Source organism: Leptodactylus fuscus, chromosome 2, assembly GCF_031893055.1.
Source record: "Leptodactylus fuscus isolate aLepFus1 chromosome 2, aLepFus1.hap2, whole genome shotgun sequence".
NCBI classification, from domain to species: Eukaryota; Metazoa; Chordata; class Amphibia; order Anura; family Leptodactylidae; genus Leptodactylus; species Leptodactylus fuscus.
Window position 1 is genome coordinate 220,712,408 of NC_134266.1, and position 121,896 is coordinate 220,834,303.

The 121,896-nt window shown below is 40.9% G+C and overlaps 1 protein-coding gene across 2 annotated transcripts; it reads left to right on the forward strand.

Moving 5' to 3' along the window:
* The first annotated feature begins 46,571 nt into the window (after positions 1 to 46,571).
* Positions 46,572 to 121,006, forward strand: RBMS2 (RNA binding motif single stranded interacting protein 2). Of its 2 annotated transcripts, none has more exons than XM_075265595.1 (14): positions 46,572 to 46,699; positions 93,939 to 94,111; positions 107,185 to 107,243; positions 108,974 to 109,065; positions 112,604 to 112,761; positions 113,079 to 113,158; positions 113,545 to 113,654; positions 113,768 to 113,814; positions 114,656 to 114,749; positions 114,837 to 114,887; positions 116,173 to 116,283; positions 116,710 to 116,787; positions 117,061 to 117,144; positions 119,570 to 121,006. In XM_075265595.1, the coding sequence occupies exons 1-13, from the start codon at positions 46,634 to 46,636 to the stop codon at positions 117,130 to 117,132; spliced, it is 1,191 nt and encodes a 396-aa protein (XP_075121696.1). In that variant the 5' UTR covers positions 46,572 to 46,633; the 3' UTR covers positions 117,133 to 117,144; positions 119,570 to 121,006. The 2 variants fall into 2 exon arrangements, with proteins under 2 accessions (XP_075121696.1, XP_075121695.1); XM_075265594.1 differs by having other exon boundaries at positions 117,069 to 117,144.
* The last annotated feature ends 890 nt before the right edge of the window (positions 121,007 to 121,896 follow it).

Consider the following 121,896-nt stretch of genomic DNA (forward strand, 5'->3'; position numbering starts at 1 on the left):
TCAGAGATTTTGGTCCATATTGACATGATGGCATCACACAGTTGCCGCAGATTTGTCGGCTGCACATCCATGATGCGAATCTCCCGTTCCACCACATCCCAAAGATGCTCTATTGGATTGAGATCTGGTGACTGTGGAGGCCATTGGAGTACAGTGAACTCATTGTCATGTTCAAGAAACCAGTTTGAGATGATTCCAGCTTTATGACATGGCGCATTATACTGCTGAAAGTAGCCATCAGATGTTGGGTACATTGTGGTCATAAAGGGATGGACATGGTCAGCAACAATACTCAGGTAGGCTTTGGTGTTGCAACGATGCTCAATTGGTACCAAGGGGCCCAAAGAGTGCCAAGAACATATTCCCCACACCATGACACCACCACCACCAGCCTGAACCGTTGATACAAGGCAGGATGGATCCATGCTTTCATGTTGTTGACGCCAAATTCTGACCCTACCATCCGAATGTCGCAGCAGAAATCGAGACTCATCAGACCAGGCAACATTTTTCCAATCTTCAATTGTCCAATTTCGATGAGCTTGTGCAAATTGTAGCCTCAGTTTCCTGTTCTTAGCTGAAAGGAGTGGCACCCAGTGTGGTCTTCTGCTGCTGTAGCCCATCTGCCTCAAAGTTCGACGTACTGTGCGTTCAGAGATGCTCTTCTGGCTACCTTGGTTGTAACGGGTGGCTATTTGAGTCACTGTTGCCTTTCTATCAGCTCGAACCAGTCTGGCCATTCTCCTCTGACCTCTGGCATCAACAACGCATTTCCGCCCACAGAACTGCCGCTCACTGGATGTTTTTTCTTTTTCGGACCATTCTCTGTAAACCCTAGAGATGGTTGTGCGTGAAAATCCCAGTAGATCAGCAGTTTCTGAAATACTCAGACCAGCCCTTCTGGCACCAACAACCATGCCACGTTCAAAGGCACTCAAATCACCTTTCTTCCCCATACTGATGCTCGGTTTGAACTGCAGGAGATTGTCTTGACCATGTCTACATGCCTAAATGCACTGAGTTGCCGCCATGTGATTGGCTGATTAGAAATTAAGTGTTAACGAGCAGTTGGACAGGTGTACCTAATAAAGTGGCCGGTGAGTGTAGGTGTCTGAGTCTTTCTGCCATGCCTAAGTGGGAAACTACTCAAATATCAAAGGGTTATAGTTTCCTATATTTAAAGCGACACACCACCCACCATATGTGGGGCTCAGTTACATGTCACGCTATAAGACAGTGGAACTTAACCTGTGGTCTTTGGATAGATTTTAGAGCGTGTGTACACCCAGATTATAAAATAAGTAAAACTCACAACTTAAATGATAAAATTTTGTATTTTCTTAAACTATGGAATATATAATTTCTTTATATTTTAATATATCACCTGTCCTAACCTATAAAATCTCACATTTCTTTAAATCATAAAATCCAGCGTTTCCTTTATAAAACCAAGTAAGCGCTGTAGTATGAGAAGTATATACTGGAACTAGAACTCACAGATATTTCCTTATTACATGAGATGTTGCAGGAATGTTTCAATGTTATTTCTAACTAATATTAACTCAAAATGAAAGATATGGATGTAAATTTATTATCACTGTCCTAAGAAGCAGTAACTTATGAGTGAAAATTATACAAATTGTGCCATATTAACCAAAATACCCAACATAATGAATTTGTCTCAATACATTAGGCATGCTTTTTCATCTTTACGTGTTTCATGTGCCGAAACGCCATCCACGAATTGCAGAAAAATACCCACAGTGGAATACTGCGATTTCCAAAATTGTTGCATTTTTGGAAGTCGTAGCATGTCAGTCAATTGCACCTATGGTGGTTACACTATAGATATAACTGAACATAACATATAAATTAAAATCCATTAATGACCGCATAATATACATTAGTTTCTAAATTATACTAAAAAACACATTTGTGACAGTATTCTGGTGCATTGTGCTTAGTAAATGCCCCCCATTGTATTGAGTCTATAAGCTTCACCAGAGCCAACAGGGTGTAGGGAGCATATAACCAAATAAACATGTTACTCACTGCTGGGAGAAATTGCTAGAAGATTGGTATAATATCATTTGTGACCAGAAGATGGCAATAGATATTAAACCATTACGCATTACAATTTTCACCACTAATTAGAAATATCCAACTCCGGAGGTTTTTAAGACCATAAAATAGATATTTATACCATTACAACTATAAAATTATCAACCCGAATCAACCAACCTAGATGGACAAGTCTGAGAACAATCATTAACATGTTCAATAAGCTATTATGTATTATCTATGGATGACGTTTGTGGATTTACACCAGACAATAATCATTATGAATATAGTTATAATTGCCCTTACCTAGCAATCCAGTTCACAATTGTTCAATGGGTGTGTCAGACATTTATGGCATATCCTTGTAAGGAGCGCCCCACACCTGTTTGGAGAATGAGTGTCCTCTAATCCTTGTCTCGTACCCACTGTGACGAGAGGTGGCTGTACATGGCTCTCTCCATTCACTTCTAGGGGGTCCAAAAATAGCAGTAGATATAAATATCTGAGAAGTTGTACAGTATGCAAGATTTTTCATTCTTAATAGTGTGTGTATTAAGCAGAATACTGTAAGGAACGTCAGCCATGAGGACAAGACGTACTTACTGAGTTGCTCCATATGTATTATCGCATTTCTTCTTTTTCCGTATTTACTCCCCATCTTCCAATAGACTTTTTTTTAGTTTTTGGTTCATCTGTATGAAGGTTGGAAAAAATTCAGAATGGAGTGGAATTAGAAAAAAAACGCATGTGAACATTTTCTTATGGATTCTGTTTTTACAGCATTCACTGTTCAGCCAAAATGATGCTATCTATCTTGGGCGGAGTTCACACGATGTAACGTGCAGCGTGATGTGGCACGTATACGGCGTGTGAGACTTTGCATGCCGTAAAAGCTCCCATTGATTTCAATGGGAGCCTGGATTGTATATGCCGTGGTATTTTGCGGCCAAAATCACGGCCGCAAAATAACGCCGCGTATACGATCCAGGCTCCCATTGAAATAAATGGGAGCTTTTACGGCGCGTAAAGTCTCACACGCCGTATACGTGCCACATCACGCGGCACGTTACATCGTGTGAACTCCCCCTTACAGTAATACCACATTTATATGGTCATTATATTCTGACACCCATAACTTTAATTCTAGTTACCGTTTTACAGCTTGTTTGACATTTAAATCGCTTTTTATAAAAAAAAAAAATTTGTAGGAGGCAAAATGGCATAATAAATAAATATTTTTATGGTTAGATCATATTTGGATATGGAGATACCTTATGTGTTATTTGTGATCTATGAAAAGGGGTTATTTGATTTTTTTTAGCCTTTGATTTTTTTTTTAATGTAGATTGTGAGCCCCACATGCACTTTTTTTTTTTTTCCTCTATCAGTATATCTTTTTTGGAGTATGGGATGGAAATCCACACAAACACAGGGAGAACATACAAACTCCTTGCAGATGTTTTTTTGCCCTTGGCAGGATTCGAACCAAGGACTCCAGAGCTACAAGGCTGCAGTGCCAACCACTGAGCCACTGTGTGGCCCTGTGTACCTTTGATTTTTAGACCTCCCTTGGGCACTGGAAACCTAAGGGGGATGGATCACTGGTACAATATAAGCTAGTACTAATGCACTGAGACTTCTATTACAGACTGTCTATGTAAAGTAGTGATAGATCTGAGAGCCTTCAACAGGTTCCTGACACTTACGGAAACAGATTACTGCTCACAGGACTCAATCAAACTGATCATGGCTATTACCGCCAGGTCTCTGCTCGGCTTCTATCCTGTGACATATTTGCCATATATTTTTTATTTTTTAGAATGAAAGTGAATGATCTAGCCGTTTTTCTTTAGTCAAACCCAGGACTTGATTGAGCAGAAGTGAAAAGTATAAGAGAAGTAATAAGAGCTTCCTACAGTGGGTCCGTAAAGTATTCAGACCCCTTTCAATTTTTCACTGTTTGTTTCATTGCAGCCATTTGCTAAAATCAAAAAAGTTCATTTTATTTCTCATTAATGTACACACAACTCCCCATCTTGACATAAAAGAACTGAAATGTATACATATTTAGCCCTGACCTAAACCCAATTAAGCATCTCTAGAGAGACCTGAAAATGGCTGTCCACCAACGTTCACCATCCAACCTGATGGAACTGGAGAGGATCTGCAAGGAAGAGTGGCAGAGGATCCCCAAATGCAGATGTGAAAAACTTTCATTCCCAAGAAGACTCATGGCTGTACTAGCTGAAAAGGGTGCAAATACTAATACTGAGGAAAGGCTCTGAATACTTATGACTGTGTGATATCTCAGTTTTTCTTTTTTTTAATAAATTTGCAAAAATATCTACATTTCTGTTTTTTATCTGTCTAGATGGGGTGATGAGTGTACATTAATGAGAAATAAAATTAACTTTTTTGATTTTAGCAAATGTCTGCAATGAAAATTTTAAAGGGGTCTGAATACTGAATAGTTGCAGCTACCCATATTTTGGACTAGAACCTGAGGCGATCTTCGCCTCAGGTTCCGGTCCAAAAACCCCCATGTGAACTTACCCTAACACTCCACATAGCGAGTCACAGCCCAAAGCTGCAGGAAAGCCTGTGTAGGAAACGCATTACGTTTTTTCAAAAATGTGTTTCTTTTTACAGAGACTTCTAGTTGCATTTTCGCAGAGGATTCCTCTGTGGACCTTCTTCTATTATACTTATACGGAAAACGCCAGAGTTTTTGTAGGTATAAGTGACATGCTGCGGTTTACATAAATGAGAACATTTTTGAAATCACAGTATTTTCAATTCCCTACTATACTTGTAGTAGCTAAATGGCGATCTAGACACTGAGTAGCTGTAGGAAATTTACCATTTCCAGAGATCGATCCATTTCGTGTCTATATGACATTGGCCACAGATTTTTTTTCCTATTGCTCCCCTAGTAATTTTTTATTTTAGCTAGAAATAATGGCAATTTATATTCTGAGTTCCTTACCATCTATGCACACTAGAGGGAGACACTTACCTACTAAACTACACCAACCTACAAAGAGGAAACCTTCATTGAGGCTCTGCGCTAGGTTTTATTAGGAGCCTGCGTCACAGATTCCATCTAAAATGCCAGAAAAAGTAGTGAAGCATGCTGCCCTGTTTTATCTAGTACAATGCCGGGCTCTCTGATGGGAACGCAATGGACCCCATTATAGTCAATGGGGTCTGTCAGGCTCCATTTTTTTCTGTAATAGAATAGATCTGGTACAAAGATACAAGCAGGACAAAACAAAGACAATAATAGTGTAAATGTGAACAGACACTAATTCTGTTATCATTTTTTTATCATGAGAAAAAGACAAGATGGTTGTGGGTTTAGTAAAAATGTTGTGATTTTTGCAATATTTTCCTCTGCATGGTGCTTTTTTTTTTTTTTTTTTTTAATAACAGAGTGACACAAACCAGTGTTGGCTTTTTGGGCCTGGAATGTTTTTTTCAGATGTTTTCCTATGGAAATGTCTATAACAAAAACATGCCTGAAAAAATACAAGACAAAAGTATATGGCCAAAAAAGTCACAAAAATCCCCAAAACAGATATATCACAGAATTTTATTTTTCTAAGCGCAAAAAAACTTGTGTGAAGCCCTACTGTGTTTAGAGGCGAGTATAACACTCAGGTCCACTTTTATGGTCTTTAATCTGGATTAAAGAGGACCTTTCACCACTTTTGGGCACATGCAGTGTTATATACTGCTGGAAAGCTGACAGTGCGCTGAATTCAGCACACTGTCGGCTTTCCCGATCTGTGCCCGGTGTAAAGAGCTTACGGTGCCGGTACCGTAGTGCTCTATGTTCAGAAGGGCGTTTCTGACCATTAGCCAGAGACATCCTTCTGCCTCGCGGCGCCAATCGCGCTGTACTGTGGAGCGGGGAGGAACGAGTTCCTCCCCGCTCCACAGCACAACATGATAGGCGCCGCGAGGCAGAAGGACGTCTCTGGCTAAATAATTACAGGACGTCTCTGGCTAAATAATTACAGCTCATACGTTCTACTCAGCACAGTGCTATGTTTGTAGATAAGAAGCTGCTAGTACACAGAGTAAGAAAATAAGTCAATTAACCAGCAAGGCAGAGGCTTTATTTGAAGCTCATGGGTCAGTCTCAACACAAAATCTGTTTTGGGCCCCCTGCCTACTATGTACCACTTAGAATGATGATATATTTTATGTGGCAGATGGACCTTTGGGTCCCCCTTTAGACTTCAGGACTCGCTAGCAACTATTTCTGCACCACCCCTATAGCTACACCCCAGATCTCCACCCCTGCCTTGCAGAGCTCTATGTGTGAAGCTGAATACAGAGTGATATTTCCCCTTATAATCAACCTGTCTAATATTGCCGCCAATCACGGAACCATTGGGGTGATCTGCTGATCTCTGTAGGAAAAAAATAATTGTTCATTGGCAGCGCATCGCCCTATCTAATAAGGGCAGTACTGCCAACAAACCATGAAAGTATATGTTAGGGGAACCATTGCTTTAGCGATTTTTCTGCAATCATCTACAGGAGATTTGTTCCATAAATCTTATGTAGTCAATGCCAGATTTTCTATATTTGGATTCTGCTGCTTTCTTCCATTTAGTTATACTAGGTTTTGATCTAAATTATTTTGTATGTATTTTAAGAAGTATTTATTCAGAGATGACATTTCACTGATGCACTGTATGCCCATGCTACAGAAATCATATTAACTATAGATGGCTAGTCATTGACCAAGTGAATGGCATAAACAACCGACAAACTCCAAAAAACTGCAGCTGGAAACTTGAATCAAAACACTCTGAAATAACTATCATACTTGTTTTATGAAGTCATTTGATCTATGATACTAATTGGCAAGGTGCAATTTCCAAAACTGCACTGCTTTTGGAAATCACAACCTGTGCGCATGGCGGTTTTTCTGAAGAGTGTGCATGGGATTTGCTAGAATCCCATCCACTTTGCCTGTACTATAAAACGCTGCAATTTTTCCCAATGTGTTTCCGCCACGGGCATATCGCATGTGGAGCCCCAGCCTAAGTTTTAGACATTTCAACTTTAGACTAGACAGTCTTAAACCACTGATTAGTTGGCTTAAACGTTCTTGGTCCATGGAGTTGCAACTTAAACCTCCCAGTGGAGCCACACCCCTCCCAGTGGAGCCACACCCCTTTCCACCAGGACACGCCTCTTTCATGTAAGTTGGAAAAGAGTCTAAAGAACTTGAGAAATGTGGCAGACAACACATTAGACCATTGCTTGCCGGAATTCTGGCAGATTTTGCTTAATAAACCTCCCCTACTTTTATGGCACAAAAAAGCTACATTCTTGGTTTATGCTAATTTTGCACCTTTTCCATATTTCCCGATGTTTCCACCAGTGCTTGGGGCCTCGTAGAAAGGAGGGGGTGAGAACAGGGAGTTTGAGGAGTCTTGATAGCCTAATTCTTTGACATTACTTATGTCAGAAAACTTGTATAAATAGCACCTGAAATCTGCATCAGCTCCGAGCCTTGTAATAGTTTTGTCTCATCTCATGCAGTGCAGCTGAATAGTAAGACTGGCATACTACATGTCAAAACTAGAGATGAGCGAGTAGTGAAATATTCGAGATTCGATATTCGTTTCGAGTAGAGCCTCAATATTCGACTACTCGATCAAATATCGAATCCCATTATAGTCTATGGGAAAATATGCTTTTTTTAGGGGAACCACTATTTGACTAAAGGAGAGTCACCAAGTCCACTAGTAGCAGGAGGAGAGTGTTTAGGAGGAGCGAAGTGCAGTTGAGGAGTGTTGAGGAAGAGCGCTGCAATACTATCCTGCGTGTCTATCATTCTCCCCGCGCCATGTCCTACTCCTTCCACTTTGCTTTTAGGGCCGGTTCACATTAGCGCTTGCTTCCCGTCCAGAAGGAGTCCGCAGGAGGACCCCCAAACGGAATATCAGCGCAACTGCAAGCGCTTTGCAGTTAAAATGCACAGACCCCATAGACTATAACGAGGTCCATGTGCTTGCAGCGGACTGCCCGCACGAATGATTCGTGCGCGCAGTGCGGAGCAAGCACACGGACCTCATTATAGTCTATGGGGTCCATGTGCTTTAACTGCAAAGCGCTTGCAGTTGCGCTGATATTCCGTTCGGGGGGGGGGGTCCTCCTGCGGACTCCTTCTGGACGGGAAGCAAGCGCTAATGTGAACCGGCCCTAAAAGCCAAGTGGAAGGAGTAGGACATGGCATGGGGAGAGTGATAGACCCGCAGGATAGTATTGCAGCATCCCTCCTGCAAAACCAGCATTGATAGGCTGAATCCTATACAGTGTATAGCATTCAGCCAATCAACGCTGGTTCTGCAGCAGGCTTGTATTTGCTAGTCGGGAGAGCTGGCAGCTTGCGGTTATGCGGGAGCTGACTTTTTCTCATAGGAATGCATTGACCAGCGTTGATTGGCCGAATGCTATACAGCGTACAGAATTCGGCCAATCAACGCTGGTTCTGCCAGAGGCTCGTCTGTGACGAGGCGGAGTCTAAGATCAGACCACAATGAAGACTGCTGTGGTCCGATCTTAGACTCCACCTCGTCACAGACGAATACTACTCGCTATTTGCAGTAAAGATTCGATTCAGAACCAGCGTTGATTGGCTGAATGCTATACAGTGTATAGCGTTTGGTCAATCAACGCTGGTCAGTGCATTCCTATGAGGAAAAAGTCAGCTCCCGCATAACGCAAGCTGTCAGCACTCCCGGCTAGCAAAGACGAGCCTGCTGCAGAACCAGCGTTGATTGGCCGAATTCTATACACTGTATAGCATTCGGCCAATCAATGCTGGTTCTGAATCGAATCTTTACTGCGAATAGCGAGTAGTATTCGATCAAGTACGAGTATTTAGAATACCATAGTATTCGATCGTATACCTACTTGATCGAATACTACTTGCTGATCTCTAGTCAAAACGTAAGAAGAAAGAAAGAAGAAATAAGCAATATTCTCAGGTGTTGTCGGGGGCTGCTATAGATATATATAGGGGCTGCTATAGGTTTGTTGCTTGATATAGATGGAAGCAAGTGATTGAATTGTGTAACATAGATTTTCAATATAAATGGTTCTTCCCAGAAAACCTCTGAGCTGCCATCCGTCTGACCATAGCAGTTTCCAATGACACTGGAGCATAGTGCTTGTTTCTTCTTTGTATCTTGCGTTTAGCTTCCGATCCCTGGGAATATTCTGTATCTGCAGCTACTACGATAAATGAGAATCTCCATCATTCATCACACAGTGGATTACACTCAGCACATCTCGGCCATCTGTGTTTTCTTTTATGCAGATTGTTGAAAAAGGCGACTTTCTTCATCATGCAAATATCTTATGTCTAAAGCTTTTCCCTTTTCATCGTAATGATTGAGCAGTTACAAAGTGCATCTTCCATCCTGGAATACCTGTCCTTACTGCACAGAAGACTCATTGATGTGAATGGTCACTTCGTAATGCTTCATTTTCAATAGTGCATCATGGAAGTGTGTCCATATAGCTGGCATCCTCCTCTAATCACTGAAAGCGGTGAAATTACCATTAAAAGCTGTTCAACCCCATAGGGTTCATGCACAGGACCATGTGTGCATCCAAGTTGGGGGCCAAGTTTATGAATTCACATCTATTCCGTTCTGATAACATGAATGATTATAGAGCACATCCTATTTTGCTCCATGTGATTGAAACGGAATGAATCTGGAAGTCCCTATAGATGTGGCCCCCATCCTAGTTGCACACTTGGTCATGTTTATGGACCCTTAGATGCTACCATCAATAATGACTGTGGCATCTAAGGGCTGTTTCTGTGCTTGCATTGTCATGGTGACGGGGGGGGGGGGGGGGTTACTAAAGGACCTCACGTCAGCATCATAAGTTAACCAGTGGCAGAGTGTTATAGATTTATTTTCACTTTTAGAATTACTTTATGTAAAGTATAATATATTGCAATACAGAAGATATTGCAATGTACAGTAGTGGCAATTGTGCTACCTAGTTTTCAAGTCTCATACTGGGAATAAGTACAAATGTTAAAAATAATTAAAATAAGATGATGTAAAATATTAAATAAAAAAATAAAAAAACAACATATGTAGTTGTTTTCCAAAAATTTCTTTTGTAACAGAAAAAAAATAATATAATAAAAAAGCCACATTTGGTATTGATTCATCTATAACAACCTATGCTATAAAAATACAACATTATTTATCCTGCACGTTGAACACTGTAAAAAATGGAAATAAAAGGCAAAAACAAAATTGAGGTTTTAGGATCAAATTACTTCCAAAAATGTATTTTAAAAAAATTCTCAAAAAGTCATATGGTACTATAAGAAACTATAGCCGATCATACAAAAAAAAAATCAACAAAGATGGTATTGCTGGACTGACTGGCAGAATAAAGTTAAAGGGGTTGTCTGAGTTTAAGCTCAGTGGGGCGGCCGACAGATGGCTCCCAAACCATTCAGCATAATTGTAAAGTATCCCGGCGCCATCACTGCAGTTCAGCTCCCCAAGGACTTTAATGGGCTGTGAGCTACAGTGGTGGCATGCAGTGTCTCTGCTTCAGACCCTGTATCACTATAGGACAGTCACTAACAGTCACTGAGCTCCATACAGCTGATCGGTCCAGGTACAAGCTGCATGCCCATTCCACCTCAGGATAGGCCATAAAAAGCTTAACTGTAGACAACCCCTTTAACAAATCATTTATTATGCCCAGTGCACTGTGTTTTAAGAACATTAAAAAAAAATTGGTGAAATTGACTTTTTTCCCCACGGTGCTAAGAAAAAATGTAATTAATAAGCTAAAAGTTTCCCGAAATGGAGCAATAGAAAAGTACAAAAAAGAAGCACAAAAAAAACAAACCAGGCCATGTCTGTATTTGCAGTCCAGTGTCCCTGGATCTCCTATATTATGTTTTCTTGGACTATTGGACTCAGCTATTTGTTTGCGATTTTACATGTAACTTTACAGTTCTCTTCCGGCAGTATTACATGTAAATAAGGGGCCATAGAAATGAATAGGTCAGTGTGGTTTATGAGGTTTCTGAGATTGCTGGTCATTTTATGGTCTATTATTTTTAGATATTCATAGTATTTTTTATTTCTTTATATTTACTACTGCATCTACATCCAGCACCTCAAGGAAAGTAACATGAGATATGTTGTTACTCGTTCCTAAGCACAGCCCAAAGTAACCATACTTTCTTGTTCCTGAATGTTCTCTCCTACCTCTGAGGCTACATGTACACGATTGTAGTGGTTTCTACTGTCATCAAAAATTGTTCTCTATTCCACAAAACCATGTCTGTATGCATCAGTATGTCATCCATAAGCACAGATCCACAAAAAATTTTTTTTTATAATCCCATACACTTATATGGGTGAGTCTGTACCACAAATACTGCCTGTCAGGAGCAGGGCCGGAGCCTCTGCAGTGCTGTGCGGAGACTGCCAGCCCTCTTTTTCTGTGCACGCAAGTCCCCTGCTACCAGGTCTCGGGAGGCAGGCTGGAACCTCTGCAGTACTGTTCAGGGGTTGCTGGTCTTCTCCTGAGTCAGACGGGGGACTTTCGGTTTTGGCTTAGCGGCTGGCGGAGCCTATTTAAGGAGGGCTCTGGCTCCGGGTCGCTGGCTATTCAGTTGTACTTTTTGTCCTGGTAGTAAGCGTTCCTCCTGTCCTGATTGCCTGTGCTCTCACCCTCCTGCCTTGACCTCTGACTCTACCTTTTGCATCCTGATTTTTGTACTGTGCCTGCTCCTGTTTATGACCCTGGCTTGCCATTAGACCTCTGATCCTGAATATTGATTTTGTACTGCTCCACCACTCCTGTTACTGACTCGGCCTGCCTGGATTTCCCACTGTTCTGTGTTGCCCTCATGATGACCTGGACTGTATGACTATGTATTGACTCTCTGCTACCACCTGCTGACCACCCACCATAGCCTTCTGGATCTGCTAACCGAAATATCTGGTGGTAAGAGTTCTCAGTGTCTGTTTTTACTGTAATTTGTGGCACACTGTGTGTTTGGTGTTTCCCGACCCATACCACTCTACCCAGCAGTGCTGCCAAGTCCATCCCCATCATCTGGGGCTCTGGTGAACATCATTGCAGGGATGTAGTCGGTGCGGCCCAGGAAGTGTTGGATACACAGTGACGTATTAACCGTTTTGATCAGAGTATCTAGTACCAGTTCTCACTTGGCTCAGAACTGCATCTGTTATCCTAACAATGCCCCATTATGGATGGTTCCTATGGACTGGACACTGATTTATTAAAACTACAGATGGTATGAGGCCATATAATATCTACACGGATCCATAATTTTGGATAACATATGGAAAACAACCTACGTTTTCTGCATGAGGTTTTAGGGTTGTTTAACGCACAATATGGAAAAACATTACTGTAGTTTATCACGCCAAAGCTGGAATTGGATTCAAGAAGAATGAAAAATTATTATTTTTTGGCTTGAGCTCAAAACACTGTGTTATGTAGCCTACACACGGAGTTTACACTCCAATCATTCTGAACATAAACTCGTTCAGAGTGAGCGGCGTAAAAAACACGCGTATCACATTGAAAACAATAGGTAAAAAAGCCTCCCATTGATTTCAATGGGTGGTGCGCGTATGCCGGCACCCATTGAAGTCAATGGGATCTGTTTTTTACGCCGCTCACTCTGAACGAGTTTATGTTCAGAATGAGCGGAACGTAAACTCCGTGTGAAGGTTCCCTTAAAACTCCAGTGTTATGCTAAAAAAATGCTTAATAACTCTAGGAGATACCTATAAATGGCTTTATGTTTGAAGTTCATTATATTTATGTTGTCTTAAAGGTTATCTGGTTTCTAACATTGATGGGCTATCCTATGGGTCACTGGTACCCAGACAACACAGATCTCAGTATTGTTTACATACGTGTCGTTCACTCGCCATACAAACTGTAGATAGCGCAGCGTTGCCCCACAGATTTCAATGGGGCCCCTGGAGATCTAATATTGACAGCCTATTCTAAGGATAGAAACCAGATAACCCCTGCAATGGTCAGTGGGTTTCCTTAGGTTACCGCAGTTTCCTCTTACATTCCATATGTTAGGCTACATTCACACTACCATTATTCCATACAGTCTGTTGCTGTCACCTGTTACAGGATGACAGCAACTTACATTTATGGTAGTAGAGTAACAGATACAGACTGAGCCTCCTTTGCCTATGCCTGTTCCCATTGATTCTAATGTAAAACAACATGGCGGATGTCATCTATCAGAAAAGTAAAAACATGATGGAAGAAAGTTCCAATTATATATTTTTTACATTGGGGTGAATGCAGAAGGACACCCGGCAGATCTGTCACTTAATGTTTGTTACCCTTTATCCACTTGTGTGCATTAGATATAAAGAAAACGTAAGTCACATTACTAGCAAGGAAGTTGTAGCTGGTACTATATAAATGTCAGGATAATCACAAAACGTATGAACTTCTGTTGTCACTGGACACCCACTGAGCAGCTCAGAAGAACATCTTAAACTTCTCTTAGGGCACATGTGGAACTCATCTAGTGCCCTAGTTTTGTAAGCGCAAAGTGCACTAACAAACGTAAGAGTCATTGGAATGCTGATGTGCAAATGACAAACATGCAGGCACAAGGCCCCAGCATTAGTGAGTCCTCACCCTGGCTCTACAAGAACAACTAAGGGGATGACTCATTGTCTGAGCTGGTAAGACCGCTCTGCCACCAGGGCCTGGAGTCAACTGTAACCAAACCTCTAACCAGGGATTAGCAGTATGGTGTAAATAATGATTCAGCTATGAAGAGTGGCTTTGTGGCTTTCTTATATACATATTCAGTATCATGAGGGAAATGTTTTCTACCAGTAAGCTAGAATCCATATGTTGCACACCTAATGAGTTGACACTGGTGTGGTTGGGGGGGGGGGGGTTTATATTCTTTATTAACTTTTATCTATAATCATAAGGGACATGCATCAAAATGGAGAGTAGGACCTCCCTTCTTCTTGCTATCTGAGGTGGACTACAATAAGTGTCCCACCAGAAACACACCTGTGAGACCTCTCGTGTCATATTACAGGACCTGTATACTGCTAGTCTGACACTAGGTAACATCACATTTTTGTGGGGTGGATCTTTGTATATATCTCACATTCTTCCCTACTAAATTAATGTCGTCCTCGACATTCCGCATTTCCACAATTATATGGATTGTCTTAAGGCACTTTAGTAATTGAGAACAATCAATTGGTGGTTATATCTCCAATAGAGGTCAATGCCTCATTGTGACATACAGTATGTTCCTATAAAATGTCACAAGTTACTTCTAGGTCCGTTGCTAGCTAAGAGACCTAGAAGAGCCAATGTTAGTACTGGTTTTCAGTAGTATTGGACCACCATGCATAACAATGCTAGTACAGTATCTGAACCTAATTTTATGAGGTGGAGATTGGTCAAGTCTAACTTTTTTTGACTAAATATGACCATATGACCATGTAACCTCACAGTTTCTATATAACTAGAAACATTGCCAAATAAACAAACTAATTGTAAACTTAACAGTGCAATTGCTTTGAAGGTAAACAGTCTTTATATTTGCTCACAGTTCTCCAGAAAATATGCTGGTGGTAGGTACTGTGATGTTGTTATAAGTATGTTCTGTATGTTCTGTTCTGCTTACTTATTCCGCTTTGTCTGCCTAGCAATAGTGAGGTAGTAATGGAGGAGGAGCTGAGCTTAGGGGGAGGAGTTGTTAGACAGGGAGCCATGATGGAGCATGGAATAAAGTGTTCTGATCTACAAGAGTAACCATCTCATAGTGGACTTATTCCAGAAGACCTGCATCCTCACTACAACACTACAGGTACCATTCAGGTTGTTTCTCTTGGCTAATGGTTGTCACTACCTGCTTAGCATGAAAACTTCTTGGTACCTTACTTGGTTCTCCCATGGTATCATAAGTAAGTGTAACAGGCCTTCGCCTTTCCCTCACAACACAACTTTTCTGAAGCTGACAGTAGACCTTCAGGTGATGCCAAGATCCCTGATGAATTTTGTGGTTCAAATTCTGCTATAGTTATCTGTTGTAGGTGAACTTAATGAATACATTTCATCTTCTTAATCAACACGGTCAGTCTCATATCTTACATGTGATATTGGTTTTGGTCGCTTTGGTTTGGAGGATCTCTTTTGGCCTAACAATTCAGCAGCCTGCTGTTCACCTGGAAGATAAGTCACAAGATAATAACAGATTACGGTGCAACATCCTTGATCTGTTGCCACCTGACTCTGGTTTTACCTCATACACTGGACTGTTTTCGTGTTTTCTTCTCACAACAACATAAATCTTATCTTCCCAATAGGAGCGAAGTTTTCCTGGTCCTCCTTTCTCATTTAAGTTCTTCACTAGAACTCGACTTCCTGGAGTAAGTTCAGCACCATGACTTTTCTGGTCATAGTATTCCTTGCTTTTACATGCTGACTTCTTTGCTGTTTCAGAAGCTATTTTATAAGCTTCTGCCATTCTCTTTTTCCAGATGGTAACATAATCTGCATAAGTTTTGTATTTCTCTAATACTGGGGTGTCAAACCTTATGTCAATTGGAAGTCTTGGTGATCGACCATACAATAGGTAGAAAGGTGAATACCCTGTTGCTTCACTTATTGTACAATTGTAAGCGTGGACAACTTTTGACAAAGAGCTCTTCCAGTCTTGCTTTTCTTCCTCCGTAAGAGTTCTCAACATTGACAACAATGTACAATTGAAACGTTCAACCTGTCCATTACCCTCTGGGTCAGGGGTAGGGAACCTTCGGCTCTTCAGCTGCTGTGAAACTACCACTCCCATCATGCTCCATTCACTTCCATGGGAGTTCCAAGAATAGCAGAGCAAGTATGCATGCTGGGAATTGTAGTTTTGCAACAGCTGGAGAGCCGTACGTTCCCTACCCCTGCTCTGGGTGATATGGAGTTGTATGAGAATTCTGAATTCTGCAGTATTTCCCAAGTCTTACAAATAACTGATTTTCAAATTCTCTTCCCAGATCATGGTGTAATTTTGTTGGAAAGCCAAACTTTAGAGCAAAATCATTAAATATCTTGTCTGCTGCAGTCTTACCAGACTTGTTTGTAGTAGCATATGCCTGTGCAAATCTTGTAAAATCTTCCATTACAACAAGGATGTACTCATATCCTCCTTTGCACTTTTCCAGATGCAGAAAATCAATGGATACCATTTCAAAAGGATAGGTGGAGACAATGTTGTTCAATGGTGCTCTGATTGGTTTATTGGGACGCTTATCTTTTAGACACTTGCATTCTCTGGTAACATGATGCTCAATATCCTTCTGCATGTATACTGCTATCCTGACACTAGGTAACATCAAATTTTTGTGTGGTTGATCTTTCTCTGTATATATCTCACACATACACTTTGTTCTAAGGTGTTAATGAAGCAGAGTTTAAAGGGAACCTGTCAGGTGTTTTTTCCATCCTAAAATGGCCCCATCATGTGCAGGATGAAGTATCAAAGTACAAAAAGTTTGTAAGAAATACATTTTCAGCTGTTTTGGAAACTGATAAATATTTAGGCTCTTGCAAACCACATTATTCAATTATGAACAGATTGTCAACATCAACAACTGAGAGAGAAGGGAGGATGGATGGGGCCATGTGTTGTGAGATGTTGACCAACAACTTCCTTCCCTCAGTAAGAGCATTGAAGACGGGTCATGGTTGGGTCTTCCAACATGACAATGACACGAAACATACAGCCAGGGCAACTTGCAGGTCAAGGTCCTGGAGTGGCCTCGTCAGTCTCCAGACCTGAACCCAATCGAAAATCTTTGGAGGGAGCTGAAATTCAATGTAGCCCAGCCAAAGCCCCCAAATCTGAAAGATCTGCAGAAGGTCTGTATGGAGGAATGGGCCAAAAACACGGCTGCAGTGTCTGCAAGCTTTGTCAAGAACTACAGAAAATGTCTGACCTCTGTAATTGCAAACAAAGGTTTCTGTACCAAATATTAAGTTCTGTTTTTCTATTATATCAAATATGTATTTCATGTAATGCTAATTAATTATTTAAAAATCATACAATGTGATTTTCTGGATTTTTTTTAGATTCTGTCTCTCGCAGTTGAAGTGTACCTACGATAAAAATGACAGACCTCTCCCTTCTTTGTAGGCGGGAAAACTTGCAAAATTGCCAGTGTATCAAATACTTCTTTTTCCCACTGTATGCTGACATTAAAGGGAACATGTCAGGTAGTTTTCCCAGGTGGTTGTCCCAGGTCCTGGATTCTTTGCACAAAATGGCTGCTGTATTGCACACATACTTTTTTTTTATAAATATATAAATCTATTATTTTTTTTTCTTTATTTCCAACAGACATCCAATCTGTTCAGTTTCTATGTCTAAGGCCTCATGCACACAACTGAATGTGCAGGTCGAGGGTGGTCCGATTTTTTTAGCGGAATGCACTTTAATTACATTAGGATGACAATAGAGTTATCTGAGTGCCTTTTATCCCCATTGAGCTCAATGGGGGTTCCGTTCTGTTATCATGGAGTAAGATAGGACCTGCTCTATAATTATCAGAAAGAACTTAACAAAGCATCAAAACCCCATTTAGAAGAGCCGCAGGCTGCATGCTCGGGTAGGCCTAATACACAACAGTATGCTGCTTGTCTTAGATTTGACTGTATATTGAGAGTCATGTGCTAAACACTCATAGTCCACTTACATCTACTTCCACATATTGTATTATATTACATTAACCCCATAAGAACGCATGGTAGTTTTAATGCTCGGCAACTTTTTCATATTTTCTATCTGCCTTCCAAGATTCTTCGTTTTTCTGTTGACATGACTATAAGAGGGCTCATTCTTTATGCACTGAGTTATATTTTTAGTTGGGTTACATATAATGTTTTAATTGGCTTTTGTTAGTGTTTTTGGTGAGTTCACACAAAGAAAATATACAATTTTGTAATGATTTTTTTGTGCTTTGTTTTTGTGGTATTTACTCTGCTTTAAAAAAATTACATGGCCATTTCTTGCATCAGGTCATTAAGATCACAGTGATACCATAGCATAACAACTCCGCCTGCTACGGCTCTGTGCTTTACTATTAGGGTCCTGAGTGTTAACTGTACACTCAGTGCGACATAATAGCACAGCTCATGGTGTTAAGGGGTTAACCATTAGTTTTAGTGACCTAAGACACAGATTTTCTTTTGAACACAATTACTATATTTGTTTCCCACTAACCGATACTTTACAGGCTAGTTCACACGGAGTTAACATTCTGGCACATATACAGTCCGTGCTCCCGGCATACATATTTTCTTCTCTTGTTTTTCTTCATATAGCTTTCCGTTTTTGAGCCCTGATATATACCTGGTAAGTTTCTTAAACAACATTTCTGTTATCTGTGTATGTAACTCCAGAGATAACTGTGCTCTATGCAAGAATGAACTGAAAACAGAAGTGGAGGAGACAGGAGGACGACTTAAATCCTGAGATGAAAAAACCCCTGTAATGGTCTAGGGGTCTGCATTCATTTGGAATCTCATCTGAGGTGTGAATTTAGGAGTCTGGGGTCTGAATTTTTTTCTAAATTAATTTAGGGGTATGATTTGGGTTATGTATTAATTATAGTGGTCTGGTCTGGGATTGAGGTGTCCAGTCTGAGGTCTGAATCAATCTCATTTGTCTGGTCTGAGTGTTGAAGATATATTTGTGCTGGGTTAACTGCATAAGTAAATGGGGTCAAAGACATCTTGGCAGCAAACTCTGCCGTTTTCAGGGGCAGTCATTTTTGTAACTGCAAGTATTCTCCATATGATAGCCATTCTGGAACATCTTCTTTCTTATAGGTTTGTGTACATATGAATGAGACTTGGCCTATATGGAGACTTTGTCTGACACTATAGTACATTACAGGACATTGAGCTGCCTCTGCCACTTCATAACATTCATAATATGTAATAAGATTTTAAACTAAGAAATGCAAGATAAGTTAGAATCAATCTGTAATCCTATAAGAAGTATTTGTGTAGCTCTAGTCTAAGGCTATACTCGCAATGGAAAAAAAACAGCCATGAAAAACATATAAAGGCTGGGGCCCCACATGATGGAAACAGTGCAAAAAAAGTGGCGTTTTACAGTTACAGCAAAGTGAATGGGACTCTAGCGAATCCCATCCTCACTTTGCGTTACAATATGTGCTGCAGACACATTGCAGTTTTGTAACTCGCAGCATGTCAATTATAGCAATGGAAAACCCTGCAAACTTTCTGTCAAAAGTGTTGTGGGAACGCGTTGCTGCCGCGTTTTTTTCCGGACTGCTTTTTTGCTGCAGGACGCCACGTGGGGCCTTAGCCAATTGTTTATTTTTCCACAGCTGTTTTGCATTTGTGAGGCATCCGCTTTCATGGATCCCTCATAAACTTCAGTCTATTGATGGATCCGTGAAAAGCATTCAAAACAGGACATGCCTATTTTGTGACAGTCCATCAAAGCAATTAATGTGAATAACCGCATAGAATTTTATTGTTTTTACATGTGACATTTTTCACGTGTGTGAATACGGCTTAATTGAAAACAAGAAGTTACCTTTCCTCTTATCAGTAGTATCAGAATCTAATAGTGTCAGTGGTGATAGGACACTACCAAAATATGCAAGAACACAGACTTTTGACAAGGGGGATTATAACACCAAATTATCAATTCATTCATACATTTCCAAATGAAGAATTTTACAATAGTGAGTTCTGAGAAAAGATGATCCAGGATTGATGCTTACAAGTATTAGTGTCGGCAGTGCTAGTGCATGAACTGATCAGCTCTGTATTCTCTTGTATGTTCTGGAGCAAAATAATATTCTACAAGCTTGTATCTAGTACACTATACAGTCATTGTATATGGTGTTATGGATTATATTACTGTTTGTATAGTGGAAGAGTATAGTTGTCCTTCTCTGTCGTTGAATGTATGAATAGGTGTTTCTATGTGCCACTTTTATTTCTTGTGTTGATGGTATTTTACATATTTAAGGTTGTGACCAAAGAAAAAAATTAATTGTGGACAGTGGGTTCATTATCGTATTAAAATCTGTGTAATAAGGGGATTTCTGGGCTAAAAATATTCAAGTAAATGGGAGCTAAGCTGCAGTAACCCAATCTGTCCACTATACAGAGGACGGGGCTGTTTGTTCCCGGCTCCATTCTCTGTGTATGACATCCGGGAGACTATTGAAGTCACCCAGGCTTGTCTTCAATAGGGATTTATTACAGGCTGTGGTAAGTTCAATCACCCCCAGTAGCATACCAGCCAGGGACAGAAATAGACTTGAAAGGCTGGTTAGAAGGGCCGGCTCTGTTCTGGGGAGCCCCCTGGACCCAGTACAGGTGGTGGGATACTGTCCGTGGTGAGCTCCATGCTGGAGAAAAGCCACCATTCCATGTATGAGACTGTGATAGGATTGGGAAGTACTGTCAGTGACCAACTGCTTCACCCCAAGTGTGAGAAGGAGCGCTATCGGACATCCTTCCTCCCAACCGTGATCAAGCTGCATAATCTACATCAGGCTAAATGTACAGAGAACTAAATGATCCTGAAGTCTTTCTTTTCTTCTTAGTTGCTATGACTCCTAGTATCTTTCTATCTGCTATTCTGAGCTTGTATGTTTTCTTTCTTGTAATATATTACTGTATTATCCATGTGGCTGTAACACACTGAATTTCCTCATGGTGGGACTATTAAAGGATTATCTTATCTTATCTTATTTCCCTAGATCAGATATAAAAAAAAAATCAACAAAGTAAAACACACAAAGATGACTGTAGCAGGAAGAAATAAGATACAATTTACTTTCAATCAATATGTTGCCTGAAGTTGTTGAGACACTTTACTAAACCGAAAAATGTGAAGAAATATCTTATTCTAGAAGTGACTTCTATAGTGTCCAGTGAAGACTTTTCCAATCAGATTCTATGTACCAGACCCAATAGATTTGTATATGAGGAAACGGATTTGATAACAACAATAAAAACATTGGTTTTGCAAAAAAAGTTGGAAGATTTTGATATTATAGAACTTATTGTTCTAAGCTGTTTCCTGAAATGTAGCTTGAGTCAAAAAGACCTACTGAAACAAAGTTTTTTTTTTAGGGAAAGAAGACAAACTAAGATATTTTTTCCCATTTCCGCAGCTCTGTAACTGGCTCCGGTGCCCCCTCCTTCACCCGCCTTTCTTTGACCCATCATCACTATGACATCAGCATTTCAGGCTTAAGTCCAAAACATCTGCAGATATCGTGAGCTCAGCTACAGGACGGCAAAGGAATAACATACTCCACAAGACAAGGGAATGAGAGGATCAGCAGCATAGGAGGGGAGAGCGGCCAATGTAATAACACAGGGAGCAGCACTAAGGGCTTGAAAGGAAGGGTCATAGAAGTTCAAAGAAGGTGTGAAGAGAGCAAAGAACCAGAAATAAAAGTGCTTTAGACAGAGGGAAACCGACAAGGACACACACTGAGAAACATCCCTTTGGCATTGCAGCAGTTAAGCAACAGGAAATAAAGATGGATTGGGGAGTAAGAAGCTATTGCACTCATGGAAAAGAATAGCAGATCCAAGGGAGGGCGAGAGAAAAATGGGAGGAAAGTGACATCCACAATAACTGAATGGCAAAAAGAAAAAACTCCCCATACCTATACATATTATTATTATTATTATTATTATTATTATTTATTTATTTATTTATATAGCACCATTAATTCCATGGTGCTTTACATTTGGGGGTTTACATACAATACACAAAATATACAGGTAGATATAATACTAACAGTGACCGACTGGCACAGCAGGGTAGAGGGCCCTGCCCGCGAGGGCTTACAATCTATGGGGGAAGGGGGGCAGAGACAGAAAGAGAGGGGGAGACTGTACAGATGGCGGTGTGGTGATAGTAGTGTTATTGGAGGTTGTAGGCCTTCCTGAATAGGTGAGTCTTCAGGGCCTTCTTGAAGCCTGTGATTGTGGGGGTCAGTCTTATGTGTCGTGGTAAGGAGTCCCAGAGTATGGGGGATGCACAGAAGAAATCTTGGAGGCGATTGTGTGAGGAGCGGATGAGAGCAGAGCGGAGTAGGAGGTCATTGGAGGATCTGAGGTTACGTGTGGACAGGTAGCAGGAGATGAGGTCAGAGATATATGGAGGGGACAGGTTGTGGATCACTTTGTATGTTAATGTTAGTAGCTTGAACTCAATTCGCTGGGCTATGGGTAACCAGTGGAGGGACTGGCAGAGGGGAGCAGCCGATGAGGATCGGGGGCGGAGGTGGATTAAGCGAGCAATATATTGTAAACCGATGGCTTGTCAGGTAATGGAGGGGGTGTACATCTCACCCAGACTACTAAGGTGGATGAGATGAGAAAACTCCAGAAAGAACATTTCTCAGCAGATAACTATAGTCTGCTGAGTGTTATTTCAAAGTTCCAGTTACTGGGCTGGATTTTTAGGAATGGCAGGTAGGATTGGTAGTGGGACCCCCCTCCAGTCCACATTTTGGGGATGTTCCGGCAGCGACTCAGCTGCAGAGAGTCTCCTCGTCAAGGAGGCTTAAGAAACCAGCTCCAGCAGCAGACTTGGGGCAGAGCTTGGCTGGAGAGCAAACAGAGAGGTCATATTTTTGGAGCTGTGTCCTGAATTATTCTACTGGCTTTTAGATTTCTGTTATTCTAGGTGAGGTAACCTATTCTATGTTTAGTTAGAGCCTAGCCGGGCAGGTATTTATTTTTGCATTGTTTCCTTTCGTTTTTGTACTGCCCTTTTGAGTGAAAATAAACTCTAGCTTTGTTTTGGACTAAAGAAACTGGACTTTTGTGTCTATGCCACCCCACCTAGCAACCCCAGACCCTGACAATATATATATTAGGAAAGTTAGCTTGGTAGAATCAGTGGTGCGGACCCAAATAGTCAAGACAGGGCCACAAAACATGCAGCAACTTGGTTTATTTAGAAAAAACATACAGGAAAGTAAATAAACCTTGACTTCAGGTAAAAAATAAACAAAACAAAATGCAGCCTTAACTTCAGGCAAAAACAAGATAGAAAACCTGCTCGTCTGAGCCACTAGCTAAACTAAACTGATAACCTAACTATATATGGGGCTTACTTCTATCCACACGAACAAAACAGGCGCAATATAGTCTGTTCTGAGAGAGAGGGGGAGAGGTAATTTTGGTATTGAAACTATTTTGGTATTGGACTATTAAATTTTTACCATTACCAAGAGATCTCCATGAAATTTAGAAGTGCTGGATACATGAATATTTTCCTTACTTGTATTAAACTACCTTATCTGCCCAATTGTAAGACAGAGCTGTACAAAGTCAACCTATAATATTACACTTAACATGAACCTGTACAAATACATCTAATCTGCAGACATCAAATAATAGAGCAGTAGAAGCTGAAAATATTGATGCCTATAGTTTGGTCAGCCAATCAGTGCAGTTAATATTGGTTAATTATGTTCTCTACTGTCAAGTAGGTGGTCCGGGCCAGAGCTCTGACACTATCCACTTGTGATTGGATAGCACCTGAGAGCTCTGGATCACACCTCCTTGAAGACTCCTACCTAACACCATCCACTTGACAATAGAAAGCCTACATAACATATCAGACACCAAAACTAACTGCTCTGATTGCTCAGGAATGGTGAGAGCTAGATAGAAAATTTCATTAGCATTGGAAATGGTGGAGCAGCACGTATTAATGGATATACAGAACTGGAGTCAGTGGAAGTCGTGAAAGCTCCTCATCTTTCATTCTTGGCTTAGAAATCCAGTGGACAATTCTACTCAGTGAATGGCAGCTATCTTTGTATGCACACCAGACTTCTGAATCCAAAATGAGCAGAGGTTCAAGTTATTAAAATTGGTACTGAATTTTTCCCACAAAACTATATATATTAATCAGCTCAGCTTCTATTGATCTATAATATGGGATCCCAAACTGTGGGTAATGACCCCTTGGGGGAGTTGTGTAAATACCTCCAGTGTGTCCCAACCCTTTACCAATATTCGTGCTGTGCAGTGCTATGCTCCCAATATGTCCTCTGATAAACACGTCGGGTCACATGACTCTCCATCAGCAGCCATATCTGAAGCAGAGTGCTGCAGAGCCTTGTAAGAACATAGGAGGGCGAACGGCTGACACTCATTGAAGAGGTGCTGGAGTGACTTGTGAATGGGCAGGCAGTGTAGATTAGAATCTATGGCTACAAAAGCGGCTTTCAGGACACTTATTGGCTCTTGCTAATCATTTGCCTTTCTTTTCCGATGGGCCTTCTGGGAATTGCAGTCCAGCCACTATTTCTTAATAACAAAGCCAAGCTGAATTACATTTCCCAGAGGGCCAGTACAGTGTCCTCACAAGATACCTTGTCTTGAGTTCATGAGTGCTACCATTATCACTAATGTATGAGCAGGCAGCAGGAGGGCGTAACTGTGAGAAAGGCAGAATATCGTGTCGAAAAGCTGAACACAGAGGTGTAAAGCAGACCAACAGGTAGAGAACAGAAAAATAAGATACAGAATACAGTGGTTACAACTGAAAAAATACAGAATACAATATAACCATTAGTGGTTGATTTGTAGAGCTTCTATATTGGTCACTAATGGGCCTTAGTCCGATGCAATCGACTTTCTACATCAATTGCATCAGACATCTATGGGGTCTCCTGCATTGTGTCAACAGGTGAAATGGGCATTTCCCCATCTCAAAATAAACAATAAAAAAATTAAAGCAATAACGCACTTATTGAGCTTAAAAAAAATGAAAAAATTATGGCAGAACTACCATTTTTTGTCTGTCAAAAGGTCATCAATAAAACCATCAGGTCTTCCTGCAAACATTAAGTCCTCTCACAATTCCATAGAAAAAACATAATTACGTTATAGGTCTTGAAAAGTGTCAATCCAAAAAAAAATATTAGAAATTGGATCTTTACTTTGCAAAAGTAGAAACCCCCTCCCCCCCAAAAAAAACCCCCCCCCAAAACAAACAAACAAAACAACTATACAAATTTGGTATCAATTGTAATTGGTAATTGTATCAAACCAGTCAATAAATGTATCAGGATACTTAAGCCACATAGTGAATGTGCAAAATTTATAGCATAATAAGGCAACAGCAGAATTGCTGCTTTTTTCTATTCCTTCTAAGAAAGGTTAAAGGGATTCTATCATTAAAATCCCTTTTTTTCAGTACTACCACATCAGAATAGCCTTAAGAAAGGCCATTCTTCTCCTACCGTCCCCTGTGCTGCCTGAAGACTCTCCAGCAATGTCTTTCTTCTTCTACAGCCGCATGCGTCCTCCTGCGTCTTCCGGCAAGACTGCTCTATACCTACATCCAATGCGTAAGTGATGCCAGTACAGAGCTGCTGAGCATGCTTAGTATGCTCTATACTCTGTAGAACTACATGAGCGTACTGTGCATGCACAGTATGCTCATGTAGCGGCCACAGAAAATTGGCCAAGACATGCGCAGGGGGACCACACCCAGTGCTGTCTGGAGACTGATTTGCATACAGAGTAAACCGGGATTATCATGGGAATGGCGGCACGGAGAAGAATTTTAAAGGTAGGGGAAGAATAGCCTTTCTTAAAGAGGACTTTTCTTGGTTTGGGGCACAGGCAGTTCAGTGCACTGTCTGCTTTCCCGATCTGTGCCCCAGGTAAAAAGCTTTCTGTCCCGGTACCATAGCTCTCTACAGTCAGAAGGGCGTTCCTGACAGTCTATTAGGTATGTCCTTCTCCACAGCAGCGCCTATTATGCTGTACAGTGTGAGCGAGGAGGAACGCCTCCTCCCCTCCTGATAATACTCATCAATGGACGAGCACTCTGAGCAGAGGAATGGAACGTTCCTCCCCGCTCACACTGTACAGCGCGATAGGTGCTGCTTTGAAGAAGGACGTACCTGACAGACTGTCAGGAACGCCCTTCTGACTGTAAAGAGCTACGGTACCAGCACCAATAGCTCTTCACCTGGGGCACAGATCGGGAAAGTCGACAGTGCGATGAATTCAGCTTTCCAGCAGTATATAGAACTGCCTGTGCCCCAAACCATGAAAGGTCCTCTTTAAGGCTATTAAGACGTGGTAGTACTGAAAAATGTGATTCTCATGATAGAATGCCTTTAATAAAAGTTAACCAACGGGATATAGGTATCAGAAAACTTGTCTGACCAAAAAACCAAGCTCATTTGCAGTTATGTTAAAGGGGAAAAAAAGTTGTTTGAAGGGGTACCAAGCTTACAAATTATCCCTTATCCACAAGAAAAGCTGAAGATCAGCGGGTGTCCGACCACTGGGACTTCCACGAACCATAAGAACAGGGATCCCTTCGACCTCGATCTGAATGCAGCATTGGTCGCACAGGTTTGCTGCCAGTCCATCTCTAAATAGTAGACTCTTTTTAATTTATTTCTTAAATAGTGGTAACATATGCTGCATCATTGTATAGAAATTGTCACCATCAGTCTCTCCTACACACCAGTGACAGTTTTGTTAAGTAAACATGGGAAGAACATACAAACTCCATTCAGCCATTGCCCTTAGTCAGGCTCAAATCCAAGACGTGACTACTGTAGGGCGTCAGCTACTGAGCTACCGTCTTTACCAAAAAAAAAATATATAAATTAATTTTGTGTGAAGAGTGCAAGTATACAATATAACTTATGTATGAAGATCAGTAATAGTTAAATGCATTAAGCCTAAATTACATTTGCATTTTTTGCTTTTGTTGCATCAAAAATTAATGGTAATTTTATTTATTGATTTATTTGTTTGTTTTATGTTTGCTTAATTAATAATCAATCATAATAATCTAAGAACATTTACCTTGCTTGCTCTAACACCCTAACCTTGAAGGAGTCCCTTGCTCTGTTTTGCTTGTAATAGAGAAAGTATGGATAAATGGCAGAGCATATAATCCCTTAACCGGGCCCCTAGGTTCAAAGGAGTCCGAGGCTCCTGAAATCTACAAACTGGGAGATATGTTAGGAATTCTGGTTTGGATGGGGGGGCTCAGAATGGGTCCCAGCTGTGCTAGCTATTGCTTAGGAATGTTCCCCCCACCATTGCCACACACAGTCACTACAGCACAGCCAACACAACGCAGGGAGTGTTAGGCTATCTTCCTCCGACTGGCTATGTCACATTCCTCACAAGTCTCCATTTACAGGACACGGCCCCAGGAAGACTTGACATAATACTTTATAGGATTGTCTGTCGATATTTCTGGCCATAGAGCTTAAATAGCCAATACTGACTGTTTCATGGTAATGTACAGGTATGCTATGTAATAATAACAATTTTTTTATCAATTACTTATGCATAAAAGTAACGGTAGAAATAGATATGTTTCCCTAACAACATGGGTTGAGAACTGGTCCCTTTTACATAAATATGCATTAAACTTGTGGTCTGTGTCTGTGTAGTTGGAGCTCGGTGGTTTTGGCACAGTGGAGCCCCCTGGACTTAATCAAGGTAAAAATAACATAAAAAAAAAAGAAAACGCGTCGGCTCCAAGCTACAACTCAATTTACAAACCAAACAACACAGGATAAATATTGTGCATGAAATATAGAATTACTGAACATGAAAGCAAAGTACAGGGACAAGGAGGAACTAAAGAACTGGCTGGCTGCTCAATTTCAATCAAAGAATATGTTCAGCAACTATAAGGAAGAGCTGTAGGTACTTTAACCATTATATTCGGTGCTTGTCTTATGTATAATATGCATCATTAAAATAATTATTTACCTCTATATTTTATTATATTGTAGGCTATAGCTGTTATGCGTCTGGATTATTCTATTCAAAATTACCAAAGTTGTCCAGGCTTCAGATAACGCATTTCCGCATAGATTTTTCCTGATTTTTTTTATACAAATCAGGAAAAATATGCAGCAGTTTATACGGACAATGATGTGCGCCATGCTCTGAGGTTGACATCCATGAGCATTAAAATACCAAGAGACCCAAGAGACCTACAACCTTGCCCTGAGGATCACGCTTTATACTGAACAAAAGGTCTACCATTAGTCACTCGTAAGCTGGCTGTACACAGTATATGTATGTATGTATTTATATATAACTGATAGTATTGGCGGGAATGAATGACTATCTGATGTATACGCTTCCAAATTGCCCCTGGTGGCAGATGTTGGGGAGATTTCATCATCCGATTCCTTCTGTTTTAGGAGAGAGAACCTGGTACCAGGAGCTTTCTCCCTGTGTTCAGAACATATGTATGGTCAGTTTAGCCGAGTATAATTCTGTATGGGGGAGTCAGAAAAGATAACTGGGTCATTTGATAGTTATTGTATGTATGGTCACCTTTATAGCTAAATAAAGGTATTAAACCTCTTTCTGGCAATTGACGTATATGTACATTATAATGACAACTGGCGGGTATGGGGAGAGTCTACTGGATCTGAGCTCTCTCCATTTATAGCTGGCTGTATTATAAATCAGGCACCTGATGCTAACAGCAGTCAATGGGAACAACACTGATCATGGCGCTAAAATGTTGTGAACCAATAGGAGATATCACCGCTCAGACCACATGAAATAAAGTCTCTTATATAAAAATAGAGTAGTGAGCTCAATGAAGATGTACAGACATCCAGATGGCAACTGGAAAACCACAATCCAAGGAATATGTAAAAAATCCTGCATCCAATATAAAATTTAACTTTTAATTACTCATATAAAATTCCATAAAAGTTTACATCAACAAGGATCCATGAAGTGAAACAACAAAAACCATCTTACGCGTTTCAGGGCGTCCATTCCAAGCCCCTTACTCATAGGGGCTTGGAATGGTGACCACGAGATTAAAGCTGTTAATGAAAGCCAGAGTGTAACAGAAGTGCAGTGTATATACAATACACTGCAATATAGAAGTATTACAGTATATTGTATGAGCAGTCAAACAACTTAGAGTTCTAAAATAAGGAAAATGTAAATACATTTATTTAAAAAGAAAAAATGCTACAAAAAAGAAAAACATAACAAAATGGTTTCCAATTCCTCCCCTTTTAACAAAAAAAAAAAATTCTAGCTTCCCACGATAGCAGATGGAATAATAATTTTAGGCAATAGGAATAATGATAATAATAATAACAACAATAATAATAATAATAATAATAATAATAATAATAATAATAATAATGGAATTTTATTCATTAATAATTGGTTCCATTAACTTATAACTGAAAAAAAGACTTAGCAACATGGAGTGAGTGCAAAGATTATCTTCATCTCTGAAGGACCTAGTATGTCCCATGGACATTGACCATGCATTATACAGAAGGTCCTATGATTTCAGTGTGCACTGTGTATTGCATGTATTGTTGCTCTCAGAAAGTAAGACTATGGAGATATGGTTGGATAATAAACACACTACTTCCATGGTCATAAACTGTTAACTTGGATCCCTGATACCCTGGAACCTCAGCCCAGTATACATTTAGTATCTTCACTTCATAAGCTACTCCTTCTCATATACACACACACAGATATATATATAAATATATATATAATATATATATATATTTGAAGATGCGTCTTTCCCATTGACCTTTTTCTGCTATGTTTTGTACACCTATAAATGGACAAAGAATCATTATAATCCCTTAAGGTCTTTAATACCCTATGTAGACAAGGAGGGTGTGGGGGATAGGTTGGGAGGCTTCTTCTTTGTCTTAGACTGTATTGTCGCTTGTCACTTTGATCTGTTAAAACAAAAAAACTATGAGATACAGAAAGTGTTATATCTTTATTAATGTTCACAACAATGGAGTGTGTGGTAGTATTGTCACATGAAAGCTGCTCCTCTTCAAAAAGAACATTGTTGCCCATCTGCAGTTTGCTGAAGATCACCTGGACAAGCCAAAAGACTACTGGAAAATGTTTTGTGGACGAAAGAAACCAAACTAGAACTTTTTGGTTTAAATGAGAATTTTATATTTGGAGAAAGGAAAACACCGCGTTCCAGCATAAATACATCTGTGAAACATGGTGGTTGGAGTATGACGGTTTGGGCTCATTTAGCTGCATCTGGGCTACGATATTTGCCATTGATGATGGAACAATAAAATTCAGAATTATACCAATATTATAGCAAATTCTAAAGGAAAACCTCAGGACATCTGTGAGTTGAATCTCATGAGAATATGGCTCATGCAGCAAGACAATGACCTTAAACATGCAATTCATTCGCACAATGGTTTAAAGGAGAATAAAGTTAACATTTTGGAACATTCAAGTCATAGTCCTGACTTTAATCCAACAGAAATGTTTGGAGGGACCCAAAGCGACATAACAGAGTTCAAGCTGGTTTTTACAGGGGAATGGACTAAAATTCCTCAAAGCTGATGTGCAGAATTAATCATCAATACTAAAAGCAAAGGTTCCCATACTTTCCATGAAATATGTGATTTCTTGTATAAATGAAAAAACAAGTTTAATATTTTTACTTGTATGTCATTTGGTTCTCAGGATTTACTTTTAGGACTTACCGTATATACTCGAGTATAAGCCGAATTTTTCAGCACAGTTTTTGTGCTGAAAAAGCCCCCCTCGGCTCATACTCTAGTCAGCAAAAAAAAAAAAAAAAATATATATATTTTTTTTTTTTTAGGAGGGGGTGGGGGTCTATGACCAGCCACAATATCAATGTATAGAATCTCCCATAAAATAGTGCAAAAAAAAGAGAGAACATTTTAAAAAATAAAAGTTCTAAATCCCTCCTTTCCCTAGAATACATACAAAAGTAGAAAATGACTGTGAAACACATACACACGAGGTATCCCTGTGTCTGAAAGTGCCCGGTCTACTGAATATAGGGGATCAGCAGTCCTCCTGTTCCGTCGGGAAGGGGTTAATAGCAGCACTGCAGATACCCTATATTCAGCCAGACTGAATTCCAAGTGGGGGGGAAAAAAGTCAAGCTCAAGGAAGGGGCAGACAGACAACCAAAACACCCCTCCCCTTCCCCAGCACCCAGTAACTACTGCACCCAAAAACTCTGAGCATTTTAATTTTTGAAATTTTCCAGTAGCTGCTGCATTTCCCCCCCTAGGCTTATACTTGAGTCAATAAGTTTTCCTAGATTTTTGTGGTAAAATTAGGGGCCTCGGCTTATATTCGGGTCGGCTTATACTCGAGTATATACAGTAGTATGAAGATCTGATGTAGTCTTAGATCAAATTTATGCAGAAATAAAGAACATTTCGAAGGATTAACAAACTTTCCACTGTATGTGGAGTATCAAGACAATAATAACACCAGCCAGTATTGTTACCCATTCCAGAAGGTAGAATTTAGGTTTTCACAAATTGTATTTCAGAAGTTAAATCATTGCGACATGATGTATCTGATGTCAGACGATATCGACAATTTCTGCAGGAGGTCATCTCAGTCTTTGTGTGGGGAGTAATTTTTCACGCACATTAATTGGACATTATTATTCCAGGATTGACCTGAGGGGCCAGGATTTTTATGTCTTTGTATCTACTGATACAACAAGTGTTGCCAAATAGATCAATGAAAATGGTGCCTGCTGCAAACTCCAGATGTCAAAATGCCTTATTTATGGCCTGCTCCAGTGGTGCTGCTGGTTAGTAGGAAATAAGAATTGATGTCATTAATGAAATCACATAACTGCAGCTTTCATCTGTTCTCATACATTATACTACATTGTTGTATAACATTACATACCGATGCCGACTTCCCCAAATTTTGGCAGTAATACTAAAAAAACTAATATGACATGTCTGATATAGTATACACTAAAGGGATGAATTTATAATATATATTTACAGCCTTATTTGCGGCCTAACCCTCTTCATAGTTTTTGGCATGTCCCACTCCAGTGCAGTTGATTATCAAGACTGGCATACAACACACCAGTCTTAATGAATTGGACTTACAATTAATAAATTAATAAATTAAATAAGTTTTCTATATTTATGTTATTAATGCAGAATCATTGTATAAAGAATTTTTTCTTCTGCATTGGCCAAATATTTCTTTGCTGTCAGTGAATAAGAAAACCTATCATAGCTATGTCCTGCCTTCAGATGAGACGTGGATAGAGTTTTATCCATGGTCGGCAATAACTAAATAGAGCAGCAGTATCTGCACAAACCCCTCTGATAGTTTTCAGTAATGTATTAGTCTATAGTCACTGAATATTGCCTAGACTGGAAACAATGGTAGCCAATTCTCAGCTGAGAGCAGGACTATACATGGATGGGTTAGCTGCCTCCTAATACAAAAGTGTTCTTAGTCACTGAAAATATTGAGAAATTATAACACAAAGCATACTTAGTAAGTTGTACAATTTCATTTATACAGTAAGCAACTTTCGTAACAGAACCTTCCACCATATCCACCAACTCAAGTTCTATGTTTCCTTTAATAGGCTTCGCTCCACTGATCCTGGCACAGTTGTATTTTTTTCTGTAGCCGCCACATGCCTTGGGCAATCAGTGCTATTAATTTTGGTGCCTGACATGCTAATTAACTGCTTTCTGACTGCCTGTGGACTATATATATGTGGGCGGTCTGCATTTAACTCTGCAAGAACATACTGCTACTTCTTTGCAGAGTTAATAGCTACAAGAGATCACGCAACTTCAAGAGATGAGAGCTGACTGTTAGTGACAGTGGGGCTCCCCAAACATAAGGCAGGGGTGGTTTATTAACAGATCGCTCTATACACACTTGTAAGCAGCTACAGAAGCTGCCATCTTCTTACTTATTCTGGCCCTGACAGTCATGTGATTGCCGAGCGCCAGGGAACTGCATGACCACGAGAACTCAGATCAGCTGTGCAGTGTGTACTGGGAGGCTGGATTCCTCCTGTAATTGGGGCTAATGTATCAACCAATGTTACAGGGATACTCAGCAAAATAAAATTCATAATGAAGAGTGAAAACTATTGGCCCGTTCTCACAAAGTAATGCGCCGCTCATTGTGACACGTAAACGTGTCACAGTGAGCGCTTCAAAACAGAATTCCATTGACTTCAATGGGTGCCGTTTAACGCGCATAACACATTTAAAACAATGGGTTAAAAAGCCTCCCATTGATTTCAATGTGTAGCGCACGTAAGACGGCACCCATTGAAGTCAATGGGATTCTGATTTGAAGCGCTCACTCTGACACGTGTTTACCTGTCACAATGAGCGGCGCATTACTTCGTGAGAACGGGCCCTAAAAAAAAAAAAATGTTAGTAGCACTATGTGCTATAAAAAATGAAAATTTGTGAAAAACAGACAAATAAAATACAAAAAAAATAAAATGACATAAAACCAAAGATCTATGTATCATTAAAAAGAGATGTAAAAATTATTTAAATAACCCAAATAAAAAATATAATAGCCTTTAAAACTACATGTACCAAAAACCCAATGATCAGCCAAGGAATATGGACCAGTCAAGAAGTGATCAAAGGGGTTGTGCCATCCACAGGATTGGTGGTAACTTGCAGATTGGTGGTGGTTCGACTTCTGATAAAGGGAACGGGGAGTGTTCCCCATTTGGAATAGAGGAGTCTTTGGGCAGCACGTGCTTCATTCATTGCAATGGGAGTGCATGCCCTTTGGTACTCTGGCATTCCCATTGAAATGAATGGAGTGGACTCTACTGGCAAGTGGGTGGTACTTTGCCAATGATTCTTTCCTGCTCCTGTCTGGGGCCACCCACTTGAGAGCTTATTTAGCACATCAGATGCCAGACCTGGAGCAGTTTGTCAAAGAAGAATGGTCTAAAATTCCAGCAGAGCCTTGTAAGAAACTCATTGATGGTTACCGGAAGCGGTTGTTCGCAGTTATTTTGTCTAAAGGTTGTGCTACCAAGTATTAGGCTGAGGGCGCCAATACTTTTGTCCGGCCCATTTTTGGAGTTTTGTGTAAAATGATCAATGATTTGACTTTTTTTTTTCATTCTCTTTTGTGTTTTTTCATTGCAAGCAAAATAAATGAAGATATTAATACCAAAGAGTTTGTGCTTGCAATCATTTTCTGACAGAATTGCAGGGGTGCCAATACTTTTTGCCAATACTGTATGACATATCTGTCAAAGCTAAAATTCAGTTTTTCTTCGCCTTTGACAGAACAAAAAAAATTGTATTCATAACATGGATGTGACCTCAGTCTAACTACTGACTTCCTGCATAAATTGGGATGGTATGTTGAAATGTAGTTTCCAGGGAATAAATCACATTCAATGGGTTGAATTTATTAATAGTGACTAAAGTTTTGAGAACTGGACTAGAGACAACAAATTTATCACAGTAGCTCATAGTGAATATTACAAGAGATGAGCGAACACTAAAATGTTCGAGGTTTGAAATTCGATTCGAACAGCCGCTCACTGTTCGAGTGTTCGAATGGGTTTCGAACCCCATTATAGTCTATGGGGAACATAAACTCGTTAAGGGGGAAACCCAAATTCGTGTCTGGAGGGTCACCAAGTCCACTATGACACCCCAGGAAATGATACCAACACCCTGGAATGACACTGGGACAGCAGGGGAAGCATGTCTGGGGGCATAAAAGTCACTTTATTTCATGGAAATCCCTGTCAGTTTGCGATTTTCGCAAGCTAACTTTTCCCCATAGAAATGCATTGGCCAGTGCTGATTGGCCAGAGTACGGAACTCGACCAATCAGCGCTGGCTCTGCTGGAGGAGGCGGAGTCTAAGATCGCTCCACACCAGTCTCCATTCAGGTCCGACCTTAGACTCCGCCTCCTCCGGCAGAGCCAGCGCTGATTGGCCGAAGGCTGGCCAATGCATTCCTATGCGAATGCAGACTTAGCAGTGCTGAGTCAGTTTTGCTCAACTACACATCTGATGCACACTCGGCACTGCTACATCAGATGTAGCAATCTGATGTAGCAGAGCCGAGGGTGCACTAGAACCCCTGTGCAAACTCAGTTCACGCTAATAGAATGCATTGGCCAGCGCTGATTGGCCAATGCATTCTATTAGCCCGATGAAGTAGAGCTGAATGTGTGTGCTAAGCACACACATTCAGCACTGCTTCATCATGCCAATACAATGCATTAGCCAGTGCTGATTGGCCAGAGTACGGAATTCGGCCAATCAGCGCTGGCTCTGCTGGAGGAGGCGGAGTCTAAGGTCGGACCTGAATGGAGACTGGTGTGGAGCGATCTTAGACTCCGCCTCCTCCAGCAGAGCCAGCGCTGATTGGCCGAATTCCGTACTCTGGCCAATCAGCACTGGCTAATGCATTGTATTGGCGTGATGAAGCAGTGCTGAATGTGTGTGCTTAGCACACACATTCAGCTCTACTTCATCGGGCTAATAGAATGCATTGGCCAGCGCTGATTGGCCGAATTCCGTACTCTGGCCAATCAGTGCTGGCCAATGCATTCTATTAGCTTGATGAAGCAGAGTGTGCACAAGGGTTCAAGCGCACCCTCGGCTCTGATGTAGGAGAGCCGAGGGTGCACTTGAACCCTTGTGCACCCTCAGCTCTGCTACATCAGAGCCGAGGGTGCGCTTGAACCCTTGTGCACACTCTGCTTCATCGGGCTAATAGAATGCATTGGCCAATCAGCGCTGGCCAATGCATTCTATTAGCGTGAACTGAGTTTGCACAGGGGTTCTAGTGCACCCTCGGCTCTGCTACATCAGATTGCTACATCTGATGTAGCAGTGCCGAGTGTGCATCAGATGTGTAGTTGAGCAAAACTGACTCAGCACTGCTAAGTCTCTGCATTCGCATAGGAATGCATTGGCCAGCCTTCGGCCAATCAGCGCTGGCTCTGCCGGAGGAGGCGGAGTCTAAGGTCGGACCTGAATGGAGACTGGTGTGGAGCGATCTTAGACTCCGCCTCCTCCAGCAGAGCCAGCGCTGATTGGTCGAGTTCCGTACTCTGGCCAATCAGCGCTGGCCAATGCATTCTATTAGCCCGATGAAGTAGAGCTGAATGTGTGTGCTTAGCACACACATTCAGCTCTACTTCATCAGGCTAATAGAATACATTGGCCAATCAGCGCTGGCCAATGCATTCTATTAGCTTGATGAAGCAGAGTGTGCACAAGGGTTCAAGCGCACCCTCGGCTCTGATGTAGCAGAGCTGAGGGTGCACAAGGGTTCAAGTGCACCCTCGGCTCTCCTACATCAGAGCCGAGGGTGCGCTTGAACCCTTGTGCAGCCTCGGCTCTGCTACATCAGAGCCGAGGGTGCGCTTGAACCCTTGTGCACACTCTGCTTCATCAAGCTAATAGAATGCATTGGCCAGCACTGATTGGCCAGAGTACGGAATTCGGCCAATCAGCGCTGGCCAATGCATCCCTATGGGAAAAAGTTTATCTCACAAAAATCACAATTACACACCCGATAGAGCCCCAAAAAGTTATTTTTAATAACATTCCCCCCTAAATAAAGGTTATCCCTAGCTATCCCTGCCTGTACAGCTATCCCTGTCTCATAGTCACAAAGTTCACATTCTCATATGACCCGGATTTGAAATCCACTATTCGTCTAAAATGGAGGTCACCTGTTTTCGGCAGCCAATGACTTTTTCCAATTTTTTTCAATGCCCCCGGTGTCGTAGTTCCTGTCCCACCTCCCCTGCGCTGTTATTGGTGCAAAAAAGGCGCCAGGGAAGGTGGGAGGGGAATCGAATATTGGCGCACTTTACCACGTGGTGTTCGATTCGATTCGAACATGGCGAACACCCTGATATCCGATCGAACATGTGTTCGATAGAACACTGTTCGCTCATCTCTAAATATTACATTTAGCAAACTATCCTGAGCCATATGTCTTTCCAGTAAGTCAGTCGCCTATCAACTGTCTACAACAGAGCATAGCATATGTGCTAGTATTCTCAGACACTATTCTAGGGCATTTTGATTAGTAAATTTGCCCCACTGTTACTACATTTAGGATGTCCATTTTAGACCCGTTGCACACGACCGTGGCCGAGATCCATGTACTACCCTTGTTTTTCCCAGGTAGCACACTCACCCATTCATTTCTATGGGCACGTGACCATGTTTTTCACTAATCAGTTTGCAAGCTGTGATTCCGCACCGCATCATATAGACCATGTCCTATTCTGTTCAGTGTTTGCGGAACAGACTGGCTGATCCTATGGGAGACTAAAAACCTAGGACAGCCCATTGATATACTCAGTGTGTCATCAGTATGCCAGCCGTTTTCATGGACAAGCTAGGAATATCATTAGATGTCTCCTGTGTTTTTATATGGTGGATCCGCAAACTAGGATCACACACTGATGACACTCAGTCAGGTTTTGCGGACATACTTCACTGAAGACACACTGAACACATACTGAAGACACTCTGTCCGCAAAAACTGAAGACTAATTACTAGTTTGCTGACCGCAAAATACACACAGTCGTCTGCAACTAGCCTAAGGATATGTTCACACGGTCAGTGATTTTCATCAGTGATTGTGAGCCAATACCAGGAGTGGGTTAAATGCACAGAACAGGTACAGATATTTGTAATATATCTGATCTCTGTGTAGTCTCCATTCCTAATTTTGGCTCACAATCACTAAACAAAATCACTGACCAAATACTGACCGTGTGAAAGCCACCTTAGGGCCAGTTCACACGTAGTTAATGTGCGCGCATACTGGCACGTATATAAGTGTCAGAATGTGAGCGCTCAAAACTGATCACATTCATTACGTGCGTAATTTTGCGGCTGAAAAATTACGCATGTTATATGCCTGTAATGACCAATTGAAATGAATGTGATCTGTTTTGAGCGCTCACATTCTGACATGTGTATATCTGCCAGAATGCACGTGCGTTAACTACGTGTGAACTGGCCCTTACTGTGAAACAGCTGGTTATATTCAGCTTCCCCAATACAGCTTAGGGGGCTTCACACTTGCGCCCCTGTGTCATTCTGCCAGGTTTCTGTCCTATGCCCAGGAGAAACTACATAGGGGACGACTTCCCGGCGGTCAGTTTTAAAACCCATTCATTTGAATGGGTTTTAAAAGCAAACCGCTGATGTCCGTATGCGGCCTCTATGTGGGGAAACCGTTTTTTTTTTTGGCTGGATACAAAGTTGGACATGCAGAACTTTGTGTCCGGCCAGAAAAAAATGGTTTCCCCATGGAGAGGCTGCATACGGACACCAGCGGTGCTTTTAAAACCCATTCAAATGAATGGGATTAAAAATTGACCGCCAGGAAGCTGGCGAAATGACACAGAGCACACAGGGGTGCAAGTGTGAACGTCCCCTTAGGAACTTAAGAGCCTTCTAGTTGATGCTGTGGTCAGCTAATGCACGACAGGAAAAGTTTTTGATCTTTTTGATCCTTGGAGATAAACAAACATTTTGGGTTCTAGTGAAATTTTTATCAGGGGGAATCAAAGAAAAAAAAAAAATCAGGTGCTTCATTTTGCAAAGAAGGGGTCAATTTTTTTTTCTAAATGGGGTGTCAAATATCAAGTCCTGCAACAAATATTCAAGACAAAGTTAGACAAGTCTTCCATATTTAAGAAAATAAATACAAAGTGTGGACAAATATGTTGTATTTCCATTAAAATTGAATTCTAAAATAGACACCTGAGCTATCGATTCTGTGAATGTGTAAAATAAAACTGATAATTTGTAAATGCTGATTTTTTTTTTTTAGAGGCTTTAGAGGTAGTATTATGTAACTTCCACACGAACCCCTCTCACCTTACTCCCCCCCTCCTTCCTCTCTCTCCCTCTCATACACCCCCTCCCGTTCTCTCTAACTATCCTTCCCACTACTAGCTCTTCCCTACCTACTCAGCCCAACTACTGACCCCATTATATACTTACCTCTCTTCCTTCCAGTCTTCTTTCTGTGGGACAGCCCCTCCATCTTTACTGACTCTGAAAGGTGCATGCTCTTCTCCATCGCTGCTCTATTCTCTGCAGCGATGATCCACATCCACTGCGCATGCGCGGGATCTGCACAAAAGAGCAGAGTGCAGAGCAGCGCTTGAAGAAGCAGAAGTCAGAAAAGAAGGAGAAGCCGTTCCACAGGAAGAAGCCTGGAAGGTAAGAATGATGGGGTGGATGGAGTAGTAGAGACGATCTGTTTCCGAAAATGAGGAAACAGATCATAACCGGATATTATAAAATGCTATTTCATTAATTATGTTATTTCAAAAGTAAGAGGGGGAGGGTGTTTAGATTAAAGTAGGGCTTTCCATTTATCCTAGACAACCCCTATAAGGCCTGACGTACACTATCAATTCCTTGGTTGAACGGCACATGGATGATGTGTTCTGAGAAGAGGTAGTTAAAACATTTCATTCTCGTACAGAGTTCCTATATCAGTACTTTAGGGTAAGGACATACATTTAGGTTTTGTTAATGCAGACGCTGTCAAAATCAGACGGGGATCATAAAGAATGAGACCCTATAATGGGCAGACCATATGTCATTTATTTTCAATTCACTCCTGAGTTCAAAAATGGAATCAAAATAACCTGAATGTGTGTCCTTACCTTTACAGAAATTAATGTAGAATTTAACCCATTATTTAACTGACCTCGTGAATTTCAGTTATTGTAGGGTGAGTTTATTAGGCAATGGTGTGAATTTGGTCCAATGATACAGAACATATTTTTAAAGCTAAATTCAGACAAAGAGTATTGTAAACGTAACATTTATTATACTGTAGTAAGAAATATCATACTGTCTTCTCTGCTCATCAAATAATAGGTGATAGACGTCTGCTTGTTGGGGTTGCCACCACGAGGTCCAGTCATGAGAAGGGGGGTCTCTTGTTCACCATATTAATCAAGCAGTGGTCATGAGTAGGCAATGGTGCTCAACTCAAAGCCTGAGGGACTATGAATATAGGCAAGTACAGCACTCATTCAGTCCCGTAGACTTTTAATGGACTGACTGCGGTGGGACACTTATCACCTAACCCCGTGATGGCGAACCTATGGCACGCATGCCAGAGGGGGCACACAGATCCCTCTATGCTGACAGGCGTGCGGTCACCCGGATCACTCACTAACGGGGAATACGGTACAGGATTTCCCGTTGATGAGCAATCGCTGCCTTCAGTTGTATGAGCAAATGCACATACAGCTGAATGCTGCCAGTGTAGGCCGCAGATCGTGCGACCGTGGCCTACACTGACAGCAGAGTTTGACTTCTGCCCTGACACAGGTGCGATGATGTGAGTCAGCGCCCGCAGTCAAAAGGAGGTGGACGCCGGTGGGTAAGGATAAGTGTGTGTGTGTGTACTGAGGAGCATATAATACTGTGTGTGTGTGTGTGTGTGTGTGGGGGGGGGGGGGGGGGGGTTTCTGAGGAGCATATAATACTAGGAGGGTGTATTGATAAGCATGTAATACTGTGTGTGGGTGCCACTGTGGAGCATATAATCCTCTGGGGGGCTACTGTGGAGCGTATAATACTGTGTGTGGGGCTGACTGTAGAGCATATAACACTGTGTTGAGCTAATGTGGTACTGTGAAGAATATAATACTGTGTGGTGGGCCTACTGCGGAGCATATAATACTGTCTGGGGTCCCTTCAATATTTATGTTACACAGTATCGGTTTTATAGCAGACGTGATATTAGTACAGGCTGTAATAACATTGCACGGTCACTATAAAACAGATCCTGTGCGATGTACTGTAAATAGTGAAAATTAATTGTTCAAAAGTACTAAATGCAGAGTCTTTACATTTCAGTACAAAGTTGTTTTGTATTATTGAAAGTTCTGTAAAGCCTCATTCACACGACTGTAATTTGTGGGTCCGTAACTGTTCACAATTGTGGATCCGCACAGTATTAAGGATAAATTGCTATGTTGGCACTCCGCGATAATTTAGTAGGTTTTGGGTTGCAGTTTGGGCACTCAGTCTCTAAAAGGTTCGCCATCACTGACCTAACCTGTGGATAGGTGATAAACGTTGGTCTTGGGAGAGTCCCTTTACTTTCTTTCTATAGTAGCTTCAGACCCAGATGGTCTATTTTCTTAGTGAGCCTAGTAAAAGGGAGGAGGAATTATTACATCTCCATCTCAGCAATTCTAACAGTAGACAAAAACCTATTTCTGCAGTTTGAAGGTCACAGATGTGGCCTTAAAGCCAGCAAAGCCTCACCATCCAGATGGATCAATAGCATCATTCTGGAATGCTATAGGCTAGAAGGAATTCCTCCTCCATGTACTGTCAACAAGACTATCTGCAGCATCTTGGGCAGAGACGTATCATTGGACCAGAATTGCGCTCCTGCTTCTTCATCTTCCATTAACCTAACACATTTGTAAAGTAGTAGTGGCTCCTACTAGGTTCTCAGCCATACAGTGCTATATCATATATTACAATTTGTGTTATCATCCATTCCTAATTATTAAATGTGTAACTTTGTTACTTAAAGAGGACCTTTCATGGATTTGGGCACAGGCAGTTCTATATACTGCTGGAAAGCTGACAGTGCACTGAATTCAGCGCACTGTTGGCTTTTTCGATCTGTGCCCCGGGGTAAAGAGCTATCGGTATCGGTACCGCAACCCTTTACAGTCAGAAGGGCGTTCCTGATAGTCTGTTAGGTATGTCCTTCTCTACAGCAATGCCTATCGCACTGTACAGTGTGAGTGAGGAGGAACGCCCCCTCCTCTCCTGATAATACTCGTCTATGGATGAGCACTGTGAGCAGAGGGAGGGGGCGTTCCTCCCCCGCTCACACTGTACAGCGTGATAGGCGCTACTGTGGAGAAGGATGTTCCTGACAGACTGTCAGGAACGTCCTTCTGACTGTAAAGAGCTACGGTACTGGGACCGCTGGCTCTTTACCTGGGGCACAGATCGGGAAAGACGACAGTGCGCTGAATTTAGTGCACTGTCGGCTTTCCAGCAGTATATAGAACTGCCTGTGCCCAAATCCATGAAAGGTCCTCTTTAAAGGGGTCGGCCACTTTCAGACCAATATTGAGATAACAAAAAGTTTCCAATATACACTCAGCGGCCACTTTATTAGGTACACCATGCTAGTAACGGGTTGGACTCCCTTTTGCCTTCAGAACTGCCTCAATTCTTCGTGGCATAGATTCAACAAGGTGCTGGAAGCATTCCTCAGAGATTTTGGTCCATATTGACATGATGGCATCACACAGTTGCCGCAGATTTGTCGGCTGCACATCCATGATGCGAATCTCCCGTTCCACCACATCCCAAAGATGCTCTATTGGATTGAGATCTGGTGACTGTGGAGGCCATTGGAGTACAGTGAACTCATTGTCATGTTCAAGAAACCAGTCTGAGATGATTCCAGCTTTATGACATGGCGCATTATCCTGCTGAAAGTAGCCATCAGATGTTGGGTACATTGTGGTCATAAAGGGATGGACATGGTCAGCAACAATACTCAGGTAGGCTTTGGCGTTGCAACGATGCTCAATTGGTACCAAGGGGCCCAAAGAGTGCCAAGAAAATATTCCCCACACCATGACACCACCACCACCAGCCTGAACCGTTGATACAAGGCAGGATGGATCCATGCTTTCATGTTGTTGACACCAAATTCTGACCCTACCATCCGAATGTCGCAGCAGAAATCGAGACTCATCAGACCAGGCAACGTTTTTCCAATCTTCAATTGTCCAATTTCGATGAGCTTGTGCAAATTGTAGCCTCAGTTTCCTGTTCTTAGCTGAAAGGAGTGGCACCCGGTGTGGTCTTCTGCTGCTGTAGCCCATCTGCCTCAAAGTTCGACGTACTGTGCGTTCAGAGATGCTCTTCTGGCCACCTTGGTTGTAACGGGTGGCTATTTGAGTCACTGTTGCCTTTCTATCAGCTCGAACCAGTCTGGCCATTCTCCTCTGACCTCTGGCATCAACAACGCATTTCCGCCCACAGAACTGCCGCTCACTGGATGTTTTTTCTTTTTCGGACCATTCTCTGTAAACCCTAGAGATGGTTGTGCGTGAAAATCCCAGTAGATCAGCAGTTTCTGAAATACTCAGACCAGCCCTTCTGGCACCAACAACAATGCCACGTTCAAAGGCACTCAAATCACCTTTCTTCCCCATACTGATGCTCGGTTTGAACTGCAGGAGATTGTCTTGACCATGTCTACATGCCTAAATGCACTGAGTTGCCGCCATGTGATTGGCTGATTAGAAATTAAGTGTTAACGAGCAGTTGGACAGGTGTACCTAATAAAGTGGCCGGTGAGTGTACTTTCTATATCTATTCCTCACAGTTTTCTAGATCTCTGCCCACTGTCATTCATTCTGCTTACTTTCAATGGATAAAAATTAGTTCATGGTCATGTGATGTACAGTCAGATTATTATGTCTGATTATTGTGATGAGACTATTCCAAGCCGTGTGACCATAGACTGGATATCACATAAGGTTATAACAAAAAGCCAGAATCCAAAAAAGTATAAAAAGTTCAGTAAACATGTCATATAACAAGGATACAATAGGGGGAATTTATTAATGTTTGTTGTCAGAGAATAACCCCTTGACAGTACATGTTAGTATAAGTACAAGTGGGTGCTTTTCTAAGGTCAACACCTAAATACTGAATATTTTGTACTAGAATGAACATTAAAAAGAAAAAAAATCCGTTTTAGGGTCCATTTACATTGACTTCAATGGGAGGCTTTTTTTCCCCACGCTGATTCTGATACGGATTCCACTCCAGAATCAGCGCCAAAATACTCAATGTGAATGGACCCTTACAATAGTCAGGCTACGGTACCAAGAACAACATACATTTACCCTCTGTTTCCTGGGTTGCTTTTAGACCATAAAATACTATTTATTTCTATTATTTTACACAATCTTTTAGACTTGCAATAGTGACTGTATGGTGGCCAGCTAAAGAAAAGATTATTTTTCAATATAGCCACATATATAACTAATGTGTTTCTTATAAAGGACTATAGACTGCTGAATAAAGCATACATGGGTATATGTATACAGTACAGGAAAATACCTTTAGTACACCATCTACGACAGAACTGCAATATCATGTGAAATTTCTGAAGACAAAGAAGACACAGCAGAGAGAAGGTTTTTTTTTTTTCTTTTTAACACAAAAACATGTATTATAGTAGCAGAATGACTGTGAACATTTTGGGCTTCCTCTCTGAATAAAAAGTTATAGAATGGATTGTTTTTACTTGATTATTGTCAAGGTTTCCGCTTGCAGTCATTCCATAGCAGCCTTCAGTGTTTGCTTCCAATGGATAGATACAGCTCTGATGATTCTTAGGCTACATTCAGATGATCAAGGTGCAGAACATCCATGGTAAACGTCCATTTTTCACGGCCATCTTGCACTTGAGGGGCACCCATTTTTATAGATTACACTGTTTGGAGTGATCTGTGCAATGGCCGAAAATAGGACATGACCTACTCACGTCCATGTGAATTTAGCCCCATTCACTGACATTGAGTTCAAGGCTAACTTGTGATGTCCATTAAAAAATGGACGTCACATAGCCATTAATCACTTTCAGTGTGAACATAGTTTAACTGTAATAAGCCACGTGCCTGTGTGTCTATCACATATCTAGGATGGATGTCTTTCCATTGGAAGTAAACAATGAAATTTCCTATTAAATGACAGCAAGCTAATATCCTGAAAACAATGAAAGATTGACACAAAGTGTATTAGAAAACTTACTCAACAAAGAATAAAGTTGTTTTTAATGCACCTTTTCTACCAATCCTTATGGCACTTTCCAGGACTGATATTAATCCCTTCATTTATTAGATGTTTATCCATAAGGGTTATCAAATTCCATAAAGGCACATGTATAGTTTTTTTTTTTTTTTTTTTTTTTTAAATGTAGATTGTGAGCCCCGTATAGGGATCACAATGCACATTTTTTTTCCCTATCAGTATGTTTTTGTAGAATGGGGGGAAATCCACACAAACACGGGGAGAACATACAAACTCCTTGCAGATGTTGTTCCTGGCGGGATTCGAACCCAGAACTCCAGCTCTGCAAGGCTGCAGTTCTAACCACTGAGCCACTATGTTGCCACTAGGCACATGTATAGTTGTGTGTGCTTCGGAGTATGGCTTGTTTTATAATAGAGGTTTTGGCGGTTTCCATTATTTTTCAATTGGGTGTCTAAACAGACTCAAAGAGAAGAGATAATAAAAGTCTTAGCATAAGCACAGAATGTAAAGAAATTTCCATATGTAAGAATTTTAGATTATTTTTCCAATAATGTCAATAAGTACTGACTTTGTATTATTTTCTAATCGGTATTGTGAATAGCTGTTTAGGTAAGACTAGGAAATATAGCTTGATGTTCTGTCCTGAAATATTCTGTAGGTGTACTTATTGCAATATCGCTGTCAGAAGAAAATCACAGGAAATATTTGTCATACAATATAATGATACAATGCAGAGTATTAACTGAGAATTTATGTTTTTAGCAACAAAAGCGATTCTTTATCTGTATGAATTCTCTGCCTGCTTTCATTCAATACAACCTTCATTGTTTATCTCCTACAAAGTGTCCACGCTCAGGTATAGACATAAAAACCAAGGCACGACTCTTATAGATACTGTAACTGTAATGAGCCAAACACCTTTGTGTCCATCCCATGACCAGGTCAGATTTTCATTGCCTTAAAGAATAAAGCAAGCAGAGATTAAAAATTATGAGGAATTGATGCAAATACTATATAGAAAACTTATATAAATATTATTTACTATTATTTAACATAAAATAAAGTTTATTTGCTAAAATTCTAACATCCCTTTAAGGTACGAGTATATTAGTTCTCTGTGCCGTCATTTGCTTATTGAGAATATGTATAGATATTACATTGATATTTGATTGATAGTAAAATCTTAAATGCTTAGAAATTAGATTTACATAAACAAACATTTCAGTAAGTTTACTTTCTACTAAATCATGAATATGTATTTTTTATGTTTTTTTTTTCCAGCTTTGCTGCATCTGTTACTAGTTCTGTACAGATCTCTTATTCTAGTCTGTGTATTTTTATTATTGCTTCTTCTAATGTTGCTTTTCATTTCCTTATTTGTTTAATAAGTAACATCCCTCCTTACTAATAATATTATATAAATAAATATACATTAAAGTAATAATAAATGTATTCTGTTAATACCGAAACGCAAATATTTACATTGAGTAACTTCGACTTATGCAAAGGCAGCTGAAAATGCCGTCACTTAAACACCAAATAAAAAGTATAAAGGCTTCTCAGGGTAAAGCTGCAAAGCAAAATTCAGTAGGAATGAAAAGGTTAACTATTAGTATCCCCCTCCTTCTCCTCACTCCCTTACTTTACCCACAGAGGGCACTAGGACCCTGCAGACCTCTACTATAGGCTGTGTTACGTCAGAGGGCTGGACAGAACTGCCAGTCTCCTGTGTCCCATCTCCCTGTACCTTAAAGGAAAAATGCTGCTGTCTGTCCCTCCAAGGGCAGGGATCGCCTCTTTCAGCTATACCAGGAGCCATAAGAAGGTAACCCTGCTGACCATACTTGTCTTGTACCCCAGTGCTACCTGGGCATACTCACATTTACTAACAGGCCTATGCCAGCCCTTAAAAAATGGTTTCACAAATGATTTGTCTGGGAATCAGTTTACCCTTGTAGAAGGCAGGGCACTTACTGGTGTGTAGTGCACTTATACCCGTAGGTGCCTATGGATCTGATCTCTGTATTCATGTGTATTGGGCTAAGCAGGAAGTGGACACTATTGGCTTTATTTCTGGTTACAATACTGCAAAACAATGACAAATAGTACAACTGGATTATACTGTCAGCTGTTATTGTCATCATGTCTCAGAAGGCTGCGTAGATTGTGCAGCTTGTGGTGTGTGATGTGTGCGTTTATGTAGCTGGATGATTTGGAAGTAACATTGAGAGAGGCACAGAGGAAGGGCATTCACAGGGAGAGAGAGGGAGAGAGAGAGAGGGAGAGAGAGAGAGAGAGAGAGGGAGAGAGAGGCGCACCCAGAGGCAGACAGGAAAGAGAGAGGGAGAGACACAGGGTGTACAAGTACAAGACAAACAACACAGGAAAACACACATAAGGCCACTGAAGGGATAACAAAAAGGAAAACGTACAATGTATCTTCTACAACTGAGAGCAAGAACACTGTACACTGCTGTGTAGACACCACAACGCAGGTTTATAGCATGGAAGCTAGGGGCAAACACTACGTAAAGAAAGGGGACAGGTACCAATGTAGTCATCTATATTACTACACATGTGTCCAGACAGCAGGGTGGTCGCTATAGTAGTGGCATCACTATGGGCACATCCCCAGGATCTAGAAAAAGATGTTACCGAATAAACTAATTGTCATAACTTATCATCCAAGCCCGCAGATAGCAAGTTCTGTATGGATTGTTACATTCTCAAGGTTATCAAGCACATCCTAAATATATGTATGTGTATAGAAATACCTGACTTACTGATGTTTAAGCAGTTAGGGTGTTGTAGTGACCGAATATCACATAAACAGTGACAGCGAAAATAATACTACCTAATACAAAACAATACAAATAGACCACATACAGTACAAATGTATATAGTTTATATTTTCATATTAATAACACATAAATCTAAACATGTAAGTTTATTTGGATACATGCTGACATTAACATTAAAGAGCCATATCTCCTGAAATAAAAGGAATACATTTCCCTTAAATTGTTCCCTTCTGTCTATTCCACAGTGGTGTCACTAAAAGTTCCTGGGCCCCAATGTAAAAATCAGTAACCGAGTACCCAAATCCCTATTTATAATACTGGGCTACAGGACCACCCGGGTTTAGTTACTCAGAATTGTACCCTGTAGGTAAACCTGAATGGTCAGGTTATCTAATAATTGTCTCCTCTGCCAGAAAACATGGGCGCCAGTACACATTCAGGAAAAGATGGCCATAATGACTGATTTAGGCTGGACGCCCAGTTATGGGATGTGTATACTGATTTGTAAAGTGTTGCGGAATATGTTGGTGCTATATAATTAAAATCTTAATAAATTATTAGTTTAGAGGGGGTCTACTGACTCTCCCGATATCATCTGTAAGAGACAAACCATAATAAATCTAAACACCTAGAGATATCTGGCAGTGTCTTACTCCAATGTACTGAGGGTATATACAGTATATGTGTGTGTGTGTGTGTGTGTGTGTGTGTGTGCGCGTGCGCGCGAAATAGCTGTCGGCCAAAAGAGAATTCAGACATCTATAGAAAGTACATGGGCACTTTAACAATTTCACACAAAACCACTAATGACCACAATTGTCACAACCATAAAATGGCTGTCAAACCATAAACAGTAATGGATGTGCTATAAACCGTCTACATAGTCAAATGGACTAGTAATACAGTACAGTAAGACAAGCTGGCAATTTACATATTACAGTCCATTAAACAATGAAACATTTAATTTTTAATACTCACAAATGCTTCTTTTATCACTTGGTGTTTACTGTCTGTTGTATTTACATTGGACTACAATGGTCGTAAACACCTAGAACTCTCCATATTGTAATCTTCTGGTGCTACGTGCACTCAGCCCTTCACCTACGTAGAAGTTTTTATTGTACTATGATTATAGCAAGTACATCAGGTTATCTCAAGCAGGAAACAATACAGCACTCCCATGGATTGCATCCTATGTTTTATTCTAAATATAACAAGGGTTGAAATACGCCTGGTGGAAGCCCTTTGTGAGACGTTGCAGGCCTCAGTTGCCTTTTCTTCAGCCATATTGGATTCTAAAAATGGTCTTCTGGTGCACTGTTTCAGGTCCCTCTGTAGACAGTTGTTTCTTTTAGGTTCTGACATCATCACTATGGCAGTCTTATTTATGGGTACGTGTATGTGTTCTAGGATTGACCTACAGCATATTGTTAATACTGATTTTGGTAATGTGAATAGACAATACATTTTAGCCATGTTATATTATGGACTTGGAAATATCTATAATGCGACATGCTTCAGCTATTTTGTCCTAAAAGTATGGAATGATACTGAAATATTAGTTCCAATATTTCCATGTGTGTGTACGATTTTGCATATTATAGTCCTACAGAAGTTGAGCACCAATCTTTGTCAGAATAGGACAAGACTTGCTGAAGATTTCTGTAATTTCCGCCTGACGATTACTGACATACATGTGGTCTTTTCTGTAATGTCATCTCAAGACCTTGGAATCAGAAGTGACTTGACTTTATAGTCTTACCTTAATATAACCTACAATGTTTACAATGCTCCTTTTTCTCAGAAGTTAAAGTAACATCCAGTTCTGCATTACTATGGCAGAATAACTCCCTTGGCAAGCTAGAGTGATTCCTAGCCTCTGTTCACACTACTAAGGTTCATGGCCGAGTGCCGCCCATGATCCATGAAAGTAGAACGTGCTCTACTTTGTAACGGCTCAGAAACACTGCTCAGTTTTCCCAGACTTGAATCTCCTATTCAAAGTCAATTGGTTCATGAAAAAGAAACTGATGTCACACTGGTGCTGTATGTGAATATTACCTAACAGTAAGTTTTCATGATTATGGGAAAATGTAATTTGCTGCCAGTTACAACAAACAGAATGCAGGCACCACTTATGGCAGCCAGCGCTCTGTAAGTGGACCACTCAGAGGAGCTGCTGACATCATGGCAGCCATTGTGAGACGGTCATTCTTATTATTACAATAGCTTCTTCTTGTAAAGGGAATGTTTCCCGCAATAATATAATACATTACATTTGATAATTCAGTTCCTCAATACAAAACATTATTTGTCTGCTGTGTTTTAAGGTGCTGTCCTACACAGCCTATAACCTAAATTTTTGGTAATCTGAGAACCACTTCATCTGTACATTGGATAGTGTAAGTCCAGCCCCAGGTGTATGGAGGTCCTTGGCCATGGAGTCATAGTATATGTAACCCTTACCCAATGGGTCCTGGCATGTGCCCAGTTTTGTCCAGTGCCAATTCCAGCCCTGGGTGCTTGTAGAGATATGTTGGTATACTATATCAGATACGCATATCTCTAATGCATTTTTCCTCTTTATTTCAATGATAACTAAATGTTCTCTGATATATTATTACAGTGCTAGATTTACAAGACATATAGTAGGTTTAGATGAACAGCAGTAGTGTCATTTTACAGTGGGGAATACCACAATTTGCAGTTGGATTAAGTTAACTAAATATGATATGTATAGTAAAAAGTCAGGCTGTAACGTAACTGCTGAGTAACCCTCCATAAACTGCATGTTATATTATATCAAGGCTGACATCTCAACTTCATCAAATCCCATGAAAGGGGTGGAAAGGAACGCAATGTAACTGGTAATATAACCGTGATCTCCAACTAAAATAAATAATCCTAGCTGACCAAAAAAGTCCAAATACAGAAAAAATGACATGTTAATGTCACAGGACAGATGAGAGAACATAGTGTTATATGCTGGAAGGAATGGTGCGGGCAGACACACAGTGATGTCATTCTACAGGTCACTGGGAAAATCCCATGTTTTATACCGGATCCAGTTACTAGTTTTCCAGAACAATTTGAAATGCTTCAGAGTCTCCTTAGTTTTTCAGGAAAAGGAGGTGTCACTGTCAACCGTAATGAGGTATTTTCTCATTCATGAAGCCATTCATTGGCAAGGTTGTAGAATGAGTTCGCATCTCTCTGTGTTGGAACTGATGTCATCTTCTCCAAAAAGTGTCCATAGTGATTCTGGATGTCTGCATATTCTATACTTGACCATCTTGCAGCGCTGTGCACCCCGAATGCCAGTTTACTGGCAAAACATGTTGTACAGTGAATTTCATTCCTTGTCTCCTATACAGTTTGGATCAGATTGCAGCTGCCCAATAACTGGATAACTGGCTAAATCTATAAGATAGCATATTGAAATAATAGAGAGCTGGTCCCTGCCATAGGAATACTCCTACCTATACAGCTATCTATTGATGGCGTTCTTCCAGTTTATTTAACTCGTGTATTTGGGTGAGTGCTAAGTAACTAAAAGACTCGAGGGAACTAGACAATGTATTTGTAATTCCTTAGTTGATATTTCACATTTTATAATTTAGCAAAATAAAAGTTATGTTTTAGACAAGAACAACAATGCGCTGTGTAATATGTTAGACAAGTAAGCTAAGTAAATATGGAAAATGAACCTTCTACTGCCTTTTTGGCAAATTGCATATAAATAAGGAAATAAGGACACACTGTTGGTCCTGTATGGCTAGGACTGAACTATTCTGGGCTATAAACACTTCATACTTCATAGGCTGTATATGTTCGCTTATATCGACCGATATTAGAGGTCACCTCTATCTACTTGCTACAGCTTTAAATAAGTTGAAGACCGCTCTCTCCTAACCTCATACCTACCATCTATATCTAAAGTCATAGATCTTCATTTATTGAACCGTACTTTAGATGATCGATCTGAATGGCTATATCATGCACATATAGGTTTACTTCCTGTATAGATAGATAGATAGATAGATAGATAGATAGATAGATAGATAGATAGACATATTTGCTAATATACTTTAAATAGATAGACTAAATGTGCCAGATTTTGCATGCTTATAAAGCACCAACATATTCAGCAGTGAGTTAGAGATATTGTCATCCCTCACTCTCCCAAGTAGGGCTAAATTCCTTATGTCTTTGGAGTGTGGGAATAGAGGAAGCTCACGCAAAGATGGGAAGAACATACAAATTCCATGTCCTTTGCTGTATTTGAAACCTAGGACTCTAGGAAAGCTGCAAGGCAACAGTGCTAACCACTAAGCTACTCTGTTGCCTATTTATGACAGTGGTTGACTCTAGATGTTGACGTCTTGAGATCTGTTGGCTTGCTTCACAACAAAATCATGCAGCAGAATTTTAAAACATTTTTAGAGCCCAGTGTCATTCTCGGTAAAGAAAAAAAAAAAGTCTTAGTTTACATCTTCAAGTGAAATCATAAAATTAACATTTTTGCCTCTATACCATCTCTTTCCCTATAATAGCTACCAGTGTACTGAAATAGCGAGATATCATAAATGCTTGGAGAGTATCTTTCTCCCCGGGCACTGTCTTTAGTTACACATGAGCAGTGGCAGAGAGCAGAGTTGTCACTCTAACCACTGCGCCTTGTCATAGCTCTTGTAAAATTATGACAGGGTTCAGAAGAACAGAATACAAGTCAGATACGCTGTGCACACATATATGTCTTAAAAAGCACAGAAATGGACAGTAAACTATTTTTATCACTTACATAAGAGGCTCAATGCATTTTATATACATATTAAATTTCAAGAGACTTCAGGATAAAGTTTTGAGAAGCAGCAATTGTAAAAACTGTGCTGACACACCCTCCAGGTTTTTTTTCCACTCTTAAAGGGGTTATATCCCTAAACCTCCAATGCTTACTGATATAGTCTCATTAGTATGAGGTAGTACCAATATTCCACAGGCAGACAGACCTTTGAATATAAGGCAGACAGACCTTTGAATATAACAGCTCTGTCTGCCCCTCTCATAGCAATGAATCACAGAGCTATAATGGACCACCTGTGAATAGTTGAAGTACATCAATATGATCCATGCACACAAACTCATGTTTCTCTGTGTCTGCGGATGAGGAAACTCCCTAGGAGTCACCCCTGGGCAGTCACCACTCTTATGTTCAAAAGGGAACTTGCTGTTTTGATTGACAGGTGGTTTTGATCTCCATTCATAAAATGCACAATAAGTTCCTGTTTTCATGTTGGCGGACTGCTGACTCCATCTTATTACTGCGATGTTTCCACTTCATCAAAGCATACCTCCATTTACAAAAATCTTTAAATATGTCATAGACATATCACAAGTTTTCATTCTACTGATAACTAGAATGGAGGTGTCAAAGCACTTATGAGTACCAATATAGCACCAAGGATAGAAAGTAATAAGGAAAATATCATAAAAAATGAACTACTGAACCTGTGTAATAATAAATGCCCATTTTACTTATAAGGACTAAAGATTCAGCGGCCGTCTCACCAAATTAGCATACCTATAAAATAAGAAATGCATCGCCAAATATAGAAAAAATAATCACATTCTATTAATATTCACAAAATGCATGAAGACCACTATAAAAGCAGAGGCAAACGCAAGGTACAATATACATACATACCCCTATAGATGGTCTATTCAAGATAAGCATAAAGCCTCATCCAATGATAATTAAAAAATATATATGTAACAAACTACATTCACATCTGTCAGGAGTCTCTGTTGCAATGTCAGTCAGAAATCACCAGTTGTAAAAGTCCTACAAGCTCCACTTTTTTGCCCGACGAAAAAAAATGCTGACACCCGACAGGCTCCATGATATCCCCTATCCATTGCTATCTGTTTTTCCGTCACAGGACTAGAAGAACAGATCAGACAGTGCAGATGTGAATGTAATGTAAACTGTATCCAGCATATCCAATAGCCCATTATATGACGGTATTGTAGCGCTGTTCCATAGATTTCAAGATGATAGTGCTGCAGTACCAAAAGCCACCACTACAGTCTGTACAGCAAGTGAGCACCATAACTCATGGTACAGTCCTATGAAAAAGCTTAATCATTTTTTGTTCTAAATATTTTGGTGTTTGCAACAGCCATTTCAGTTTGATATATCTAATAACTGATGGACACAGTAATATTTCAGGATTGAAATGAGGTTTATTGTACTAACAGAAAATGTGCAATATGCATTAAACCAAAATTTGACCGGTGCAAAGGTATGGGCACCCTTATCATTTTATTGATTTGAATTCCCCTAACTACTTTTTACTGACTTACTGAAGCACAAAATTGGTTTTGTAACCTCAGTGAGCTTTGAACTTCATAGCCAGATGTATCCAATCATAAGAAAAGGTATTTAAGGTGGCCAATTGCAAGTTGATCTCCTATTTGAATCTCCTCTGAAGAGTGGCATCATGGGCTACTCAAAACAACTCTCAAATGATCTGAAAACAAAGATTGTTCAACATAGTTGTTCAGGGGAAGGATACAAAAAGTTGTCTCAGAGATTTAACCTGTCAGTTTCCACTGTGAGGAACATAGTAAGGAAATGGAAGACCACAGGGACAGTTCTTGTTAAGCCCAGAAGTGGCAGGCCAAGAAAAATATCAGAAAGGCAGAGAAGAAGAATGGTGAGAACAGTCAAGGACAATCCACAGACCACCTCCAAAGAGCTGCAGCCTCATCTTGCTGCAGATGGTGTCACTGTGCATCGGTCAACTATACAGCGCACTTTGCACAAATAGAAGCTGTATGGGAGAGTGATGAGAAAGAAGCCGTTTCTGCACGTACGCCACAAATAGAGTTGCCTGAGGTATGAAAAAGCACATTTGGACAAGGCAGCTTCATTTTGGAAACAAAAATTGAGTTGTTTGGTTATAAAAAAAGGCGTTATGCATGGCGTCCAAAAAGAAACAGCATTCCAAGAAAAACACATGCTACCCACTGTAAAATTTGGTGGAGGTTCCATCATGCTTTGGGGCTGTGTGGCCAATGCCGGCATCGGGAATCTTGTTAAAGTTGAGAGTCGCATGGATTCCACTCAGTATCAGCAGATTCTTGAGAATAATGTTCAAGAATCAGTGACGAAGTTGAAGTTACGCCGGGGATGGATATTTCAGCAAGACAATGATCCAAAACACCGCTCCAAATCCTCAGGCATTCATGCAGAGGAACAATTACAATGTTCTGGAATGGCCATCCCAGTCCCCAGACCTGAATATCATTGAACATCTGTGGGATGATTTGAAGCGGGCTGTCCATGCTCGGCGACCATATAACTTAACTGAACTTGAATTGTTTGTCCAAAATGCCTTCATCCAGGATCCAGGAACTGATTAAAAGCTACAGGAAGCGACTAGAGGCTGTTATCTTTGCAAAAGGAGGATCTACTAAATATTAATGTCACTTTTCTGTTGAGGTGCCCATACTTTTGCACTGGTCAAATTTTGGTTTAATGCATATTGCACATTTTCTGTTAGTACAATAAACCTCATTTCAATCCTGAAATATTACTGTGTCCATCAGTTATTAGATATATCAAACTGAAATGGCTGTTATAAACACCAAAATATTTAGAACTAAAAATGATTAAGATTAATAGGGGTGCCCAAACTTTTTCATAGGACTGTATATAAACAATACCAAGAGCCGTGCTGTCTCTGTACAACTCATATTCGGGGGTTTGGGCACCCACAGATCTTATAGCGATGGCCTATCCTAAGGTAGTAGAAACTGGATAACCCTACCGGATAACTGGGTAAGCTATGATGATGTTCCACTTTGGATGCATTAAAATAAATATATGACCAGAGGCGTGCATATAGGATAACATAACTGTATACAGACACTTGAAAGACTGGAACATTCAGTGATTCCACATCAGTGGATCAGAAATATAGTAACACGTCTAGGCTTCAGGCTCCTGCAGTAAAATGAGAGTGACAGAGAGAAGAGAACATGCCTGTCACGCCAGTCACATGCCTGTTAGTGAGCGTGATTATGGCTCACAGGAAATAGATAGCGCACTTCCAACTTGCTGACTTTATTCTGCCTGATACATTCGTACACAGAATCTTCGAAGAAGTCCACTACAGGTCGATCTGAACCTACAGGCATAACTGATGTTAGACATAAGACTTGAAATTTGTTGATCATTGCAGCTTCCTTGGATAACTTTCTGCTTAAGGCTGAGGCCCCACATTGCGGAAATGCAGCACTTTTTGTTGCAGATGTTGCTGTGGTTTTTTGAGCCAAAGTCAAGAGTGGATTGAGCAGAAGGTGAAAGTATAAGAACTTCCTTTATATTTCCTATTCCTTCTGTAGCCATTCTTGGTTTTGGCTCAAAAAAACGCAACAAAATCTGCAACAAAAAAAAGCTGCCAAAGGGATTGAAATAGGATGTTAGGCAACTCTTAATATTTCAGAATTTTGTAAAGAAAAATTCAGCTTTTTCAAAATAAGACTTTATGCATGAATGAGTTGTATAGTGCTGTGAAAGGGCACCTATAGACTTATTTTGGGGCCCCGTATACGTCAGTATGCTCCCAATTTCATATATGGCATTCTCCATCTATTAGTCCGATTATCAGGGGTGCACGGGCAGCCAAACAGCGCATGCCATTGAATCCCTACAACTTGTCACATTGAGCTGCAGGAACTAGGTGTGAGTCTGTACAGCACCCTACACATGACTCTGCCGTGTCGTCTTGGACATCGCATCACTTTTGGGCCAGGATCGCACGTTTTACAGTCTCTGCAAAGTAGATGGGATTGTAAGCCTTAGCCTTAAAAAGTTAATGTACAATAGACCCAGGATAATTTCCTTACACTTCTACTTTATTTAGTTACTTAAAGGGGTTGTCCAGCAGTATACTATTGTTTATTACAATATTTTTCATTAGTTTTTGTGTACAATAATGTACAAAAAAGGAAATCGTCTTGCAACATAGAAACCAAGAGTATGAAACTAGTATATATTTGTAACAGATATGGCACATGTTCCAGCAGTATATGATTTATGGGTTATTCTTAGAAAACATGAGAAGCAGTTCGGAATTATCTGACCTCCAAGACCCCTGCTGATCAGCTGTTTGTGGCAGCTCCAGTATACTAGAATTAGCATGGTGTAGTGGCCAGGGACGAGACTGCAAGCACAATCCTATTGAGTTATTAGACCTATTGTTATGTGGGGAAAAAAATGCCTCCCTTGTTGAATACAGAGACTTCGGGTACCCACTGCACTCTGCAAACTAAGTAAGGCGGTGACGTGACCTGCCTCCATACCACTAAGTAAAGTTATACAATGCACAGAGCACTGGTAAGCTTCTTAAAACCCTATACAACCCTCTTTAACGTCTCTGACTGTTAGAGTACATGGCTAGCTGTTCTAGTTGTGCCGCACACAGCTGATCAGCGTACTGGGAGTCGGACACCCACTTATCAGCTATTGGTGAAGGAACATCCCATTACTCCTTGCTAACTGCTAAAGGTTTGTAAAAAGGGAGGCAAAAATAGAAAGCAATATGGCTGCAGGATTTGCCTACATAAAGTTTGTAGTCTGTTACCATGGAGACATATAGGTCTGCATAGAAACTGTAAACACAAAATGGCGGAAAATTGATCATACGTCCTATTGTAAAGCAGCTTTATCTATCATATAAAGGTCATAATACAGGAGTAACCCCACATCATACCGGCAGTCAGGCCAAGATTTGTGACCATTAGAACTTAGGCCTCGTTCACATCTGTGTCAGTAATCCGTTCGGGGGACCCTCCCTCCCCGAACGGTCTACGGAACGCACTGGTAAGCAGTGTACAGTGAAAGCACACGGGCCCCATACATTATAATGGGGTCTGTGTGCTTTCCGCACGGTCTCCGCATGAGTCATGCGGCCAGGAAAGTGAACTACTTTTCTGTCTGCATGTTCAGTGTGGAGGCCCTAAGGAAAGCACACAGACCCCATTATAGTCTATGGGGCCCGTGTGCTTTCACTGCATAACACTTTCCAATACATTCGGTAGTCCGTTCAGATGGGGGTCCCCATGCAGACTCCCCCGAAGGGATTACCGACGCAGATGTAAACAAGGCCTTAGCCACATGACTATGCCGTTTTTTATGGCCTTTTAAAAACACCTTTGTAGGTCCGTTGAAGCTTCCTGAAAGGGCTTATTCACATGACAATATATGACCATATGATGGCACTTATTTTTGAATGACCATCACATATATGTTTTAAAACCTACGAATGTCTATAGGGATGCTCACATGACCATTTTTATGCCAAAATGGACAAAGATGGAGAAAGGCAGGTTTTTCGATAGCCATGAAAATGGTCCATCAAAAAAAAAGAAAGGACATATGAATGGACTCAAACATTTATGGTTAGTAAAACGGCCATCATACAGACATTCGAATAAGGTCTAATGTGGGTGCAGAAATTCACATGTATCATGTATCATGTATTTGCACAATAAGTAAAAATTGGATGCAAAAGTGGACAAAGATTTTAGGTATGTCGCAAAATAATTCACCTAAACCGGTCATCAAACCCTGTAAACTGCTGCAGCGCTGCTCAGATATTTAAGTCGCATTTATATTACAGTTTAGTAAAAAAAAATCCTAATGATAACAATTCCTGTAGCATATATAAGAAGTAATAATAATACTATATAATAGAATTGAAGCCTTACAGCTCCAGTGCTATAATTCTAATACTTAGTATAAGTATGTACAATGTAATATGTAATTCAGCTTCATATAATGCAAGTAAGACCTTTACCCACTGGTGATCAGTGAATTATTTTTCCTTTTAAGGTAATAGCAGGTTTTCTCAAGGTTCCTTTGCAATCTGCTCTGCTAGTAAAGGCCCATAGAGACTGCAACATGCCGCAATTACAATTTAATTAAACAAGCAGCATGTTTTTAGGCTGTGGGATAAAAACTCTAGAATATGGAACTAAACCCAAGGCCCTACTTGTACAGCGATTTGCTACTATAATATCTGAATCACGTCTAGTCCCGAAATGCCGTCCTGAATTATAGTTCTATGAAATAATGCTCATCCCCATTCCAGATGTCCCTTAGCGCTGGAAGTAGATCATTGAATGGTCTGAGTGTTAAAGGAATTGTAATATTAGACAGCAGGAGCACGAGTCATATAACACAGATTCTGAAGGATTACTTATTATCAGCAATATGTCCCAAGATGGATCATCTGCAAGATGCTGTTTAAGGCTGGTTAAGGCTAGGGCCCCACATGGCGTAAATGCCGCGGCAAAAACGACAGTGTACAGTCTACCGAATCCCATCCACACATTGCAGAAAAAGATGCGCATTGGAAATGCTGCTATTTTTTTTGGAAATCGCAGCATGTCGATTATATTGGCTGTAACACCTTTCAGAAATCCTTTAGGTAACAAAGATATCCAAAATTTAAAAAAGCGTGCGAAAAAATAAATTTCCCCTGATCTTAAAGGGGTTGTCCCGCTAAAGACACATCCGCTATCCACAGGATAGGAATTAAATGTCAGATTTCTTGGGGTCTAACCACCCACTCCCAACAAATCTTTAGAATAGGGCACTGAAAGTCCCTCATACCTCCACCATTTTACATTCACATGGAGGATGTTCAGTGACCTATTCTACTGATTGCTGTGGGAGTGGGTGGTCGGACCACCAGAAATCTGACATTTATTCCCTAACCGGTAGAAAGGGGGTAAATGTCTTTAGTGGGAGCAGCCCTTTAATACCCCACCAATTTCATGTACATGGTCATATTACAGCTCTGTACAAGTTCTAAGTTATACCACATATCAGTAATTTACATGGAGAGCACATACAGCTCACAGACCCACTGAATTCAATACTGTGTAAACAGGTATCCATCTTTTTTTCATGGTCACTGCTTTGCCAAAATGGACATCCTTATGTCTTTTTAAGCAAATGTGAAAAATGAATGTCACGAAGGGAAAATTACAGACACACGAGAACAATGAAAATGATAAAAGACATACTCATGGATGAAAAACGGACACAAACATGGGAATAAAACCGTACCGCCTCTTCTTATATACAGGTATACGGAGTTCCTTATCTATAAAATCTGTATGAATCCAACATAAAATAACTGTGGCGTGCTATGCTGCACGCCAGATGACATATAATGTTGGTATTCTTCCCTAGAAGTATCGTTACATATGGCGACACACTGTCATACAGAACTGTATACTATGCCGCCTTTGTATTCCATTTTTTAACTATTTAAATACATTGGCAGGTTTTTAAGTATGGACTGCATTTATAAAGGGGGAAGCAGTTATTTGCACTTGCAGTGTGCGATATATACATAATAACACTGTTTTTATTGAGATTTTATTGCAATATTTCTAATCTAGAAGCAGGTATTGTTTCTGTAGAATTCTAGATAAATTCGAAGCATTCGCATCCCATACTTTAGGCTTACCAATGTAACAGCTGGCTGGGTTCCTCTCCACTAAAGATGAAGTGGTTTAATAAGACAACTGTAACATCTCTTGAGGACTGAAATCGCCAGGTACATGACTGCTTTTTATGTTCTAGAAGAGATCATTTGCTATCAAGAGACCCGCCACTTTACTGCAGTGTTCTGAAGTGACCTTGTGTCCGAAAGCTAGTGTAATGAACTGAAGTTGAATCTACCAGTAGAAGGGGCAGCAGAGGGATTAAGGATCCTTGAAAATTGAAGGTCGCCGAGTAGGAGCCTTTTACTTTGCTCTGGCATTATTTTTATCCCCCAAAGAACACAGACACAGCTTCTTAAGTGCCTTGGTCACAAAAAATGTCATATTTGTATAGTTTGTGGTTACTGTTTGATCTTGTTGTTACATACTCCTTTGTGTTACTTGTAATGGAAAGCCTACAGTGGTGAATGCATGAGATGTGGACAGAGCAGATTGACAGCACCGTAGGACTTGGAATATATGTAAGATTGCAGATGTGGAGAGGCCATTTAGTTGAGATGCTTATCCAGTTGATCTACTTCTTAGCCTACAGTTCTCCATCAAGGCCTTAGGCTCAACTGCTTAGTCCACCCATGTTACAAGGTGAAATCTTCATACACATTTAGAGGGTGGGCCTTGAAAGACCACAGAAAGAATAATGTTTTAAGTTGAGTTGTTGTTAATATATACAATTACTTCTAGCTAAGGACATTATACTGTATAGCATTTATGCCACTAATAGGGATTGGGTTGTGATAACTTCTTTAGGAAAAGCTTCCTTTTAATAGAATCCCAATGGTATCAGTTATAAGACAATAAAAAATAAGAAATTTTCCTGTACAAAAAAACCTAAACAGAAAAAGGACATCAAGGACAGAACAGGAGGGGAGAGTGAGACCCCATAGGATACAATAGGCATCCCCTGAATTCCATACAGACTGAAACGCCTCAACTGTATTGTTCAGTGTCACAGTCAGGTTTTTCAGACTGCAGATATCTTTTATTCAAGTCAAGAGATCAACACCTGAAGAGGGATTGCCTCACTTCCAGTACAGTGCTATCACGTTCTTAGCAGCGGTACACAGGTATAGGAATAATCTAGATGACTTCAAGCAGAGGGAACTACTGGTTTCAGAGAGTCAAGGAGGACATGTGCATCAACATGTGCATCAACAGCTTATAGTGAGTCTCTTTATAGATTACATAAGAAGACGTGACCATATAATCTGCCCTGGACCAACAGCTTCCTCCCATTTAGTTATATATCTATGGACAGGAGGTTCTATACCTTCTGTGTAGAACATAACTTTTAAAAAAAACAGGCAGAAGGGAATCCTTCGTGGGACCAAACAGTGTGAAGACTAGGGGAGCAATTTGTTGGTAATGAAGCCATTCAGCTACTGGGTGGTGTAAGAAGGCAGTGAAATACTCAGAGGCCTTAGCTCAAGAGTTGAAGGATCCACCGCGCTAGACCAGGTGCAGACCACAGCAGACCATAGCAGTTGTCAGTCCCTCTGGGAGCAGTGAGTTATACATGAAAGAAATCATAGAGGAATCTGAGGAGGTGAGAGGGCATAATTTACTACAATCAGTCCAAATAGCCTTAGTGTATCGGATAGGGCCCAAGAGGTAATCAGATGGGGCATGAGTGGAGTGAGGCAAGCCATAACATTTCCTTCCATGTCGTGTAGGCCTGCAACGTTGCCCATAAGTGATACTACGTTGGTGGGTGGCCTAATAATAATGAAGAATATTTGGAACCGCAAGTTTTTGGCCCTTGGATAAGTTGAGCCTTGTACCAGCAGTGTTTTAGTTTTTGGCCCGTGGGGTGAGCCCTAAAAAAATTATTTGTAAGGCCCTTGGGGTGAGCCTTAATGGGGTTATTTTAATTAGTTTTTAACGGTGATGGTGGTGCTGTTGGAGGAGGAGGGCGAGAAGGAGGATGAGGAACTTGTGAGCTGGCACAGAAACATGGAACTGTGCCTCGTCGTTAGCACTGAGGACTGGACATGCTGGTTGCGGGTCCACAGCCACTACATTGCCAGAAGAGGCAGACTGTTGTGTTACTACACGCCTGGAGGTAGTGGCTGACTGGCTGGTGCAAATGCCGCTGGGAGCAATATCCGCTATCCACTGTAACATCGGTTCCTGGTGCTCAAGCCTTGTCAGTGTGGTCCCCTGCACCCTGCTTGACGTTGTGGATGAGGGCACTGCTGGCTGGCCCTCTCCAGTAGCCATTGGATCCACAGTAGCTCGACTGCAGCCTGGATCTCCAGCTGGATTTCCACGTCCCCGTCCCTTTGTGATACCCAGACGCATTTTCAGATGTGTACAGGTGATGACACTATTAAGCTTTCTTCTCATCTCTATGGGACAGGTATATAGTGTATACCACATGTAATGAATTTGAGCCCTAAAAAGGGCTTTTGTGAAATTTTGGCAGGTTGAGTGTATATACAGTTGAGTATATACACTCTTCCTGCAGTGTAGCTCTGTAAAGAGCTGTTTCTTTTCAGTTTTCCTGCCTAGCAGAAGCTAATCGCTGTCTCACCCTCAGCACAATATTTCTCCCTCTCTCACCAAACCGCATTTGACACGAATATGGCTGACACTATTCTTATAAATCCGAGGTCACCTGATTTAGCCAGCCAATGACTTTTTCCTATTTTTTTTCGATGCCTACGTTTTCCTGCTTCTTGTCCCACCTCCCCTGCACAGTTATTAGAGCAAAAAAAGCGCCAGGGAAGGTGGGAGGGGAATCAAATTTTTACTGCGTGGTATTCGATCGAAATCGAATATGTCAAATACCTTAATATTTGATCGAATACCCACACGATTGAACAGTATTCGCTCATCTGTAATATTCACCTTTGAACATTATTTTACAATACTTATATGATCTTGAATGTTAATACATTGCATCAATTTATTTGAATGTTGCTGAGTTATTGCCTGCATTTATAGCCAAGAACAGCATTCACAATTATATGCTGGACTTTATTAAATACATGCAACAAATTTGTTAGTACACAGTAGGGGAGATTTATTATGAGGAGAATTTTTAAAGTCACTTTTGCTGGCGTCTGTCTTGGTGTAATTTGTGCTAAATTTAACAAGTGTCATGCGACGTTGGATACTTTTTTTTTGCAACTATAAATTTAACACTTCCTTGCTTGCACCACCCCTTACTGTGAGTGAGATAGTGACAATTTTTGGGACTTTTTAAAAGGTCTCAGTTGATAAATTTGGTATACAGATAGCTGGACAGGTTAAACATGATAACTTATCCCATTCACTTTTCAGAAATCACCGGGCCAAAAAGTACTGCAAGCCCAAATTTTTTATCCGCTGATTTCAAAATACAAATAAAAATTCACACCTGACAGACATCATTATAATTAATGGGGTTCTTTGGATTCCATTGTTGTCAGTTATTCCGTACTTTTGGTCCAGCATAATGGACAGTACAACGCAGATATGAGCAGTGCAAGATGGTTAGGGAAAATGTTTAAAACTTTGCAACATTTTTAATTACTTAGAATTGCAAAAATGTTTAACCTTTAATTGTCTACAAATTGATATATGGTGATGTTCTTGGGAAAATCACTTTGAGGGTAAGGCCCCACGTTGCGGAAATGCAGCATTTTTTGTTGCAGATTTTATTGCGGTTTTTGGAGCCAAAGCCAAGACTGGCTACAAAAGGAATGGGAATATATAGGACGCTCTTATACTTCTTCCTTCTGGTTAATCCACACCTGGCTTTGGCTCCAAAAACCGCAGCAAAATCTGCAACAAAAAAAAGCAGTTTTTCCGCAACGTGTGACCTCAGCCTAAAGAGGACTTACACCACCTTATATCAATGATGCTAGTGGCATATGTCCATTGCTGCAGCTTCACTGATGCCATTTACAATTTTCTTTAGCTTTTAAAGCTCCTCCATTTAGTGGTTATTGGTGCCATTAACTCCTTCACAGCCAGTAAGTCAGCAGGCAGTAGCCAAGTGCAGTCCACATTGCTTTAGCACTAGCGACATTTCTCCTTAGACATTGACTGTGGTGCTAGGACCCACCTACTTGGCTACTAACTGCTACGCTATCAGTATAGGAACTAAAGGCACTGATAAGAGAGTAAAATAAAACTACTAGTGGGATTCTTGAAGTAGCAGCTCTGAAGGTGTGAGTTGGTGATAGGTCCCCTTTAAGAAATCTCATTGGGAAACAAAGGATTGACCATGGATAGTTCCAGCATGGCCAAACCTACATTACCAATTGAGCTAAGCACAGCCAGATGTATTTGGTGGCTTTTTGTCTCCCTTTCTTGATACATGTTTGTTTTTTTGGACAATTTTTTATGGGATGGCCGGTTTTAATCTGGAAAGAAAGCAAACTTGTTATTTTTCACCTGCGGCATGGTAGCATCATAAAACTGAATGATCTGCAATATGAAACATAAACCATTTCTTATGTAAACCTCACATAGGGCACAGTATGTGCTTAATAACGTGTTCTCTATTGCAATGTAGTTTTATCTTAACAATGCATTCAGTAGACTCCCGGAACGGTTCAGCCCAAACAGGCAACTAGTTTCTATGTGAGCCCCTGTTTATGAGCAGCAGAATCTCATGTTAGAAAGCCAAAAAATGTGTTCTTGGTTTGGGAATTTTTCTTGAAAAAGAGAACCATTGTGTCTGACAAAGGCAAAACTTCTGAGTTCCCATATGCACAAGTCTGGGCCCTCCCTCTCCTCCTTGTCTGTCATTTCCTCAGCTGTTCTACTCGCTCTGCTGCTGGCACTGCCAGTACACTAAAGCCTGAGTGTCAGACGATGCTGTCGCCAATTCTGGTGGCAGACACCTCTGGCGACAGAGACAAGGCAGGAAGTAGTTTAGAGGAGCACAGAAAGGTTCTTCTTGTACGGCCCCTCCCAAAGCCTTCCCTGAAGTCTCCTTGTGTGTGCTGGAGCTTAATTAAAGCTGCATTGCAGATCTGTATCAATGAGAGAGAAACCAATAGCCGGGCACAATGCAAGACAGCATGGCCCTCCGCACACTACTTCCTTAAGGACAAAAGGAGTGTACTGTACACAGCATTGTTACGGAAGCGTGCGTCATATAATATTAATGATATATGGGGCGTTACTGTAATCACAGCATAACATAGATCTGCTACCTTCACACACAGTACATACAGTGAGGTAAATGAGAATTATTCATTAATCTGAATATACGATCATGTTCCTTATTTGATCTGTAATAAAATAGAGCAATGGTATTTTTTGCCTCAACATGAATTAAGGGCACCCCTCTTGCGCTAGGGACATCAAGGCTGACATAAACTATGTCATTCTTGATGAATTCCTCACCAAATTTTTTTACTTTGGTGATTCATTATTTGATCTATGTAATGCGTCTTGGAATTCTGCATAATTTCGGAAACCTTTATTACAGTGCCTACTCTGACTATCAACTAGAGGACTCAGTACATCTGTTCATTACATGGGCAGGCCATCGATTCTACTGGACATTATGAAATGCATAGGCAGCGGTATAACTTGAAACTCTTGAACTCCTGAGCGAAATCGGAAACAGGCCCTCCACCCTTACCATGTGCCATCTACAGTTTTTTCTTATATTGCAGAGGGGCCTTTGTACCCCCTAAGGCTCCAGGGCCCAGTGGCAGTTCCTACTTCTGCACCCCTATAGCTATGGCCCGGATCATAGGTATCAATATAAGGCATTTTAACTTAGTCAGTGCAGTATCAGTAATGCAGATGTCTGTTTATAAACTGAATAACTATTGGGCTTTTTCTTAGACAATATCCTTGCTTGTAGGAGCTTAAGTCAAACCAAAGGATAAGCCCATGATGTTTCTTCCAATGCATGTGCTTAGCATTTGTGAATAAATTGTGCTCCCCTGATTCCAGCGCAGTTGGAATTATTTCTCTAGCCCACACCATTACCGAGGACAAGTGCAGTTAGATTTGGTGCCTGATATGCTATTAGCAATGTAATGTCAGAAGGGCGGTGTCAGGCAGGGAGTGTGATTCAGAGCTCCAATCACAGACAGCCAGTGTCAGAGCTCAGAATCACACCCCTTGTCTGCTGCTGCCTGACACCGCCCTCTTGACAGAAACTAAATAGTATATCCGGCACCAAAACTAACAGCATTGATTCATCGGAAATGGTGGGAACTAGAGAAAAAATTCCAACTGTGCCAGAATCAGTGGAGCAGTGCCTATTACATGACGTAAAAAGCTAAATTTGTTTGCGGCGTTGAAAGGTTCTCTGTAATTAGAAGATTCCGTATAATTATGGACAATAGTTTCACTAATAAGAATTAACATAATCTGCCACTTTAACTCCTCCTAACCTGTGCTTATCATAGAGCCAATACTGATAGGATGACAAAACCATGCAGTGTACCTGTTTATTGATCTCATGTTCATCACCTATTTTATGATATCACAAAAGATCAATGGCCAATGTGAATTGTATTTCAACTCCTAAATTTTCTCAAGCAAGAAAAGAAGAACAGCACCATTGACTGCAACAATGTGTGCCAGACCTCAGGTCAACAACCAATTGACCACTAACAGTATAGCAAAAAATGAACAGGTCATCACTCCAAAAAAGAAAAGGAGTTTATTAGCCTGAGGTGCAACATTTTAGTCCTGAAGGCTGGAGTTAATAAATAAATTTATATATATGTAGATACATATACACACATAAAAAATATATACAATTGCCATATACCTGTACATTATTTTGTTTTACTGTGTATGTGAAGATCATAGATGAAATATAAATAAGCCTAATTCAGGAAAAGGATGGTGATTAAAGGGAGTCTGTCAGCAGGGAAAATAGATATCAAACTACCGGTAATGTAGTGTTTTTTCTTATTTTGCATTGCAGCTCCATTTTTATGAAAATCATCTTCTTACTCTTATGCAAATTAGCTGAAAAGGGTTAAAGAACATTCCTTCTCATTTACGGGCTCCACTCTGTGCCACTTGATGTAGGCAAAGTGTGACACTCAAGTATTGGGGGGCAGAGCTGGGGGCTATCGTCTACAACAGAGAGATAAGTCCGTGAAGTAGAAGAAACACTCCTAAAGCCCCTTTCAGCTAATCTGCATAACAAAATCCTGATTTTCATGAAAAGGGAGCTGAAATGCAGAATAAGAAAGGCAGCTTTGGAAAGAGTAGAAGCCGCCGGGCAAGGTACTGTCATTAGTTTGATACCCATTTTCCTATTCTGCTGAAAGACTCACTTCAAAAAGAAACCTGTTAAAGGGGACCTTTCACCTCCAGGGGCACATGCGGTTTTATACACGACTAGAAAGTCGACAGTGTATTGAATTCGGCGCACTATCGGCTTTCACGTTCTGTGCCCTCGGAGAAGAGCTATTGGTGCCAGTACTGTAGCTCTTCAGTGTCAGAAGGGCGTTTCTGACAGCCAGTCAGGAGCACCCTTCCTCACAGTAGCGTCTATAGCGCTGTACTATGAGAGCGGTGAGAAACACCTCCCTCCCCTCCTGATAGTACTCATCCATAGATGAGTACTGGGGAGGCGTTCCTCCCTGCTCAGCGCCACCACTGGGCGGTAAGCAACGCCGCCTCTCACAGTACAGCGCTATAGACACTGCTGTGAGGAAGGGCGTTCCTGACTGACTGCCAGAAACGCCCTTCTGACAGTGAAGAGCTACGGTACCGGCACCAATAGCTCTTCACTGGAGGCACAGAACAGGAAAGTCTGCTTTCTTCTAGTGGTGTATTACACCACATGTGCCCGAGGAGGTGAAATGTCCTCTTTAAATATTACATACAGTAAAATGGAACAGCATTATGTACAGGGTAGGAGGAGATAAGCAGATAGATATAGTGTTTTGTGGAAAAAGATTTAGTATAACATATAAATTATTAATTGAAATTCCTGTATTTTCTATGCTTAGGAGTCCAGTGGGTTGTCCTACATCGTAAATGATAGCCATATGTATATGCTAGGCATATAGGGAAGGCTGTCTCTTATTTATTGTGGCTACCACTGGACTCCTGAACAAAGAAATAGCAAGAATTTTGATCAATAAGCTACAAGAAATACTATGTATTTTCATGAAAAACTATATATCAAACTGCTGAGCTCCTCTTGCTCTATGACATGACGTTGGTAGATTGATTTCCATTTTCATGGTGTCAGGTTCCCTTTAAAGGGTGGGGGGCAAAATAAACACCAGTCCCTTCTCCTCTGGCTGGCATTATAATGAGGGGCTCATTGCTGAGTGTTCCTTTTGTTTCAATGTATGCCATTGACTCTGTCATAGCAAATGGATTCTGTACATTGGAAATGTATTGTTAGCGATTGTTAACCAGTAATATAAGATGTCGTAATATTGATCCTTAATGTAATGCATAAAGATTAGAAAGCCACAGAATATATGATAATGGCTAGGTGTTTGCAGAGTGATAAGTACGTATTGTGAAGGAAAAAAACAATAGACATTATGGCAACCATGTAGAATAATAGTTGCTTGCGCTCACCATGTTCAGGGCCATGGGTAATGATATGGCAGCCTCAGCTGTGGCCTTTCCACATATTTCCGCGGATCTCCCAGAGGGCTGACCTCTTTTCACACTCTGGGGTCTCCTCTCTTATTCTCTCTGTGTTTCCTATCTACTAATTGCTATTGATTGGTTTGAGCTGTTGCATTTCCTCATTCCTTGTGCCCCTCCTGTGTGGTTCATGAGTACATTACTAATAGCAGATGCTAATGTAAAGTTAACCCCACAGATTGCAGAGCTGTCTGAATACTAGTGGTTAACAGAGCAGAGATTTCCTAGAATCTTTTATTTAATTTTTTTTCTGTCTTGTAAAGGCATTACCTATGTATATGTACTATGGATGGTCTCCTGCTCTGGACAAAAGCCACTCTGTAATGCTGACCTTACACATAAGATATCAGTTTATGGAAGGAATATCTCACCCCATTCCCACTTACACATGCATGCTGGACTCTGACGCAATGTAATTCTACATTTTCCCTGCAGTATCTATTGCAGGGATAATATCTGGCTGGAAAAATCAACTCTTAATATGAAAGGGTGGTCTATAGTGAGACAACCCCTGTATGATGAGGCAACCCCTAGTGAAAATGATGGTGTAAGGCCACCTTCAGGAAGCCACGTAGGTTGTTAATAAATGGTGAATACGGTATGCCTGATATAGTGATCAGCTTATTCAAACCAGGTTATCTCTTCTGCAATTGGAAGGTTTTCATTGTTGCATTACACTAAACCAAGCCGAGAAGCCATGATCTATTGTTTATAACGCGTGGTGGTATCACTCAGGTAGCTCAGCCATACAAGCTATATAATGCACAAGAAAACCCCCTCAGAGGACCCCCCTACAAGACTCTATGGAAGCTTCCGCTCTACAAACAGACCAGCCCCTTATCCAACCAAAGACTGCTTTTTAAGCTAATTTTTCACCAGTAACCTCTTTGAAAGGAGCACACATTGGATTGATATACACTGAGATCAATGCATTGCATCACAGGACTGCAGCAAGCAAGATACATGCAATAAGAGGAGTCAGGGGAGACTAGCATCACAATGCAACAGAGACCATGTTATGCACAATGTGCTAAATGTGAGGGAAGATGTCACCTGCTGACAGGTCAGAATAGGTTGTGCTGACAGTTGTACTAAGTTCAAGTAATTGGCAAATTCCCAAAACATTCTAAGTGCTATATGGTCAATAATACTATATAAATAGCGCTTTTTGGAAGTAAAAAGATTAAGATGAAGTATAGAAAATAGCTGTTTTTACCCGTTACTTAACCATTTTAGTACCGGGCCAATTTCTAGTCCTGGGCTGGACCAGACACATTTTCAGGGTTTTGGTATGTGCGGTTTTGAGGGTCATAACATTTTTATCATTTGGTTTATTCAACTAATTTTTGCATCTTTTTTCTGTGACACATAGGGCTTTATTTTTATGTTGTTTTTATTTTTGCATGTTTTTTATTTTTTTTTTTATATCCGGGAAAATATAAACAAAAGAGCATGGAAAACTTGTCTGTTTTTCATTTTTTTTTTTACTTAATAGCACAAAGTGCTACTAAAAAACTTTATAAAATAGTTTTTCCTCTCTGTTACGGTAATTTATATTTTGTATGGTGTCATCAGGGGTGGGGCTAGAACCTGTAATAAGGTCGTGCTATTGACGTATTATTTTATTTATTTTTTAAAATATTTTTTTCTACTTTTTTATTCATAATAGATCTTTGAGGACATGTGATCACAATTTTTTTTGTGGGGAAAGCTGATTTTCCCTGGAACTGGGACTGATACATTTAGCCCCAGTTGCAGGAGGAATACAGTCTCCTACCCATAACTATTGAGCTGATCTGGGTCCTGTAGGACGTGACCGTTGGATCAGAGGGCAGCCGCATCATGGTGGCATCACATCATGGTGGCGCCCATAGCGATGTATACAGTGCTCATTGAGTGCTGTGTACATAGTGATCAGGAAGGTAGGGACGGTAATAAACCTTCCCTGCCTTCTCTATGGGACCTCCGGCTGTAGTTACAGTCTACTTCCTGTTGGTACGTCCTTGCAGAACAAGGAAGCCACTATCCGGATGTAAAACCCAGTGGGATGAAAGCCGTTAAAGAGGTTGTCCAGGCAAAAACAATTATTTTTAAAGAGGCCAGATGAGATGCAAAAAAATCATACTCACTTGTCCCCACTGCTCCAATGTCCTCCCAGCATGGTCTGGTCCTGTTGCTTCAGTGTCTTCTAGAAGTGAAATTCTTTGCTGGCTGTGACACCCTGGATCCCTTCAGCTGAAGCGTCTGATTGGCCTCTGCGGTCACGTGACTGATGAGACCAATCAGCGACCTCAGCAAGTGTCCCTGGGACGTCATATGCCCTTCACTGAGGCAGCTGATTGACCTCAGTGGTCATGTGCGGTGGGGACTTCCGCTGGAAGACAACAATAGGACGACACGACAGGACCAGACTGACCCGGGAGGCACTGGAGCATTAGAGATAGTTTTTTTTTTTTTCCACCCCAACCTATTTAAAATATAAAGTTTTTGTCAGGACAACCCATTTAAGTCCATTTATAGTTATGGAAATCAGTAGGATATGCTATAACATTATGTTCTAGAGGGGGTGTAACCACTGGGACTGGTGGTCAGCTAATGCAATGCATGAATAGGTCAGGCTATCATAGCAAGAGCTGCTGATATTTAGAGGCTCCCTGCCCTTTTTAAAGAGGACCTTTTATGGGTTTTAGCACATGCAGTGTTATATACCGCTGGAAGGCCGACAGTGCGCTGAATTCAGCGCACTGTCAGCTTTCACGATCTGTGCCCCAGGTGAAGAGCTATCGGTCCCGGTACCGTAGCTCTTCACAGTCAGAAGGGCGTTCCTTACAGTCTGTCAAGAACGTCCTTCTTCACAGCAGCGCCTATAGCGCTGTACTGTGTGAACGGGGAGGAACGCCTCCTCCCTTTGTTCACAGTGCTCGTCCATAGACTAGTATTATCAGGAGGGGGGAGACGTTCCTCCCCGCTCACACAGTACAGCACTATAGGCGCTGCTGTGGAGAAGGAAGTTACTGACAGACGGTCAGGAACGCCCTTCTGACTGTGAAGAGCTATGGTACTGGCACCTAAAGCTCTTCACCTGGGGCACAGATTGTGAAAGCCAACAGTGCGCTTAATTCAGCGCAATGACAGCTTTCCAGCGGTATATAACACCACATGTGCTCAAACCCATGAAAGGTCCTCTTTAATACCATGGGGTACAGATTATGAGACACAAAGTGGCAACCTTTCCTCTATGAGTGTCCTAAAATAAACAGTCTTGTATAAATCTTGGAGATAACAGCAGGGATTAATCAGCTGATTCTCTCCTTTTGGGCTGGAGACTGATGGAGGGTTTAGTAAAGGGACCAGCCTTAAAGGGGCTCTATCAGCAAAATCATGCTGATAGAGCCCCACATATGCGTTTTTAAAAAGGGTATTCAGGCACCGTAAAAGTTATATTAAACAACCCCCCCCGTTTTAAAATAATAACCTAAAAAAGAATGTGCTCTACTTACCGAACGTGCAAGCTGGGCGGGCATTCAGGGTGTGTCTTCATCTTCATCCACGCCTCTTCTTCCTCCGATGTCTTCGGGTCCCGTCCTCCTCCAGCACTCGCTTGCGGACATTGATAAAAAAAAATAGCCTGGGCGCATGCGCAGTAGCCGTAGTAGAAGCCGCATGTTACTGCGCATGCGCCCAAGCTATTTTTTTTTATCAGTGTCCGTGAGCGAGCGCCGGAGGAGGACATCGGAGGAAGAAGAGGCGTGGATGAAGATGAAGACACACCCTGAATGCCCGCCCAGCGTGCACGTTCGGTAAGTAGAGCACATTCTTTTTTAGGTTATTATTTTAAAACTGGGGGATAGTTTAATATAACTTTTACGGTGCCTGAATAGCCTTTTTAAAGGCTATGCACGCATATGTGGGGCTCTATCAGCATGATTTTGCTGATAGAGCCCCTTTAATGGGTTATTCCCATTTCAACTAATAATAGCCAAGTAGTAAACAGTTGGACACAAGTTCTGTCCACAAGGCTAAGACTTAGGGAAGCAGCCAAGCTGTGCTGTTCTAAATGGTTTCCATAAAAAGAAAAGAGGCACCGAGCCGACCAATGTGTAGTAATGAGTAAGAGGGCAAGGTCAGCTGACAAAATTAGGCTGCTCACCTGACAGGGTTGTAAAGGATACAACAACCCTGATAGTATAAAATGCAAATGATGGAAGCAGGTTTAGGCAGCAGCTGGTCACACGCCAGATGACGTCAGGAGATACCAGTTAAAGACCATCCTCCATTGATATAGAGAAAGAAGACCGCGCTCACCCAGGGACCAACACAATCTTTATTAGCACAACGCGTTTCGAGCTGAAGAGCTCTTTATCAAGTGCACAGAATTACCACTCCTGTTTGTAGGTTCCTGCATGAATAAATGGTTTCCATAACTCCCATAGAGGTGAAGGGAAGCTACGGAAACAGCATAGCAGAGCTGAGCTGCACAGTTGGTTCCCATTCACTTCCATTGGTGTTATGGTAACAGCATAGTACAGTGCTGCTCAACTATTTATGTGAAACTGGGCATGGTGATCGGGACTTGCAGCCACTTATTCCTGTTTTGGCCATAATTAGCCAAGATGGTAATAGCCGCTTAATGATCTTTGTGTATTACTGCAAACAGGGCATAGCAGGAAGCTTCTCCTTTAGCCAGTTGTCTTACAGCCAGACAAGACAGTGAGAGGGAGAAGGGGATCCCCTGGGACATAGAGAGATGATGACGTTATATATTTTTCAGTTTTAAGTTATAATGTGAGATAACATGGCATCAAGGAAAAGGAAGACATGCAAGGATACTTATTTATTTTTATATGTGCATTTTCTGTTTAGTGTTCCTTAAAACTACATATCCACAGGGTCTAGAGTCACATACCTGTCAGATCTGCTGCACTATCAACAAAGTTCAGTATATAAAATATTACTGACATCTTAGGTGCGATTTACTGCTAACGTTTTACTGTACTAAGGGTTTGCCGATTTCCTGGAGAAATATGTAATCCATCTTTCCGGTCTACCAACTGATCACTAGGGTTATGCCATGAGAAGACAGTACTACCAAAATACATATTCTATAGCACATTGGTACTAGAAACGTGAGTCGATGCCGTTATCTATCATAGACAGTAGGAGTTGGTATGAGAGATTATTTTTTTGCAGAATTTCCACAGGAAATGACATTTAAAGTTGGATATAGTAAATCACGATTGCTTGCTCTTTCATTGTTTCCTATGGGAACAGTCCTGCTGAGCACAGGCTAAAGTTGCTGCGTAGTGTGCCCACATTGTCATATGTAGGGCTAATAAACCAGCATACTTACTAGATATTGGTAACAAATAGTTCAGAATAAGTCATGTGGGTGGAGAAAATCAGTATTCTCATCATGAAAATGGAAAATTCATAATTGGACTGTCTCAAGTATTTAATTTTAGTTTTATTCATTACATGCAGAAACATAAAAGACAAATAAGATTCCTTATTGTTATAACAGTGGTCAATAGATCTTATTAGATATGTTAGATGCTTTTCCTTATACCAAGAGTGGGCAGAGCAGACGGGAATATAAGGTGGTCGGGATACTCCGGTGTGCTTAGAAAACTGTTTCTAACTGGTGTCAGATATGATATGAGACGCACTTACACGCGCAAGAATTTCTAAGCAGGTCTTGTATCTTTCGTGGAATCAATTAAGACAAATGTAAGCTTGTCAGTTTTAATAAATTCCCCCCATTGTGTTTATTTAAAAATAAAGTTGTAGATATTTTCATCACTAGGGCAAGTTTATGAATTCTTGCAGAGGAATCTACTACTAATAAGTTTTGTTGTCCCATCACCCTCATTTTTTATATATGCAGACCATGTTTACATGGCAAGAGATATATAGACACAGCAGCAAGGGAGGCACTGATACAAGGCTTCTGGACCCCCAATTCACTCTGTAAATTTAAGAATGGTGATGATGGGAGGATGGCATATATGTTAATCAATGGGTTTATTCAGTGCAATAAATGCATTGAGAAGCTTTTTATTTCCCCACATAACCCCTTTAATATAGTCATCAGAAAATTCTGGAGTACAGCTTCTTCTCAAGAGACCAAGGAGTCTTATTGGTGTGCCACTTACACAGAATAATGGATCACATTAAACTGCTGTAGTGACACATTTCATGACCAAATGTATGTGGAGACCCATTCATCAAATTTGTATATTAAAGGAAATCAGTCAGCTGAAAATTCACTATTAAACTACACCCAGATAAATTGAAATACAAATGACCTTCCAGAAATTCATACATTTATATAGTACCACTGATCAGGGGCATTCTAAGGGGGAGTAAGAAAGGCATATGCCTCAGGGTGCAGTTGAGATGCTCCAGCCACCACACACATACAAGTCATTGAATTGTAAACGTGCCAGATAGGCTATAACAAATCATCACTAAACAAAGTTCATTCTCTTGAGCAGTACAACTCCCCCCCTCACTGCTGTGACCTGTGGCCTTTACAGACATAAAGATGTCACCGTGCAGAGGGCTGCCACTGCTTCTGTCCTTCTTGTTGAGCTTCTCCTTCAAAAACTATGGATGCTTATGCATTTAAACCACTACACACTAAAACACACATGCATGTATACTGTATGTACATACAAACATGCCCACTCATCTGGCAATACTTTTGACAAGATTTTAAAAAATGACTGAGATGATTTAGGGCAAAAATGCCTGTCCCACAGACAGTGTTCCAAGAGTTATGTGGGAAGGGACAGCTTACTAATATAGATGCTGTCTCCTGTCATGCACATACTGAGCTTTTGACAGCACTGCTGAAAGGGAAGGAAGGGTAGGGATCTTCTATTTTAGCCCAATCTGCTCATGTTCTGTATTTCATCATGTGATAGACCCTGCTGTACTCCAAGAACAGGGTGGGAAGGCCACTGATTTTGGCCTTTTCCAATTTAATAATACCAGCCTGTGCTTGCACCAAAACCAGGCCAGTATTTCTTATAATCAGGTACTGGATCATACCTGGCTCTTCCCAGTATCCCTGGTGGCAGTAGGTGCCAATATAAAAGGGGCGGGGTGTTGTTGACCTTTTTAATAGACCTACACGTATAGGACATTTCTGGTATATGCTGTGAAGATGACGAATATTTATTGGTCAGTATTGGATAATCTAAGCTGTGAGAAGTTGTAGAGGAGTCCGGGGATGAGCTGCAAATGCTATTAAATATAAAAAACAAAAACACAGCACTTCAGTCCTCTGCCAATCCAGCACAGATGCTTCAATAGTCCCCGGCTGATCTTTGTTTACAGGCTGCCAATGATTTGGCATGTGACCGCTGCAGCCAATTAATAGCCTTAGCCATCATGTTTAATACTAGCATCACTGATCAATGGTGCCATTAGGTATGGCACATGACCGCTGAGGCCATTAATTGGCTTGCAAAGATTTAACTTGTAATTAAAGCAGAGTTTTGGAGCATATGTGCTAGATTGGCAGGGATTGAAAAAGTGTATAGTGTTTTGTTATAAGAAAAAACTTGTTGCTCTTTTTGAGATGCTGTTTTTTTTTTGTTTTTTTTTCAAGAACTGGACACGACGATATAAGTCGGTGAGCCTTGACACTAGTGATGTGTTGCTTGTCACTAGTGATGTGTCGCTTGGGTTCTCCGGGTAACCCAAACGACAGACAGCACATCCGCTAAAATGCCAGTCTTTATAAATGTGGGCCATTAAATTCAATGTGGCACATTTATTAAGCTACCTTTTTCCATCCTGCACGTATTTATGAAACATTTGCATTTTTTTTCTTCAGATGTTATGCTGCCCTCAGCACGTTTACTTTTTGGCTGGAAAAGGGGTTTGGCTTAAATGGAGATCCTTTTCACACTGTATTCGAGTCATAAGACTTGCGCCTTTATAAAAAAAAAAACAAAACAAAACTCTGCATTTCTGCAACATGGGGCCTTAGACTTAGGGCTAGTTCACACGTGAGTATAAGGGGAGGTTTTTGACAGCGGATTTCGCGTCCAAAACCTCCCCTTATAATGGTGGTCTATGGAGACCGCCGGGCTTCTGTTCTCCGCTAGCGGCGAGCTGCTGCTAGCGGAGAAAAGAAAGGACATGGCCTTTCTTCAGGCGGAAGCCGCGCAGGCTCAGCCGCGCGGCTTCCGCCCCCGGCAGCTCCCTCCTATGTCGGCTCATTCATTTGAGCCGACAGCAGAGGGTTAAGCTGCGACAGCGATGGTCGCGGCGGGCGGGTTTTGACAAGAGAGAGACGCGGCTCGCCGCGGCTCTCTCTGTGTCAAAACCCGTGCGGGCAGTTCACGTGTGAACTAGCCCTAAAGGGAAGAAGTGTACAGAAAATTTAGTGAAGAAATTTCTACTACTAAAATTTACGGAAGCTCCATTCATCTAAATAGGGTAGTTTTGGTGGCAAGCACTTGGATTTCACAAGCTGCTTTCAGATGATTGGTACAGTCGCAAAAACGCAAGAAAAATCTACACTGTTCAATAAATTGTATATCCCAGATTCAGTGTAAAATCGGTGGATGGAGGGGGGGAGATAAAGGTGGATATGAAATTGGAGGAGAGATGAGGGGGATATGAAACTGGGGGAGAAATGGAGGAGGGACATGAAAATGGGGGTACATGAAGGGGGGGCACTTAAACTGGGGACAACTGGAGGGGCATTAAACCGTGGAGGTAGCTGGAGGGGACCTGTCCACCTCTAGTTGTCCCCAGTTTAATGTTACCCTCCAGCTACCCCTACGGTTTAATGTCTGCTTCTAGCTGCCTGAGTTTAATCTCCCCTTCTAGTTGCCCCCAGTTTAATATTCCACTTCAGCTGCCATTAATTTATTGCCCCCTCCAACTACCCCCACTGGTAATGTCCCCCTCCAGCTGCTCCAGTTTCATGTCCCCTCTAGTTTCCCCCAGGTTAAACTGGGGCACCAGGAGAGGGACTTAATACTGTGGGGCAGTTGGAGGGGACATTATAATGTGGGAACATATAATGTACGGGTGACTGTAGGAGGATTATACTATGTGGGGGCAAATGAAAAATGAATGAGAATGGGAAGAGTCAACTTAAAAGTGGGCGGAGCTAAATATGCCGCACATTTTGTCCCTCTTTCTGTTCATCAAAAGTTGGGAGGTATGCTTTTTGGCCTAGGTCATTGTATTTAGCAGGAAACTGCTGCCTTGATACTTTCCCTGAGGCCCTAAGGTAAGATAAACTTTTTTTTTAGATCAGTTTGGATGGTGTCTGCCATTGCTGTGCCTGTGGGGTGGTGTGGCCCTGAGCCTGGGGGCTTACGCTGACAGCAGAGATGTTGTTAGATTGTCCTCTTGTTGGTCTTGTGTTGTGGTGGGTTGTCATGCAGCTCTGCATCCAATATAATGGAATATTGTGTATATGTATAGTACCACATAGACCAGGGACTGGTGTTATAGTTAGGTCCTGTAGTGCTTTATAGGGACTAGTGCTGTACTATGGTTCTGTAGTACTATATGGACTCTGGTTCTGTAATATGGTCCTGTAGTGCTATATGAGGACTGGTTCTGTGATCTGGTCCTGTAGTGCTGTACATGTACTGGTGCTGTAATATGGCCCTTTGTGTTATATGGGGACTGGTGCTGTAATATGGTCCTGTAGTGCTGTACCTGATGCTGTAATATGGTCCTGTAGTGCTATATGGGGGCTGGTGCTGTAATATGGTCCTGTAGTGCTGTACATGGATTGATTCTGCAATATGGCCTGTAGTGCTGTACCTGATGCTGTAATATGTTCCTGTAGTCCTATATGGGGGCTGGTGCTGTAATATGGTCCTGTAGTGCTGTACATGGACTGGTGCTGTAATATGGTCCTGTAGTGCTATATGGGGGCCGGTGCTGTAATATGGTCCTGTAGTACTGTACATGGATTGATTCTGCAATATGGCCTGTAGTGCTGTACCTGATGCTGTAATATGGTCCTGTAGTCCTATATGGGGGCTGGTGCTGTAACATGGTCCTGCACCTGATGCTGTAATATGGTCCTGTAGTCCTATATGGGGGCTGGTGCTGTAATATGGTCCTGTAGTCCTATATGGGGGCTGGTGCTGTAATATGGTCCTGTAGTGCTGTACCTGATGTTGTAATATGGTCCTGTAGTGCTATATGGGGGCCGGTGCTGTAATATGGCCCTGTACCTGATGCTGTAATATGGTCCTGTAGTGCTATACGGGGGCTGGTGCTGTAATATGGTCCTGTAGTGCTGTACATGGATTGATTCTGTAATATGGCCTGTAGTGCTGTATCTGATTCTGTAATATGGTCCTGTAGTCCTATATGGGGGCTGGTGCTGTAATATGGTCCTGTAGTGCTATATGGGGGCTGGTGCTGTAATATGGTCCTGTAGTGCTATATGGGGGCCGGTGCTGTAATATGGCCCTGTACCTGATGCTGTAATATGGTCCTGTAGTGCTATATGGGGGCTGGTGCTGTAATATGGTCCTGTAGTGCTGTACATGGATTGATTCTGTAATATGGCCTGTAGTGCTGTATCTGATTCTGTAATATGGTCCTGTAGTGCTATATGGGGGCTGGTGCTGTAATATGGTCCTGTAGTGCTATATGGGGGCTGGTGCTGTAATATGGTCCTGTAGTGCTATATGGGGGCCGGTGCTGTAATATGGCCCTGTACCTGATGCTGTAATATGGTCCTGTAGTGCTATATGGGGGCTGGTGCTGTAATATGGTCCTGTAGTGCTATATGGGGGCTGGTGCTGTAATATGGTCCTGTAGTGCTGTACATGGACTGGTGCTGTAATATGGTACTGTACCTGATGCTGTAATATGGTCGTGTAGTGCTATATGGGGGCTGGTGCTGTAATATGGTCGTGTAGTGCTGTACATGGACTGGTGCTGTAATATGGTCCTGCACCTGATGCTGTAATATGGTCCTGTAGTGCTATATGGGGACTGGTGCTGTAATATGGTCCTGCACCTGATGCTGTAATATGGTCGTGTAGTGCTATATGGGGACTGGTGCTGAAATATGGTCCTGTAGTGCTGTACATGGACTGATGCTGTAATATGGTCCTGTAGTGCTGTACATGGATTGATGCTGTAATATGGTCCTGTATTGCTATATGGGGACTGGTGCTGTAATATAGTCCTGTAGTGCTATATGGGGGCTGGTGCTGTAATATGGTCCTGTACCTGATGCTGTAATATGGTCAGTGCTATATGGGGACTGGTGCTGTAATATGGTCGTGTAGTGCAGATTAGCCAGGCTCACTATTATTGCACACTACTCACTGACACCATATGGTTTGCATTAGAAGTTGTGGCTAGGCCCAACAATGGAGTATTACTTAGTGAGGCCTCGGGGGCCCCATGTTCTGATGTGGCCGGGGCTCTTCATAGTGCTCCCTATTGTTGTGGCTGGGGAGAGCCATGCTTTGTGTGTTACTAGAGCAGCCCTGGCAGGCTGGCCAGAGAGCGGGGAGGGATGTGGACTGTGTCCCTGGCTCAGCTCCTGATCTGCTGATTAACTCGTCAAGTATGCCAGGAATCCTGCCTGGAACAATGCGCCTCCCCGCTGCAGGACAGCCCCGAGTGGTGGAGGAGGAGGACGGGTGGGGGCGGCTCCCTCCCCTGTACTACGAGCTCTCCCCTCGGTGCTCACACCTAGCGACCTCCCGGCTCCTACACACTGCAGGTGAGCTCCAGCACTGGTGAGGGTGACGAGCCGGCAGTGCAGCCCCCGCTCCCCGGCACAGCTCCTGCCACCAGCGGCCCCTCCCGCGCTGTGTGGGCAGGACTTCAGGCAGCCCCGGCCCTGCCCTTCTCTTTTTTTGTTAATGAAAGTTCCAGGAACATTGTATTCCTGCCCTTCTACTGGATCCAATAGCGACAGGAGCCTCGGCCTGACCTCTTACTACGAGGCCACTGACGTGTGTGGCAGGACGGAGCCACAGTGCAGGCGCTGCTGGCAGGACACAAGGAGCGGGCACAACTCTGCACCATGATCTTCTCCAGCGTGCCCATGAGGATACCCAACGGGAAACTGGTAGGCACCTGGAGGCTGAAGGGGGCAAGAGGGCTGGCCAGAAAGACGTGTGAACGCTGGAGTGTAACCCTTTACTAGCCTGACTGAAGTCATTCAGCATAAATACCTACTGCTGGCAGGTTACAATGGGCACTAGTAGATACACATCATGTCTAGCCTGGCATCATCTATCCATCCATCCCTATCTACCTGACTATCTGTCTGTCATGTATCATGTCGCTTGCTGGCCATTCGATAAGTGATATCTTGTGTTATTACTCTATTATTATATACATGATATTATGAGATTATTCCGTCAGTAAGCCATGTGTCCTCCTAATACAATGTATTTGACCTCTTGAAATCTTTTGAAGTCTTCTCCTCATTTATCTCATGTCTTATAAAGTTCTTCTTTGTCCTTTCTTCCCCTCGTGAGTTCTAATCTGCTGTCATCTTACTGAATGAGTATACATCTGCACATCTATGACCGACTTTACATCTATGCAGATCTTCTAGTAACAAACAGCCCCCTGCGCCCAAGTCCTTGTTATATTTCTGCACATCATTTACTAAACAGGCTTAAAATGGACTCTGCAAAATCTGCTTCATCCACCATGTGCCATATATAATGCTAGTGTATCTGTATGTGCCAGAGAGGTATTTGGGCCCTTTCTGGCATCATGTCTAGGGTTCGGCTCCAGCCCTTCTACTAAGGGACTGTTCTGCTTGGCAATTGATTCTGTATCCTTATAATATAATATTAGATAAATCTATAGATGTCTGTAGGCATGTGATATGGCATATAATGAAATGGCCTAAAGCTGTGCTCTAACCAGATGCTCTAAGACTGTCAGGGCTTGCTTGTAGTTGTAGTACTACAGCAGTTGGAGAACAACAAAAGTTTGGCTTTAGCATGTTATGTGGAATATACCAAGCTCATGACCAATGTCTGCATGTTTTATAGTTTAGGGAAAATGTCTGATTTAAAAATGAATGGTCTAACCACAATAGGCATCATATCCTTGAAGTTTGTATTTGTTGATTCTGACGTCTTCAGGGTCCATAGAGAGGTTGTCCAACCACATGATTCTTACACAAACAGCTTACAATGGTTTAAGATAATAAAATAACTAATGCTTTACCAGCCTACTACCACTCCTATATGCCAACGCATCCCAGGTATGCAGCCGGTTTTTGTACAGTAGGCTCCATCTGTGGACAGTAACTGAGCACAATACTCACATGTCATTGACCCAAATGAGCAGGGGACCAAACTAGTGATGAAACTTTCATAGAGTTGGAAGATCCCTTTAAGTGAACTTCTTTAAGGTTATATGGGTTTCTGAAGTTTATGAGAAAGTAGTTCACTGTACAACATCATGAAAAGGATGGATAACTCATAGTCAGGTAGGCAGTACTCTGAGAAATCTATTGTCAGCGCCTATAAATCTGCTCTGGACCACCCTCTATGAGCCAGAGCGGGCGACGTGCAGTAACTTTCGCTTCGGTAGACTAGGCCTAGTAAGTGAAATGGCCACAGGCAATCCTACCTTTCCTTTGTAATAGCTGCCGCAGAGGAAATGAGCAGCCGACAATAACTTCCCCTGTAAACCCTGTTGTATGATGGGGGCCCTGGGAGCCACAACTGCTATAAGTATCTGATTGTTGTGGCCTTGTGGATAAAGTCTTCTCTCATGTCTTTTGGTCCTGTTTACCAAGACAGATGTTCCAAACACAAGTTTAGGGGTCTTTCTGCCTATAGTAATGTAGCTGAACTATGGGCCTGCCCAGAACTTTTTTGCACCACGCAAGATTTCTTGACTGGCCTTGGTGTAGTGACTGTGGACTTGGGATGCGTTTCTCTTCTCATAAAGCGCCATGTGATTCTCTGTGATACCTTCAGGTCAAAATATGGAAAGTCATGATATTGAGCTCCTAGTGTAAGGGTTTATAGAGTTAGAGGAAATCATGTGAGTTCTGAGAATGACATGGGCTTATTCCAAGAGGACATTACACTGAATTGCAGCTACTGTTAGCTTGTGTACAAAACAAACTCTTATATTTGCTCCTTGTCCTTACTTTTGACCATCACCTACTTGGATTGCTCCTTATTACTGTAGATTTCTACTGATTCTGTTTCAGGATTCCTCTTACCGGTATATCTGCTCTATTGTATGGTCCTTGCCATATGTGCTCTATTGTATGGTCCTTCCCTATTTACGTTGTAAGGCTTTTTCTTTATATATGGGGGACAATAATATTTGACACTGCCAGTGTAAGAATGGTTAGATAATGTTAACTTTAAGCAGGTGGTCAAATATTGGGATGCAAGTTCATGAAAGAAGGGGGGCCAGAATAGGTTGTCCAGTCTTCTCTATGGCTAGTGTGACTTTACGTAGGTTCCCTACTACCAAAATAAACCTCCACATTAGCATATTAACAAAGGGTAAATGAACTAGAAGACTACAAGTCTATTTGTGATTCAAAGGGATGAGAATTAGAACCAGACTGACCTCGTATTACTTTTATTATTTTGCCATTAATTCCATGGTGTTGTACCTATAATGATTACAAAATACAAGACAAAGACATTACATGAGTAACAGCAACCAGGCCCAGTGGGAGCCCATGAGGACTTACAATACACGCAAAGAAGTTATGGAGACAATAGGTGGGTCTAGTTGCTCCCAGTAGAAGTAAGGGCATAGTAGATTGTAGGCTTTTCTGAAGACGAGGCTGTTCAGGTTTATAGATGTGGAAGAGACGATCCATTGGGGTAGCATTGGGTAGAAATCTTGGAGAAAAGGCTGGCATATCACCATGCATGATGTCAGGTTTACTCTCCTCTAAGGGAGCCTTCACACGGAGTAAACGCACGTGTATTTTTGCAAAATACACATGTAAAAATAAGACTCCCATTGACTTCAATGACATTTTACAGGCGTATTTTTACAGGCATATTTTTACACGTGTAAAAAATGTAATTGAAGTCAATGGGAGTCTTATTTTTACACGTGTATTTTTAGACGTGTATTTTGCAAAAATACACGCGCGTTTACTCCGTGTTGAGGCTCCCAAGACTGTCCTTGTTGAGTTACATGTAGCACCTTGAATTTTTAGAGCATTTTCTAGTTTATTCATGGTTAATGTAATACCCTGAATCAGGTTCTCATGCTATAGCGATATACAATGATGATCATCAGGGGTGACAGTGTGTTGTCAGATCCTTCTACTGTGGTTAGTAAGAAGGTTGTGATGTGCATTTATCAGGTGACTATTCTGGTCATGGAGTCACTGGATGATGATTAATTTCCAGCATTCCTTCGAGGGCCTTTAACATTGCAACCAGCTCTAGGACAATGAATGTGAAACCTGTTACTCTTTTCTTTCTTAATCTTGACTGACAAATACCGCACACACCTGAATACATAGCTGCCACTTCCTTGTATTAGTCAATATGCTAAGTGTCGCTGGACAAGATTGCTTTAGGTCACACGGTGACGTAAGGGTGATAGTGGCTTTCGATTTTAAGGTTGCTTTATACTTGCCTGGTATCAGAATGGTTTGTTTTACAAGGGTTTATATTGGATACTGTTCCAGGAAAATGCTTTTATTTTGTAGCCAGAGTCATAAAACACGTCAAAGTTAGAACTTATGTACACAAGTGTACCAAGGCTACGTACAACCTCTAGTTGTAGAAAAGCCACAATACAACCCTATTAGACTTTTATTGGCCTCTACTGAATATATCTGAAAAAATATGGAATACTGCACTCAGTATTGCAGAGCTGATTTTCCCCTACAAGCAGAGAATATCTCAGTAATATTGTGATGTACAGAGTGGGAGAGATTTAATAAGACTGGTGTTTTGTACTCCAGTCTTAATAAGGGCCCCAACTGGTGCAAGGCATGGGCCACCTAATAAATCAGCGCAGGAATGGAAATCTATGCCAGTCAAGAACTGGGGTAGATTTCCAGTATAAGTCAGGCTAAGTTCCCATATGCGCAGGAGTCTCCTTTGGCAACTCCGTCACAGAAACCACTGAAAATTGGCGGAGAGGAAAGTCCTGCAGGGTAGGGATTTCTCCCTGCCGGTATCTGTTTTGAAACAGCGTACACCTGTCAGACCTGTTATAGTTAATAGTCGAATGACAGGAAGCCCGGCGCAGATATAAACCTGGCCTAGTAAAAAACTGGCTGAGTTATAATAAATATTTCCAGACTAAGGCGTTCTGTGCCAGAAAGTGACGAACGGGAGATGTGGCGCAATTTTGGTGAAGGAAAGGGTCTTGCGTCAAGGATGTGCCACATAAACACCCATCTGGTGTAGAAACGTTGATAAATTCCATCCCTTCTCCTGTGCCTACAGCGTTATAGTACTACAGGTCTTTATGAGCATCCATGTACCCAATCTACAGAAGTAGGGTATCAGTAAGTCTTTGTTTACATCTACATTGGATGTAAAAATGTAAAAAACCCTTTCTTGTTTGCACTGCTACACGACAGCATTTGTAAAGTGATCCTAGACTAGTTGTGTGATGAATTGTGCAGTGCGGGGTTTTTTGCCATTTTTGTTACACAACTTTTCATGATCTGAAAAAGCTGCACAAAATTTCTGTGAATATCTTGTTATACCTTGTGCTGGGATTGCAATTGTAGTTGAAGTAGGATCTCTCATCTCCCGCGCCATGTCTTTTATTCGCATCTGTCATAATATAACAATTCTGGAGCATCTTTTCTTTTACTGTAAGTTGTGCTGTTCCTGTTATTCCTGCTAGAAATGTATAAATAAATTTACAACTGGGTGTTACTAGTTGTGGGGTGTAAATGCAAACTTTTACACTGTGTAGTTCAGTGACAGCTAACCTTATGAGCTTGGGGTGTCAAAATTCTTTAAAAAAAACCTCCAAAAACCAAGCTTAGCATGGGTGCCTTGTCACATCCAAGGTGCACTGTACCTGTACGTAGCGTCCTGGTGTTCTTCAGCGTTGTGTTCTAAGTGTAGCGCTGCATAGAGGAGTCAGCGGATGGCAGCCAGGACAGGTGCGTCGATAGGTGAGTAAAAATTATTGTTGGCTGCTTATTGCAATAACACAATAAGTAGCTGCCGATGTGTCATCCAAATTGTCTTGACCTTTCAAAGGTGTGTCATAGGTTTGACATCACTGGTCAGACTGAGGACAGGACAACAGAGGACAGGATAACACAGAATCATACCTATGTATTTATGCTGAATGTTGAGACCCAACATATGCAGCGGTATACTGTGTGGTATATGTTCTCCTTAAAGGGGTTGCCCAATATCAAGAGACAAATGTTATTGTTTGTAAAAAGTTGTACAATTATACTTTTCGTATCAATCCCTTATGGTTTCCTAGATTTCAGATTGCTGTCATTCATTTTGATTACTTCCAATGGATAAAAATCATTCATGTGATATACGGTTCATGATCATGTAATGTACACACAGGCGCACAGCTTGATACCAGGCAGAGGAGCTTCCTCCATCAGGTTTCCATCTACATTCACCTCAGTGCAAAAATATGACAGAAGCTTTCTTGTGTCATGTTTTTTATGTTTCTTATGGAAGAAACAAATCCAGCAACAAAATCTGTTACAAAAGTAAATAATCATGATGGAAGACCGCATTGGTTGTGTTTACATTGTATTTAGTGGGAATGGACCAATGGTTTGTGTCCATTACTTTGCTACTGTTAATGTTCGTTGCTGTCACCCTATGACTGCAATGGGCAATACTACTGTAAGGCTATGTTCACACTACCGTCATTAAGGTCAGTTAGGCCTTAGTAGAAATTGTGTATTTATAAAACCGGTGTAGAGGAAAACAAGAGTGTTTGCCAAGGGCTATTAGATTGTATGCTTCATTTTTATTTATTTTCTTTTTTTGCAATAGAAATGATTTGTCTAAATACTTTACAATAAGCAAATCCATCCATCCTGCGTCTTGACCCCTCTTCTCTATCCCATTGCTTTCTGCTAAAATAAAGACAGCACTAAAGTATGACTACCAGTAGATACAAATACTTTACTTCTGGAGGAGAAGGAAAGGCGAAAGGAAGGAAAATGGGGAGGTGAATTTCTAGAAGACCGCAAGCTTACTGCTATGTATAGGATGAAAATTACTACCATTCACAGACACGTCTTATGTGTAGATGGAGCATAAACACAGACTATACCATAATATTCACAGAATGCAAATAAAGAAGACACAATTTGGGTTGGTGCAAACAAAAAGCAGTCCCTGGAGGAAATGGAAAACCAAAAACCCTTACAGTAAATATTGAGCTAGAGGTTTTCATAAAACATAATTATATGATTTGGGAATATAAAAAATATATATGAATAAAATTGCCCAGCAAGCTGTATGAGAAGAGAAGGCATAGTCATCTCCCACCACTCACCTACAGCCCAGGCCATAAATGGCTGGAGATGCCCACTCAGCTGGTCAGCGGGTGATGCGGGTCACCTCAGTACAGACATCTTCAGGCATTTCCTGTGAGACCCAAGAGACCCCAGGAAGTAAAGGCACTTGGGTGAGCAGGAGCAGATCAAATCAGGACATTTCAAGGGCGTCTGTCACCCGAAACCGGCATAAACCCAGCTTACAGATAGATGGGTAATTAATCCGACTCCCTTTACTGTCATTATTGCATTTCTCCTGTGCTCCCGTATCTGGAACAATCGAGGATTATACTGTACCAGCCTTAGGGAACCCCTCAAAGCTTTCTACTTCTGGGGAGCCCCTCATGCCATTCTACCACAAAGCTTGCATAGCAGCAGGTAAAGCAATGTATAATCCTTCACCACTGCTATCCTATGGCTCAAACATATTTATTGCTTTACAAAGCATCTTGGATCAGGCTGAGGTCAGTTTGTTCTGGAGAACACCAGCTCAAGGAAACTGGTTGGGAAACGCTGCAATACGTATGCCGAAGGGAAGGCATAAATATCCTTAAAGGGTCCAGTTATTGATATTGATGACCTAATTTCAGCATGAATCAAATGGGTGGGGATTTGTCTTATATGTCCCCCGATCAGTTGTCAGCTGGATTTGGTAGCAGGCAGCTCCATCTATGCTGTAGTGGCCATTCTAAGTAACAAATTTTGTTACATTGATATTGTATAGAACATGTTCTGCTATTTTTGCAGCGTGGGATGAAGTCTACGCAAACAAGCTCTGTCCGTATTTATTTGCACTCACAAAACCAACAGTGCCATCCACTGAAACATGGGACTCGTGCCCTTATCTGCCTGCAAGCTAATGGCTGAACACAGGGTGATGCCAACGAGAGACATGGGCAACTTTGAGATCTTATGTTCATTCAGGTTACAAAAATTTGCTACTAGCCTACTGTTTAAGTCTATATCTTTATACAGATAGTTACCTTTCGCCATACATTGTGGGACTAAACACCCAAGTGTGTGTGTAAAATATATATATATATATATATATATATATATATATATATATATATATATATATATATGGTTTATCTCCTAATAAGGTCCTAAGCTAACTTCATAATTTATCAGCTTGTACCAGGGTACATTATAAGCCATACATAAGTATTCAGCTTTTATGATGATGATTTGTGCAGGACTATTATATCTGTTGCCATAGACTTGCCCTTGGTTAGGACAACGGACACTAACACTGCAGCTAGAGAAACAGCTGACCCTTGCAGTTCCTGACGTAATGAATTCTGATCATACGCCGCTACAAAGTAAAACTGCAGCACAAAAGACAAAAAGCCATGTGTAGCTATGAAACAGTGCTCCCCTTTATATCCTTACCATCTTCAACGGTGCAACAGTAGCATACTGTATTATATATAATAAAGCTGGTAGTTTCCCACCTGGTTTACCCTAGCATCTGCCAAGCCTAAAAACGGCAATTTTTTGTACATTTTAGGGCATCAATTTGTGATCAGTTGAGGTTCGACCACAGGGACCCCCATAGTCATCAGGACTAAGGAACACCTTCCAAAGAAAGCTGAGATGAAGTAACAGTCAAGGAGGATCACATGGGTCACATATGCGTCATTGTCTACTCTGAAAAAATCACTTAACGTGAATGGCACGAGTGTAGAGCTCACGTTATTTGGCTTTTTCATACATAGGCTTGGAGCTTTTAATGCATTGATGGGTTACTTTGGTCTTTGACATACAGATGTTACCCGAACATCTGCAATTGGTTAAACTTCTGCAGTCTGATATCTTATCACAAATGAAATAAAAACCCATTGAAAGCCCTCACAGTGACTTTTCATTGGTATTTGTTGCCTTCTGAGATAAGATATGACGCTGCAAAAATTAGAGTCAACCCTGCTACATCTGTATATATTGCTGTCAGATATGGGAATATACAAGACTTGACTAACGCGGCGTTCACTCTTGTGCCTTGACCTGTCTGTCATGATTCGGCCTAAATCCCAGGAAAAACTGCATATGGATGGCTTGCCGGCAGTCTGTTTGAAAACCCATTTTTAAAGCAAACCACCGGTGTCCGTATGCAGCCCGTATGCAGCCTCTCCGCCATGAAACCGATTTTTCTGCACAGACACAAAGTCGGACATACAGGACTTTGTGTGCGTGCAAAATAAAAAGCGTTTCACGGATCTGATACCCCTGCTAACAGGGAAATTCTAAAAAGACTGATTCATACAATCTTACAAAAAATGTACAATGTGTATGTGAGCCTTAATATACTTTTTTATCTATATATTGTCCCGTCTCATTTGAGAATGACGTTTATTCATGCAAAGGAATTGATATTAAATATATTCAAGTGTTCTACAGATTTCTGGTTTCATTGACTTATGGGATCTGACAAATACTTAGATACAATATTTGCATTGTCCTACATAGGAAATTCTTGGCAGATTACTCTTCATACACTAGAATATTCTGCCAAGTAAAATTTTTAAGCATGTCCAATAAATGTTATTTCTTAAACAATTGTTTTGTTGCCATAGGGACCTGGATTATCAGCACAAATGTTAGTTATTGGTTGTGTTGGCAAAACCTTCGGTTCAACCCATGGCCAATGATACATAGTATTCTAAAATATCTTCTGCTTAGTGAATGTGTGGACTGTCCTATAGATTGTGTATACATTATATATAATGCCTTTCATGTGGTGTATATCTGGTAGGTACTTAGGGGTTAAATGTGTAATCCTTAGGGGTCAAACTGCTGTGACCCCCAGGGACCAGGAAAATGGGGGGCCACAAGTTCCCCTGAGTGCTCCGTATGAACGTAGTTGTGATTCATGCTCAGCCAATCCTCCGTTAACTTTTATAGGACTGTTGCAGATTACCATCTGAGCATTCACTTTTGGATTCCTGTTCTTGTTTTGGGTCCCAGTAGTCAGACATCCTATAGATAAGGTATAAATATTATAATTGGAAACCCTGTTTAATATAAGATGATTCATGGTTTAGTGCTCCTTTTTAAAGGGGTATTCAATGGTCCCCCACTGATCCTGCAAATAATAGGACATAGTGCTGTCTTAAGGGACCTGATTTGCAGCCTGACTTGTTGACGTGAAATAGAGCCAGCACAGCTATCAACTATATTATCAGCTTTATGTTCTAAACATTTTTGCATAATGTCTACATGGCATAATGAAAAGCCATTTATTATAGGGATGTCTTGTCTATGGCAGAGGGGTCTATGCACTGCCCCTATAGATAAGTCCATTGGTATAATAGGCTAACCAGTATACAAGGAGATCCTACATTGGACCCAAGTTCTCATATTATGAGGGCTGTGGAGTCGGAATGGGGACCAATTTTGGGTGGAGTAAAAAAAAAAAGTACTGAGTCTGGTTTCAAATTGAAATTATTTTCAATGATATTTATTATTATTACTGATATTCTAGAATTAATGAGATGTATATTTACTTTCAAAGGAATTCAGTCCTTAGAGGTTTTTTTTTAGTGAGTTAGAGGATCTTTACTTCTTCTGACTGACCAAACCTGTCAGCCATTTATGTAGGAGTCAGAGATGTAGTCAGAGTGGTAAAAGAGGAGTCAGAGTTGGTGGTTTGGTCCACCGACTCCACAGCCCTGATGATAATGGGTCCCAAAAGACCAGAAGATGACATCTCAATTTGAAAGTGACCTTGTGGACTGTCTGTTCCCATTAGGGTATCTATTTTTTATGGGGATAGATCACAAATGACCTATTAGAAATTTCTGATGATATGTCCTGTGTGAACAATAACTGAAAAGTCAATTAAAAGGTAGACATGTTGGACACTTGTAATGTCACCATATCTACTGGGCTTTCTTTCAGCAGTTAAGTGTCTTTTGATCTCCGCAGCAACCCCTATTATTTAATTTTGATAGATAACTCTGGTACCTCCAGCATCATCTATGGTCCCATGAAAAGAAATGTCAATAAAATCTAAATGGGAGTGATGATATTGGTCTTGGGGAGGGGGGGGGGGTCAGGGGCAGACTGGTTCTATTTAACTCCCTAACACTGTGAGACACAATAGGTCAACAGTAAAAGATTAGTGAGGGTCTGACATCAGGATCCGCTTTGTGAAGGGGCCATAGTGCTCTTGAAAGTGCCATGACCACCTCACAGTTTACATTACACACAGTCTGATTCATAGTGGCTGTGTATGTAATTGCCGTGTACTATAGAAATGAATGGGACAAGACTGTATATACATTGCGTGCCTGCTGTGAAACTACTATATGTGCAATATAAACAGTGAAGCAGACGTTGTACTCATGTATGTGCTGTGGCCTTTTCAAGTAGGGGATCCAGGTGTCAGACCCCACTGATCCAATGAATAGGTCCTCATTAAAGAAAGAACTAGACAACCCCTTTAATTTACATGTCACTTCATCCCCTGCTGCTGATCTCTCTGAAGGTGTTGGGGGATCACACCTGTATGTCTGAATAGGATGTCTTAGGCAATATTTACTGCTGTGATCAAAGAGCTCTTAGTAAAAGATTATGGCATATTAGATTTCATCAGAATTGCTGTGGAATTTTGTATATGCTACATTTAGGTGCCATATACCTAGACAGTAGATTTTAGGATTTACAATTACTGCCCCCCCCCCCTCCTTCCCAAAGAATAAGTGGCAGATATGAAAAAGGTCATTACTTTTATCTTTTAAGTTTTGCGAACATGTACTGTAGTAACATTTGTAGTCCAGTGAATGTTAGAGGTCTTTCTGTTTATGGCTATTTTACCTAAATAATATAATCTTAGGCCTGGTTCACATCTGAGTTCGGTATTCTGTTTGGGGAGTCCGCATAGGGACTCCCTGAATGGAATACCGAACGCATTGGCAAGCGATGAGCTTATGGTCCTTGTGTTTTCCATGCGGTGTCTACATGGAGCATGCAGATAGAAAAGTACTTCATGATCTACGTTCCTGTCCGCATGACTCGTGCGGAAAACACACGGACCCCATTATAGTCTATGGGGTCCGTGTGCTTTCACTGCTTTGTCAACGCATTCGGTATTCCATTCAGGGGTCCCCATTCGGACTCCCAGAAGAGATTACTGAATGCAGATGTGAACTGGCCTTACACTGGAATACCAACACTTTTAGACCAGATATTTATCTGTGTATATTTATCTATCAAATGACATGTTACAAGTAAGCTAATAGATGGAATTGTTACCAGTGAAGACCCTCCAAAACCGCCACCAAAGGAAGTAATAACTTTGGATGGAGTCAAAGTTCAAAAAAGTTACTGATTGTAATTCTGGCTTCAAATAAAAGTGATTATTTTATATGTACATTTTACATTTATCAACATTATATAGTAAATTAGATGAATAGCTTGTTGCATATTTTGCTTTCTTAGGAAATCAGTGACTAGTGTTTTCCTGAATTATCAGAGCTTGGTAGTCAGTCACTGTGATGGGGTCTGAGTCGGACTGTTAAAAAATAGTTTCACCTACCGATTCCACAACCCTGGCTCTAATGCAAAGAGAATGATCTGATGACAGATTTTCTTTAACTCAGGGGACCTGAATGCATCTATGGATGGTGCCATTTTTAATTATTATTTATTAATTATTTATTTTCAACTAAATGTGCGTTTTTACAGTACTTAATCATATTTTTGACAGACAGAAGTGACAAACCGACAGCCATCTTTTAGCCTGTTCCCTGCTCAGGGAGGGATACAGATTCAATGTAGAACTTGCAGAAGAACAAACTCTTAAGTATCACATCTCAGTGTAAAAATATGAGGTCTCAGTGTCTTGAATACTGTGCTGGATTGCAAGTTGGCATGAGATACATGACCACAAGTGATCTGTCACTTAAGACTGATGACTTTTTGTACATGAACTTGCCTTGTGAAAGTTGTGAAAGTACCATCTTTTACCACTGGCATGTAGGAAATAGGTACATATGTTGTATAAGTACTCCCTTGGTACTGGCATGTAGACAATAAGTGCATATGTCACCTTCTGCCTCTGGTACTGGCATGGAGGCAATAGGTGCGCTCTGACACTGATAATGAAATGCAGGCCCTAGGTACACATGTTGTGTAAGCAGTGCTTTCTGGTACTGGCATACAGGCAAGTAGGTGCTTATGTTGTATCAAGATCAGTTTGCATATATGATGTAAGGAACTGTCTTGCTTGAATATAAGGCATCTAGAGATTTCTAGATTACACCTCTGAGCAGATTCTAGTTCTTATGAGTCATGAGAAAGCAGATTATATGGAGGTCTCCTGTGCTTTGATATTGGCCAACTGTTGGTAATGGCATCAGTTTGACGAAATCATTGTGAATGTTGTCGGGAAACTGTTGCTAATAGTAAGAAGTCATCAAATGTTCGTGTTCCATAGAAATAGCTGATGGGATTCGGCTTACGCTATATAAATGGATGACTTCATTTTCCAAGAAATAATTGGAAACAAGCCATTGAATCAGCTGGAATGTTCCCTGGGTTATGTACTGGTATTGCAGATCAAAGTCTTCCAATATCTAAAACTTTCCTTTGTACTTGTTTTCCAGCAGACCTATGTTTCATCAGCACAGCACATGGCTCCTCCCAGCCCTAGTAATAGCAGCGGTGGCGGAGAAGGAGGAGGCGGCGGAGGTGGAGAACAGCTGAGCAAAACCAATCTCTACATCAGAGGTCTTCATCCCAGCACCACGGACCAAGACCTGGTGAAGCTGTGCCAGCCGTAAGAAACATTTCAATTTCCTATTGAATACGTTGGAATGAAAAGTTTTAGGGAGTGTTCACACTACCGTAGGTGTCCGCTCAGCAGTGTCCGTGGCTATTGCCTGTACAAGATTTTAACGATGGACACTAGCTGGTCCGTTTGCAATTTCCTTTCATTTCAATGGGATTTTATCTTGTGTTTTTTAGTTTCCGTTTACAACCATGTCCATTTTTTCAAGCTGACAAAAAAATCCTATATGCAGGACTTTTCTGTTCGTTTGGAAAAACAGACAGCAAGTGTCCGTTATTTTTATAACATTGAGGTCGATGGGCAAAGGATATATAACGGACAGTAACTAATAGCCATCAGTTACTGTACATTTGTGTCCGTTGTGATAGGTGTCCGTTTTTTTATTTTTTTATTTAAACGGACACCTTCTGAGCGGACACTAACGGTAGTGTGAACGCTACTCTAGGCTTATATGGAGAAGCTTCTTACTTTATCCCACTCGTGTATTCTTGTAATTGTCTTATCTACATCTCGTGCAATACTCCTCTAGAAAGTGGAGCCATGTAAGACGTAAACATCATTTATGTACAGGCTACAAAATAACATTATAGAACATTATGTCGGTAGATACAAACTGTCTCATACATGTTACCAAGTTATCTTTAGGGAGACCTCCTATGTAACAAATTTGTAGCAGAAATTTCTATGACTCAGAATTAGGTCCATTCATATAAATGGGTTTATGTCTGCAGCATGTACATGGTTTTCCACAAATCTTATGTGGATGAATGAGACTGTCCTAGAAGTGTCTGCAGTAGAGCTGCCATTCACCCTTATACTTGTAGTACATGGTAGGAATAAATATAGACTCTTCTAAGTAAATGAAGGAACTGCCAGCGTGTTGCTCATTTCTTTTTGGATTGCTTGTATTGGCATTTATATGGACTCCTTCCCAGTTGTTTTGTTGCCTTGTGGGCATTAACAATTTGACACTGTCAGACTTGGCCCAGTCCGCTGCCATGCACTAATGAGAACAAAAACATCAAAACAAGCAGTCTGTCTCAGCAATTGCCCATTCATACCAGTCTTGTGCCTCGGGGCCGCGTGTTGGACTTCAATTCTTTTAGCTGTTTCTTTTGGGACTTGTTTATATTTTCCTGCTCCTCATGGAAATGCCACAGGTATGAAGATTTTGGTTACTTAAGTCAGTAAGTTTTACTTGGATCACTATGATTACTAACTAAAACCATATACCGATTATTGATTTATTTATTGTGTTTTCTGTACTGCTGTCCTGTTAACAGCCTTTAGATATATGCTTTGTAGTGGCCATTTTAGACTTACTCTGTGATCTGTGCGGTGGCCATCATGTAGATAAGAGTAAGAGTAGGGCTGTGATTGTTACCCATTGTGAATGGTGGACACTGTTTTACTATATATAGGAGTTACCTGTCATTGTAACCCAGTCTGGGGTGATAATGAGGTGACTGTTGCAAAGTGATTTCCACAGGACAGGAAGTGTCAGTGTATGAAGCTCAATGGCCAGAGTGAAAACTACTAAATTATACATTTATTTTTTGAGTATGGATAATGAACACATCACATTTTTAATGAGAGCAGCTATAGAAGAAGGGTTTTATGCTCGCTCAGCGGCAGTGTTTTATCAGAAAGTATATAAAAATGTGAACATTTTATGGGCTGACATTGTTAGGGTTGATGCTGTATTTTTGCCTGTTTTACAGATCCCTCTATACACTCCGTATTAGTTTAGTGGCAAGTGGCCTGGGCTGTGCTTAGGTCCTTACAGACATCAAAGGGTGGTTCTCATTTGGTTGTCACTGGATTGTGTGTTGGAATGTTACTGCTTTTATGTATAGAACTTCTTATAGCTGGTATCATACAATGGGGCTTGCAGATACATGTAATATATAAAATACCATATAGTGTTAGAAACGTATTGTAGGTGCAAGTTGTTTAAACTGTTCAGTATAGACTTTGCAAATCTATCTGAAACATTTGATGGACCATGTTAGTATGTCCTCTAGCCATTTGGTGTGAGCGCACTATTAATGCTTATTGTCAATTAATGTAGATGGGAATCTGTCGTACTGAAAATACATTCTGTAGGCAACATGTAATAAAACAGGAGGGGCTGAGCAGATTGATATATAGTTTTGTGGAAATAAGCAAAAATAAAAAAGTAATATTTAATCTCTTTCCAAAAAATTATTTATCTGTCAACCATTGTGGGTGGACGAGGTTTTCACCCTAAGTGGCAGCCAGAACATGTGGACGCACATCCATAGAATTAAATAATCATTGAAAGTAATACAGCTATTTATGTATCACATGGGGTAATGTTCTAACAGATCTCCTGCGCTCTAATGTTGTGCGTCATGAGTAGTAAATCCAAGACTATACCGGTATGGCCAGTTAGTGAGCAGAGGTTCATTGACTTTCTTTACTCATGACACCCTATAACTGGACATTTTAGGAGAGGCAACTTGCTCGACATAATAAAAGGTTCAATTATAGTAACCAAAAATAGTCAAGCCCAGGTAACAGACATGCCAGCAGTGGATTGTGTACTCATCATGCCTGTTCTTGCTCCATTCAGAGCCTTTTTCATGCTTTATAAGGCTTCTGTATGTAGGTGTTAGGTTGCTCTTCCAGCCTTTGACTATTTTTATAGAGTTCTGTTGAGCAAACGTAGTAGGTTAGGATATGTACACACTGCGTCTGTGCTTTTCCCAGCATATACATTAACATTTCTATAGTCCCACATTCACCAGACAGAGGTCAAAGACTGTCCTTTCAGTCTCCGTCTGGCTGCTATGTGCAAGCACACTGTTTTTTTTCCAATTGTATAGAAAAGTAGCAGACTATACTTTCCTTTAGAGTAATCCACTGCAGAAAAAAAGCCTATACTTTACGGGATACAATGTATTTACAATGCAGGAGTGTATCTAGAGAGGGTGCAGAGGTAGCAGTTACTACCAGGACCCTTAGAGGTCCCCATGCCACATAAAATATACCATTATTCTAAATGACACAAGGTAGATAGCGGCCCCATTTCAGATTTTGCACTGGGGCCCAAGAGCTTCAAGCTACGCCTCTGTTACACTGGAATGAATGTGCGACAGTGAACACAGAACAACAGCATTCCTAAAGAAGGTCATGGATGATCCAGCCAGTTTCTCGAATAAGTACACCTAACTATTAAAGGTTACTACACCATAAAATAGTTTCTAGTATGATGCATTTGGCTTTGTTTTACACCCTCAGGACTCTGAAAGTTAACTCTAATTCATGGGCTTCGCTACAAATGTCTAAAGGGGAATATCAACTAATATATAACATGATGGGGTTCACTCAGCCCAATAATCATGAGTACAAAATGGAGAACCTAATTCTCCAGCTATCCCCATAATGGTGACCTGAGGATTGGCTTCAGGATTTGCAAATTTTTATGCATTGCAACCTTGAAATGATCAATATAATAAATCAGTTTAGTTATGTCTGCACCCCATGTGTGATCTTTGTCAGCATATAGAAATACTTTGAAGCTATTCTATATAATTTTTTGTGAGACAATGTAGTCCATAACCACATACAGTGACATCTCTTTGACATAGCAACCCAAAATTGCTCTAAAAAGTGGTGTTCTAGAGGGGTGGTCTTGAAGAAGATGATCCAATATCCATATGGTGGAACTTGATAATCTCTTACAGGAAATCTGGTCTAATAGGTGGTCTTGTGAAGAGATTTATATGAGCAAGCACTGGTGTGATAACAGTAAAACAAGGGGGACCACTGAAATCTACAAAAAAATCAGGAATCTTAGAGAGTATGGTTTGCCGATTGCAGTTATGGATTCAGTGTATAGTGTCAGAGTGCAAAGCGAGGTGGAGGATTTAGAACAGACTAAGGCTAAGGCCCCACTAAAGCGCTAAGGCACTAAAGCGCTGCAGGAAGAACCGCTGCCTGAACGCATTGTGGTTCTTTCCGCAGCGCTTTTAAGAGAAAGTTCACAGAGTTTTCTTCTGCGGACTTTCTCTTAACATTAGATCTACGGGAAAGCCGCTAGCATTTCCGTAGATATAATTGACCTGCTGCGATTTGCAAAGCCGCAACGGCTTGGCAAATCGCAGCGTATCCGCGCTGTGATCTTTTCCACAAAGTAGGGATGGGATTCGCATGAATCCCATCCACTTTGCCTGCACTGTACAACACTGCGGTTTTTACCGCAGCGTCTCCGCTGCGGGCAAATCGCAGCGTTTCCAGTCCATGGGGCCCGGCCTAAGAGAAGAAAACGGCTTTAAGAAAGAAGAATGGCACCTTGAAAGAAAGATAGACTTGGTTCTCTGAATGGACAAGCTTCATACTGTATGTATCTCAGAGACCTGTAGGTTGTCTGTGTAATGCAGAACAAGACTGTTGCTTTTTGGATGGTCATCGCGACCACGCTCCACTCTGTTGTCAAGATAAATTTCCTAAACAGAGGACCCCCTCCCCTCTATTGACCAATTTAACTGTGGTGACAAGACTGACTCCATAACTAGGTCAACTAGTTTACTAAAAACTCTTCACTATCTACCCAATTACTAATTATACCCTCTATAGTATCAAGAATAAATCCCCCTCAGGGTGGGGCTTTGTTCATACTGCATTTGAGTGAACAAGTTCAGTGTATGCCACCACATGACGGGGGATTAAACTGTTGCCAGACAAATGTGGTAGTGGATTATTTTAGTGAACCTTTTATCACCTCCTCTAAGTCCAACTCTTTGCTTCATTTAGTAGGTGCTGCTCCATTTATTTTGGCACAGTTGGGATTTTTTTCTCTAGTCCCCACCAGTTCTGAGTAATAAGTGCAGTTAGTTTTGCTGCCTGATATACTATATAGGCTCTGTGCTGTCAGATAGGAGCAGACAAGGGGTGTGATTCTGAGCTCTGACACCTGCTGCCTCTGGAGCTTAGAATCACGCCCCCTTGTCTGTTTCTGCCTGACACCGCCCACCTGACTGTACAGAGCCTAAATAGCATATCGAGCACCAAAACTAACAGCAACGATTGCTCAGGAATAGTTGAGGCTACAGAACAAATTCCAACTGTGCTGAAATTGGTGGATCAGCAGCTATTAACCTATTCTAAGAACTGGATTTGGTGGAGGTGGTAAAAGGTCCTCTGTCAGAACAACAAGATCGGGCATGCTGAAATCTAGCTGCCTAAACCTACTTTCTCCTGTCAAGGGAGCGTGAGAACATGGCACATTAGACGCATTGCCAGTCCCGCAGGAATTATTGGATTTAGCTGACATTCATTTTAATATGTGTGGCTTTAAGGTTAGCGCATTACAAGGACAAAGTAATGAGAAAATTGCTAAACAAACACTAAAGATAGATTCCCTGTACCGTACTCCTAACCCACTTGGTTGGCACAACACAGTGTACTAGATTTTGCCACACTGTTCTTTTAGGGATGTGTAAAACAAAGAAATGAATGTCGAGGGATGGATATTAGTAAATATTTTTGTCTTTTTGCATAGTTTATGTGGATTAATTGTTACTAAAGTAATGTAAATATTGACTCCTACAAAGAATTATAACTATACTGTATGAAAAACTTAGTCCAGACATCTAATAGAGGCTGTGGATTTGTTTCTGGGGGGTATTCTGTCTAGGTTTACATATGATTCTGAATGAATTCTAAATCTGTAGATAGATATATCTAAATATTTATATAAAATATATATATATCCTCACACATATATACATATAATTATATACTTAGAGGATCTCAAGGAGGTGGAGTTGAAGGAGGGAGACAGAGGGGGAGTTACTTCTTCCTCGTAACCTCATTTCACCCCAGCCAAGGAATGCAGTGTACATCCCCTGAGCCCCAAGGAGATCTGCACATGTCGCCCACAGACTGAGGGAATGTTGTTTGGATGAAGCAAGATGTTTGTAGGGGGAGAACAGGCCAGATGGGAAAGTGTTTGATGCCAGTACTCGGCTAGTTGTGTAGGAAACGGCAGTACTCTCAAAGTTCAGACACTTCATACGTACTGGAGATCATGACTATTTCACATATATCCACTGGGTACAGCTCGTCAGTCTCTCCTACTTGTACAGTCATATTAGCTTGGGTTCTATGACCAGGGAAGGCTTATATAGTTGTAATTGTAATATACATTTTACATATATATATATATATATATATATTTATTAGTGTGGAACAAAAACCAAAACAATGAAAAGTCTGAGTTTAAACTTGTGAAGTGTTAGAAGGATTTGTGTATATGTAGGAAGACCAATAAATTATACAGGTAAGTATGGAGGAATCATCCAGCAACGAAACCAGGATATGAAATCAATTCCTTTCTTTATTTCATGTTCGTAGAAAATATATCAAAAGATAAAACATGCAGTCTACAAGGAATAGAAAGCTTGCGTCAGACTGACGCGTTTCGGATATGTCTATCCTTTCTCAAAGAGACTTTGAGAAAGGATAGACATATCCGAAACGCGTCAGTCTGACGCAAGCTTTCTATTCCTTGTAGACTGCATGTTTTATCTTTTGATATATTTTCTACGAACATGAAATAAAGAAAGGAATTGATTTCATATCCTGGTTTCGTTGCTGGATGATTCCTCCATACTTACCTTTATCATTCGACTCCGTACCGAGGGAGTTTTTTTCATCCGGGCAAGTTCGCAGATACATGGTGGATATCGGACTTCAAAGAAGCATTGAAGGGCTACTGCAGGAGGGCTGAGTATAACATTTCCATTTTCCCTTTTTCCTAACTATGTTACAATAAATTATACTGCTTTTACCAGTTTACATCATTTCCTCCATCTCGGTCTTTGCTGACTTCTAGCTCTGATATATGATATTTCTGATACTTATGAGCACCAAAGATGCCATATATTGGCGGCCACAGTTTGCCTGACGCTATAGTTTATTTATTTACTCCTGTGTGATGTGGCTTATTGTAGCATATTCTGAGAATTATACAGCAGCTATTTTATTCTGTTTCTAGTAAAATAGTCTGTGCTACAATACAAACATATTCATGGTCCCCTGTAAGTAAAGATACAAGTTGCTGTTTCGTCATAAGACCAAAGATTCTCTTTTGTGTACACTGCGTTACTTATTTTGGCCTGTACTTTAGTCAGGAGCTGCATTTACAATTCTGAGCGGTTCAGAGCTGAAATCTTGCAGCATTCTTTGCTGACTTTACTACAACAGGCAATAAACAGCGATCCAATGCAATGGACAGTGTCACTTACACACCAGATACATAGGGGAAAATGTATCAGGCCCTGTATTGCGGTTTCTTGGTGTCATGAAATGCATTGCTGCAATTTGTACAACTCTTTGGACTTGGTCGCACAAAAAAATGTTACACTGCTCATACCAAAAAAAAAATGGCAGGGTATGGCAGTCTCCATAATAAACAGTATGAGCAGTTCTCACCCTCAGCAGGCAGTACAATGACCCCACCAACTGAGACCCAAATACTGCCCTTATCAACCTGCTGCCACCCACCATCTAGTATCGCCTGCTCCCTATTCTGCATACAGATTCTCTCCTCTCACCACTATTACACATTTTTTGGGGTCCCCTGTGCAGCTGTACAGGTGCTATATCTGCCCCATTGTTATTACAAGCTAAACAAACCCTCCCACGACATTATAGGAGCCTATATAAGCCGTTTGGAATGTGTCTATTGACAAGAATGTTGATTATCTCTATTAGCAACAAGCAGAACTCTGAATTCAGCTCTGGAGTATAGTACAGGAAAATCTTCTAAATCTGTTCAAGATAAATAGTGTAATGTATTTACAAAGTTACTTAATATTTTATGTAAATAACATCTGTATGTACACAGCATAGGAGAGCATTTTTATGAATGGATGGTATTTGGCTACTATTATTTGTTGCTTCATCACTTGTATTACATTTCACCTAGCAACATAAGATTCATGATATGTTCACTTCTCTATCTACTACAGGAAATCCACAGCTCCTCCACAGGGAAAAAAAGGTTACATATAAATAAATATCCCAAAATCTTTTAGCATTGCACTGACCACCGGCTAAAACTTGCAAAAATAGAAGAGCTGTCAAGGTGCATTACATCACGGTAGCGCAGAAGCGTGAAGCTTTTCTCTCCAGAAGAACTTACAATCTGCGGCGAGACACCCAATTACTGTATAGCATGTACAGGCTCATCGTTGTAGAGTTCCACTTGTAACAGAATCTGCCCAGCTTAGTTATTTCCTGTCTGGTGTCAGTAAATGGTTGGGAGGAGGTGGGGGATGGTAGCTGTAGGAAGGGGAAGACTAAAGTTAATCCTTTCGCCACTGGGTAGAAAGAAAAAGTACAGCCATTTGCACTGATGTATGAACCTCATGCACGAGAAAGGGTTAAATAACTTGGGGTAGACAGAAAAATGTTATCTGTTATACTGGTGAGTGGAGTGAAAGAGGAAGGAATAGGAAGAGGGAGATGGCGGGGAAGCGGTGCTGTCAACCGGGACTATTCTTAGCTGTATGGGTGACCATCTGACTAGTGGAAGGAAAAGGCAAATAAAAGGCAGCACTTCCTGATTTTACATTTAGCAAGTCATATATATATATATATATATATATATATATATATATATATATATATATATATATAATGTATTCATATTGCCAGAATAATGCATGGGTCCCCGTCATGTCATCTCGATTAGCTCTGGTGTATAGCACATAGTCTACTTTTGTATAAGATCATCTAACATTTTTTTCGGTTGAGATCAATTCTATTAATTTTTAGGAAAAAAAAATATTACAGTAGAAAAATATTAAAGTGCTTTTCTGGGCTGGGGGGCCATTTACGACTTGTGTTAAGTCATCATTATTGATCAGTCAACCTCCAACACTGTATACAGAGGATAAGAGGATAGAGTTGGAAGCAGAAGGCTCTGTCCTCTGTATTGTGGCCCTGCGTTCAGCCGCTCTGTTCCTATTGACTTGAATGCGCGTAATACATTGTAAATGCAATGCATACATCATGTATCCAAGATACTTCCAAACCAGTAAGGCTATTTTATTTTTGATGGCCACGGGGTACAGGAAGGGGATTTCACTGTGAAAGAGCAGCATGCTGGGAGTAGGCCTGCTTTGCCACATTATAATGCTTCTCACTTGCTTATGCAGCCGTGTATGTTTTTACAGGTACATGTGAAATGTTATTGCCACTATGCACCACTTCTAAGTGGGACACCCTTGTTAAAATTGGTGATTAAAAGGCCATATAATAATTTGCTACTGTTGACAAACTGCTGTATTCTGGTATGGCCACCATAGAAGTGGATGTAAGAGCCTTCTGCTTCTGGCTCTTTTCCCTGTATAGGTTCCTGTGCCTGAGACTTCCGGGAATAGCTTATAATGGGTTTGCACAGTGATGGACCCCCACCAATCTGATACTAATGGTCTATCTGGACCCCCACTGATCTGCTACTGATGACTGATCCTGAGGATAGGTCTTCAGTTTCAAAAATGTCCCTCGGTGATATGGTGAACAATTTCTCCATTGATGGTCATAGATCGTAAACCATAAGATCAATTTTTGCAAGAATTGATACCGAAGTAATCACGACCTATCTCTTTAGTCAAATGCTAAGTTGGCTATATACGTTAGATATGGTTTGAGTGGGCCAAGCCAAACATCTGATGTGTATGAAGGCCCGATCCTTTCCTTGACATAAGTCAAAACCAGAGTTGTCCAGCGGTAATTATTTCCTACACATGTATTCAGCTAGATGTATATGGTGGGTCAGAAGGAATAGCTGTTGTCTTTTGGATTTGTAGATATTTATGGTTATCTGAGCAAGTTAATGGTCATTATATTGGTGAGCATCTAAGGAAAGAAAAGCCAATATAAACTTTTATACATTTCCCCCCACCACCTGTGGGGGACTAGTGTCTGTACATTATCTACTGAAGATTACCAATCCACATCATACCTTCTGAGTTCAGTCCTTCAGCCGTGTGTATCAGCAAATGGTCTTCGCGGTACTTAAATACATTTCATGCTATGCATGGAAACTTTCAGTGGTGATACAAGAAATACCTAATGTCTGATCAGCAGATGTATGTATAATGTGATGGTTGTATGGTGTGTGCATGAGACCAAAAAGATTATTTATGAGACAGCATGAGTGGTTGTTATCTCCGTACGCATGTCCACCATTACTCATAAATCTACAAGATGTCTGCTTTTATCAGCATGCTAGCGGCAGGTAAATAAAGCAAGTGAATTAGAGTAGAGACCTGCATGTGTAGTAGAGCTGTACAAACAAGGTATATAATATATTCCTGACGGTACAGTCAATGCAAGTGCAGTATTAATTTCAGAAAAGAGAGTTGGATGGGGACTAGATCTGTTCACCCGTCTCTCCTTGACTACTGCACCATGCAGGACATGAGGACACACGTGGTCCACATTACTAGCACCAAACCGTGGCATTGCTCACATACGTAATACCAACTCACGTGACTATTGAATTTGTATAGTGTCTTATATGGCAGCTGTTCTTGGGAAAAGGCCAAATACTGCTGTTTTGGTTGAAGTTCAGCATTCAGGTATTATATGAAATTATTTTTTTCTTGCGTAGACGACATCCTGCTTGTGTAGGAGTCATTCATGCTTTGCTTGACAGTATTATTCCATTTCATCTTTGGTTCCCAATCTGCGGCCTGTTCCTCCTTCTTTCCTGAAGACCTTGTCTAATGAGGCAGTCAGAGGCAGATGTCCCATACAGGTAGCCATAGGGGCAAAAAGGTCAAAAATTAATAAGAATTTCTTGTCTTTAAGGATTTATAGCTTCTATGTAGACAGTACGCGTCTGCTTTGTAAATGTAACCCCGCATTACAAAAGACATTTCTATTTCACAATACAGTACTTTCCTGTCCAAAGGGGAATAGTTGATGTTTAATGTACAAGACTCTGCAGCCGGCCAGTCATGCACTACTACATAATGGGCAAATACATTGAGTTTTAAGAGAAGAGAGAAAATATGAGACTAAAATAATAAATTGATTGCTATGAAATAACAGTACATGGGCCCAGACATGCACACTTGGGTACAGTTTTTGAATTTATTTAATACACATCTGTTTATAAGGCCAAAGCTTGGCAGGATAGGAGAAATCGGAATCTGAAAATTCACGTTTGACTGTAGTGGATCCCAATATCCCCCGCACCCATATCCTAATCATCATTGCCCCATGAATCAAAGATCTATAACATGTAACAGGAAACAATATAGTTGCCACTGAGTATGTTTTTCTGATATCATGAGATGACCCCGTTAAATTGTGTTTCGTATTAGGAAATTGCTTATGGTTGAAGGCTTAAGGCCCTGAATGGGTTAATCTAGGTCACACTGTATTGATACAAACCTTATGTAATTTGTTGCGCAGAGACCTGAGTTGACCATAATGTGAACTGAATCTTGCTGACTTGTGCATGTTCCTGTGCGCGCTCCACATATGCAGGTTAATGGATAGTCTGATGTAATGACGTTAATGTAAAGCCTTAGATGATAACTGCTGGGTTGGTAGTCTGTGCTAGTTATGGTTGCTAATATTAAGAGTAAGGAGGAGCTGTCACCATGTCATTTATTACAACTGCATTGCCTGATCATTACTCTAAGTGCTTATTCACACAGCAGGCTATTATGGCTGTGTACTTGCCATGTGTGTATTGGGGGGGGGGGGGGGGGGTTTGATTTTTTTTTTTTTTTAAATGAACATCACGCAGCCCAATAGAAATAACAGTCCATCGGATTGATCCCTTAAATAATAGAACATTTTATTTCTCAGGCCATTTTCATGGATGCCTCAATAAAGTCAAGTCTATGAGGAATATGTGAAAACGGATTTCCTTAGGTTATACACTCAGGCATGGAAAAAAGTACTATTTCACAGAGATGTACACTTCCCTTTCACCTGAATAAGAATGAAGGCCGGTTTCACATTATTGCGTTAAGCCGGTTGCACATGGCGGTGTGCTAACTGTCTGCCATCAATGAACGTTACGGGCGGTGCACGGGGGACACACAGATGTCATTCATGTGCCGGCTGTGCTTCTGCGAACCCTCTTCATTCAATGACTAGGACCTGCGGACTATCGGCCCCCATACATAAACATGTAATTCACGGCCATGTGTACATGCCCATACAAATGAACGGGCTACCTGGGAAATACCTGGATAGCCACTGACCAATCATACAGTCGTGTGCGAGTTTTTTTGGTCAGGAATTTGGTCAGGGAACTAACTCAAATTCCTCCTCCCAAAAACGCCTCACCATAGGACTGTATGGTAAGGTGTTTCTTGGAGGAGGAATTTGAGTAAGGGTGCATGCACACTACGAAACGCCAGCGTGTATTACAGCCTTACACGCCGGCGTTACAGCAGGGCTGCCGGACACTTCCCATTCATTTCTATGGGAGCCGGCATGCGAGCGCTCCCCATAGAAATGAATGGAAAAAAGCAGTCCATTCATTTCTATGGGGAGCGCTCGCATGCCGGCTCCCATAGAAATGAATGGGAAGTGTCCGGCAGCCCTGCTGTAACGCCGGCGTGTACGGCTGTAATACACGCTGGCGTTCCGTAGTGTGCATGCACCCTAAGTGTCCTGACCAAAAAACTGTGAGCGCAGCCTAAGCTTTGTGCTTGCTGGGGTTTTTGTTGTTTTTTTTAATGACAGTACTTTTCCCCATAGAACGTGATTGATCTATTCACACAACCATTTAATGGTTTGTGTGACCAATCTGTTAAATAATAGAACATGGTATTTCTTGAGCCGTTTTCACAGATCCCTCAAAAGTCTCAGTTTATGAGGGATCCATGAAAACAGATTACCCTTGACCATAAAAAATGTACTTATTCACAGTTGTGTACGCAGTCCTGACGTTTGAATAAGCGCTATGTATTACACACGTTTATAGCTTACACTAAGTAAAATCATTGGGACACATTTATTTGCAACTAAAACTATGTAAATTTATTTTCTTCCAGATATGGAAAAATTGTCTCCACAAAAGCTATTTTGGATAAAACAACCAACAAATGTAAAGGTGAGAACTAAAAGCTTTGCCGTGTCTTTCCTTTCATAAGATTCCATTTGCAGCCAAAGGCAAATGTTGCAAAAAATGTTGCAAGAACTGAATATAAATGAAACGCCAGAAAATCATGGATACAACTTAGGACGCAAAAACCAAAGCCTCATTTATTTATTGAAAGAAGAAAATGAAGTTGCTTCTAAGTCTGTGCTCCAAGATATAGATATTTTATGAAGTGTATTTTTTTTGCTTGTCTGTCTTAGTTTTTAGGACTGTGATATTGTATAGTAGTGCTTGACCGTGTGTAATAATGGCTAAATGCTCTGGAGCTGAGAGAAATGATGTCCAGAATGGATAATGAAAGGATTCACATTGTGAAGGTCAGGAACCTGTTATCTTGAGATTTGCCTCAGTAATTCCAAGAAGGTCTCTTGTTATCAGGTCATGGGGCAGGCACATGTAATAGCAGATTCCTTACATTCCAAGAATTTCTAGTGTGAGAGGAGTAGTCAAGAGCTGAGCATACCTGCAAAGACATTCAGATACATACACTATATTGGGTAACCGGTTAGAATTGGATTTGTGCTTTTCTACATTATATCTACAGTTGCAGTCGCCCTGTGATATAGACATTATCATCAGACAGGATTGTAACCCTATGACATAGACCTTGCACAGACTATGCTTTTTATAGTATAATGTAGCCCTCTTTAACAGACAGAGCCAGGAGTGTCGGCCATACCTGAACAATATCAGCAATAGTGAGCGCAGTATATCGCCAGCATTGAGCCTGTGCATAGTGCATAAAACAGTGCTTAGTTTTTCCTACCACCGTGCTGTTGTGCTCCTCTTCCAGACACTCTGGGCAGAAAAACAGAGAAGTCTCTGCCAACACAATTGGCTGAGACATACTAAAGACTGGGTGTATTTACTTAAATCTCAGCCAGCCGAAGGAGCATAGTGTGGCGCCTGCCCCAGTGCACAGATCTGTTCTCAATCACTTGTGAACACTAAACACAGAATGTGCACAAAAATATCCCAGCACTTCCTTCATTCATTTCTAAATTTCTTTTCATCCTGTTTTTACTTATAAAACACTTTAAAACTGAAAACTATATAAGGCCTGGGCCCCACATGGCGCAAACGCCATGGTTTGGCTTTGACGGAAACACCATGGGAAAAAAAATAGCGTTTTATGTTTTAGCGAATCCCATCCACACATTGCGGGTAAATATACACTGCGGACACGCTGCGATCTTCAAAACCGTTGCAGTTTTGAAAATCACAACATGTCAGTTATATCCATGTAAACGCCGTCGGTTTCCCTATAGGTATAATAGAAGCAGAAGGTCCACGGAGGAAATCTCTGCAGACTTTCTGACAAGCGGTGTTGCCGCCACAGTTTTCCTCGCAGTGCTTTTTTGTTTCAGTCCACTATATGAGGCCTTAACCTAAAAAAATCTTATCTACATATATATCTATATATATCTATGGACATTACATACCCATACGTATTCAGAGGCACAGTTCTGTATTCTGGGTGCTGTCTCAGATGGCAGAAGGTATGTCCCAGCTTCAACTCTTCTACATCACCCTGATATTTATATGTAACCCATTGTTCTGTCCTTACTGATGTCAATGATCTCATCATTGTGCATGTGAGCAGAGCTCCCATTGTGTCAGTGCCTGATTCTGATTCATTGCAATAGAAATGTTTATATCTGTCTCCATTTCTTTATCTATAGGATATGGGTTTGTGGATTTCGATAGTCCTGGTGCTGCACAGAAGGCTGTTACCGCTCTGAAGGCCACTGGGGTGCAAGCTCAGATGGCAAAGGTGAGTCCTGTAAGAAACATAACACAATATTTGTAAAACTTTTTAGGACACCAGAGTTGTCAAACTGTTCTGAATAGCTTTTTGTATGGAAATTGATCAATAAGGCTAGGTTCACATCTGTGTTCGATGACCATTTGGGGACTCCTTTGCCCATTCCACGTGAAAAGCAGGACTTTTCTCCCCACATTTTTTGGGTGGAAACTCGGCAGATTATAGTCTGTGGGGTCCACGGTTAAGCAGATTGGGTTTCCATTTTTTCAGGTCCCCAAGCGAACCTGAAGAACGGAAACCCCAACGCAGGTGTGAATCTAGCGTAAGTATGTTTGTATCTCTACCTGACCCCAAAAGTGAAGTCTTACATGAAATGACACCCCATTAAAATCTAATCTGTTTGTGAGAAGCTAAAGGTATTATCCTTTGCGGCATGATTCTACTGGAGTCTGCACATGTATTTCCCATAGACTGTTCATATACCATTAGAGCCCTAAATAAGGGCTAAATATAACAGATTACCAGATTATACCAGAATAAAAGTTAACCCCGAGTAGATATGACATATATAGCACATAAACTGGGCTAAATGCTCCAGCTGCCAAAACCACATTCCTCGAAATATACATTTAGGAAAATTCCATGCAAACCCCTAACCAAAGAAAGCGCAGGAATCCCTATGGTGCAACAAAGTAAATCAGGAGAATGTAGAAAAGCAGAATGTAATACTAAATCAATATACTGACTGCTCAGGAGAACGCGCCCCAATGTTTCGCCAATGGCTTCATCTGAGGGATGTCCATCTGGGTTAGAGATCATCCATTTAAAGGTCTCCCCAGCCAATGTAACTAAGGTATCAGGGGCACATGATATATTACACCCCTGTATGTACTATATAGTTTACCTACACCTCATTATTGTATAAATACAACAAACAGCTATAATGAAATGGAGTAAACGTGACATATTAAGAAGGGCATAGTCATCAAAAATATAAATGGTGCCCACTAATGTAATCACAATATACGTAATAAATATCCACTATATTAAGAAATAACTATAAATAAACACCCCCATAAATGGCGAATTCATTCCACTATATATTTCACGCATTATTAGGAAATCCAAAAAGTATCACCTGACAGATACTGTATACTCCCATTCATTGTGAAGAATCCAAAAAACATGTCAGATGACAAATGTCTGTATAGAGCTTGGCTTTGCTATCCTTTCCATCACGGTGTAGGACAAACCTTGTCAAACACATTACCAGATTGCGCTCCTACAATCCTCATATAGACCTGTGTGTAACAAATAATGACAAGAAGACAATGTATAAAAACAGGTGAACGGATCAACCAACAAATAAAAAAAAAGCTGACAAATGAAGACCTAATGATAATGAATTAATAATGAAGATTTTTTTTTTTGCACATGCACCACATCTGTCCATGCAGACATGCACGTATACACATATAGACACCCGCACATGCACATCTGTACACATACAGGAACTCTTACAAAAATGGAGAAAAGTAATCATACTCGGTCCATGTAGAGAGACTGTGTTAAGTGTATAAATCCACTTACTCCGTCTTACTCCATAACAAAGACATTTTATCTTACATTTTGCAGTAGGCTCTGATACATTTACTATAACTGCAAGCAGACTTTTTTCTTATTCCCGAGCGGTCATATTTGTCAGTTTCGGCACCCAATATGCCAAATATCAGGTGGGCGGTCCCTAACTGTCTGCTTTCAGCCCAGGACAGTTAGGGACCCCAGCAAACCTAATTAACTTGTTTAATTGTTGAAACTAATGATTGCTCAGGAAGGGGGGGGGGGTAGAGAGAAAATTCCAGCTGTATCAGAATCTGTAGAGGTGCTGAAAGGTCTAATATAACCAAACACCCCTACTGCAAACTATTATCCTGACAATATGCCCAAATGTTTTCCTATGACTTCATCAGTTTTCTTGGAAACATTCTGAAGTTAGCACCTCAACATATAACGCATAGAAAATACAGAATTTATTGTAAAAAAAAAAAAAAGAAACTGCAAAATAAGAAAGTGACTGACGGTACTTGTGAGAATTGTCAGAAACCTAGATCTCTGTTCCCACTCTGTCAGTGCCAGGCAGCACACTCATTTAATAACCTGTCTCTGTAAATACATATTTATTTTACCAATGCATATGATAGGAAAGAAATATGCAGAATATTTATAGTATTTATCATTTATTTTGGTGTTGCTCGGAGCTTATATGTACTATTTTGAAGAGAAAAGCAACTAGGAAGTTCTGTCTATCTATCTATCTATCTATCTATCTATCTATCTATCTATCTATCTATCTATCTATCTATCTATCTATCTCTATCACATATCTATCTATCTATCTATCTATCTATCTATCTATCTATCTATCTATCTATCACATATCTATCTATCTATCTATCACATATCTATCTATCTATCTATCTATCTATCTATCACATATCTATCTATCTATCTATCTATCTCTATCACATATCTATCTATCTATCTATCTATCACATATCTATCTATCACATATCTATCTATCTATCTATCTATCTATCATCTATCTATCTATCTATCTATCTACAGTATCTATCTGTTCGCATATCTCTATCTACTTTATGTTATGAAATTGAAACCACTTTCTGTATGATAATATTGGGATCCCTAGCTTGAATTAAGCAGGCCATATACATTAGATTAATGCTGGCAAATATGGAGACTTCCAGACTGTCCCCTGATGGCACATGTTGGGGAAATCGAGGATCATGCATGTTGAATTGCAGTGTGTTCCATCCTTTGTAATGAGGGCAGATAAGCAGCTGTCAGAAGTTCATAGGAGCCGCTGGTCTTCCGCTTACCATTGAAAGACTCATGCATTGCAGTAGATAACTGTTGGCCAAAAACCAGTAGCCATACACATGGTGATGTAGATCAATACTTTGCTCCATAATACCGGCAGGGATATAATTGTGGCAGAAGTAAAAATATTTTGGCTCTCATGTCTGGGTTGATAGTGAAGACTTATTGCTAATAGTTGATCAGAGTGACTAGAAGCTTAGCATTGGTTTGCACTGGTAAATGTGTAGTCAAAGGGGTTTTCAGGACTTAATGTTGATCTATCCTTAGAATATGTCATCAATATATGGTCAGTGGGGTCCAATGCCTGGGACCCCAAAGATCAGTTGTTTGAAGAGACTGTGATGCTCATAAGTGAAGCGGCCTCTTCCTGTTCTATTGAAGTCAGATTCATTGGTCACATGGTACAAAAACAGCACAGTTCACAGTGTGCAATACCAAGCACAGCCCCCGTATGGCACTGTGCATAGCATCCAGTGAGGAGACCACAGTGTTCACCTGAATGCTGCAGCCTCATTAACCAGCTGATCTGTGGGGTCCTTGGTGTTGGACCCCCACTGACCATATATTGATGACCTATCTGAACAAAGTTCTTTAACCCCTATATGTCTTATACTTACTGCAATGTCTCTTCTTGTTTTTGGATTTACAGCAACAGGAACAAGATCCAACTAACCTGTACATCTCCAACTTACCAGTCAGCATGGATGAGCAGGAGCTGGAATCACTGCTGAAACCGTTCGGGCAGGTCATATCCACTCGTATCTTGAGGGATGCTAATGGGACCAGCCGAGGGGTTGGTTTTGCAAGGTGAGATTTAAGACCAGGTTAAAGGGGTTTTCTAGGAATACATAGGGTATGTCATCAGTATCTGGTTGGTGAGGGTCTGATACTCAGCACCCCACAGATCAGCAGCTGAAAGAGACACCCCACTGATAAGATATTCCTGAGCAATCCAATATGTAAGTCCAAGAAAAGTTTTGTAATGTAATCTTTTTCAAATGAAAGCGGCACAAAAAATCTATATCACTATGTCAGTCTCCTGAAAATATAATAATAGAACGTTTCTTGAAACTTATCCTTCAATCTGATCCCTCTAATAATGAAGGTGGTATTCTTATTTGTAGGATGGAGTCTACAGAGAAATGTGAAGCTGTGATTTCTCACTTCAATGGCAAATACATGAAAGCGCCACCTGGTGTCCCTGGTAGGTGTTTGCATTCAGTTTTAGTTTTAATACAAATTTCTAGTTTTTAGCAGTAAAGACCTGCAACAGCAGATTACATGAATGTGAATAAGATTTACATTATATATATATATATATATATATATATATATATATATATATGCTATGTTGGCGCTTTGCTTGATCACTCTATCGGGATTTCTGTTACTTTTGGTGGTAACAATAGCACCGAATGGAGTGTCGTTAAAAACAGTATAAATTTTACAGTCGTTGTTCAGACTTATCATATGCTGTCACATCAGGAGCCACGAGGCCAGCGTGAATGGAGCCTTGCTACAACATTTTATGCTTCTGTCTGTGTCTTTCAGTCCTTGTCTGTTATTATAATTTGTGTTTTCCCTTGTCAGCACCCCAGGAGCCCCTACTTTGCAAGTTTGCTGATGGAGGTCAAAAAAAGAGGCAAACCCAGGGGAAGTATATTCAGAATGGACGTGGCTGGCCACGAGAGGGAGAGACGGTAAGTTTAGAGAGGATTTCAGTTTGCTCATATTCTTTTTCATGTTATATAAACACAACCAGTTCTTGTTTTTTGATTTTTTTTTTTACATATTTTTCTCATTCATTTATAAGGGTGGAATGACTTTGACATATGATCCTACAACTGCTCTGCAGAATGGGTAAGATACATGAAGTTACAGACTGGAGCATAGTTCTTGTAGCTTCCTTATAACTTACGTTAAAGTAGTGAGGCAGATTTACTCATTCTATTTAGGGTTTTGACAGTGCAGTCTTAAAATTCGCTAGATTTAGCCCAAGATGCTTGATGATAGATCTGGCATATCTTTAGACTGTCTAGTCTAACTTTATACTGCATTTTTGGCTGGTTTACTCTGCACTAAAACAGTGTGTGAATTTTGGCGCATTTTATTTTAAGAGGTTGTCTGTACCGAAATTAATTTTTCATTCACAGGGCGGGTTATCAGAATGTGATCTGTCTGGGTCCAATACCCAGACTCCACAGATCATATGTTCTAGCAGCCTCTAGGTGGCAGAAGCAGCCAGTGTACAGGGAGTGTAAGCAGCACCTCTCCTATTCAAGTAATAGGAGTGGTGCAGCAACCCCATTCACTGTATAGCGGCGGTTCTGTGAATTTCAGTGCCGCCACTATTACTTGAATAGGAGCAATGCTGCAAGCACTCCCCGTGCAGTAACAGCTTCCCCGAAGCTCCTAGAACTAATGATCTGTGTGGGGTCCGGGTATCAGACCCAACATACTGAAGACCTATTCTGTGGATAGCTCATCGGTATGAAAATAAATCAATTTTGGGCATTTATGATATATAATAATATTTTATCTGCAGTAACCGAGATCATTCAGATAGACAACCATAATGCTGCTTTCCTCTGTAAACCAGTTACCGTACATTTATTTGAGTCTATGTCCACTATTGTGTAGAAAAGTTAGCAGCCATATTACAAGGGTTTTTTTTTACATTTTTTTATTTTACTTATTTCAGGTTTTACACCACCCCATACAGTATTGCCCCAAATCGGGTAATCGCTCAGGCAGCCCTCTCCCCATACCTGCCATCACCTGTTTCTTCTTATCAGGTAGGAGTTCACATACATGGTTTACCTCATTTTATGTATCTCCAGATATGAAGCAAACTGACAAGCTTTGCTTTGGTTTCCTTGCAGGTTCACAATCCTTCCTGGATGCATCATCAGTCTTACCTCATGCAGCCTGCAGTAAGTAACAGTTCACTTCTTGTGTCTGATACCAAAGCAGCGACCTGTGAATTCTGTCACCTCTTACATCAATGGTGCATATATTATCAATACTAGCCTATTGTTGGCCTAAAGCTCTAGAACGGTTCTGACGACTCTTTCAGATATTCGGCTAGTATACGGAGTAGACAATGCTACCTGGAAAGAGCATGCAGATTGTCTGTCCTTATGGCCTCCTATGGGTTGTTAACCTGTAACCCAAAATCTGACTCATTAAAGATCCTTAAATCTTTACTAGTGATGCCAAACCAGTTCTGGGGCAGGAACTCAGAAGTCAGAAGTTATTATTTGGTTCCTGAACTGTCTTTCAATGAGTTTTTATCCCCTTAGTGACCATTATGTTTTATTTCTTAATTTCTTAATGACATTTTTTTTTAAATTTTTCCATCTTTGCCTGCAACAGTATCAGGTCTTGTGTTCTTGCAGTTTTTGAAGTTTAGTAGTGTTCAGTGGCACCATTTTAGGGTATATATAATGTATCTCACTTATTACCTTTTTTTTAACCATTTCTTGGATAGGTCAATACAGTTATATCGACAAGAAATTTACATAGTTTTACTGTTTTTGCAAAGGGCTGGGCAATTAACCAAAAATTTACTCACATTATTTCAATTATTTATCATCAATGCAATTCTGTCTCACACTGTCTTTGGTTAAAGGATTTGTCACTAACTGTACGCTAGCCAATCCAGATTACTGATATGTGAATAACCAAAATTCCATAACATGGTGCGGCTTATAGATAGGGAATGTATCATGTAAAAATATGGGAATGTCCTAAAATAATTGTTCATTAATTGCAATCCAGGAAAAACGTTCACTTAATCATGATATTCCAGCCCTACTTTGGCATAATAAACACCCTGGAAGGGACAGTCCTGGGGTCTTTCATTAGACTCCATCAGAACCCCACAATCTCATTTGAGGGAACATTGATGCCTGACAGAGAGACTCTCTAGTTCCATTTAAATGCCATGGTCACCATTGACAGTGGCCTCAAAAGTGTTAAAAGCAAAGCATTAGAGGTTTACCGATCCTGTGCATTAGGAGCATATGCAGGCACCCCTTCACACATAGCAGGAGACCCACCTTCTTTTGCAAGACATATACATTGAAATAAAGCTGTCTGTTTGAAATCTATTGGTCGGACACTAACAGGTTAAACACAAATGAAATAATATGAGGTTCATGGTCACCAATCTTGAGTGTAGATGGACAATGACAAGACATTCATTTTATTTTCTAGGGAACTGTCCTCACTCCCACTATGGACCATGCTATTTCCATCCAGCCTGCTTCCATGATGGGACCTCTGACTCAGCAGCTGGGACACTTGTCACTGGGGAGCACGGGAGCGGTAAGCAGTTACTATTAATGGGAATGTAGCAGAAAAGACATTTTTCCCTCTAGAACCTGAGCCTTACATAGGCTGTCTATTCCTTTTCTGTAGAGATCACTTTTCAGTAGACATCTCATTATCATTATCGCTTATCATTGCAACACCTTTTTATATATGACACATGGTCAGCCATTTACAATAGTTAATCTTCGCAGAACATGCCCAGAACACTTCCCATAAAAGTCAACAAACATCTCCAGTTTACAGGCTGTAAAGCGTATCGCCAAATGCTGTTAACAGCAGCTCAGACAAGATGGCCACTATCAGAAAACATAATAGAAAAAAAAGGAATTGGATTAGTATAGGTGATATACTCGCTTCAGAAACTGTTATAAATCTTAAAAACCTCTTCCTTATTCTTTGCATTTTCGTGTTTTCTTTTAGTATATGCCAGCTGCAGCCGCTATGCAGGGGGCTTATATCCCCCAGTACCCGTCCGTGCCTTCTACTGTCTCCATAGAGGTGAGGAATGAGCAGGATCTTGTAGAGAATTGTACTTGACATTTATCGGCGTGCCTAGTGTGTATACATGTTTATTCTTAGATTGTACCTACAATTTTAGGCAATTTTATACTTTTAAATTCGAGTTTTCTATATTCCCTTTTGACTTGATCCCCTACAATATCATGTATTGCGTATATATATATATATATATATATATATATATATATATATATAGGTGAGGTAGGGCACGTTACCCCTGACAGACCCCTCCTAATTATTTGTTTTGCTCAGGAGAGCAGCGGGCAGCCTCAACAAGTTGCCGTGGAAACCACCACAGAACACGCCGCTTATTCGTACCAGTGAAAGAAAGTGCAGGTAAGAATGAGGATGCCAAATTGTGAAGCGTCCCATAGAATATACAGGTATACATGGATAGAGTATGTCTGAGGATCAGTCAGCCCCCCGAGCCATTCCACTGTTTGCCACCCCTTGTGTTTGACCATGACACGGCTGTGCAGCTGAAACCTGACATGGTGGCCTGACGCTTGAGCTATGTGGCATTTTATATATCCTTGGAGGCCGCAGAAAATAGTATGTGGGATGTATGGTTTTATTCCTAATATTAATTTATACGACACTGCCAATTATTAGCAAGGTAAACTCATTGACAAAAAAAAATAACGCTCCAAAAAGAAGTTGTTGGAATTGCATGAAACATTATATGCGTGAATGGAATGATGATATAGGTCAGTGTTACAATATTAGAGGAGGCTCTAATACCCTACTGGGCTGGCTCTAGCCTGGATACAAGATGAGATATGGCTGGGCATGGAGCCGTATAGGCTCTGTATGGTATCCTGCAGTATATTTATCAGCAAATGTTGCAGTTACACACTCACAGGTTGCTGAAGCCGGTGTCTCAGCTGGTCCTATAGATGCTAGATTGGCGATAGAAGTGCACTGGCATCCCATCATGGCATTCCTCTCCTGATTAGGCCCAAATGAATGGGCCTTATCAGGAGGGTCTTATGCCGTGGCTGTCTCATCTGCGGCAAGATAAGGCATGTTGCTTCTTTTTTCCACCAGCTGAAAAAGAAGCGAACGGCTCCCATTGAAATGAATGGGAGCCTGTTCTGCAAGCGGACTTTCAGGTGGATTCCGCATCAAAATCGACCTGCAAAAAACTCCATGTGAATTAGCCCTTACTGTGTGTGGGAGAGCAAGATTCTGTTGAAAAATGCCATTTGGAAGCCCTGCCATAAGAGGCAAAATGTGTGCTTGCAGGATGTCCAGCACATATTGCTGAGCTCTTAGTGCCCCTCATATCACTTCTGGGGGTGACTTTCATATGTAGTAACTCCCCTGATCATCACACCAGCAGTGTGTTGCTCCACATCAAAAGCGGGATTCAAGCGCACCATGTCAGATCCCAAACAACCTGAATTCTGTGGTATAGATGAGAAGAAAAGAGAAGGGAAACAGAATTTACAAAGCAAAACACAACCATCAGGAGAGATCCTTACCTATGAGGGGCACAATCCAAAGTGTTAAGAGATCAATACTACTGCACCAAATATGGACAATTGTAGATGTATGCATGGTCTACTTATAAAGCAGATTTCCCCTAAAATCACAAATTTGAAATTATTCTGATTCTTCCCAATACAATAGAAAAGTGGTGTTCTAGGTCGATGGTCCAGTATGTGATATATGACAAAACTGAAAATTGGTTGCAGAAAATGCGGTCTGGATAAGAGGGTGTTCTTTTGGACAGGTTTCATTGTGTTGTGTAATAGTAATATTATTATTCATCTTAGCATTGGTTAGATGGGAGTAACAATAAATAGAACTGATATAGAGAATTGGATTAGAAAACCTATTGGGTTTGTGTTCATTGTAATAGAGGAGAGACCATTTTGGGACCATCGTCTTATAGCCAGAAAAAAAGAGAGGATAAAGAATGTTCCATGTTCTGGAGGGCCTGTTATCTTCATGCAGTATATGGACAGCTTATTGATTTCATTGGGAACTATGTAATACTTTATTAAAGGGATTCTATCATTAGAATTCCCTTTTTTAACTAAGTACACGTAGGAAAAGCCTTAAGAAAGGCTGCTATTCTCTTACCTTTATTATTCTGATGCGCGCCACCTTTCCTGAGAAATTTCTTCTTTCTTTCATTTCAAACAGCACTGGGGGCATCCCCTGCACTCAAACAGCACAGTTTGAACGCTCTCCAGCGATGCCTCTGTCTTCTTCTCCAGACCGCCTCTTCTCCCTCGTCACCTTCGTGTCTTCATCCAAAAGCGCCAACTGCGCGTGTCTGTCGGCCATTTTCCTCTGGCCTCTCCTGTTCGGCCACAGGAAAATAGCCAATGGGCATGTGCATTCGGCGCTTTTGTATGAAGGCACGAAAGTGATGCGGGTGAAGAGGCGGTCTGGAGAAGAAGACAGAGAACAGTTCTGCAAGTGGGGGGTTTCCATTTGGGGGGTTCCCCAATCAGACTTCCTGAACGGAAACCCCAACCCCAACACAGGTGTCAAACTAGTGTTACCTGGTTTTCTTACAGATGATACAGTTCATCTCTGGGGATGGGAGGCCCTGTGATCAGCTTATCATTATGGGGACCTTTCTAATCGAGTGGGGTTGTCCTTTAAATTATTATATGTGAGTTTATATATAGGAAGGTCGTCTATATTTAAAGCATTGAACTAATATTAAGGAACCCTTCCATATATGCTTTGTTTCATTCAGGTTTCATTCTGAGTTTCTAACTGAATAGTTTCATTTCTTTCTTAGGTTCACAAGTGAATATGAGTCAGCCCAGGAAGTGACCGGATGGAAAGCTGCAGGGCTGAACATGAGGCTTTACTGAATAATGGGGATAACTGAAAAAAAACGGAAAAAAAAACAAACATGCTGGGGGGGATGAATGAAGAAAAAAATATTTTTCTTTCTTTCTTTTGCAAAGAAGCATTTTTACTGCAATAAACTTTAAAACTTCCAAGGAACCAAAGCAGCTAGAAAAAGAGAACTCAAGAAACCTAATAAAACCAGAACAGACTTTCAAATCTCAACTGAGAAATACAAGAAAAAAAAAAAAATTGAAAAAGAACAAAAAAAATGAAAAAGTAAAAAAAAACAGGAAAAAAATCCAACAAAGCATAAAAACAAATTCTATTTTAATAAGAAGATTTTTTTTGTCATTTTTTTACCGTAGAATATTTTTTTTTTTTAATTTTTATTTAAATGCGTGACATACAAGGAAAGCGCAGCACCAGGACAGCGGCGAACCGTATGCGAAACAGAGACTGCAATGGGGAAGTTGCAATTTTGCTGCCTGACACCGTTTTATTTTTCATTTTTTAAAGGACTGTGTGGCTGTTTTTTATTTGTTCTTTTGGGGTAGGGTAGGGACTGAGGGGGGAGGGGAAAGGAAGGGGATGACAGTGATATGCAAAAACATTTTTGGAAGGTGATTTTATTTTTTTGTTTGCATTTTTGTCTGTGCTTTTTTTATTTCTGTCAAAAATATTGACTTTATTGTCCAAATGGAAGCCATGGCAAATAGGCCCAGAAAAACAAAATGGATGCCAACATTTTAAGGACTAAGCTTTTAGCATTGGGGGTGGTTGAAACAGAAAACTGAAAAATTTAACAGGTGTTAGACTGCACAGCTCTGATCAGTCTGGCATTGGAGAATAGACCATTCATAAATGTGTGTTATTCAGAATCAGACCATGAAATAACAATGACGTTGACTTTTAAGGTGCGCATACATTGGTATTGGCTTTGTGCTGAGGTTTCATGGCAGCTGTGTAGTCTATACTGAGATATGCTGGCCTTCATGGGAAAACCAACCTTACTGAACCTCAATTACTATCTACTTGTCTTTCATATTTGTATAACATGTCCTCACAATGTGTTTTAAAGGTAACTCCACCCAAATATAAGCCAGTTTTACGTGAGCAAAATATGGGCGCAGTGCTCCAACTTGCAGCATCTTAGGGATCTATGATGCTATTACTGTACTTTGGGATGAAAGGTCTATGGTTAGGCTTAGACTTACAGCTGTAACATAGGATGAAAAATGCGCCCCTATAATGCTCATGAGAAACTTGTCTTAGGCTCAGGCCCCACGTTGCAGAAACGCAGCTTTTTTTTGTTGCAGTTTTTTGAGCCAAAGCCAAGAATGGCTACAAAAGGAATCCTATTAATATTATAAAGGTGAAAGTTTGTGAGTTTGGATGTTTGTGGGTTTGTGTGTTTGGATGTTTGTTCCTCAATCACGCAAAACCCGCTCCACCGATTTGGCTGAAATTTTCCACAAACATAGTTACTACACTGGATTGCGCAATAGGTTACTTTTCGTCACAATAGTACACATACGTTTTTCCCAGGACCCCCACAAAACCCAAACTCACATCACTATCTCTGCAATCTCACACACTTTGGACCATAGCAAGCCACAAAATTCATATTACCCTCTACAGCAGAGGTCAGCAACCCCTGGCACACGTGCCAAGAGTGGCACTCCTGCCATATTTCACTGGCACGCCAGCAGCACAGGACCTGCAAGAGTTAAATGAAGTCCGAGCGTCCCTTCAGTGCTCTGCTAGAGCTGAGGCATAGGGACACTCCCCTTCTCTCACTGCCCTCCAATGAGAGGGGTGCAGGAAACCCAGGGGGTGGAGCTTAATCGCTCAGGTCTCTGCCTGCTATAGTGATAGCTCCTGCCATCTGCATCCTGCAAATATTCCCCGAGGAGGAGAGGAAGCTGCTAGCAAAGTGACAGTAAGAAACACAGGTCCCTTCCTTTAGTTCCTATTCTCATTAATGTCAGGCATTTGGGGTTATTAGTTTAGTGTTAGTAACTCCATGTGCCTCACATTAATAGGAATTAACCCCATCATGTCCCTCATATTAACCCCTGTGTGCCTCATATAAAGGTTACTAATATGTGAGACATATGGAGGTACTAATAAAAGACCTCAATAATGAAGATACTTAATTATTACCTCCAAGTCTCTCCCATATCAGTAACTCTTACACAGGGGTTAATGTGAGGGACATGATGGGGTTATTTACTATTAATAAGAGGCACATGGAGTTACTAAACTGTCATG

Bases quoted from the DNA above. Each gene is read 5' to 3' on its own strand.
- RBMS2 (XM_075265594.1), top strand. From the start codon at position 46,634: ATGCTGCTGTCTGTCCCTCCAAGGGCAGGGATCGCCTCTTTCAGCTAT. The intron at 107,244-108,973 runs GTGAGAACTAAA...CTTTATCTATAG, and splicing joins AACAACCAACAAATGTAAAG to GATATGGGTTTGTGGATTTC. The intron at 114,888-116,172 runs GTAAGTAACAGT...TTTATTTTCTAG, and splicing joins CTTACCTCATGCAGCCTGCA to GGAACTGTCCTCACTCCCAC.